The following is a 144,179-nucleotide window of genomic DNA, read 5'->3' as shown; positions in this document are numbered from 1 at the left end:
AATAGAAAATCTTTGGAGGAAGCTCAAACACTGCGTTTCTCAGTGACAGTCCAAAAACCTGATTGATCTAGAGAAGATATGTGTGGAACAGTGGTGCACAATCTCTGCTGCAGTCTGTGCAAACCTGGTGAAAAGTTGCAAGAAATGTTTGACCTCTGTCATTGTCATCAAAGGCTACTGTACCAAATACAAACAAGGATTTTCTCAGGTGTTCAAGTACTTATATGCAGCAGTAAAATACAAATCAATTGTTAAAAAAATCATACACTGTGATTTCTGGCTTTTTTTTTTTTTTAGATTGTCTCTCACAGTGGACAAGCACCTATCATGAAAATTTTAAACACGCCCATCATTTCTAAGTGGGAGAGCTTGCAAAATCGCTTGGTGGTCAAATACTTATTGTATTTTCCTCACTGTGGAAACATTGTTTTTGCATTCAAAGTACTAGCTGCAACATAGTGGGTAAGAGGTGCCCTTCCAACCCTCAGTAAAAAGCTTCATGGTGAGAATCTCATTTATTCTGCAGCAAAACAAATGGAATTGGCCTTTTTGGCTTCAATGATTTATTGAGGAGGAAGCCTGTGTACCAATATATCCATCCATCCTTCCCATTATCCTCACCTGCGGGTGTGCTGTAGCCTATCCCAGCTGACATTTTTTGTACTATCACACTTTCCGCCCAAAGTCAGCTGTACAAATAGTATAATCATATTTAAATATAAATAAGTGCTTAACACGTTTGCTTCACAGTTCTGAGTTACCTTAATTTTATAATACTTGTGTGAACGGAAGAAAAATTGCAATGTTGGCACAGAGCAAATGTGGAGTAGATACATTTTATTTGTCTGTGGGGGGGGGGGGTCACCTCCGTGAAGTTGGACCCCCATCAGACACAAATTTATGTATAAATTACATCATATGTTTGTGCTAGGTTTGTCCTCGTTTGAGCTGAATTTTTTTTGTTTGTGCTGCTATCGTTTTTTAGATATTAACAATTCTTTTATATATCATTCTTAGCTCAACCAGCCCACGATTTTGATTTAAAAAAAAAAAAAAAAATGTGCCAATTGTTTGTGCTACGTTTGTGCTCTAGAAATTTTTGTTTGTGCTGCTATTGTTTTTGAGGTATTAAGATATTAATTTCTAGTGATGACGTCACTCCATTTATTGCAAAATGTGCCATTCGTTTCCGCTACGTTTGTGCTGTAAATTTTCGTTTGTGCTGCTATAGTTTTATAGATATTGAGATATTGATTTTGAGTAATGACGTGACTCGCAGCCCCCCATTTACTACAAAATGGACCCGAAGGGGGGGGCCATACGTTTGTGCTGCGTTTGTGCTAGTTGTTGAGAGAGTCGGTACGCTTCGTCAGTCGATTGACATCATGACTCGAAATTTATATCTCAATATCGATAAAACGATAGCAGCACAAATGAAAATTTTTGCAGCACAAACGAGCTTGAACAAATGGCACCATTTTGGGTACTTTTTGCAATAAATGAGGGGCTGAGTGACTTCATCACTCGAAATTAATATCTCAATACCTCAAAAATGATAGCAGGACGAGCGAAATTTTTTAGAGCACAAACGTAGCACAAACGATTGACACAGTTTTTTACCATTTTTCATCAAACGAGGGGCTGGTTGACTTCAGATTGACTTATAAAAGAATTGTTAATACAGTGATCCCTCGCTACTTCGCGCTTCAATCTTCGCGCCCTCAGTCCATAGCGAAACTTTTTTTCAATAAAAAAAATAATTAATAGATACAGATTGAGCTGGCCCGAGCCAGTCACTTAGTCTCACTCCCTCCCTCCCTCCCCCTGCTCTTTGTTCCTTAGGCAGGCAGTGCATGTGCACTGGAGTTGCTAATAAAGTTAATGATGTTGACAGATGTTTGTGTTTGATCTTGCCAGAGTCACGGGCTTCAAAAGCGCCGCTTGCGTTAATCATTGTTTAACTTGTTAAACAGTTGCTTTGGCAACTCATTGTGTGTAAGAGAGGATTTGAGTACACGCTCTCAATGAAGTGCTGCCTTGGAACAGACAAACTGTGTAAATTCCACGGGCAGGGGAATAAGGAAGCGCGCGCTTGAATAAATGTGTGTGTGTGGCGACGTTCGAGGCAACCGGACGTGTTGTGTTCTCGGCAATAAACGCCACATGTTAAAAGTGATACTGAGCAGTTTGTAATTTCCACATGTCACTCCAAGAGTCACAGCCAAGGCAGGTAACAGAAGCATTTAATAAAGCCAAGCATTTTTCTACTACAGTCAAGGGTGTAGGTTTGAATAGGGACGGTAGGGAAATAACACTAGCAACTTTTCAGGATGCTCAAATTGTCCCAACCAACTTTTGAATAACCTTATTTGTATTATGAGTTCATTTATATAGGTAATTTAGATTGTCTAGTTTCCATATGTTGTAAGGATATAACTGACTCTACAATTATTAAGTGAATTACAGTACTTTAATTATGTTCTGACTTACGTTGACCCCTTTTCACTTGCTGAATGTGCCAGTCCATTTTTTTCCCTCAAACGCAAGTTTGATTGGCTGATGACTTGACCCCCACCCCCACACACACTCATCCACCGCCCCCTTCGAAGACGAGGGATATTAGAATTTTCTTCTGCCAGCAGCAGCCACTGAAAGTAATGTAAAGATGTCAAGGTTTTGGAGGTGGGGAACACACCACAAATTTTGCTACTGAAAGTTTGACCTGCATCAGAGTTAGCATAACATTAATCTGCGAATTTCTCGAAGTCAAGGAGGAAGCTGCTTTGAGAGAAATATCCTTCTGGGTGTAATTAAACTGTAAGAAATGTAGTGAACCAAGGTTTATCTCCATCGCCCCAGTTTTCATTTTTATTTTATTTATGTGGTCTTAAAGCAGACCGAAGGAGCTTTAATTTTTTTTATGTCGAGTTTGGCTGTGCTCATGGACAAAAACAGTAGTGTTTTACCTGAAGGAAGGCTCTATTTCTATTTATTTTTGTTATTCCCTGACCAAGAAGTTTTTTTGTCATATTTAATTTATTTCGACAGAGAATTTTAAGTGGTATTAAGACAAATGCTTATTTATTTTTATTTTTTGCATTCCTGGATAGTTGAGAAAATTATCAAGTTTTGTGTACGTAATTTGTGTTCAAATATTGCAATTTAAATTTGCTAATGAAATCCAGACATTTATTCTGGAAGTTTTCAAAATTAAGTTCATATTGGTGAGAAATGTAGCCCAGACCCCCGTTCACCCAATCTGTTTGGTTTTATTAATGTCCCGTCCCCAGCAAAAAGTTTACATGCAGGTTATATCGTCCCTACCAATATTGAGACCAAACCTACACCCCTGACTACAGTACTGTACTTTATTCTTGTTTAAAAGTAATTCGGTGTGACAGTAACATGTTTAAAACTTATCATAATTATTACATTATAAGTGCTTAAAAACCATGTATTAATATATATACTTTTTTTCCTAATTTTACTTTGGGGGGGAAAAGTGAAAAAACATGTCTCATTGTTATCTCTTTCCAATGCTAAATCTGAATACATTAACCACATACAAAACCAAAAAAAAAAAATTTAAAGAAAAGAAAAAACACTAATGACATAACTTTCTATAAATTTTCATCTGATAGGGGCCAAATTCAGAGGTCTGTGGGTCACAAGAAATATTGTGCTGGCCCATGGGCCTTAGGTTTGACACATTATTAAAGTGATCCTCTGATTTAAATACATGTAGGCTCTAATAAACCACAATTGTTCTCTTGTACTAAAATTTGTTAGAAACACATAAAATGTTAAATCAATGGCAATATTTTATAATATTTAGTCCATATTTTGACCGTTAGTTGGCGCCATGGTTTGCGGGCTCGCAGTGATGACGTAATTGGTATCTTTCCGAATGTGTAGCGTGTTCAACAATTGCTTATTGCTGCCTAAACTGGCGAAGTAAAATGCCACGGTGCTGCTTTTGGATGCAATTTCCAGTCAAATGGAAAAAAGGAGTGAAATGAGTGGTCAAGGTGGAATTATTATTTTTAGTGAATAAATGTGCATAAGTGGAAGCTTCTCCCCCTTTTTGGTCCCTGTATGCATGTATCCTACACACCACGCGTTACAACTGGCGCCTGAACATTTTTCCTAGATCCTCAGTAAAGTAAGGGTCCCATCGCGTCTGCAATAATGGTTTTGGATCTGTCCATTTATTTTTATTCGTTGGTCCCACAGCGGCTATTCGGATCAGTCTATTTTGTGGAATCGACGGCCTAATCGCGGCTGCGATATTGCCATGGGATCGGTCTAATTCCTGGATCTTCGAGTGAGTAAAAAACGCGGATTTGGATTAGTATTGCTATCTTTTTTGTTGACTATTCTTCTTGGGAGTTTTCCCCAAATCATACAAAATAATTAAAGCACTATGGCACGCTACAGTGACGACAGTGACTCTGACGTGGACCTTACAACAATGTTGGAGTTCGTCAGGGAATGTGTGTTTGCGTACTGCTGAGCTCCCGAGTGAAGAGTGGTCAAGGTGGAAATATTATTTTTTGTGAATAAATGTGCATAAGTGGAAGCTTCTCCCCATTCTGGTACTTTTATACACGTATCCTAGCTACCACGCGTTACAATATACAAGACCTGGATTACACAAGGCTCTTTGGCCTGTACTGTATGTAAAGCACACGACAGCTCTGGATGCTAACAATCTACATAATTATATTGGGAAAACGTTTGAAAATGCAATATGCTTACCTTGAATATCTGCTAATAAAACCGGAGTTCCCGAATCCCAACAGCATGCACTCTCACTCCCAACCGGAGTTCCCAACAGGACTCTCTCGCATCACCAGTTTTGCCCAACTTTTGTCTTATCAGGTATTTGCTGCACGCATTTTTCCCTTAAACTCGTCTTCTGAACGACCGACAGTGCTGTCCTGCTCTTCACTTTTCAGATCTGGTTCAAAAAGGAAGTGTAGAACTGACGACATGTTGGGAAAGCTAACGAGTGACAAGCTGGAATTTCGGTATTCGGGGCCAGTGACGTCACGCACTGCGACGCAACAAGAATGGCGACCTATCACTTAAAATAATTTTACAAACTTTATTAAAACAAAAATATTAAGAGGGGTTTTAATATCAAATTATTATAACTCATACTAACATTTATGTTATAAGAATTACTTGTCTTAAAAATGGAGGATCCCTTTAAAACACTTTGTAAAGAGCTACAGATTCATCTATTCATTGCTTTTTTTTTTTTTTTTTTTTTTTTTTTTTAAGATCAGGGTGTATATCAGGCATCTGATAGCTATTTCCCGAGATTCAGGGGATATATCTTCGTTAGATTCAAAATAAAGAAACGTCAAAAGTAGCCCCATTCACTCATATCATATGTAGTGAATGCTCACTGTTACAAAAATCCAGAGTGAAAGTTAACTTCTCCATTGCATCATTGATTTCTACATCTGTGGCCCTGTAGTCTGGCGTCAAAAACCCAGCTGTCAGCTGAACAACACCGCCAAGGGATCACACAGATGAGGCGGGATTGTCAGCATCTTGTTGACACACTCCCAAGCTAGAATCAGATCAACTGTCGTTACCATATACGATCAAGAGCTCGTCACCTCAGACTCCAAGTTACCGTGGTAACCCGGGTGCAGATAGCTGCAAGTGCAGGTGCTGAGCACGTGCTTCCAAGCCGTTCGAGGAAGTGTTGAGAAGCACTGACTCATGAACACGAGAGGGAACGCTGTGTGAACTTGTCAAAATGCTGCTGAGCTTTTCCGCATCATTTTTTATAAGGTTGTGCAGAGGTCGTTACCATCACTGTTATGGAGGTACGGTTGATGAGCTATTAATGTGAAAAAGAGCCACCTGTCCAAATGGGAACTATCGTGATAACTGCTTCTGGAGATAAGATTGTTGAAGGGGGAAAGGAAGATAACAAGTATTTGTTGGCCAGACCACGTGAAAACATGAGAAAGTGTGTAGGTGGTTTGGAGATCCGTGTGTTTCAACATTTGGGTGTGCGTGGGCTGATGAGATGACAGGAAGAAAGAGAGAAAGAGTGGTCGAGATAGCAGAAGCATGCATGAAAAGTGTATCGCAACTTACTTGTGTGTTTTCGCACAATGGGGATTTCTCTGAGCTGATCTCAGCGAATTCCACACCCGTCTCTTGCAGAGGTGGTGACATGAATATTCATGAGCTCCTCTTGTCGTTGGTAAAAGCCTCTTGTTGTTCCATGCTATAGTGGGGCAGTAGTAGGGGACCTTGTCCCCTGCTGAGGAAAATCAATGTTTCATTGCACCTTTCTTCATCACTGTCACCGCAACTAAGCTATTGTTGTTTACGTATCCAAATGTGTTGATGTGATTTATCTGGCATGCCCGCGTCATTATCTCTGCTTTACATTGAAAATGTGCTCGCACATGCAAAATAAGGCCTATGGCGCTCTGTTTATGAATAAGTTATTAGAATTTCCTGTCCAGCAGACGCGCCGTTTGCCTCAGCCCTGCCCCTCCACTTGGGGTTGTATTTTTTCCCCTTTCTCTCACGTGGTTCTCCATAACATAAAACACATATCTACATGTTTACACATACACACACCTATTACCCCTTTGGCTTAACAGGCCTGTTTCACCTCTGGCTTTTGCAGTGCCCTGTACGCCTGCATCTCCCACTCTTATGTAACTGTAAGAAGGAGGGCAAGCAGAGGAGCAGGCTGTCTTTATGTGCTGGCTTCATTGAGCCTCACTCATGCCCAGGGGTGCGTGTTAAACCCTGCAAACTGCGCAATGGAACATACATAAAGACAAGAGTGAACCCTCAGAGCAAAACCACAGCCGCCTCCAACAGTACCTGACCCATCCATCCACATGCATGTTTAAAGCGCAAATGAATAGGGTTGATGCGCCCGCACCTCTTTATCAGGCAACATTCTGTTCCCTTTATTTGTCAGTGAACTAATGCGGGGTGGCGGCGGAGGGGGGAGAGTAGCCGGAGCTGACGAAATGGGCTTTTATTGTGAAATGGATGTATCCTTTAATGGGTCAGAGTGAGAAAGCGAGGGAGGAAAACATGAATGTCTGCTGAGTGAGGAAAAGGTGGCACTAATGGAATGTAACATCATCCAATCATTTTCAAGTCCAAATAATTCCAAAAGGCTTTTTATGGCAACAAATTCACGGTCGTTGTGAGGCGATTACAAGTGTACACAGTCTGATGTAACTCTGCCTTGTTATGGCTTGATAATAATAGGAGTGCACACTTCCGTTAAAGGTTGAGTGCTAGATTTTCCGTCGGGGTTATTAAGAGTACATCAGCTCTCATTAATGTTTCATAGATAAGTGCCACTAGAACATTGTAGCTGGTAAATACCTGCAATCAGCACAGGCTTGGCTCACTTCATGGCTCACTGGGACCATTACTCCAGCTTGCTTGCATAGAATTTGCATGTTTCCTTTAGGTGTCGGGTTTCTTTGCACAGCAAACACATGAGCAAATTCACCGAATCAGACGTTGATGGGTGTGAGTGTGAATGCGCAGTGAGGTGACAGCCCCAGATTATTATAATCTGCACAAAGTGATGGGATGACAGAATATAGGATTGGGCCCAGGCTTGTAGAGGGGACAAGAGGTACTTTGTTTTAATGGCCACATTTCTTGATAGATCCATTACTTTGACAGGATGTTGAGATACCAGTTGGTGCTAAAAATTACAATTTTCAGTTAGCCCCCTTTCAAATATCCAGGAATTGATTCATCACCGCCTTGAGTGAATACAGTGTTACCTTGAGATAAGAGGTACAGTATATTTGTTCTGTGACCAACTTATAAACACTGTCATAGTGAAAATTCAAAGTTTTATGTATAATGTTGTAATTCAATTCTTTCTTCTACTTGTAGTTTGCACGCCTAGGCCACTGGGAGGCAGAGTTATACAGTCTTGCAAGAATAGTATTTCTACTACTGCAGTGACAGAGTAGGCTTTTCAAATATTAGTCTTTTTGCAGAGGATAAAGAATATATGCCTACATTTATTCTCATATTAACTGTTTACATGTACTGAACCACTGTGTGTGCTCAAATACAGTGGGGAGAACAAGTATTTGATACACTGTCAATGGGTTTTCCCCACTGTATAAGTAAAGTATATGAGAAAGGTTGGAAGAACACCACAAGCAATCCTGACTATTAGCAGGTCAATAGTTTTTCATTATACAGTAAGGAGCAGAAGTATTTGCACCCCTTGTGATTTTGTAAATTCACCCACTTAGAAAATACGTAGAGGTCTGAAATTTCAATCATAGATGCATTTCCAGTCATAGAGACACAATCTAAAAAAAAAAAAAATCCAGAAATATTGGATATTGTATGATTTTTTTTTTTTTTTTTTTTTTGTAATTTACTGGGGGTTCATAAGTATTTGTACCCCTGAGAAAATCAGTGCTAATATATAGTGCAGACGCATTTGTTGAGGTCAGATGCTTTCTCTAGTTCTTCACCAGGTTTTCACATACAGTGCCTTGCAAAAGTATTCGGCCCCCTTGAACCTTGCAACCTTTCGCCACATTTCAGGCTTCAAACATAAAGATATAAAATTTTAATTTTTTTTGTCAAGAATCAACAACAAGTGGGACACAATCGTGAAGTGGAACAAAATTTATTGGATAATTTAAACTTTTTTAACAAATAAAAAACTGAAAAGTGGGGCGTGCAATATTATTCGGCCCCCTTGCGTTAATACTTTGTAGCGCCACTTTTTGCTCCAATTACAGCTGCAAGTCGCTTGGGGTATGTTTCTATCAGTTTTGCACATCGAGAGACTGACATTCTTGCCCATTCTTCCTTGCAAAACAGCTCGAGCTCAGTGAGGTTGGATGGAGAGTGTTTGTGAACAGCAGTCTTCAGCTCTTTCCACAGATTCTCGATTGGATTCAGGTCTGGACTTTGACTTGGCCATTTTAACACCTGGATATGTTTATTTTTTAACCATTCCATTGTAGATTTGGCTTTATGTTTTGGATCATTGTCCTGTTGGAAGATAAATCTCCGTCCCAGTCTCAGGTCTTGTGCAGATACCAACAGGTTTTCTTCCAGAATGTTCCTGTATTTGGCTGCATCCATCTTCCCGTCAATTTTAACCATCTTCCCTGTCCCTGCTGAAGAAAAGCAGGCCCAAACCATGATGCTGCCGCCACCATGTTTGACAGTGGGGATGGTGTGTTGGGTGGTGATGAGCTGTTGCTTTTACGCCAAACATATCGTTTTGCATTGTGGCCAAAAAGTTCAATTTTGGTTTCATCTGACCAGAGCACCTTCTTCCACATGTTTGGTGTGTCTCCCAGGTGGCTTGTGGCAAACTATCTTTGAGAAATGGCTTTCTTCTTGCCACTCTTCCATAAAGGCCAGATTTGTGCAGTGTACGACTGATTGTTGTCCTATGGGCAGACTCTCCCACCTCAGCTGTAGATCTCTGCAGTTCATCCAGAGTGATCATGGGCCTCTTGGCTGCATCACTGATCAGTTTTCTCCTTGTTTGAGAAGAAAGTTTGGAAGGACGGCCGGGTCTTGGTAGATTTGCAGTGGTCTGATGCTCCTTCCATTTCAATATGATGGCTTGCACAGTGCTCCTTGAGATGTTTAAAGCTTGGGAAATCTTTTTGTATCCAAATCCGGCTTTAAACTTCTCCACAACAGTATCTCGGACCTGCCTGGTGTGTTCCTTGGTTTTCATAATGCTCTCTGCACTTTAAACAGAACCCTGAGACTATCACAGAGCAGGTGCATTTATACGGAGACTTGATTAGACACAGGTGGATTCTATTTATCATCATCGGTCATTTAGGACAACATTGGATCATTCAGAGATCCTCACTGAACTTCTGAAGTGAGTTTGCTGCACTGAAAGTAAAGGGGCCGAATAATATTGCACGCCCCACTTTTCAGTTTTTTATTTGTTAAAAAAATGTTTAAATTATCCAATAAATGTTGTTCCACTTCACGATTGTGTCCCACTTGTTGTTGATTCTTGACAAAAAAATTAAATTTCATATCTTTATGATGGGAAACAAAAAAACGCTCATTGTCAACTTATTATTTTAAATATTCTTGTGAATTAATTTTATTGCTGACACTGAGTTTTGGGGTCATCAACATGTTGTGCCCCCTCCTGCCCCAAAAGTCAAACTCTGCCTATGGTCATCACTCTGAGCATCCATTGCGCGCTTAAAACATGGCGCTTTCCGTAGGTCAAAATATATAATAAATATTATAGATTTAAAATCAATGGCAATATTTTTTGTGTTTCTAATAACATATTTGAGTAAAAGAGAACAATTGTGGCTTATTAAAGCCTGCAAGTCTTTAAGTCTGCAGTTCCTTTTAAAGACAAATTTCTTCAATTCTAAATTCATGTTTGTTCTGAGTGATGTGATTTTCACTGTCGATAAACTATCTGTGATGTACGGTATACAGAATACATAAAAGAGAAAATTCTCCAGTAGGTCAACACTTAACCCAACGTTTCTTGAACAAAATCGACCACCATAAGCCACTTTCAGACATGCCCTGAAGTCTCATAATGTGATTCACCTTTATGTGTGAACAGAATCTTTTTTTCTGTCCTTACTCCAACATTACACAATAATTTACTGCCTAGCGACCTAGTCACAATTACGGATCATTTGTGATGATGAATAAGTTGCAGGCCCAGTTAAACTTTGCAAAAAAAAAAAGATATATAGTCCGTTAAATACTGTAAATTTGATTTCATGTTTTCAATCAATTTATATTAACTCGTCGCCTGCAATTGACAACAATACACATTGAAACTGGGACGACTGGCTGTGAATGCTTATGTTTCAGTGCCATTGATGGTGTCAGATGTCTTATCCGGTTTGACTGCGAGGTCTGGCAGAGATCATTCATACAGTTAACTAAACTTCTTTTTGAAATTAGTAGAATAGTTTCCATTTTCTTAATTCCTTGTTAAGAAAAAAATAGTTTGTCAGCATCCTGAAATTAAATGTTCCACTGTACTGACTATAAATTTGACTTTCTTTCAAACATGGTTTGTTGTGAAACCATTTCTAACTACGTGTAACTTAATTATTCGGACCAGGCTGATCAAACATTTAGCGAGTTAATTCAACATGGCAGCGTTCCTTGGCCAATAAACCTGATGGCCTTTGTTTGCCTCTCACCTGTTGCCCCTCTCAAGGCTTACTGTTAGCCTCTAAATGTCAGTGCTAGCCGCCCCAAGCTGAGCCCTAGCCTCCAACCTCACCCGGCTACAGCCTGTCTATTATTCATCAGCCATCTCAGGTGACCTCTCATAAACATCATGTTATCATTTAGGATCCAGTGTCTCATTAGCATCCCATTCAGCATCCTCAAATATTGCTTTTGTGGCTTGAGCGGGTCGCCACCTGCTGCTGTCCTGCGGTCAATTGATCATTTGCTGGCTGTCAATCATCAGCCACAATTGTGATTGTACTTTTTTCTAAGTTCAGGTGTATCGGTGGAAACTGAAGCTGGCCCAGCGGTGGCGAGTTTCAGCGGGCCTATTGCGTCATCTTGGGTTTTTATCTTAATAGTTGCCCTGTAGGTTGCCCTGGCAACCATGGAGGAAGTGCATGTGCAAATGCAAAACAAACACAATGTGAGGTGCTCAGCTAGGGGGCATTAAGCGAATACACTTGCTGTGCATTGAGGGATCAGGTTAGAGAGACATGTACACTGTGTACTTACAGTTTAACTCCCCATAACAGAGAGGAATCTAGCATAAAAGGTTATTTTTAGATGAACAAACTCTTGCCCCCATGTGTGCGCGCTTGTCCTCCGACCCGCTATTAAGACTGGACTAGTGTAACTGTATATGCAGCAGCTCCATTACTATCCAGTTTGCCTTAAGCACTCCAGTATGTTTGGAGGCCTTTGTCCGTTGCTTTTTGTGTGTGCGAGTGTACGTGTGTTCGCCAAGTAGTACTGCATTCTGTCAAATCCAGATTCATGTACTGTAGCTGGCATTAGCAAAGAAAAAGTAATCTGTTCAGTTTTCATCTTTGTGGTGGGAGCGTGAATTTGGGCTACACGATTTTGACAAAAAAAGAAAAAAAAAAGTGATTTTCTGGTATATATTGCGAGTGGATTTGTGATTTTTACATTTCATACTATTAAATGCATAAAAATGAAATTTTGAATGAATGAAGTCACTTTTACAACAGTATTGCGTAAACATTTTTAGGCAATGGACCCCCGCCATCCCCCGATCTCTTTTGCAGCAAACTGTTCTGTCAAACCGAACAGCATGAAACCATGAACAATTCTGTCAATAACGGAGTTTACCCAAACACAACACACATGTCCACTACATAGCTGCTAGGTGGTAACACAAGCTTTTGCAGCAAGCTATTTTGTCGAGCCAAACAGCATGAAATAACGAACAAATCCCTCATTCACAGAGTGCTCATGATCACAATACATGCGGCCACAAGCTACTAGCTGCTAACACAATTTTTTGAGGACACCCCACGCTAATCACACAGATAACTAAATGTAAAATAATGCTAAAATACCGCATTGGCGAATATAAGACAGTTTTTTTGGATTGAAATAAGACTGAAAAAGAGGGGGTAGTCTTATATTCGTGGTCTCGACATTATACCCATTCACGAAGCTAGATGGCGCCAGATATCATTGAAGCGATGTTCTGTCATGACAGATCTCAGCTGCTCTCCCCATCCATGACACTAGATGGCGCCAGATATCATTGAAGCGATGTTCTGTCATGACAGATCTCAGTGGCTCTCAAGTTTAACCAGTTTGCATTATTTTATTGCAATGTTTTTCCTTATTCAGATTTGTTTCAAGACTACAGTTAGACTTTGATGGTTAATGCAGTTATTGCAATTTTATTGTTTTATGACAATAGATTGGTTTATTTTAGATTTCAAAAACCAGAAGCCATTCATTTACGAATGTGATTGCACTTTAGTTTACATATTTAAATGTTCAGATATTGAGATTTGAATGAAGCAAAATAACATGCTTTTTCTGTCAAATACTGTATATTGTTATAATAATTTGTTTCGGATATTCTGTAATTCTGTATAAAAATTAACTTGGTGTTGAAAAAGTCTTTTTTTCAAACTTGTCTTGAAAAAGAGGGGGTCGTCTTATATTTGGGGCCAGTACGGTAATTCTGAAATGCACAATACTGACAGTGAGATGATCTACAAACATAAAGCACGCAGAATCGCCGGCCCCTAATAAGTGGCAAGTTGTGAGCATTTAATTTTCGGTTAATACTGATTTTGTACAGTCATGTGAAAACCTTAGGACACCCCATTAAATATTCAGCTCTTTATTAAGAAATGTTCAAATATCAATGTCTGATCTTGTTTTTCTTTATCTCTGGAAATGAAAGTGATTTAACTGCATGTAAACAACAAAAATAACATTGTTTTACTTATTAAACCAAATATATCAACAAAAATGCATATTCTAACTGAGGAAAAGGTCAGGACACCCTAACACCTAATAGTTAGTGTTATCCCCTTTGGCTGAAATAACTTCAGTGAGATGCTTTTTGTTTTTCTTTGACATCGGTCTGAAGAATGTTTGCACCACTCCTCAATGCAGAATACTTTCAGTTATGATATGTTTGAGGGGTTTCTTGTATGTATAGCACGTTTGTAGTCACCCCGCAGCATCTCAATGGGATTAAGATCTGGGCTTTGACTCTGCCATTCCTGGACTCTCCATTTGTTCCTTTTCAGCCAGTCCTTGGTGGATTTATTGAAATGTTTTGGGTCATTGTCATGTTGAAGGGTCAAGTTTCGCTTCAGCTTTAATTTTTTCACAGATGATCTCATATGTTCCTCAAGCACCCTCTGATGCATGATAGAGTTCTTGGTGGATTATATGATAGTGAGGTGGCCAGGTCCTGCTGTAGCAAAGCATCCCCAAACCATGAAAGTTTCACTTCCATGCTTCACAGTTGGTATGAGGTTCTTTTCCTGGAATGCTGTATTGGGTTCACGCCAAACATGTCCTCTGTTCTGGTGTCCAATTAATTCAATTTTAGATTCATCTCCCCAAAGAACATTATTCCAGAAGTCCTTGTATTGTCTCCATTCACTCTGTCCAACTTCAGTCTGGCCTTCATGTTCTTCATGGAGAGCAAAGGTTTCCTCCTTACACACCTCCCATGAAGGTTAAACTTGTGAAGTCTCTTTCTGATTGTAGAGGCATGCACATCAACAGCAGCAAGAGTCTGCTGTAGGTCCCTTGATGACATATTAGGGTTTTTGGAGACTTCTTTTAGCATCTTGCGGTCTGCTCTCAGGGTGAACTTGCTTGGATGGCCAGATCTGGGCATGTTGGCTGTTGTTTTGAAGGTCCTCTACTTGTAGACTATTTTCTGGACCTTGGAATGGCTCATTTTATATTATTTCAGATCTTTTGAAATCCCATACCAGACCCATAAGCATCTACAATCTTCTTTCTGAAGCCCTTAGACAGCTCCTTTAACCTCACCATTGTGTTTTCTCTCACTTCAACAGTCAGGGGCCCACCAAACTAAATGTGTGGTTTAAATAAAGCAAGCCTCCTTCAAAACATTGGTTAATGATGTTCTAATCATATGCACCTGATGTGATACCCCTGTGTTTGATTTTAACCATTTTAAGTGGGATTTAATGTGGGGTTGTCCTAATTTATTCCTTACCAGAAATTGCCTTTATTTAAAATTACATTTCATAGAAAGTTATAAAAAAAAAAATTAAAAAAAAAAACTGTTTTAATTGTTTAGTTCTATTATTTAAATCTCTCAAGATCATTAAAATTGATATTAAATATACATATGACCAAATATGTTAGAAAACACAAATGCCTACTTAGGGTGTCTTCATTTTTTCACATGAATGTATCATTTTTTCACCGACCACTCTGTGATACAAGAGGTACAGTTGCACTATGTGCTGTATTAGCAGCTAGTACAGTGCAGACAAACTGGTTTCCCCATTTCCATTTCTGATGAGCCAACAAACCCATGAATGCTGTCAGGGAAGCTCAAATTTCAACTCCAAAACAAGTGTTACTTCGATAGCTCGATTAGAGAAATGAATACGACCCCAACCATGGACTGCTTTTCTTCGAAGGCTTTATGAACAAGAGCTCTCGGGTACAAACTGATGTGATTCAGCCAGGAGCTGTGATCTCCCAGAAAGTACGAAGAAGTACAATAGAGGCTGGACATTTATACTGTTGAAAGGGCGATGCCGAAGCCCACCGTGAAACGAAACTTACTAAGAAACGAAACTCATCATCTCACAAACCTGGGTATTTTTCCATACAAAAACATATTTGAGCTGAGACCTTGAGCACTGGCTTGGGCTAGAACGAAGTCTGATAAGCCACAGTTGCCACATTGTATTCATTCAGGGCATATTGGAAAACAGGGACATAAGAGTCCATATTTGGGCATATTGTGATACAGTCTACAATCGTTAAGGCCATGGGAAGGCACACTCAAACAGATCAACAATGACACTCTATGCTACAATGTTCTCATGCAAGCATAACAAAATATGATGTATAATGGTTGTGTTTTAAGCATGACTACAATTCTCTCACAAATGCAAGACTTAACGCTAATTCGCAAATAGGTTTGTCACTCAAATGCGAGAAAGGTATAATTAAATATTAAATAGCAATTATTCAATAAAAAAAAAAAAAAAAACGGCTTCATGGGGTTAGAATATCACAGCAATAAAAACTTCAATGTTGATGCGATGTAGATTACTTGTTCAGCTCTAGTGAATGGTTGTTTGGTTATGTATCCTATGATTTACTGTGATCGACCAGTTAGAGGTGTAGTACACCACGCTGCGCTCTGGAATGAGCGCTTTTTAAAAATGGCTGGCTGGATTAATTCTGTTTACAGAAAGTCACAGGAACACCCGAAATACATGGTAATGCTCCTCCGGTATGCCCGGTAATCTTTACTGTATTTGTATATAGCCTTCATTAGAGGCAGTATGTGGCTGACTGAAAAATGCCGCTGTCTCCTAATCGGACCACAAAGCTTTATTACCTTTAATGAACATCTCCTCACGACATTTTCTGGGTGGTAATTAGAGAGAAAGTGTCTGGAGTGTGCGTGAAAATAAGATGAAGGTGACTTTGCGCAAAAAAAGGACTGTCACGAAGGGTTTAATGACCTTGTCTGGAATTAAAAATGACATTTTCAAATAATTTAAGACTGCTTTTTTCCTGTTAAATAGCTTATTGTTCCTTCACAACATTCATGTTTGTATCTCGGGCTCCAGCTCACCACCAACTGTTTGACGATTATTAAAGAATGAATTAAAATATACGAAACAGATATAAAGATATTAAAAATAGATCAAAAGACCTGATATCATTGTTTTATTCAGCACCAGTTCATACTTCCTTAATGTTATTTTGTCAAGAATAGTAAAAGCTGTTCAACCTTTAATGTGTTGATTTCCTCCAACCCCCATTACCACAAAACCTGTTAAGATGGACACCATGTCACACTGTAGTAGTAAATCACTTGCGACAGAAAGTCAAAGCTTTCTAATTAAAGTGCCTGCACCACACAGACGGACTTGCCTGCAAACACTCTGCATTGTGGCCTGCACTTTAGTTGTTGGTAGTGCGCATTAAAAGTTGTTTTGCAAACGACACACATTTTTGCAAAGGAGTTCCAATTCTATCAGTTTTGGTATTAGCACATCCAAATGCTTATTATCTGCAACGCGCTCTCTCCACTGGACACCTCGCTCTATTTTTCACCTTTTGCTGGGCAATACAAATTGGTATCATCATCACATGAAGTCTGATTTTGAGTCAATTGGCTGTTGAGTCCAATGGCGGAAACTTGTCTTTCAATGAGGGGAAGCAATGATTTCAGTTACATAGGTAGTTTAGATTGTCTTCCCATATGTTGTAAGGTTAGAATTCACCCTACCATTATTAACCCTTAAATACCTGCAACATGAAGCAATTATCAGAGAATCCCAACATTTGAAAAATGAGGTCCCAATGAAACCTTTTTTTTCAAATTTGTAAAAAGAAAAGTCAAAATGAATATGTGTAATAAGCGCTCTGATATCTATAACCCTTGCTCAATCCTGTTTGTTTTTCTCATGGAACCTGCAGATGCATGTGTTGACTTGCATCCATCATTTTTTTTTTCCCCAAAAAGAATTGTCAACATTCTGAATTAGTTTCAAAATCATGTAATTTTAGGTGTATCAAGTGTGATACGTTTGGCAATAAAGGGTTAAGTGAATTGAAGTACTTTAATGTTCAGACTTACATGGACCCCTTTTCACTTGCTGAATGTGCCAGTCCATTTTTTCCCCTCAAACGCACGTTTGATTGGCTGATGACTTGACCCCCTCAACAACAGAATTTTTTTTCCCGCCAGCAGCAGCCACTGCAATAATTTAGAAACGTAAATGTTGGTTAGAAGGGAACACACAAGTTATTTTGCTACTGAAAGTCCGACCTTATTCAGAGTTGGCATAACATTAATCTATGTGAATTTCTCTGTGTGAAATATCCTCCTAGATCAGTGGTCTCCAAACTATTCCACGTAGGGCCGCCGTGGGTGCAGGATTTCATTCCAACAAAACAAGACCACACCTTTTCACCAATCTGGTGTTTTATAAGTGTAATCAGTTGATTGCAGTCAGGTGCTGCTTGTTTTAGAAGAAACCACATTGGTTAAAAGTAGGGCTGTCAAAATTATCACGTTAACGGGCGGTAATTAATTTTTTTAATTAATCACGTTAAAATATTTGACACAATTACCGCACATGCCCTGCTCAAACAGATTAAAATGACAGCAAAGGGTCATATGCACTTGTTACTTGTGTTTTTAGGAGTTTTGTCCTGCTGGTGCTTGGGTGCTGATTTTATGGGTTCAGCACCATGAGAATTGTGTAATTATTGACATCAACAATGGCGAGCTACTAGTTTATTTTTTGATTGAAAATTTTAAACATTTTATTAAAACGAAAACATTAAGAGGGGTTTTAATATAAAATTTCTATAACTTGTTCTAACATTTATCTTTTAAGAACTACAAGTCATTCTATCCATGGATCGCTTTAACAGAGTGTTAATGTTAATGCCATCTTGTTGATTCATTGTTATAATAAACACATACAGTACTTATGTACAGTATGTTGAATGTATATATCCGTTTTGTCTTATCTTTCCATTCCAACAATAATTTACAGAAAATGGCATAGTTTATAAATGGTTTGAATTGCGATTAATTACGATTAATTAATTTTTAAGCTGTGATTAACTCGATTAAAAAATTTTAATCGTTTGACAGCCCTAGTTAAAAGGTCTGTGCTTGATCGGTATGAACAAAAACCAGGACCCACAGCGGCCCTCGAGAACCAGTTTGGAGACCCCTGTCCTAGATGTTTTCTACTGTTAACATTAAATAACTAAGAAATGTAGTGAACCAAAGTTTACCTCCTTCTTCAAAGTTTTCATTTTTATTTTATTTCTGTGGTCTTAAAGCAGCCCAAAGGAGCTTTCATTTTTTGTTGAGCCTGGCAGTGCTTGTGGACAAAAGCAATAGTGTTTTACCTGAAGGAAGGCTCCATTTTAATTTATTTTTGTTATTCCCTGACTAAGAAGTTTTTTATATTTCATTTATTTAGACAGACACTTTTAAGGGGTATTAAGACAAATGTTTTTTGATTTTTTTGATTTTTATTCCTGGATACTTAAGAGATGATTAACAAGTTTGTATTTCTTGCGTATGTTTATATAATTTGTGTTCAAATAATGCAATTTAAATTTGCTAATAAAATCCAGACATTTATTCTGGAAGTTTTCAAAATGTTTCCATCGTAGGTTTTGAAAACAGATTTGAATCGAACGGTATATCACCTGAACCATTACAAATGCACTACAAAAACCTACCTCCTTAAAACTGGGGGGAGAGACTTGAATTCCCTTGTTTTCAGTACAAATTTAGTAGAAATAAGTGAAATTATCTGCCAGTGCTTCAAGTAAAGTTGACTCAGATTTCTTGAAATAAGAAAATCGCTTGCTGAAAATAATCTTAAAACTTATTTTAACCAAAATGTTTGTAGAGTTAACCCCCCCAAAAAGTCAGAAATGTTCTTAATTCAAGCGTAAATAGTTCAAAACATTATTTTTACGCATTTTTTCTTGATTTCGTTAAAAAAATGACCGACTTTTAGATGTATGGACTTAATAAGAACAAATAGTAATACAGTATATACTAAAAGTAAGTGGAATAATCTGACGCATTAATCTGTTAACTAGCCTTACTGTATTATGGAATTTTTACCCCAAAAGATATTAACCGGAAACACATTATTTGACAGCAGCATCATAAGACTGTCATAAGACCAAATAACCCACCATGAAGCTTTGAACCAATTGTCTGCTTCATTTGGCCATCACTGCTCCCTTGGGGGAGACAGTTACTGTAACCTCTTCTGCCACCTGCTGTCAACGCTGTTGTTGTCCAACATGCCTCCTAGCTCGCATTGCAGAGCTAGAGATGTAAACAATCAAAATTCATATGATGTACTAATTATTTCTTCAGTTACTGTTCCATTTGTTTCATTAATTGTTAGTTATGATATTTGGTAACACTTCATTTGACAGTGGCCCGATGACGTGACACCGTCATGAGCATTAATGAATGCTTATAACATATGTCTTTTAGTGTTATCTGGAAAATTATTTCACTTTTGAATGGATGCAAAAGATCTGAGCTGGACATAAAGGGAGTTAGAACATAATTTGCAGGATTACACTAAATGACATCTGTCATAAGCATTCGGTAATGCCCATGATAGTGTTAGAATTATGACGGTCTTATGACAGTATTATGACGTCGCTGTCAAATAAAGTGTTAACTATTAACCCAAGTAATTCAACAAACAAGTTGCACTGGACTATAAACCGCAAGATTCAAAATGAGGGGGAATAGCATAGGCGGAGTTAGACTTTTGGGGCTGGGGGGTCAAAATATGTTGATGACCCCAAAAGGCAGTGTCAGCAATAAAATTAACTTACAAGAATATTTCAAATAATAAGTTGATAATGAGCGATTTTTGTTTCCCATCATCCTTGAGGGGAATTGTAAATCAGGCTGCTTAGGCAATACTTTTCGCCAAGATCGTCATCCTTTGAATTTGGTAGCCCGCAAGTGTCGTGCCAATGTAGTTACCCGAATAGAAAATTGTATCCCCTGGGCGGAGCCATATGGAGGTAGAAAAAATAGTTGCTTCAATAAAAAATGTGTTTGAATGCAAAAATAAATTTGAAACTCAAAAAACTCGGAAAAAAAAAAAAAAAATGCACGTGAAATCTATTTTTCTTTGATTAATTTTTATTTTTATTGATTTTTTTGATTGAAGTAATGTTGATTTGTTGGGCCACATTTTGGCTAGGACATTTTTCTCTTTATTATTCAATCAAAAAATAAGTTGCTTCAAAAAAATATCGACTTTCAATAAGAATCACTTCAATCAAAAGAGGAATTTGAATATTAGAAAAAGTTTTTTGAATGCGAAAAAATATTTGAGATTGACAAATTTGCATTTGAACACTTAATTTTTCATTGAAAAAGTTTTCTTTGATTGAAGCAATCCTTTTTGTGTTTGGGCCATATTATGATAAGGACATTTGTGTCTAAATCATTCAATCCCCCAAAAAGTTGCTTCAATCAAAAAAAAATCATCTTTAGAAATATGTTTCCTCTAATATATATAAATATTAGGGGTGTCAAACGATTAAAATTTTTAATCAAGTTAATTATAGCTTAAAAATTAATTAATCGTAATTAATCGCAATTAATCGCAATTCAAACCATCTATAAAATATGCCATATTTTTTCTGTAAATTATTGTTGGAATGGAAAGATGAGACACAAGATGGATATATACATTCAACATACGGTACATAAGTACTGTATTGCTTTTTTATAACAATAAATCAACAAGATGGCATTACCATTATTAACATTGTGTTAAAGCGATCCATGGATAGAAAGACTTGTAGTTCTTAAAAGATAAATGTTAGTACAAGTTATAGAAATTTTATATTAAAACCCCTCTTCATGTTTTCGTTTTAATAAAATTTGTAAAAATTTCAATCAAAAAATAAACTAGTAGCCCGCCATTGTTGATGTCAATAATTACTTACACAATGCTCATGGGTGCTGAAGCCTATAAAATCAGTCGCACCCAAGCGCCAGCAGAGGGCGGCAAAACTCTGAAAAACACAAGTACACCTTTCTCTGTGCTGTCATTTTAATCTGTTTGAGTGGGGCATTTGTGGGTTAATTGCGTCAAATATTTTAACGTGATTAATTAAAAAAATTAATTACCGCCCGTTAACGGGATAATTTTGACAGCCCTAATATATATATATATATATATAATATTCAATTATATGCAAAGCAAATGACTGTCTAAGGTGCTCGAAAAATAATTTCGACTAATAAAAATGTTTGTGTTTTTTTTATTATTAACTTGAATTATTTATATATATATATAATATAGGAAAGTCATTTACATGCAATGACATATTTCTGGCCCCTACCTTAGAATTCGCTTATGGGGAAAAGTAGCGGCTTATGGTCCGAAAATTACGGTAAAAGAAACAAAAAACTTCTCATTCCAATCAAGTTTAGAATTTGACATTAAATGTTTATAAAAACTTGTGTCTGGTGAAGCTAGGTCTTTTCTTTTGAATGTGACTGTTGTGTAACCATATACAAAAGCGGCCTTTGTTTTACAATAGCTTTTTTTTTTTTTTTTTTAGGAAACATCCGGTGAATCAGTTGCTCTCCAGCCATTTAACTACAATACAAACACTGGATTGTGTGTTTGTTTTGACCCCACTGACTTCATATGATTATAATTCTATATGTTTTGTGATTTTGAATGATGTAAGCGTGGTCTGAGGTCAGACAAAGTCTCTTAAAAAGCTCACCTGGCCCTTTGAGACTTCAGCAAAGTTTGGTTGCTATTTATATTCGAGTGATTCTCTGGTGTGATTCAGCCTCAGCTCAGAACGGAAGCAAGGCTTGGTTTGAGGGCAGATGATGAAAAGATGGAAGTCATCATGCTCTTTTGATTGGGAAAAGCACATCCTCTTGCCGTTTCCAGTAGACAGGCGGTCTCAACTGACCAATGAGTGCCTGCTGCCAGCCGCCCACCTGGTGACTCGGTCTATGTGTGGGCGCATACGACGGAGAGGCTGGTTTCCAGTCTTGTCTTATGATCATGTATACCTGTTAAAATGACAATAAAGACACTTTTGTTCTTATTTTTATAATACACAGAGCACATCTCATTGAATTTGGACATTTTGCTGCCCTTCTTCCAGGCAAGGTCAGCAAATCCCTCGTGTATTATGTTAATTTTAACATGTTTTGAAAAATGCCTTTGTTGGCTTGGAGAAATCACAAGTAGTAGTTGTTATTGTTCTTATTTGGAGTTTGTCTAAATATAGTTTCTTGGCTTGTGCAGGGCTACAAAACAAAAACTGAGATTTCACACACATAATATCACAGCAGGGCACAATTGTTCAGACTATTCTTTGTGAATATTCTTTTTTTTTTATTATTATTTCTTTTGATCATTCCTGTGATGTGTGTATTATTTGATTGAAGTCCACTTGTATTCAGTTAACTGGACATGATTTGGAGAGGCACATATCTGTCTAAATAAGGCTTTCCATCCATTTCATTTTCTCTCTCACAGTAAAAAAAAAAGAACAACAGCAAGCTATGAGGTCAATTCACTGTGGCAAGGGACAGATGAGGACAAGGCTACAAAAAATTCCTCCCATGAGCATAGTGACCTCTATAATTCTTCAATGACACAAGTTTAGGACAACAGTCTCTCTCTGTCTTTGTCTCTCCCTGTTTTGCTCTCAGAGTTGGTGACCTTGAGCAGATTAAATATTCGACCTGCAGACCAGAGCTTGAATTTTGATGTGTCTGGATGAGTCAAGCAACATCAGTTGATTCATGTTCTCGCTCAGGACATAATTAACATTTAGTTTAGCAACAGATCAGGAGCAATAATGTAGGGTGATTAAACGACCGCGTTTGCCCGGACATGTCCACTTTTTACATCCTGTCCGGGATGTCCAGCGGAGTCTTATAAAATTATTGAAAATGTCTGGTTTTCATTATTTTCCACGGGACCAATTAGCGTGTGTTGAAATTGACTGACGCTTTGCACAGAATACTACGGTACTGTGCTGCCTGTGGTACGTGTTCTCAGAGAGCCTGCTCAGTGGTTGGTTCTGCGATGCTGAATAACAGAGAAAACAGACGTAGGAGCAGTGGTCCATCGTCTCCTCTTAAAAAAAGACTAAAGTGACTTTTTTTTGCTAAATTAGTATTGTTGTGAGTAGAGATGTCCTGATCGATCGGGACGCCGATCGATCGGCGTCCCGATCACGTCATTTTCAAAGTATCGGAATCAACAAAAGAATATCGGCCATGCCTTTTTTTAATATATATTTTTTATTTAAATCGTTTTCTAATTGTATTTAACGTTACAGACATAATATGTTACACTCATCCAGAGTCTTTAGTTTAGGCTTAAGGTAGTGTTATCAAATTTATCCCGATAATGGCGGTAATTAAGTTTTTTAAAAAATGCATCACGTTAAAATATTTAACGCAATTAATGCATTTGTTGCACGACCTACTCACGCATTGTCGCGCTCAATCTGTAATGGCGCCAATTTACCTATATAGAGAGATAAAAGGCAGCGTAAAATGAGTAGAGTGAATTTTGGCAGCCTTTGGAGCTTTTTTTTAATTGGGTAAAGCCTTACAATCCCTCTCCCTACGATTAGAATTATCATGGGAAGCAATGTGGGGAAGCAAGGTAGCAATTGATCTTTTCATTAACACCTTATGTTATTTCCCAACGCAGAGAAGATATATCAATTGGTAGCACTACGCACAGTCACTGTTCCACTTCCCATCATGCATTTGGGCATGGCTACAATATCATTTACTGAAAGCTTAACAAATACACTAGATGGCAATATTTAGTCACAATATACAAAGTCACAAGTCTTTCTATCGGTGGATCCCTCTCACAGAAAGAACGTTAATAATGTAAATGCCATCTTGAGGATTTATTGTCAAAATAAACAATATATATATATGTATATATTCATCTGAGTTTTATTCATTTTTTTCTTAACGCATTGCCAAAATGTATATGATCGTCGAAAATTATCGGGAATGATTGGAATTGAATCGGGAGCAAAAAAAGCAATCGGATCGGGAAATATCAGGATCGGCAGATGCTCAAATTAAAACGATCGGGATCGGATCGGGAGCAAAAAAACATGATCGGAACAACCCTAGTTGTGAGACTATGGTTTGATTTAAATTATTTCACTTGAAAGAGAATAGAGCTTTTCGTAAAAACTGGATTTTCTACATATGAAGTACTATTCAGAACATTATTTCAGATTACAGGTAGTCCCCGGGTTACGAACGAGTTATGTTCCTATGCTGTGTACATAACCCGAATTCCGAGTAAATCGGAATGAACCCTTTAATTACCTCTAAATACCCTCTAAATCTCAAATTAACTATCCAAAAACATTTATTATACATCATTGCACTGTCCTTGCCAAGACAACGATGTAGTAAGATGTAATAATTTCTCTCTCTCTCAAATGCGCTTTTCCTCGTGTGCGCACGTGCACTCTTCTTTGTGTGCGCAAATACGTTCTTCATGTGTACAGTACATGCGCTCTTACTCGCATGTGCAAGTACTATCTGCTGTACGCTTGCTGCGCCAAAATAAAAGGGTGCATCACCGAACAAAAATCAACATTATAATCAAATACACATTTCGCCAAAAGGCAGAACAGTCAAGTTAATAAAATAGACAATAAGATACTGTGAGGTACAATAAGGTATCGTTTACACGACTTCAAGCAACACGAGGTAACTTTTCAACCTTTATAATATACTTTCATAACATTTGTGATATGTCACACAGTTGCTAACAGTCATATGCTATTGTTTAGCCACAACTTGATTCATTACCTTATTACTACCGTATTGGCCCGAATATAAGACGGCCCTGATTATTAGATGACCCCCTTTTTTTCAAGACTCAAGTTTGAAAAAATACTTTTTGAACAGCAAATTAAGTTTTATACAGAAAATAATTACATCTGAAACTAATGATTATAACAATATATTTCAGAGAAAAAGCATGTTATTTCGCCTCATTCAAATGTTAATATCTGAACATTTAAATATGTAAACTAAAGTGCAATCACATTCGTAAATGAATGGCTTCTGGTTTTTGACATTTTAATCAACCAATCTATTGTGATAAAAAAACAAAATTGCAATAACTGCATTAACCATTAGGGGTTTGCTTTGGCCTTGGGGAGTCAAGTTCATATATATAACGGTAAGTATTATTTTGTTATAAAACTCATTTTCCATCCAGACGGAGGAGGTACACTTTAAATATATTCAAGTAATTAGGGATGTTTGAGTTAACTTCAACTAAAATTTAGGTATCTTGAGGCCGGGCCGAGTGTCCTCTTTTTCGGAAATCAAAATATGGTCACCCTAAATAATGGTCTGACTATCTATCAACTTTATTATAATTTGATACCACCTCTATAATATCATGCATTCAATTATTTTTTACAGTGCTGTGTACTCGAGATGATCTAACACAGAATATCACATACATTACAATATCTCCTCATTGCATGGTTTTACAGGGAATCCAATGCAGGAGAAAGTGTAGCAGTCAGAGAAGAAATACTCTGAAACATAAACATGTCTGTGGCCATGATCTGTATTTAGAAGAATTTTCCCAGTGTTGCACTGTAAATACTCTTACAAGGTCAGCCTGCATAAAGTCTCCTTTCCACCCTCAGATAGTCACCTGCAGCACGTTCTCTGTAGAGATGCCTTGTGCAGCGTGAAAATGCCAAACTCTTTTATGTTAAAAAAAGGGGGGGGGAAAAATGTTTTTCCCACTCCTGCTGACAGTTGGGCCTCTTGTCAGTCACCACAGCTGTGGATTAGCTGGCGCTGACGCTTGGCCCTTCCTGGGAACAAATGTCCTGTCCTTCCTGTCAGTACCTTTCACGTTGAATATTATATAATTTCATAGCCTCGACTGTCACTCCTCTCCGACCCTTATTGTCTCTTCCAACCGCCCCTTGACAGCATTTTTTTACCCCCTCTAGCACAAATTGTGGCTTGCCACAGCAGGACACAAAAAGTCTGAGTCGACTCGTTGTAACCATCTTTTCTTGACATTCAAATACAGTGTGAATGCAGGAACAGTGACAAGGGAAGGAAAAAGCTGATACAGTCCAAATATGGAAAAACAAGAACACATAACCCATTTAACAGCTAAATCTACAGCTAAATACGAGAGAGTTTGGGATTAATATACAGTGTATGTTATAAGGTACGTTGTCCGCAATCTCTGTGTAGTTCAGCTACTTTTGTCACTATGACGCCATTTCCTGGTTATTTGTGGTTGTACAGGTGAGCGGGAATATGCAGAGATGGAGAAGTCTGAATTTTATAAAAAATTGAGGCAGTGTTGTTTTTGACAGCCCTTTAATTAATGTCTTAGTCTTTTGAACAAAAATACTTGTTACACTAAATTAGGGCTGCAACTGAGGATTATTTTCATAAACGATTAATCGGATAAGTATCACTTCTTTCAATTACCTTCACAATTTACCTTGATTTTTTTTTTTTTTTTTTTTGGCATGTTGTAAGTAGCAATGAAGACTAGAGCTGTCAAATTTATTGCGTTAACGGGCTGTAATTAATTTTTTAAACTACCGTAATTTCCCGAATATAACGCGCACTTTTTTCCCCCAAAATCAACTTGTAAACTCATGGTGCGCATTATACACGGGTACATGGATGGAGACAGAAATATATATGTATTACATATATATATAAACCGATTTTTTTTCATTGACACGGCCACGTTGTGTTGAAGAAACGTATGCGGCGACCCGTTGCCGACCATTACGGTACGTGACGTCACCATTTTGTTTCGGTAATACTTCACACTAATCGGCCGAATGATTTCGTCTGTGTTAAATTCTGCTTTTTTCACTCTTCATAAAGCACAGAATTTAGTTTCTTGAACTCATTTGAGTCGACGTTTATTGCAGCTCCACAATTCGGAGCATAACAAATGTAAGGACACACACTTCCTGTGTCCGTCAACTATATCGGTCCCTCGGGAAACTCAAACCCAAATAACAATAGTTCAGTAGTTTTACCGTATCAATCCATGGAAGAAACATTTATTCATCATGAGGAAACGAGCAAGTTATACAGCAGCCTTTAAAAGAAAAGTCGCATCCGTTGTGTTTTCTCCTAGATTCTGGTAAGTTGTAGAAGTTGTCAAATCATATTATTACCGTAAATATTGTCAGTTTACGGTAATGTTTTGAACTACCAATGTGCTATGCTTGTGCTGTGTTTCACCAGTCAGTAAAATGACATCTCTGTATCTGTACACGAGCTCTGTTTTCTTGTATTCTTCTATTTATTGGTGCTAAAATTAGGGTGCGCGTTATAAACGGGTACAATAATTTTCCCCAAATTTTACAAGTAAATTTGGGGTGCGCATTATACACGGGTGCGCCTTATATTCGGGAAATTACGGTAATCACGTTGAAATATTTGACGCAATTAACACATGCACGGAATGACCCGTTCATGCGTTGCCTCAAACAGTTTACAATGACGCCGTCTTAGCACATTGAGAGCGTAAAGGCAGAGAAAATGCCAGTGGACACAGGTGTTCATTGGACCGCGCCTTTCATTGGCTTAAGCTTTGGCAACAAATATAAGTATTATGGCGTACGACTTGGGGGAAAAATGACAGGAGATGATCTTTTTCTTAACACGCTTAATTGAACACAAAGCAGATAACACTGTATACCATTTGCAGCCACCACTGACAGTTATGGTTGCCCAACTTCCCATCATGCATTTGGGCAGAACAGTTAAGTCGCTACAGTATCATTTAGTGAAAGCACAAGAAAAATAATAATCCTATTTCTCAAAAAAAAAAAATGTTCACAAAAAGAAAAGCACTCAATGCAAAGAGAACTGGCATTCCCAATCAAAATAGCGATGCAAAATAAACATAAAACTTACTCAGACTTTACCTTGGCTAATCTCTAATTAAATCAAAACTCGCCATTGACACCTTGTGGTGTATTTCAATCACTACCTTCTGTAGTTGAAGACACTGTGCAGCCCATGCGACGTCCCGCTCGGCAACGTCAACAATGAGGAGCTATTAGTTTATATTTTTGATTGAAAATTTTACAAATTTTATTCAAACGAAAACATTAAGAGGGGTTTTAATATAAAATTACTATAACTTGTACTCAAATTTATCTTTTAAGAACTACAAGTCTTTTTATCCGTGGATCCCTTTAACAGAAAGAATGTTAATAATAATGCCATCTTGTGGATTTATTATGATAAACAAATACAGTACTTATGTACAGTATGTTGAATGTTTATGTCCGTCTTGTGTCTTATCTTTCCATTCCAACAATAATTTACAGAAAAATATGGCATATTTTATACATGGTTTGAAGCGCGGTTAATTACGATTAATTTTTAAGCTGGGATTAACTCGATTAAAAATTTTAATCGTTTAACAGCCCTACAAGACAAAATGGATGACTATTTCCTTTAACTGTATCAATTATAAAATTCACAACTAATTCATTAATCGATTCGTTGTTCCAGCCTTAATAAGAAGCTAGTTTAGACAGTAAAATGTCCGAAAATTGGCAAAAATGTGAATTGTTATTTTCCAATGTAAAAGCAGATTTTTTGTTCATGTCCTACTTTAACATAACCAAATTATAATGAAGAAATCTGATATTTCCAACTGAGTAGTTATATACAGTTTTGTTAATACGTGTTAGAGTATAACGCAATATTAACGGCATTATTTTTGTCATTGGTGAGTAATATAATTAATGATTATTTTCCATCTTTGCAATGCCGTTACTGTTAATAAGGATGGAAATGCGTGCATTACTACAATTTGGTTGAATGACGAGAGATGTCTGAGACACATGGAGAGAGCAGAGCGGGAGAGGGGAGAAGGGGAAGAGGGTTGTGACGCCGTTGCAAACACGATGCTAGGTGGCTCGGAGCGTTAGCATAGCATTCGCGTTCTCGCTAACATTAGCATTTAGCGTGGCAAGTGTCATGTTAAACGCTTGCATACAGTTCGTGGCGTTCAGGTGGGTAAAATTAATTGAAAATAATTGCCTGTTTTTTTGTTCAGTATGCATTATCATCACCAAGTGGGCATTGTCCTTGCAGATGCTACAATATAATAATAATTTGTTTTTGTTTTTTTATTACCAAAAATAGTCACTTGGCCTAAACTTTTCTTGAATGACATATCCATAAACCATGTGTGATTTTTTTTTTTTTTTTTTAAACAATTAAAGCAAAGCTAGAAGAGGGAAGAGATTCAAATCTTGACTGCATATTGAAAAATATATATATACAGTGTATCACAAAAGTGACTACACCCCTCGCATTTCTGCAGATATTTAAGTATATCTTTTCATGGGGCAACACTGACAAAATGACACTTTGACACAATGAAAAGTAGTCTGTGTGTAGCTTATATAGTAGCCTAATAGAGTTAATTTTTTCCCCCTCAAAATAAATCAAAATATACCCATTAATATCTAAACTCCTGGCAACAAAAGTGAGTACACTCCTTCGAAACTATGTACATCCCTAAATGTTCAAATTGAGTAGTGCTTGTCATTTTCCCTCCTCCCTGTGAGAGGGATCCACGGATAGAAAAGACTTGCGACTGTATATTGTGACTAAATATTGCCATCTAGTGTATTTGTTGAGCTTTCAGTAAATGATACAGTGGCCATGCCCCAATGCATGATGGGAAGTGGAACCATGATGGGAAGTAAAACCATGACTGTGCGTCGTGCTACCAATGGATATATCTTCTCTGCTTTGGGAAATAACTTAAGGTTGTAAGACAAAGATCAATTTCCCCACATTGCTTCCCATGAAATTTCTAATCATAGGGAGAGGGAATGCAAGGTTTAAACCAATTGAAGAACTGCTCCAAAGGCCGCCAAAGTTCACTCTACTCATTTTGCACTGCCTTTTCTCTCTCTATATAGGTAAAATGGCGTTATGACAAATTGAGCGCGTCAATGAGTGAGAGGGTTGTGCAGCGCATATATTAATAGTGTTAAATATTTAAACGTGACACATTTATTAATAATATAATTGCCGCCATTATCGGGATATTTTTGATAACCCTACCCTAAGCCTAAATTAAAGACTCTGGATGAGTGTAACATATTATGTCTGTAACGTTAAATACAATTAGAAAACGATTTAATTAAAATATATATATTAAAAAAAGGCATGGCCGATATTTTTTTGCCGATTCCGATACTTTGAAAATGACGTGATCGGACCCGATCGATCGGACCCGATCATCTCTAATTCTAATATAAAAATGACAGACATTTTGATTAATAAATATAATGAATTACCTTCGTTTTATGGCTGAGTTGAAACAAAAGCGGTTGCGCGACGTCTGTAAACGGGGTTTCCAGGGTAAAAGGGACAAATTAAAAATAGTTTGGGGGCTTAATGCGCCATGAATCTGCTATGGCAGCATATAGACATATTGTTCTATCAAACACAACAGTTCTTTTGGCTTAAAATACAGCAGTTTATTTTAAAGAGTGCAAGAGCAGAAACTGCTTTTTTAGTCTTGTCTGTTTTTTCCGCCATATGTAAACGCAAATAGAATGTCATTCTTTTTTATTGCAGATATTGATCGCAATAAAACTTTTGACCAGCATGATTCCATTTTCTGTTTTATTTAAAACGATTGGTGCATGTACAAAACAGGTCAATAAAGTTCTAAAATTATTACAAAAATATTAACAAAGCTCAAGCAAAAATCAAGCCTTCCATCGTCAAAGTAAATGCACATTGTCTCGATATACAGTGCTTTGCAAAAGTATTCGGCCCCCTTGAATCTTGCAACCTTTCGCCACATTTCAGGCTTCAAACATAAAGATATGAAATGTAATTTTTTTGTCAAGAATCAACAACAAGTGGGACACAATCGTGAAGTGGAACAACATTTATTGGATAATTTAAACTTTTTTAACAAATAAAAAACTGAAAAGTGGGGCGTGCAATATTATTCGGCCCCTTTACTTTCAGTGCAGCAAACTCACTCCAGAAGTTCAGTGAGGATCTCTGAATGATCCAATGTTGTCCTAAATGACCAATGATGATAAATAGAATCCACCTGTGTGTAATCAAGTCTCCGTATAAATGCACCTGCTCTGTGATAGTCTCAGGGTTCTGTTTAAAGTGCAGAGAGCATTATGAAAACCAAGGAACACACCAGGCAGGTCCGAGATACTGTTGTGGAGAAGTTTAAAGCCGGATTTGGATACAAAAAGATTTCCCAAGCTTTAAACATCTCAAGGAGCACTGTGCAAGCCATCATATTGAAATGGAAGGAGCATCAGACCACTGCAAATCTACCAAGACCCGGCCGTCCTTCCAAACTTTCTTCTCAAACAAGGAGAAAACTGATCAGAGATGCAGCCAAGAGGCCCATGATCACTCTGGATGAACTGCAGAGATCTACAGCTGAGGTGGGAGAGTCTGTCCATAGGACAACAATCAGTCGTACACTGCACAAATCTGGCCTTTATGGAAGAGTGGCAAGAAGAAAGCCATATCACAAAGATATCCATAAAAAGTCTCGTTTAAAGTTTGCCAAGCCACCTGGGAGACACACCAAACATGTGGAAGAAGGTGCTCTGGTCAGACGAAACCAAAATTGAACTTTTTGGCCACAATGCAAAACGATATGTTTGGCGTAAAAGCAACACAGCTCATCACCCTGAACACACCATCCCCACTGTCAAACATGGTGGTGGCAGCATCATGGTTTGGGCCTGCTTTTCTTCAGCAGGGACAGGGAAGATGGTTAAAATTGACGGGAAGATGGATGCAGCCAAATACAGGAACATTCTGGAAGATAACCTGTTGGTACCTGCACAAGACCTGAGACTGGGACGGGGATTTATCTTCCAACAGGACAATGATCCAAAACATAAAGCCAAATCTACAATGGAATGGTTCAAAAATAAACATATCCAGGTGTTAGAATGGCCAAGTCAAAGTCCAGACCTGAATCCAATCGAGAATCTGTGGAAAGAGCTGAAGACTGCTGTTCACAAACACTCTCCATCCAACCTCACTGAGCTCGAGCTGTTTTGCAAGGAAGAATGGGCAAGAATGTCAGTCTCTCGATGTGCAAAACTGATAGAAACATACCCCAAGCGACTTGCAGCTGTAATTGGAGCAAAAGGTGGCGCTACAAAGTATTAACGCAAGGGGGCCGAATAATATTCCACGCCCCACTTTTCAGTTTTTTTATTTGTTAAAAAAGTTTAAATTATCCAATAAATTTTGTTCCACTTCCGATTGTGTCCCACTTGTTGTTGATTCTTGACAAAAAAATTAAAATTTTATATCTTTATGTTTGAAGCCTGAAATGTGGCGAAGGGTTCCAAGGTTCAAGGGGGCTGAATACTTTTGCAAGGCACTGTATGTCGATCAACAACTGTTGTTGTGAGGCACATCAAGTTGTCTTCCCTTGCCTAACAGCGTTTTCCACCTGTGAACAAACGAATAAACACTTGTAACACTTGCATTTATGCATTTAGTGTTTGTTTTCCATTTCTTTTTCGTAGTACAGTGGTACCTCGACATATGATCTTTTCGACACACGATGTTTGGGACATCCGACGTAAAATTTGACTCGCCATTTGTTTCGATATCCGACGACATGCTCGAAATGCGACGAAATGACAGTACTGCAGACGAATGCACGGCGGATTTTCTTGTGAGAGAAAACAACACAGGTTTAAAAAGGTTGGTACAAGCGGTGAAACATGGAAAAAGGTGACGCTTACCATTGAAATGATGATGCAAATAATAGAAAAATATGAGAGTGGGGTGCGCATCCGTGAACTGGCTCAACAACACATCTCCACCGTCCTCCGACGACCACCGTTCGCCAGTCATTGTGGTAACATCGCCAGCTTCGTCAGGTTTTTATCATTTATTTCAGAACTTATCCAACACAAAAGTTGACGAGTTGTTCTCAAGAAAACATTGAAAGTGAAACTCAATCTCCACCGCTGCCTCTCTCTGTCATGTCAGCTGCGCGGTGCGTTCAGGTACTGCAAAAAACATCCACCACATTAGAACCTGATTGGTTACATGATTACAGGAATTATTATTATTCCAATTTTTATTTATAATTTGTTTTGCTATGTGTAATAGTACCAGCAGTATTTATTAAGGATTATTATAGGTTTTTGGGCTGTGTAACGAATTAATGGAATTATGATGTATTCTTATGGGAACATCCTGCTCGACATACGACCATTTCGACTTACAAACAAGGTCATGGAACGTACTTGACTTAACTTCGTATGTAGAGGTACCACTGTATAACTAGATTTAGCAAAGCAAATGATGTCTCAGCTCCGACGCAAAACACAGAATTGTAGTCAAATTGAACATAATTGTGCAGTCCTACACTTACTGATTAGCAACAGGCTAGCAGCAAATAGCATGTGTTGGAGCCACAGCAGTTCAGTAGTTGTAATAAGATTAAACATCATGATTACAATCATTATCGTAATAACAATATCAAAGACAACAAGTCGTTTCATGGGCAAGATCTTAAGTATTTTTGGAGCACTGGGCACATAAAAATGCAGGGACAGTAAGAACATACCTTCCACAACACAGCTGCAACATGACTACATAAACACCCGGTCTTTGTGGTGGCACGGGCTCGGTTCCACATCTGCCTTCATGAACATGTTGTCCTCCCATGTCGTGATGATGGCAGATAGATGCGGTATTTCCACATTGTCTTTTCTGAGGAATTTTGATGAGTTATATCAGCTCCATTGTTGTTTTGGTAAGAGAACATGGAAAATGGAGCAGAAATGCGGAGGTAAAGTGGAAGTACCTCGGAAACTAGTCTATACCCACCTGGACGCCATGTATGGTACTGTATGTACAAAAAAAAAAAAAGTTGTCCGATACTTTCAGAGGACGCTCGCCATTAGCATTAGCGTAATGTGAATGCTATGCTAATGCTACGAGTTACATTTAGTGTGTAATGATCACTCAACACAGGCCTTTAAAGGGTAAAGCAACATTGCATATTCTCTTTAGCCAAGAAAACAAATCTTAACGTGTGTGCAAGACTTGAGATTGGAGAGAGAACTGCACTGGTGGGGGGGCGGGCAGCACGTCACATGAGTGTCACAACCAGACACTGCTAGATGCAGTCTAACTACACATAAAGTCACACATTGTGGTGGGGGGGCAGCACGTCACATGAGTGTCACAACCAGACACTGCTAGATGCAGTCTAACTACACATAAAGTCACACATTGTGAACATGTGACAGAAACGATTGCGCATTTTCGTCTCGACAGACGAAAACTGGCATTAGGCTCGTCATGTTTTAGTCTCCCAAAACACATTTTTAGCTCATTATCGTTATGAAAAAAAAATTCGTTGACAAAATATTTTCGTTATAGTCGTCGCTGACAAAAACAACACTGCTATGTTATGTTATGCTATGTGTCATTTCCATGTTGGCATGGGTCGATATAAGTTTCTCACAGTATGATAACTTTTAGCTAAATATTGCGATACCACTGTATCAAACTGACAACTTCATTTCAGCTGTTGAAAAAAATATGGACACAGTGGATCCCCTCCTCTACCCCGGTCCATGAGAAAATTGCGAAGTGTTGACAGTTGGTGATAAAAAGTTGAAGGACCACTATTGTTTTTAATGCATCACACGCCAAGGTTGTGGGATGGTTGGGACCTGTTGGGGCGGGGTGGGGTATGCCTCATGGTTACCTCCTCACGGGAGGCCCCGCCATCCCTGCGCCTTTTTTAACGCACCACACACATCATACTCCTGGAGTTGGTGGTCCACCCCCTCTTGCCATCCCTGAAAGCCTGCTGATGGGTGCGCAGGTGGCCCAGGGGACCACCCTAGATCCCTGGGGGGGGGCGATGGCTCCTTTGCCGGGCTGCGGGAGGAGGGATGGGCTGCGCTGAACGCCCGCCGGCCCTCCCTCCCCGGACTGGCTGGGTGGGGGCCGTGGCCCTGGGTTGGCGCCCGCATGGCGTCTCCGCTCGTCTGTGTAGCTGTCCCGCGCATGGTGGGGCTCGTGTGCCCCTGGATGTGATAAGGCGCGCTCGGGTGGGGGGTCCCGGTGCCAGGATTGGCGATGGGGTGGTGTAGGGTCGGTCACCAACGAGCTTACACCCACAAGGGATTCACACGATTACTGGGTTCTAGATCACAGAGCTGATTTGTGTACACTCTACCCCTTTCAATCACTTGGCTTAGACTCCCTCACCCCGTCCCCCTCTTTCCCTGGTCAACAGGCCCCCCCACATGGTGTCAACCGGAAATACATCTAGCTGACGATACCACCAACATAGTAGTAGTTAGTGTAGACGTTCAATGTATTCCTTGTCGTTGTTTGTGTTTCTTTCTTCTCTTGTTTCTTTTCGTCTGTACCCCCATAACTCCTTCTTGGTCGCTGCTTTGTCATAATAAACCAGGCATGTTGAATGATAACAATGGGAGTATGTCATACTTTCAATGTGAAACATTAAAACTGTTCAGACCAACCGGGCACTTAGACTTCAATTCTCTGTGTCAAACAGCTGAACATGACAGGTTTACAAAAAAAAAAAAAAAAAAACTTTAGGGACCACTCCTTTAGAGTACTAAGACTACTTTTAAATTCTACTTTTTTAATTATTAACTCTGGAATAGGGGGGTCATTTACATTAAAGGAGCAAAGGTCGACAACTATGTTTACTTGAAACAAGGCACAAATCCAAGTCTGTGTGGTCTTTGGGACATATGAGCCCTGTATACTTTGCTCTGCTCTCTTCTGTGTTATAGATTTTGATAGATGTGTTAGGACAGGGACAATTTGATTTAAACCAATTTGTTGTCTTGACGATCTACGGCCTTCCCGCCCTTCCATTTACAGCCCTTATTGCTTCATGTTACAATCACATGACACATCATCTGGTTGATGTGTACCGGTAATTCATAGTTTACAGTATGTCCATCAAGGTCAGTGGTGCATTGCAAACCTCATCACTCATGCTCACGGAGGGGGTCTCACAGAAGCAGCCTACACCGCTTTTGCCTTGTCACATCTGCAATGCCTCAGTCTGCTACCACTGCATTATGTTGCATTTGCATCTGCAAGGCTAACTCCCCCAACCCCACCCCTACACCTACCTTTCCTCTCATATATTTGCTTTTTTACAATAGTCATCTCCCTCATATGTCAACTTCGTGGCCACTTTGCAGGTGGACATTTTGAGTCCAATGTATGGATGTGTAATTATTGCCAGTGAATATGCATGAACACCAGCCAAAAATGGTGTGGAAAAATTGCAAGGAAAACACATTGGAGAGAGGAAATTCCTTGCAGGAGGATCCCAGCTTTTCCCACTCATCATCTCCTCCCCTCCCTTCTCCACCTGTTTTGCCCACGCTAGCTCTTTCCTGTCGCTTTGCATCACCCCCTCTACATTGATCCCCCTGCGTTTTTTTTCCCCCCTTGCTCGGAGGGTTGGGGGGGGTTACCCCGTTAGAGGAGATGCTGATGCTGACGCAAGCCATTGGCACCAGGTCAACCCTCACATTCACTCCCCTTGGCCCTGTCCCTGCAAGTCTGTGTGCGCGTGATCCCAATTGTACAATGCAGTAGTGTAGCTTACGTGCATACTCTCTAGTATCTTTAGTCAGTTATTTGGTCAGAAGGTGGAAATAATATTTGTACAGGGTATCCGATGGGTCTTAAAAAGTCTAATCCATTAATTTGATTTTAAGGCAAGGCAAGGCAAATTTATTTATATAGCACAATTCAACACAAGGCAATTCAAAGTGCTTTACATCACATGAAGACCATAAAAATCACATTTAAATCAACACAACGTAAAAACCAAGACAAAAGATCGCATTTAATCACAGAATAAAAATAAATAAATAAAAATAAAACAAAAATAAAAATAAAGCAAAAACTACTACTACTAATAATCATTGAAATCAGCAATGGAGATAAGCACAAGAGGAATAGAAGGCAGGTAGATTGAAATATATAGAAAGTTATGGATAGGCAGTGCTAAACAAAAGCGTTTTTAGCCCTGATTTAAAGGAGCTAACAGTTTGAGCATACTTCAGACGTTCGGGTAACTTGTTCCAGAGGTGAGGAGCATAATAACTAAATGCTGCCTCACCCTGCTTGGTTCTTGTTCTTGGAACATGCAGAAGACCCGTTCCAGACGACCTTAGGGGTCTAGATGTCTCATAGGAATCTAACAAGTCAAGCATGTATTTTGGTCCAAGGCCATTAAGTGTTTTGTAGACGAGCAGTAGTATTTTATAGTCTATCCTTTGACTCACTGGAAGCCAGTGTAGCGATTTTCAAAACTGGTGTAATGTGGTCCAGCTTCCTTGTATTTGTGAGGACTCTGGCTGCAGCATTCTGTACTAGCTGCAGCTTCCTGACTGATTTTTTTATCAAGACCTGTAAATATACCGTTGCAGTAGTCCAATCTGCTGAAAATGAATGCATGCATAAGTTTTTCCATGTCTTGTTGAGTCAGAAGCGCCTTAATTCTGGTTATATTTTTTAGGTGGTAATAAGCGGATTTAGTGACGGACTGTAGATGGCTATCAAATTTTAGGTCTGAGTCAATAATTACGCCAAGGTTTCTGACTTGATTTGTAGCTGTAAGTGACATTGTGCTAAGTTGGCTGCTTATCTTTGACCTTTCCTTTTTTGGCCCAAAAATGATCACCTCTGCCTTCTCCACATTTAACTGGAAAAAAATTCTGGCACATCCATTCATTGATTTGATGAATGCATTTACTCAGGGAGACTAAGGGACTATAATCATGTGGGGACACAGAAATGTACAGTTGTGTGTCATCTGCATAGGCGTGATAGGAGATGTCATACTGTTCCATTATCTGAGCTAACGGAAGCATATAGATGTTAAATAAGAGTGGTCCAAGAATTGACCCTTGAGGGACTCCACACGTGAATTTGGTTCGTTCTGACTGATAGTTTCCAATTGACACAAAGAAATCCCTATCATGTAAATAGGATGTGAACCACTGAAGAATAGTGTCAGTAAGCCCTACCCACTGTTCCAATCTGCTGAGTAGTATGTTGTGATCAACCGTGTCAAATGCGGCGCTGAGATCCAATAGTAGCAGAACAGATTATTTGCCTGCATCGGTATTCCGACGAATATCATTTAGGACTTTGATAAGCACGGTCTCGGTGCTGTGTTGTGGACGAAATCCAGACTGAAATGAGTTAAAAAGATTGTTTTGCATCATAAAAGTCTGGATCTGTTCAAACACAACCCTTTCGATAATTTTCCCCAGGAATGTCAGATTTGATATTGGCCTGTAATCACTAATGGTTGAGGCATCCAGATAAGGTTTTTTTAGGAGAGGTTTTATTACTGCTGTTTTTAAAGTCTGAGGAAACTCTCCTGTTTGGAGGGAAGTATTTATAATCTGAAGTATGTCTGGGGCTATGCAATGAAAAACAGTTTTGAAAAGGTTTGAAGGAAGGATGTCAAGGCAGCATGTTGTGGACTTTAATTTCGACACAATTTCTGTTAAAGTGGCATAGTCCAAGGGGCTAAACTGTCTAAGATTGACGTGGGAGACATTTTGGGAGGCATTTAGTGTAACATTTGTTAATCCGGAGTTGCACACAGTCTGTCTAATCTTTAGTACTTTGTGTGTAAAGAATGCTGCGAAATTATTACAGGACACCTCAGATGCCAATTCCTGAGGTATTGATGCTTGTGGGTTTGTCAGTTTGTCAACAACAGAAAATAGTGTGTGAGTATTGTTGGTGTTTCTACTAATGATCTCTGAAAAATATGATTGTCTAGCATTTTTCAGTTCTTGGTTGTATTTGCGAAGACTCTCTTTGTAGATATCATAAAAAACTAGGAGTTTGTTTTTTCGCCATCTGCGTTCTGCTCGTCTACAAACTTGCTTTTGTTTTATAGCTAGTATGGCATTTCTCCAGGGTGACCTCTTCTTTCTTGACAAAGTTTTTGTCTTAATCGGGGCAATAGTGTCCATTACAGTCATCACACTGGAACTGAAACTATTTGCAAGTTCTTCCACTGGAGCTATTGTAGGGGTTAACGATGAGGCATAGGCCTGTGTGAATAACGCACATGTGTTATCACTTATGTAACGCTTCCTAATCACCTCTGTTTCCCTTTTCAGAGGATGGACAGGGGTGGTCATTTTAAACATAATGCAGTAGTGATCAGAGGCCTTAAAATGTCATTTTCTAAAATGTCTAAAATTCTCCTAAAATCTCGTAAAAGGTCCTAAATACAATTTTTGGAAGGTTCTTAAAAATCTATTGTTTGATTTTTGAGGACGCTGTAACACAGTGCGTCTGTTATTTTCTGTTTTCTGTCCACCCCACCCAGGAAGGAGTAAATCTTTGGCGCCCCCCAACTCTCTGCCACCACTGTAAATTGTATCATTTGTAGGAGTGTGACAAAATATCGAAATGGTGATATATCATGACGCATTGTATCCCAAAAGGCAGGGGTGCTCAAGTCCAGTTATCGAGAGACCCTATCCAGCTTGTTTTCCATTTGTCCCTCCTCCAACACACCTGACTCAAATAATCAGGATCATTATCAGGCTCCTGCAGAGCTTGCTGATGAGCTGATCATTTGATTCAGGTGTGTTCAGGTGTGGATAACAAGCTGGATAGGGGCTCTCGAGGACCGGACTTGGGCACCCCTGCCAAAAGGTTATCGATATGCTCCTGCCAAGAATCGAGATATCGTTTTGAAAAAGGTGTCAATGTCCAAAAAAAATAAAAATGAACCAACAAGTTGCTACTAAAATTTTCCACCATAAAAGTGTCTCAGTTAACTCTAAGGCTGCATTGACGGTGCTCGACGCCCAATCCATTTAGACTGAGAACTAGAGCAGGGCGGTAAACCAAAAATTTAACGACACCGAAATTCTTCACGATGACCGACGTAATTTTGACCATGACCATGACGGTATATTCGGTAATTTAATAAAACAAGAAAATATAGTCTTTTCATCCCGCTTTGACGCTGTGTTGTTCGGCAATGTTCATTCCCCTTTAAGAAAGCAGAAAGTGTGCTTACGTGTGTCACATGGTTATCAGGAAGCCAAACAAACAAGAGCCCTGTGGCTAACGCTAGCGGCTAACGCTACAAGCAAACGTGATGGAGTGTGGCTTAAGGGAGGTTCGCCAAACTTTCACCCGACATTAAATAGACTCTTGGCGGCATCCAGACAGGCTTTCACCCGCCGTCCTCCCTTGTTCTCACGATTTCTAAAGAGGATGCTTTCAATGCTTTCTACTAGTAGCCAAGCCACAGGCTAACGCTAGTGGCTAACGCTAGCGGCTAACGCTACAAATAAACGTGATGGAGTCAGATAGCGGCTCTAACCTTGGCGAAACAGCTGAACTTAATGAGTGGATTGGGCACGGACAGTATCTAGCAATTAGTATGTCACGTTATTGTGTATCTCTGTCTATGTGTGATTTCTGATGGCTGTTGTGATAGTAAGGCATTCAGCATAAAGTACAATCCAACAGTGACAATTTTAATATGACTGTTTAATGGCCCCAGCTATTTTTCTGTATGTGCTTAATTCTGTGTCATTAGCTCAATGCAGCTTTAATGTGTGTGTGTCTGTGTGGGGGTTCATGTGTGCTTGCATGTATTAAAAAATGCACTGGGAAAAAAAAAACTGAAACCTTGAAGTTAACACTTGTGTTCAGTAAATATGTCACAGAAGCCATTAACAATAAGTTGTCTTTTTGAAGTGTACTGTTCAAGCTGTAAGTCGTTTTTATTACAATGACATGTTTGAACAGGCATATTGATTTTGACAATGTGCATTGTTCAAGCCATACAAGCTGTTATAAATGTTCATACTTGAATTCTTATTGTGTACAATACATTTTTGTATACTTAATGTTTAGACTGCATGTACGATTGTTAAACATATTAAATTGAAAGCTGGTAAATCAACAAGAAACGGTTAATCTGTATTTCATGCATTGATTCAGATTTTCAAATTATATAACAGTCCACTTGGGCGAATTTATCGTCATCGAGGTAAATCTGCTCAATTTACCGCGATACGTGCTTAAGGCCATATCGCGCAGCCCTACCGAGAACGTTCGTTCATTCGAAACCAGACCATTCACAGTCATTCTTTCCGATTTTTAGGGCATTTACAGGTCATTTTCTGTTGAGTTTGAGTCACTGCCTATTCATTTGGGTGATTCCCAAGTCATTTTCTGTTCTGTAACTCAAACAGGAAGAGACCCATAAAATACCTCAAAATTAATAGGAAGTAACTGAAAATGAACAGGTAAATGACCTTAAATTCCCAAAATTACCTCATTGCCTGGCATTGGCTGCCACTACCGGCCAATTCTCAATAGCTTGAGGAAACACAGGTATTCTGTATTCGCATTTAATGCTCTTTTTAAAGTGCAATCTTAGCAAGCCAAAATAAATATTATTGCAAGCATAAACATGTGCTTCTTCATTTTACATATCCTTAAATTTGTCCTGCATTTTTATTTTTGAACATTGACACCTTTTCAAAACAATACCTTGATTCTTGGCATGAGCCATAGACTTCACAATAATATTGACGAGACACCTTCTCCAGACACTGCGCCACGCATTTAAGTAGGGGGCTGTTCCACACTCCGCTTCAGTTGGATGCAGTTATTCTCAAACACATGCAGCGATCCAATGCCGGATTTAGGTTGAAAACGTACGAAAGCTATACCGCATACAAACGGGAAGGATTGTCTCAGGAGTGATTTGTTCGAGGATCCAAGGTAATTATTTTATTTTTCGTACCATGCATGCATTTTGAAGCGTTGTGAATAAAATCAATGGAAGACATTACCGCAATACGGCAATGGATGTATAATTCGCAATATTTACGTAAAATGAATGCGGTGATAAGGCAGCGCCACAGTGTCTCAAAGACTAGCAGTACATTCGACATATTTACTGTATGTAAAATAAATGCTAACTGCTCGGGTTCTTCGCTCTTTTAACAAAGAATCGAGACTGTTTAACGTCCATATCTACAATGAATTCAGGGATTTACACATTCATTCACAAGAATTTTTAACGTAAAAAGGTCTTTGTGGCAATAAGGTGGTGCCATGGTGGCTTAAAGTGCATGTGACACGAAAAAGCATGTTTATTTCATAATACACGCGGTATTTTATGCTCCTGAATGATATGGACTGCTTGGATGTGTGTGGAAGCGATTGCTATATTTAGTTTTTTGAATCCCGCGCCATGAAAATGAGTGACTTCCGGCTTCGGTCTTGCATTGAGGAGGAGGGCGCTGTGACGTGTACAGGAGAAGGCGTCCTCTTCACTACACAGCGTACTGTTGTGTATGAAGACGAAGAATTCAGCTGATTTTGCGGATTTATACGTTTATTTTTCGCATCACGCCAGCCAAACGGCTGCAGAAAAATCATTCTGTATGAGGGAGAGGCGTATGCACCTTTTACGGAGTTTCAAAAGGTTCCCATTCACCGTGGATATTGGCCAAAACAAGCCCGACTACTGTGGGACCATTGGACTTAGGAGGAAGTGAGTAAACATCTTGTTTTGTATTATGTCAAATATTAATACAGCTATTACAAAGTAAACACTACAAACTTTCTTTAAATAAAGGACTACTTACCTTTGATCATTGATAGGCATGTAAAAAGCTCTCCTTATGCACATTAGCAGCACGTTATCTGCACAACAACTGCAGCCGCCCTCCTCCGGGAACGAACTGTAAATTGCTCTCCGCCGGGCGGTTTGCCGATCCGCGAAGACAATCGACAACCCAGTCATCATGTCAAAAAATCCAGGCTAGTTATGTGTGATTTTCCGCTTCGAAGACTTTGAAACATCACTCGGTTGGGCTTAGCATGTCGGATAGCTGTCACACCTCTTGGTTTGTTTACATTCTCCGAAGCCGGGGAAGGGAAATGGCATATGTCCGATTTAGGTGTCATAAAATATCGTTCGGGAGGTGCGACAGTAAAGGTAAAGTCGACAGTTTTGACCATAATGGAGTAGTTTTGCCATGTCGTCCTGAATAAGTGCATTTTTATTATTTCATATTCCATTTAGCACAAGACTGTTAGTTGTCATGACCATGCCATTTATTTAGCAATGGGGGAAATTACTTGGATAAAAAGAATATCCTGTAAAAATATTGAAGTAAAGAGACAGAAACAATGACATTTTGCAGCTCTCTTCGTCGCGTTTTCCTCGTTGTAAATAGTTTCCCCTCAACGGGCTGACTGGTCCTTCTCAAGTCATTTATATAGCTATTGGGGAAAAATACTAGGATAAAAAGAATATCCTGTAAAAATATTGGAGTAGAGAGACTGAAACAATTACATTTTGCGTCTCTCTTCGTCGCGTTTTCCTCGTTCTGAATAATTCCCCCTCAACGGGCTGAATAGTAAAACCGATGAGCTCTACCGCTGACGTCATCCACCTATTGGGGACTCTAAAGCCCTATAATGGTAGGCGTGGCTAACCGGCAGATTAAAAGACTAATTTCTAGTCATCTGCGCTTTGCTAAATTGTTGTATATATTCGAATCATCTCAAAATATGATTCTAATTCACATAATAATGCCATTTAAGACTTGTCGTATGCGCTTTAAAGACTAGCAGCACATTCGACATATTTACGTAAAAAAATGCTAACTGCCCGTTTTTTTGCTTTTAACCAAGAATCGAGACTGTTTTATGTCCATTTCTATAAAGAATTCAGGGATTTAAGCATTTGTTCACAATAATTTTCAACGTAAAAAGCTCATGGTGATAAGGCGGTGCCACGGTGGCTTAAAGATTAGCAGCACATTCGACATATTTACGTTAAATAAACGCTAACTGCAGGTTTTTTTTTTGGTTTTTAACCAAGAATTGAGACTGTTGTACGTCCATTTCTATAAAGAATTCAGGGGTTTAAGCATTTTTTGTGTTTCCACTTGGTCAGCTTTGACGAAGATAGGACCCCTTATTTATCTGCCCCGTGTCCTGTAAATATCTTATGAAGTGTATGCATGAGCGTATCTATAGACCCCAATCACCAACGTCACACAATCACGTGATCGCTGTGTTGTGCCGCCATATTGTCCGTCATTGTGTGTCCGTATTCTCAATGGTCTCAATTTATCGTGCAATTTATAGTGCAATTCATGGAAGCCCCGGTGCTTTCAGACGCTGTAAACTCATTGGATGTGTTGCATAAAAGGCGTTATGTGGAAAAGCGTCGGTCGATCCCTTCGCCAGATCCATATTTGATGCCTAAATCGATATTTTTCGACCTGCTGTCTTCGCCGTCTCTGCCTGACATCTGCTACCCTGATATCTACAACTATCTTGTCCACAGAAACTCAGCCTATTCTCACGAAACTTTGAAAAACTTTAAGAGCAGCACTCTAAGCAACATTACCCCGTGTGACCCTTTACTTCCAATTCTCTAAAATGGCGACAATCAATAAAAAAAAAGTTGACTGCGTTGGCCGACGCTTCAAGGATAGGTGGATATTGGACTATTTCTTCAATAAAATACGCAACAACTGTGTCTGCCTCATTTGCAAAGAGACAGTCGCTGTTTTCAAAGAGTTCGATGTGACGCGATATTACCAGACAAGACACGCTGACATGTACGACAACATTACAGGGAAGATACGCAGCGAGAAATTATAGCACCTTGAAGCTAGTTTAATTTCATAGCATCAGTATTTCGCAAGAGCCCGAGTGTCGAAAGAGAACACCAACAAGGCGAGATTGTTGAAGTTATGAATTAAAAAATAATAATAATAAAGCAAATGCGACACACAGAAGGGCTTGCTAAAATTTGTTTAAATATATTGTTCTACGTAAATCAGCCAAGGTATCCCCCCGCATTTTTACCACACCAAATCTGGCCCCCTTTGCAAAAAGTTTGGACACCCCTGTTTAACTGATGATCCGTAGACGAGGCCAGCTTCTTTCACTTGGTACCAGCTAAATATTATTCAAAAAATAATGATGGTGGAAGAAATAAACATCTGGAATTTGAAACTGTATGTTGTCGGCGATTAGCCTCGCAGTGATCTTAATTGTGGTTGTCAGCCCAAAACCCTCTAAATATATATTAAATGCATCTTACCAGGTATAAAATGACTACTACATAGTCTGTGGTGATCGTTTGGTGCCCAGTTTTCTCGTCAAATTGCAGCAGTCCATCTCGCTCTCCTCTTCAGGTCTCTCGGAATACGGTAGAACTTCAAGTCCAACCGCCACACACGCCTTCACCATTATGATTATTAATGTTAACGAGCAGAAAAACACGCCGCAATAGGAGGCATGTACGTAGCGGTAATGTGTAAAGACGACGAGCTGACGGACAATATGGCGGCTCCAGTCAGGGGGGCTGTGACGTCATGTGATTGGGGTCTATAACCTTCTCTGATGCAAAGTAGCGCGATATATCAACATGTCAATATTTTGTCACACTCCTACTTGTTGTTTATGTGTTTGTTGTGTGTGTTGTTTTGGTCTTAATTTATATTTTCAAGGTCTTAAATAAAATGCCTTCAAAAGCATTAAATTTAACTTTTAAAATGGTGCAAAAACTCTGTCTGGGATAAGATGGTCTTGATAGCAGTACTGCACGAGTACTTAATGAAGTGAGTGTGACTGCTGCCCGCAGTGGCTTATACACAGATAACTCCAAGGGTGCAGTGTTGTGCATGCTCTGAGTGTGGCCTCTAGTTACCGCCAGCTGACTGCGCTTTTGATGCTGAACAGGGCACAAGCTGTTCTTCAAGATCTGTTTGTGTAGCATGCTGTTTTTTTTTTTTTTTTCATTAGCAGTAATCTTAGATCATCACCTCTGAATATTGCATGAGGTTTGGGGAGGCTCAGTTGTCGTGACACCTTTGTAATATTTTACAATCTAAGATGGACGAGTCTCTTCTTTTTAAAAAGGAGGCTTGACATAAATGCTTAGAAACGGTTACAAAGATGGAAAGTAAAGAATGGGGAAAAAACAAAAGAGCAATTGGATTTCATTATTATGGAAAATGCATTTGATACCAGAGGAGCCTGGAGAAATGAATGCAAAATAAAAGACTGAAGCAGCCACAAAGTCAAAAGGATTGAAGTGAAAAGGCACCCAGGCTGATTTAGAGCTTCACTAGTTTTGTTTGGATGGCGGTGGGTGCTGTTCGCATTGTGATTGAGGGCGTTGCATTAACACAACACAGTGAAAACGACCCCCCAAGGCCCATAATAGGCAGTGAGGCTGCAAGAACATGATGTCTGATAGCATGCAGCCTAATTGCGATAGGTGTCTCTGCAGTGGGAATACAGTAGGAAATGGCAACTGTTAAAGGGAAAACTACTACTATACTAGTAGTGTAACTACAAAGGAAAATTATTTAAATGGATATGTGTGAATGCTGAACAATTCTGTCACATAGCCTAAATGTCAAATAAATAAACAGACTTCAAGAAGCTCAAGAAAATTAGTATGAAGAGTGAAAGAAAAGTGTTCACACTTTAGTTACAGTGGTATGCAAAAGTTTGGGCGCCCCTGATAATTTTTTAGATTTTCTTTTGTAAGTCACTGATTGTATGTAACAAACATTTCAGTCAAATATATCATATAGCAGATGAACAAATTAATATTTGAGAAGTGAAATGAAGTATATAGGATAAACAGAAAGTACGCAATAATTATTAAAAAAAAAAAAAAAGATAGGGTGGTGCATAAATTTGAATATGTATATATACAGTATATACGGTGCTGGCCAAAAGTATTAGCACCCCTGCAATTCTGTCAGATAATGCTCAGTTTCTCCCAGATAATGATTGCAATTACAAATGCGTTGATAGTAATATCTTCATTTATTTTGCTTGCAATGAAAAAAAACAAACAAAAGAGAATGGGAAAAAAAATTATCATCTTACTAGGGGTGTAACGGTACACAAAAATCTCTGTTTGGCACGTACCTCGGTTTTGAGGTCACCGTTCGGTTCATTTTCGGAACAGTAAAAAAACCAAAATGCAAAATATAAATGTGCTAGTTGTTTATTACACACTTTTGTGCTTTCAACAATAGGAAGATTAGCCTATACAAAGCTAGAATTCTGCTCAAAAAGTAGCGGGTATTTAAAGATAATCCAATAACAATTTGCCTTTCAGACCCCGCGTATTGGTCAGCTTTCTTTCTGAAAGAAAGAAGAAAAAGAAGTCATGTGCTAAAGAGAAAAGGAATCCCAACTACAAAGATTTTAACATGTATTTTACAAATGAAATGGCTCAATGAAACATTTTTTTTTCTTATGAACGGTTTTCAAAAGCTTTATCGGTGGATTTTCTCAAGTTAAAGCGCCACACAGAAATTCATAAATTGTGTAAGCAGGATGTGTGTATTATTCATATTATTTAATTACAGGTGTTTTAGCTCATTTCAATTTATTTTCTTTAAATGGGCTAGTATTTATTTTATTATGTGTTTATATTTTACAAATGTGATGTAGTATTCATTTATATCGTATGTTTTATGTTGTATAACTTCAGCTCCTATGTGAATATTAGTTCCTACTTGTTTTGTTGTGGTAGGAGCAGGGGTCGCGTTAACCAAATATTTTCCGTCGTTGACCGGTTTTTTAAAATGGTGAAGGAAAAAACTGAAGTCCATCCATCATTTTGACAGGTTGCAATTCACACCCCAGACCACAGGGTGGCGAGTGAGCATATTAATTAGCTATTGTCTCTCTTGATGCATGACGTCGTTGGCCTTACTCAGAAAAATGTCAAGGCAACTGAGTGTTTGCCTGGCACGGCCAGACTGTTCTCAATTCAGTTTTAAATGAGCTAAAACACATCGACACGAGACATTGACAACAGTCTGTCTCGCGCTAGCCATGTTGAATAAACTCCACTCTCCTCGTATGTTTACTTACGCGCGCAAGTCCCTCGTCCTGCCCTCGTTGTTTTACTAACGTCACGTCTGCCCGTTGCTGATTGGTGCACTCCGCTGTCTGTTTGCCTCTTGTTAAGCTTGTTCGGACAGAATATTAATTAAAAATGAATGAAAACTAAATACTATTGAATACAGTATGTCATTATTATCATTTTAAAAATGTAAGTGACGGGTAAAAATAGATTATGACCGGATTTTTATGACACTGTCAGTCAAAATGACAGACAACGAAAAAGTCTAGCGCAACCTCTGGGTAGGAGTGATTTGTATTGAACACAGGGCCGTGTTGGTTATTATTATAGCAGAGAAGACAGCAGTAAATCAACAAAGACAAGTCAACTGTGCCCCGATCTACCACTCAGGAGATCTGATGGACTCAAAAACTAGGTTACGATTGCATATTAGTTTGAAAATCGACCGGATCCACCGTATTATTACACGAGTGACTTCCGGCCCGATCCGGTGGGCCGCGTCTCGCGCCAAATAATCAACTCTGCCATTCTTTTCGCATGCGTCGCGTTAAGCCGCTTCTGGGATGCATCTAACACGCGGCCGCACTGGGACTGGTGTGCATTGGCTGATTGACTCTAACGCCCGCGTTTCACTGCGTTCTCGCGGCTGCCACGTTGTTGCGCCGTTGACGTTTCTGGACTGTCCTACCGTGTTGGTGCTCATTATAGTCGAGAAGATGGAGTAAATATAATCTACACAAAGAAACTGTAACCCAATCGACTCACAGCCTCGAAAAGTAAGGGTTATATTACGTCAGAAACTCGTTCGGTACGCATCCGTTCCGAACCGACAACCACGTACCAAAACGGTTCAATACTATTACATGTACCGTTACACCCTAACATCTTACACAAAACTCCAAAAATGGGCCAGACAAAAGTATTGGCACCCTTTGAAAAATCATGTGATGCTTCGCTAAATTGTGTAATTAACCACACCTGTTACTTAGCTGTAGCACATAACAGGTGGTGGCAATAACTAAATCACACTTGCAGCCAGTTAAAATGGATTAAAGTTGGACTCATTGCCAGCAATGAGTCCAACCTGTGTGCTTGTGTATACCACACTGAGTATGGAGAAAAGAAAAAGGCCAAAGAACTGTCTGAGGGCTTGGGAGGCAAAATTGTGAGGAAGCATGGGCAATCGCAAGGCTACAAGTCCACCTCCAAAGATCTGAATGTTCCTGTGTCTACCGTGCACAGTGTCATCAATAAGTGTAAAGCCCGTAGCACTGTTGCTATGCTCCCTAGATGTGGACGGAAAAGGAAAATTGACTAGATTTCAATGAAAGACTGTGCGAATGGTGGATAAAGAACCTCAACTAACATCCAAACAAGTTCAAGCTGTCCTGCAGTCCGAGGGTACAACAGTGTCAACCCTTACTATCTGTCAGCGTCTGAATGAAGAGAGACTCTACGGTAGGATACCCAGGAAGACCCCCTTTCTGACCCAGAGACATTAAAAAGCCAGGGTGGAGTTTGCCAAAACTTACCTGAGAAAGCCAAAAACGTTTTGGAAGAATGTTCTCTGGTCAGATGAGACAGTAGAGTAGAGCTTTTTGGAAAAAGGCATCAACATAGAGTTTACAGGAAAAAAAAAACGAGGCCTCAAAAGAAAAGATCACTGTCCCCATAGTCAAAAATGGCGGAGGTTCCCTGATGTTTTGAGGTTGCTTTGCTACCTCTGGCACTGGACTGCTTGACCGTTTGCATGGCATTATGAAGTCTGACGACTACCAACAAATTTGCAGCATTATGTAGGGCCCAGTGTGAGAAAGCAAGGTCTCCTTCTGAGGTCATGGGTCTTCCAGCAGGACAAAGGCTCAAAAAGCACTTCAAGAAGCACTAGAAAATGGTTTGAAAGCGAGCAATGAGTCCAGATCTGAATCCTTTGAACACCTGTGGAGAGATCTGAAAATGGCAGTTTGGAGAAGGCACCCTTCAAATCTCAGAGACGTGGAGCAGTCGACCAAAGAAGAATGGTAAAAAATTCCAGCAGAGCATTGCGGTTGTTCGCAGTTATTTTGTCTAAAGGTTGTGTTCCCAAGTATTAGGATGAGGGTGCCAATACTTTTGTCCGGCCCATTTTGGAGTTTTGTGTAAAATGAGAATGAATTAATTTTTTCCATTCTCTTTTACTACCAAAGCATTTGTAATTGCAATCAATTTCTGGGAGAAATTGAGCATTATCTGACAGAATGCCAGGGGTGCCAAAACTTTTGGCCAACAGTGTATTATGTTGCATAAATACATCACCTGTGTGTTTTTATTGATTAGAAAATCTTCAGTACTAATTTTTGGAACTCAAAATTTTTTTGATTAGCTGACTGACGTTGACCTGCATTCACAGGCAAAGCCTATCATGAGAAAGAGTATTTAAGGTGGCAAATTGTTTTCCTCTTTGCATCATCTCTGGAGAATGGAAACATGGGAGCCTCAAAACAACTGTCAAATGATCTGAAAGAAAGATTATTCAACATTATAGTTCAGCGGAGGGATACAAAAAGCTGTCGCAGAAATTTCAGCTGTCGGTTTCCACTGTTAGGAACATCGTAAGGTAATGGAAGACCACAGGCATAGTTCAAGTTAAGGTCTGGAGTGGCAGGCCGAGAAAAATCTCGAATAAGCAGAGGCGACGGATGGTGAGAAGAGTCAAATTGAACCCACAGACCAGCTTCAAAGACCTAAACCATGATTATGCTGCAGATTATGTCACTATGCATCGGTTAACTATTCAGCATTATTTGCACAAGGAGACACTGTATGGGAGAGTAATGCGGAAGAAGCCTTTTCTGTGTACATGCCACAAACAGTCGCTTGAAGTATGCCAAAGTACATTTTGGAATAAGGTTCTGTGGACTGATAAAACAAAAATGGAGTTATTTGGGCATAACAAGGGACAGTATGCCTAGGCATATGAAGAGCACAGCGTTCCAAGGCAATCACTTTCTACCTAGAGTATAATTTGGTGGTAGTTCCATCATGTTATGAGGCTGTGTGTCCAGCGCTGGCAATCTTGTTTAAGTTAAAGGTTGCATGGATTCCAGTCAATGCCGACAGATTCTTGCAAAAATTGCTCCACAGTCAGTGTCAAAGTGTAAGTTGCGCAGGGGCTGGATATTTCAACAAGACAATGACCCTAAACACCGCTGCAAATCTACTAAAGCATTCATGCAGAGGAACAAGTGCAACATTCTAGTGTGGCCATCTCAGTCCCCGGACCTGAATATTATTGAAACGACACTTTCTGTTTTTTAGGTACTTCGGGGTCATTTCCTGTTCAATTGGTGTCATTTCCTGTTGATATGAGGCCATTTTGGGGTCACCTCCTGTTGATATGGGGTCACGTTCTTCATTTTTTAGGCATTTCGGGGTAATTTGCTGTTGATTATCAGGTCACTTTTGATTTTGAGGCATTTTGGCGGTCACTTCCTCTTGAAATTACGTCACTTCCTGTTGATATCGTGTCAATTTCTGTTTTTGTGGTACTTCGGTTGCCTGGTACACCAGACTCACCGCTGTTCCAGCTATTGAGTCTGGCCACCATTCAGCGGATACTATTTCCAGGGCGGAGCAAGCCACAGCAAACAGACAGCGGAGTGGACCAATCAGCGACGGGCAGACGTGACGTTAGTAAAACAACGAGGGCAGGACGAGGGACTTGCGCGCGGAAGTAAACATACGAGGAGAGCGGAGTTTATTCAACATGGCTAGCGCGAGACAGACTGTTGTCAATGACTCGTGTCGATGTGTTTTTGGTCATTTAAAACTGATTTTACCGTGGATTGGAACATATTCTCGGCTCTCCTGTTCACCATCTGTGTTGTTGTGAAGACGACTTTCGACGCGCAAGAGTGACGTTGCTCGTCAAGAACACGTCACGCAAATAAACGAATCTGATTTGTCGATTGATTTTGTACCTGCTCGAGAGGCCGTTAATGGGTTGGGTCCCAGACTTTTCTCTCAGTGTTTGAAAAATACAGGGAGAACAGTCTGGCCGTGCCAGGCAAGTAGTTCGAGGTCATTTCCAGTTGATTTCCTGACTGAGCTCGAGATGTTTTGTAAATACGAGTGGTAGAAAATAACTTTAACTCGAATCCAGACCCTTATTGGAAGCTATTTAGGAAGCGTTTAGAGGCTGTTATTTCTGCAAAAGGAAGCTGTACTTAATACAGTGAGGAGCAGAGGTATTTGCATCCCGTGTGATTTTGCAAGTTCACCCACTTAGAAAATAGATAGAGGTCTGAAATTTCAGTCATAGATGCATTTCCAGTCAGAGACATAATCTAAAAAAAAATCCAGAAATCACATTGTACGATTTTTTAAAAATAATTTATTTGTGATTTACTGGGGTTCATAAGTATTTGTACCCCTGAGGATCAGCAATAATTAAGACACTCAGAATTGTCAATCTACTCTTAAAAAAAATAAATAAAAAAAAGTCCACCTTTATACCATGAGTAACAACCCACCGACTACCCGTTTGAGCTCATAATTGTCACCTGTGCACCCCACAGTCAGTCATATTCCAACTGCTACCACGGGCAAGACCAGAGAGCTTTTGACAGACACCAGAAAAAAACATTGTTGAGCTCCAAAAAGTTGGAAAAAGCTATGGGACAATTGCAGAAATTGTTAGAAAATGGAAAAGGCTAAACATGACTGATAATCTACCTTGGACTGGAGCTCCATGTAAAATCTCTCCTTGTGGGGCGTCACTCATGATGAGAAAAGTGAGGGTTCAGCCAAGAACTACACTGCAGGAGCTGGTCAATGACCTGAAGAGTTCTTGATGCACAGTTCAAAGGCTCCTGTCAGTTGAACACTATGGTGCAATGGTTTAAAATCATGCATTGCTCAGAAGGTTCCCCTGTTGAAGCCAGTACATGTGAAGGCCCGTCTGAAGTTTGCCAGGGACCATCTAAATGATGCAGCGGGGTCATGTGGGTCAGGTGGTCAAATGCAACCAAAGTAGAACATTTTGGTGCAAACTTTACTTGTCTTGTGTAGAGGAAAAAGACGGATGAGTACAATCCCAAGAACACCATCCCCACTGTGAAGTATTGGGATGGAAACTTCATTCTTTGGGGCTGCTTTTCAGCAAAGGGGACAGAACGACTGTACTGTATAAAGCAGAGGGTGAATGGTGAAATGTATTGTCAGATTTTGAGCCACAACCTCCTTCACTCAGTCAGAGACTTGAGGATGAGTCGTGGCTGGATCTTCCAACATGTCAATGATCCGAAGCACACAGCCAAGATGACCAAGGAGTGGCTGCGTTAAAAGCATATCGAGGTTCTGGAGTGGCCTAGCCAGTCTCCAGACCTCAATCCAATAGAAAATCTTTGGATGGAGCTGAAACTTAGTGTTTCTCAACGACAGCTCTGAAACCTGACAGCTCTAGCGAAGATTTGTGTGGAAGAATGGGCCAAAATCCCTGTTTCCATATGTGAAAACCTGGTGAAGAACTCCAGAAAGCGTCTCACCTTTGTAATTTCAAACGAAGGCTTCTGCACTAAATATTAGCACTGATTTTCTCAGGGTTACAAATACTTATGAACCCCAGTAAATTACAAATAAATTGTTGAAAAATCATACAATGTTAGTTCAGGATTTTTTGGGGGGGATGGGGAGTGGATTATGTCTCAATAAGTGGAAATGCATCTATTATTGAAATTTCAGACCTCTGCCTATTTTCTAAGTGGGTGAAGTTGCAAAATCATTAGGGGTGCAAATACTTCTTTCTGCTCCTCACTGTATTAATGTTTTTCTGTAGGGGTGCCTAAATTTATGCACCGTCCTATTTTTAAATAATTATTACGTTATCCTATCCTGTAAACTTCATTTCACTTCTCAAATTTTACTGTGTTTATCTGCTATATGATATATTTAACTTAAATGTTTGTTACAAAACAATCAGTAATTTCCAAAGGAAAATCTTAAAAATTATCAGAGGCGCCCTAACTTTTGCATATCACAGTATACTGCTTCAAAGAATAGATCTCGTTTTTTAAATGAGATTTATCTTCCTGAATGAGTTATGCGAGTGCTGGAGATAATCTTTTACACTTAAGTTTGGATTAAAAAAAAAATGCAAATACTTTTTCACCTAGTGGCGAACAGCAATGTAATAATGCATTCACACAATTTTGATGTGACTCTCAGTTTACAAATAAGTGGCGAACAGCAATGTAATAATGCATTCACACAATTTAGATGTGACTCTCAGTTTACAAATAAGATGCTATGAATCTCAATGAACAATAGCAACAGCTCACCATTCAACACTTTTTTTTTTCTGCAGAATAGGAATACAGTGGTATAAATCTCAACATTTCACAGGGCCTTGCCAAACTTTCCGTATGTTCCCCTTGATCGCATTACAACAAAAACTTACAGTAAACATTTTTTGGGGATGCGCCAAAAAAGTGGCCTTCATGGGACATCAAAGCCTTCAAAGGAGTTAAAGGATTTAAATACTACTTATTCTCATAGGACAGGACACCGTGAAATTGTTTTCCTATTTAGGAGGTAGTCTTGACATTTTTTTTTTTCGTCTTAACATTTTGGTCTCAGGACAGGAAAGTCTTCTCATATAAACTGTGCGCTTTCCTATATTACACGTGGATTTTACATTTTTATGAATGGAACCTCCTGTTCGAGACTCGAGAATGAGCCAAATAAACATTTTCTGTGGACTAAGCATTTTAATCAATGATAGCTCTTGGAATGGATTTTTTTTACTCATACATACATAGATGTAAATGGAACTTGTATTTTGGTTTTGGAATAATACTTACATTGCAACAACACACCTCCTTAAAACTAGTTAAATTCCCTTGTTTTCAATGTTTATACTAGAAATACAGTGGTGCCTCTACTTAAGAACATCTCTGGATACAGAATTTTCATGTTAAGACACAAATATTAACTCGTTAAGAAAGAAATTTCAGGATACAAAAGGCAAAAATACAGTATGGCTGGTACTTGCAGCTCCCAGAGTTTACCGAACGTAACACTTATAGCTGCTCTGCCATTGGCTATTGCCTAGCATTGCTGGTATCCAATTGGCCAGCAGTGTATGTGTGTATAGTATATATATATATGTACATTTTCCTCATTTTATAAACTTAGTTTGACCTGAAACACGAAGAATGACATTTAACATAAATATTTTCTGCATAACTAGGATGTAAAATCGGAAATTTTGAATTATATATATAATATTCCGGCATTCCGTGGCTGAACTTCACCGTGTACAGATGCACTCTCTGAGCTCCTGAAGCACTCTCTTATCTTAACCGATAAGCGCTCAGGGCCAGCAAGCTCAACTCCCACTATGGCTCCAAAGAATTTGAAACCTGGAGACTTGGATGAAATAAAATCCTCCACACAGAAGTTGGAGGTCTCCTTGACTGGTTTGATTCAAAACCAGAATCAAGAAATCGTCAGAGAGCTCCAGTTATTTCGCGCTGAAAACTCAAGCAGGCGGTCGAGGAGAGAGATGTTCGCATCAAGAGGCTGGAAATTTTGGCTGACGATCTCGACCAGTGCCGACGTGCAAATGAGCTCATCATTTCTGGATTACAACTGACGCCTAGCCCAGGTGACACAGTGGCGCAACTGGCAATTGCTAAGCTGAAAGAGTATGGAATAAACATGGAACCGCTGGACATCCGTCGCTGCTTTCTGCTCCCATCTGGGGGGAGAGGACCGGCGACGGTGCTCATGAAGCTGGCAAACCACAAGACCAAGATTGCCCTGCTTAACCAGCGCCGCCACCCGAAAGGGTCGAAGATTTTTTTGAATGACAACTTGACTCGCCGAAATTCCAAGAAAAGCACGTCAACTCAAGAAAGCTGGGAAAATAGCCAACACCTGGCTCTCGGATTGCAGGATCCTTGTCAAGATGCAAGATATGAAGATTAAAGCTATTACGAGTCTTGACCAGCTGACAATAATTAATGATGACATCTGAAACCACACTTCTGGACCACAACTTCTACAATAGCTGGATAACTGTAAATACTACACAGCGGACCAGTATAACAACTCGTGAAGGTGGACGGTAAACTGAAACTTATCAACGGCAGGAGTCTCTACAAGAATCTTGAACACATTAGGATTATCTACTAAAGATAACAAAGGCTCTGACTTTAATTTGCACGGATATAACCTAACACGTAAAAACATAATTATCTGCTGTGTCTACCGAGCTCCTGATTCAAATGTCTAGTTTACTGAGTATATGGAAAAGATACTGTATAAAACGAATAATAAGCTTGCTGTGGAGACGTCATGTCTGATGAAATTGTTACAGTGATCTGTGTGTGCGCCAATTGTTGCCACCATGTACACCTTAGCGATGTATCCTTTTAGGAGACTTACAAGAAAAGCATTTTGACTCGCTACTCACACCAGCTGTGATAACACATAATCACTTTTGCCACACACATAGCCACAACAAAATGTTCCCACAGCAAACATGCAAAAATGTCAGGGACATGACAAAGCCATAACCTTGTACGCCCTGAAATTAATCGAGCTGCTTGACTGGACGCTGAGTTACTAAACCCAGATTGTTTATTGTACAGTTTTGTGGCCATCTGATGTATGTACCATGTCTGAATGTGCATCTTTAGTTGTATGGGGGTCGGGAAACTGATAAGCATATGCTTCTTCCCGTCCGCCTTTGTCTTCGTCTTCGGTTCCTTCGGGCAAATCATATCACATTTTGTAATTGTCAATGATTGTCAATGATACCGATGATGACGACGACGACAATAAAATTATTCAAAAAAAAAAAAAAATAATAATAACATTGGTGTGACAAAATCTTGAAATGGTGATATATCGTTATACTTTGCATCCCAAAAGGTTATCGATATGCTCACGCCAAGAATCGAGATATCATGTTAAATAGGTGTCAATGTTTCAAAAAAAAAAAAATTAACAACAACAACAATTTGCTACCAAAATCCTCTATGGCTGCCATTGACGGCGCTTGTCACCCAATCCATTAAGACTGGGAAGGGCGAATGAACGTTCATTCAGTCACTCTTTCCGGTTTTCGTGGCATTTACAAGTCACTTTTTGTTCATTTTGCGGCATTTACAGCTTACTTCCATTTGAGTCACTGCCTATTCATTTGGGAGATTCCTGGAAGTGACCTATAAAATGCCCCAAAATCTACGGGTATTGACCTGAAATGGCCCAAACTTACCTCGTTGCCTGGCATTGGCTTCCACTAAAGGCCATAGAAGTGGGAGGGGCCCATTTAAAGTGGGAGGGGTTCACTCACTGCCACCCTCCCAGTTCAAATGGATTGGACATCTACGACTGATAAATTCACAGCAGAAAGACAAAGATAGCTTGTTTTTCTATTTATTGTTTTCTACAATACAGTGGGGCAAATAAGTATTTAGTCAACCACTAATTGTGCAACTTCTCCCACTTGAAAAGATTAGAGAGGCCTGTAATGGCGTACCGCACGCAGGCTATTTTTAGACCGTGACGTCGCATCGTAAAGCGGAAGTAAGGCCGAAGTGGGACATTATAGACCCGCCCTCGCATAGACCCAACGTAATTAGTGCTACTTTTCTCCGGTAATCTTTCAAAAACGAACATGCCGATCACGCATTGCTTTTTTGGAACTTGTAGAAACGACTCTAGACATTTCGACACATGAAGGATGTTTTCTTCATACGTTTCCGGAAACCAAAAACTCGGGAGGAAAAAATGTGAAGACCGAATCAACTTGCGCAGACTTTAACACCAGCTCGGTGAATCCATTCACGTTTCATATGCAGTTAACATTATGTTGGGTTGGCATGGTCTTTCAGAGGACAAAGAGCTAAGCCATTTTTATATTTTTAACTTTTTTTTTTTTTTTTGCGTAAAGTTGTGCCGTACTGCCTCTGTCTGACAATGAATGACCTGAAAAGAATTACAATGGTATCTGACTGCCACCGTTACCGTTTGTTTTATATATATATATATATATATATATATAAAACAACTTTAGTAAGGGGGAAGTGTAAATAAATTATAGGATTAAGATGTGTTATCAATGAAAAAATTAAGTGTTCATTGGCTGTCACTGAGAAGCATTTGCGATTGCTACACAAAACCAACTAAATTACCCCCAAGAACGGTAAGAGACGTAGGACAACCAGAGGATATATAAGAAAGACAGGGCTGATGGTAAAGGATAGCTTGTTGAAACAGGAGAATGTCATCTTCAGTTGCGTCGATAAAAAAACTAAAGCTATGCTTAGGTCGGCTCGTTTTTTTCGTCTTTTTCTGCCTTCGACACTAAAGCCATCTCTTTAACTGAACATTTTTATCTTCTTCCACATCTTTGCCAGTCAATTTGGCACCAGGCACATCATTTTCGGAGAGAATTGGTAGGTTTAGCTCTGTAAACATCTCCTTCGTACACGATTTCCATTCATTTCCTATTAGGGACAAACGGGGGCTTGTCCCTACTTGGCAACAGTAGCTAATGTCATGAATATTAATGAGCGGAAGTGACGTGTTGCTTGCGGTACGCCATTTTCAACATGGGTAAACCTCAACCACGAGAGACAGAATGTGAAAAAAAAAAAACAGAAAATCACATTGTAGCGATTGATTTAAAAATCTATAATACTACATATTTTGACCTACGGAAAGTGCCATGTTTTAGGCGTGCAATGGATGCTTGAGGTGATGGCGTAGATTGTCACTGTCACTCTAAGAATACTACAAGGTTACTGCAATCCCTTCTACATGGCGAGACTTCCAACACATGCGCTCATCAGTTAAAATTGGCGAGTACTTACTATTTGTGTTTTTATTGAGTCTTTTATTACCTATTCATTGCCTAAACTTTTTGCATGTGTTCCCCTCTCATACTTTTAAGCATTGTGTTTTCTTGTGTTAGCTTTAAAGCTGATTGTTGATCTGTTGACCACATTAGTCACGTAGCGTATTTAAACCACCCTTATTATATATTACTACGTTTAATTATTTTCTTAAGGCAGCTTTAGTATGATCTGCCTGCATGCATCTAAACAAAAAAAGCTGAAAGTGCACGGTAGTACTTTGGGTGTCAAATTTACCTCTTGTAGGATGTTTCGCCAGTGTACATTTTGGCAGAACACCATATTTTTTTTTCCCTACTCTCGTCTCATCCTGTCTTTCCTGTTTATTTTCTTTTGCGGCTCGTTTTGTGAAATGTCGACAGTGCTGTCATGCTCATTAATGTTCCTCTCGGGTTCAAATTGAAAGGGTTGAATAGATGGCATGTTTATGTCGCTAGTCATACTCTGGAAGCCCGGCAGCGTAACCGTGTGACGTCACCGCCCTGCGATATCAACAACAATGGCGACCTACTACTTAAACCAATTTTATAAATTGTATAAAACATAAAAATATATAAACAAGGAAAACATAAAGAGGGGTTTCAATATCAAATTCTTTTAACTCATAATAACATTCATCTTTTAAGAACTACAAGTCTTTCTATCCGTGGATCCCTTTAAGAGGTTTTGTTGAAAATGTTATCACTAAAGGTGTGTCTAATCTTGTAATCTGAATTTCAACATAATCATTATCGCTGCATTCATGTTTTAGTCAAGTGCAAGGAAGGCCAAAGGTCAACTGAAACACGACTACAAGTGAATCTACATGGTCACGCAGGAGGAAGTGGGATAACCAATCACAATTCAGGGGCGTGGCTTGAAGCACGGAGGAGAGGAAGAGACACCTGAGTACCCTGGGGGTTAAATTAAGAACATAAATATTTCAAGTGTAAATGAAGCAGCGCATTGCGGAGGCCGTAACGTGAGAAGAATTGGCCGGGTCTAGATATCATGTGTCACGCCCAACCACACCCACCTTGGAAAGAACCAACACACTGACAAGACGTATCACAAAAAAAAAAAAAAAAAAAAAAAAAGGATTATGCTGAGGATATTTTTAAAGTTCATTTCTCAGTATGGTTGTAAATAGTAATATGTTTGACATGGCAGGTAAATAGCCTACAACGGCTAGTACTAGAAAGAACTTCATTCATTGCAGCAATCTTTACACTTTGACCGTCATAATCTGCCAGCACATGCACGCAAATACGCACACGCCCTTCTCTGTGTTACAAGGGTAGGCTAAATTCAATCCATGGACGACAATGGTCACCAAATTTCTGGACCTGAAAGCTACTTCTTGAGTTGTGTTAGATTACACCAGAGGTGTCCAAACGTTTTGCAAAGGGGGCCAGATTCGCTGTGGTAAAAATGTGGGGGGCCGACCTTGGGTGACTTCCTTTACGTAGAACAATATATTTAAGCAAATTTGAGCAAGCCACTCTGTGTGTCACATTTGCTTAATTATTTTTAATTAATTTCAACAATCTTGCAATTAGCCTTTATGGCGTTTTCTTTCGACTCTCGGGCTCTTGGGAAATACTGCTGCTGTAAAATTAAACTCCCTTCAAGTTGCTTCAATTTGTCATTACGTATCTTCCCTGTAATCTTGTCGTACATGTCAGCGTGTCTTGTTTGGTCATATCGCCTCACATTGAACTCTTTAAAAACAGCGACGGTCTCTTTGCAAATGAGGCACAGTTGTTGCGTACTTTAGTGAAGAAATAGTCCAATTTCCACCTATCCTTGAAGCGTCGGCCGTTGCAGTCAACTTTATTTTTTTTGTTGATTGTCGCCATTTTAGAAAATTGGGAGGGTAGGGTCACACGGGGTATGTTGAAGTTGCTTAGAGTGCTGCTGCCTTTTAGTGGGTAAATGAGGAGCAGCATTTAGTGTGTAAACTACTTCATATGCTGGTAGCAGTACTGCTGACCAATGTATTAAGTCTGTGTGCGGGCCAGATGTTATTGATTTTATGACAGAGGCTGGGGGCCGGATGAAATTTGACCACGGGCCGCATTTGGCCCCCAGGCCGGACTAAGCATGGCTCAAACTGACCCCTTATGATGAGAAAAAGAAATGAACTCCAGTTTCCCTTGCCCGGACGCGGGTTACCGGGGCCCCCCTCTGGAGCCAGGCCTGGAGGTGGGGCTCGAAGGCAAGCGTCTGGTGGCCGGGCCTGTCCCCATGGGGCCCGGCCGGGCACAGCCCGAAAAGGCAACATGGGTTCCCCTTCCCATGGGCTCACCACCTGTGGGAGGGGCCAAAGGGGTCGGGTGCGTAGAGAGTTGGGCGGCAGCCAAAGGCGGGGGCCTTGGCGGTCCAACCCCCAGCTGCAGAAGCTAACTCTTGGGACATGGAATGTCACCTCTCTGGCAGGGAAGGAGCCTGAGCTGGTGGGTGAGGCAGAGAAGTTCCGACTAGATATAGTCAGATTCTCCTCCACACACAGCTTGGGTTCTGGTACCAATCCTCTCGAGAGGGGTTGGACTCTCTTCCATTCTGGAGTTGCCCACGGTGAGAGGCGCCGAGCAGGTGTGAGCATACTTATTGCCCCCCGGCTTGGTGCCTGTACGTTGGGGTTTACCCCCGTGGACGAGAGGGTAGCCTCCCTCCGCCTTCGGGTGGGGGGACGGGTTCTGACTGTTGTTTGCGCTTATGCACCGAACAGCAGCTCAGAATACCCACCCTTTTTGGAGTCCTTGGAGGGTGTGCTGGAGAGCGCCCCCTCTGGGGACTCCCTCGTTCTACTGGGGGACTTCAACGCTCACGTGGGCAATGACAGTGAGACCTGGAGGGGCGTGATTGGGAGGAACGGCCCCCCCGATCAGAACCCGAGTGGTGTTCTGTTATTGGACTTCTTTGCTCGTCACGGTTTGTCCATAACGAACACCATGTTCAAACATAGGGGTGTCCACATGTGCACTTGGCACCAGGACACCCTAGGCCGCAGTTCAATGATCGACTTTGTAATCGTGTCATCGGACTTGCGGCCACATGTTTTGGACACTCGGGTGAAGAGAGGGGCGGAGCTGTCAACTGATCACCACCTGGTGGTGTGTTGGCTCCGATGGTGGGGGAAGTTGCTGGCCAGACCTGGCAGGCCCAAACGTATTGTGAGGGTCTGCTGGGAACGTCTGGCAGAATCCCCTGTCAGAAAGAGTTTCAACACCCACCTCCGGCAGAACTTCTCCCTTGTCCCGGGGGAGGTGAGGGACATTGAGTTCGAGTGGGCCATGTTCCGCACCTCCATTGTTGAGGCGGCCGATCGGAGCTGTGGCCGTAAGGTGGTTGGTGCCTGTCGTGGCGGCAATCCCCGAACCCGCTGGTGGACACCAGCGGTAAGGGATGCTGTCAAGCTGAAGAAGGAGGCCTATCAGGCCTTTTTGGCCTGTGGGACTCCGGAGGCAGCTGACAGGTACCGGCTGGCCAAGCGGACTGCGGCTTCGGCGGTCGCCGAGGCAAAAACTCGGACATGGGAGGAGTTCGGCGAGGCCATGGAAAACGACTTCCGGACAGCTTCGAGGAAATTGTGGTCCACCATCCGGCGTCTGAGGAGAGGAAAGCAGTGCACCATTAACACTGTGTATAGTGAAGATGGTGTACTGCTGACCTCGACTCGGGACGTCGTGAGTAGGTGGAAGAATACTTCGAAGCCCTCCTCAATTCCACCGACACGCCTTCCTTTGAGGGAGCAGAGTCTGGGGACTCTGAGGTGGGCTCTTCGATCTCTGGGGTTGAAGTCACTGAGGCGGTTGGTAAGCTCCTCGGTGGCAAGGCCCCAGGGGTAGATGAGATCCGCCCGGAGTTCCTAAAGGCTCTGGATGTTGTGGGGCTGTCATGGCTGACACGCCTCTACAACATTGCGTGGACATCGGGGACAGTGCCTCTGGATTGGCAGACCGGGGTGGTGGTCCCCCTTTTTAAAAAGGGGGACCGGAGGATGTGTGTTCCAATTATAGAGGGATCACACTCCTCAGCCTCCCCGGTAAAGTCTATTCAGGGGTGCTGGAGAGGAGGGTCCGTCGGGAAGTCGAATCTCGAATTCAGGAAGAGCAGTGTGGTTTTCGTCCCGGCCGTGGAACAGTGGACCAGCTCTACACCCTCGGCAGGGTCCTCGAGGGTGCATGGGAGTTCGCCCAACCAGTCCACATGTGTTTTGTGGATTTGGAGAAGGCGTTCGACCGTGTGCCTAGGGGAGTCCTGTGGAGGGTGCTCCGGGAGTACGGGGTACCGAGCCCCCTGGTAAGGGCTGTTCGGTCCCTGTACGACCGGTGTCAGAGTCTGGTCCGCATTGCCGGCAGTAAGTCGAATTCGTTCCCAGTGAGGATTGGACTCCGCCAAGGCTGCCCTTTGTCACCGATTCTGTTCATAATTTTTATGGACAGAATTTCTAGGCGCAGCCGAAGCGTTGAGGGTGTCCGGTTTGGTGGCCTCAGCATTGCATCTCTGCTTTTTGCAGATGATGTGGTGCTGTTGGCTTCATCAAGCCGTGACCTCCAACTCTCACTGGGGCGGTTCGGGGCCGAGTGTGAAGCGGTTGGGATGAAGATCAGCACCTCCAAATCCGAGACCATGGTCCTCAGCCGGAAAAGGGTGGAGTGCCCTCTCCGGGTCGGGGATGAGATCCTGCCCCAAGTGGAGGAGTTCAAGTATCTTGGGGTCTTGTTCACGAGTGAGGGTAGGAGGGAGCGGGAGATTGACAGGCGGATCGGTGCAGCGTCTGCAGTGATGCGGACTCTGCACCGGTCCGTTGTGGTGAAGAAGGAGCTGAGCCAAAAGGCGAAGCTCTCGATTTACCGGTCGATCTACGTTCCTACCCTCACCTATGGTCACGAGCTGTGGGTCGTGACCGGAAGAACAAGATCCCGGATACAAGCGGCCGAAATGAGTTTCCTCCGCAGGGTGTCCGGGCTCTCTCTTAGAGATAGGGTGAGAAGCTCGGTCATCCGGGAGGGGCTTGGTGTCGAGCCGCTACTCCTCCGCGTTGAGAGGAGCCAGTTGAGGTGGCTCGGGCATTTGGTTCGGATGCCTCCTGGACGCCTCCCTGGAGAGATGTTCCGGGCATGTCCCACCGGTAGGAGGCCCCGGGGTAGACCCAGGACACGCTGGAGAGACTATGTCGCTCGGCTGGCCTGGGAACGCCTTGGAATCCCGCCGGAGGAGCTGGCTGAAGTGGCTGGGGAGAGGGAAGTCTGGGCTTCCCTGCTAAAGCTGCTGCCCCCGCGACCCGACCCCGGACTTAGCGGAAGATAATGGATGGATGGATGTATATTTTATGTGTTTCTAATCAGTGTAGTTTTTGGCAGCCATTTTAATTTTCGTCTTCGTCTTTTGGACAAAAATACTTATTCGTCTGATTTAGGTCATTGTAAAATGTGTTTAGTGTCTAGTTTTAGTCAACAATTCTCAAAATGTTTTTGTATATAAAATTAGTTTTAGTCCATGAATAAAGGTTTCCAACAATTTCGAATGAACATAAAAGACTAACACATTAATGTAGTCTACGAGGACATCACCATTTTAATGATGACTGATAATACACACTCAGCAGGAAAACAGCACATTATTTGCAATTAATTAAACTCACCTGGACGCCACGAATTGTATGTAAAATGTTTTCCAAGAGTTTAAGGAGACACTGAGTCACCAAGCTAATTGCTAATGCTAACGGTAAAAGTAAGTTTAATGTGATGATCATCACTCAGCACAGACCTTTAAAGGCTAAAGAAACATGGCATATCTAGCCAAGATAAAAAAGCAAAACTTAGCAACCAAGCAGCATCTGACACATTTCACAAAAAGAGCATGGAGTGGACACACTCACTGGCCGGTGAGTAAGCGTGTGTGTGGGGGAGAGGGCGGCGCAACACGTCACTTGAGTGACACGACCAAACACTGCTAAATGCGTGCTAACTACACATACAATCAGTGCTTAATTTGTAATCATAAAGTGTTGGAACCCCAAGTACATATGACAGCGCAGGGATGACGAGACGGGCACTGGTCCCATAACATACGCAGAAAATGGTGCTGAAAACAGCACACAAATGCCCACTTGCCACATGGTGTGGGACTTACAAGCCCCAATTTAAGATAATATCCATGGTATAAATGTTATGACTACAATTTATTTACAGTTATTTAGCCTATACACTGCACAGCATGGGCAATTGCCCACATAACCACAGGTGTGAATTACAGTACACAGTCAGCAATTAATTTCTCAATAGGTGTAATTTGTAAAACATAAAAAAATCTGAGATTACAATAAATAACACAAACCCATTCTTTTGCAACTTTCATCCCCTCCGTCTTCTCTGGCCCCAAAGTTCCCACCGCCTTACAAATTGTGCAGCCTAAACCCGAATTTCGCATAAGGGTACTGGCCTGTTGCACCGGCTCTTGGTGGTCCACCTGGCTGACCGCGCTGTAGCTGGCCCCCACTCCTGGTGGCGCTGAACCTGACCAGCTGCTGGCACGGTAGCAGCCTCCTGCCCCGGCTTGGCTGGCTGTCCGTGAACCTGCTGTGGCGCTAGCCTCCTGCTACACCCGTTCCTGACAGTTAGCATGATTGCTGCAGCTGCCCTCATTGCCAGTTGTTGCTTTTCTGACTCGTTTTGAACCATCTTCCTTCTTTTTGAAAAAAGACAGTAAATGCAACTGTCTTAGCATGTGGAAGTACCCTTTGAGCCAGGCTGCTTGCTCCCCAGATGCCACAAATTTCCAACATTTTTCTTTTTTTGGTCAGGGGCGTGATTTTTTGGTCTTCCTAATGATGTTAAATTTTTATAGATAACGTGCAATTCTTGGGTTTTGCTCTGTAAATGTATTGATGCATATTATTATTTTATACATTTTTTAAAAACGTTTTTATAATATTATTATTTTATATACACGAGAGATGCCGGATCTGCCCAAATAAGTCCTGGAACACAAGGAGGCCAAAATCAAGACGTGCCGGATCTTGTCCCGGCAGGATCCGGCACAAATTAAGCCCTGCATACAGTAAGAAAATATCACACATTGTGAATTCATGATTGAAATTATGGCGAAATTTCATCTCGTTCTTGTGTCATCAAACGACAACATCCATCTCGTTGTTTGTCTCCCAAGACACATTTTCAGTACGTCATCGTGACATCGTCATAAAAATTGTTCGTTGACGAAAACAAGTTTCTAATAACATATTTTAGTGAAAGATAACAATTGTGTATTATTAGAGCCTACAAGGCTTTAAGTTCGAGGTTCTCTTTAAACACTCTCCATCCTTTAGCGTTTTAAGACCTCTGTCAGTTTTCTGCTCGTAGGCCCTTTAGAAAGTCTTCTCCAGCTCCTCACTATTTTTTACATTCACTTAATGGTCAGTTTTCATGGTATTCTGAATTAGGTTTGCAGCCACAGTTTAGGGTGAAGATGTAACTGTACATTAGCCAAGGTAGAAAGTAGTTCTATAAATAGTGGCTATGGTTATGAGACTACTAGTGTGGGAGGAGAGCAGCCTCTCAAACATGGTCAAGTGTAGTCCAAATATAGCAGAGGAGCAGTGAAATTCTTTGTTGACTTCTCAGATGTTGCAGCATGAAGGTGTAAGGGGGGGGGGGGGGGGGGGTAGAGATAAAACCCACCTGTCTTCCCTGCTTGCACATTATGGCTGTCTTACTAGGCCGAGCCAACATGGAGTCATTGTCGAAGGCTTTATTCCAACTCCCACCAGCCTTAAAAAAAGAAAAAAAAACTGACATCCCAGTTACAGCATGCTCCTGTTTCCTAGCAACCATCCAGTTCTCGCAGGAGTGGAGGCGTCATAGTTGTGTGCGTGTTTCCACTTAGTCGCAACTGTGTAATAAGAGTACAGCATGGCTCACAAATAGCCCCGCCCCAATAACAGTGCACGTGCAGATGCTTACAATCGTTTATTATTGACACATCAGTCTCATTAGTGGACAAAAATACAGATTACTTTGTCTATATTTGCAACCAAGCATAGAAATAAAAAAAAAAGAATGACAAAAGACATAATAAAGTTCATGGTTTTTATTTGAAAAAAAAAAAAACAAAACAAAAAAACTATAGCATGTACAACTTGGAATGAATGTAAACTGAACTCATGAAGAGCGGCGGTTTGCTCGTTCACAACCAGCGGCGTAAACGCAGCACACCGCTCGCTCGTCTGAGTCGAGAAACAGAAGAAAAAGAAAAAGTGAAGGCCAGTGATTCTCTCTTGCAAGAAAACAGGACAGACACTCCATCTCAGCGAAATAATGAAAACAAAATCTAAGAAAGAAAGCTCACCGTAAGACTCTTGAAGTCCCCCCTCCTCCTTTAAAAGGGCAGGACACACACAACTACTAAGATGGTCGTCCATATAACATAAAAAAATAAGAACATGCCAAAATGTTTTTGTTTTTTAAGTTTTTTTTTTTGTACATATTTTTGAACTTTAACTAGCATACGATTAAGTCCCGTTCCACTTTATGCTTTATGAGTCAGAACCTGGAATCTTCTCTCATCTTAACATTACAGGGTTCCTCTCCAAATACAAAAAAACTGTACCAAACCATCAAGAGGACAGCGTATAGTGGAATCAGCACGCTCTGGTAGCCCGGAGGAGGGTTGGTTGGGGGGCTAGGGAGGGACAGAGAGGGTCGGGGGTATTTGTATGTGCTCCGGTCTCAAGCTTGCATGCACGAAGAACAGAAAAAGAGATATAGAGGAGATGGCCAGCCCGCACATTTAGCACGAGCAAATGGAACTGGACACCAACTTCTTTGCTTTAGTCTGAAAGTAGTCGTTACAGGGTGGATGTTATTATTTGTTCAGTATTGATGCTAAATTGATTTCCAGAGGAAGGAGGGAAGGGAGGGGAAGGATCACTAACCATCTTTTTCATGCAGATATTTTTGTATATTTTCTTTAATATTTCCCTGTGTGGACAGAAGGATATTGTAATTCAACATTCAATTATTTTCTATACAGAAACAGTATGAATAAATGAACTTTTTTCCCCAAGAGGTAAGTAAAACATTAGATTTTTTTTTTCCCATTTTTTTTTCTTTTTTTTCTTCTAAGAAGGGACAGAATGGGGCGGGGAAACTTCACTTGGCGGTCATCATCTGTACAAATTCTGCAGAGAAAAAGACGAGAAGGCAAAATTACATCAGGTATCAAGAAAATGTGTTGAATTGTGAGCAACATACTAATGAATTTTCAGACAGCGCCCGTGTTCATCCAAATTAAATGCTAGCAGGGAAACACCAGAGGGAACTGCATGGATGAACGGCGCTTTGGAGCTTGCCGAAAAGTAGGGCAATTCACTTAATGGACATAATCAACAAAGATGAGTGCAGTGTCTCGTGAATGACAGCAGTGGGAGAGACAACTGTTAATTTATTTATTCATTTTTGCTATAACTATTGTACCTTCTTCCATCTAATATCCATGTCAAGTGTGCCACCATCCCACATGTAATAGGAACTACATGGAATGACTACAGAGAAAATTTAGTAGATTTTTACTGTTTTGCATTTGATTATGTTTATGGCATAGAAGAGATTTCCATACAAATACTAATATCCTTTTTAGTGACAATTTTTAGATGTAACCACAAATTTAACCCCTTCAGAGCCGCATTTTTTCTGCTGGGGGGAAAAAAAAAAAATCTGCGCAGATTTTTACTCAAACACCAGAACAAAGTGCAATTTTTTGGTCGGGGATATTTCATGCTTTTGTTATTTTTAATGTTAATGTGTTTTTGATGAGAAATTAGCACTTTACGTTATCCTTTTTAAAGTTGCTTTTGGTCAGCCATTTTCAAACCGCCAAAAATGGCAAAGAAGGCATGCTAAACCTTATTTGATTCCGATGGGTAAAGTTTCATTCAATTATCCCCCAGAAGTGGCAATAGCAACTAAATTCAGTGTATTTATTGGTTTAGAAACGCTAACTTCAGCAGCATGCTTAGGTCTGAAGGGATCATTTTTACAATACAATCCTTGTATTTTATTGTAAGAATTTTTCAATGAATAAAAATATATTAAAAATGTAATATTTGTAAAAAAAAAAAAAAAAAAATACAGGTAGTCCCCGAATTACGACATACCTGACTCAGGTGATTTTGACTTTACGACACGTGTCTCATCTGCTGTTTTTTTTTCTCCAGTCGTTTTTTTTAAAGTCACCTCAGTGTCTTGTCCGCCACCTCTCAGCATTGATGGTAAGTAAGTCCAGTTTATTATTTCTCATTTCATTTTGTGATTTATTAGGTCTAATTAATCAAAACGGTTGATCTTTACAGTAATTGCTATGCATATCTGGTATTTCATTATACTACATACATTTCAAGTCTATGAGCGGTCCACTTTCCTTTGTTGCACTTTGACTTCTTTGACGTCACAGCAGCGCTATTTTCTGTTAGTTTCGAGCTTACCCTAACCCAGTTGACATTTCAAGAAGGTAGAGAAACCCACCACTTGCTATTAGCCCGCTAGCTTATTGAACAGTGTTCCAGTTCCAGTAGGACCGGTGCCACTAATATCTGCCGTCTCCCTTGTTGAATTGCCCAACATTTGGACCTTATTTCCCTCGGTATTACTGTGCAGCCATTAAGGCATGGTTGTGTGAGCAATTATGTCACTATTGATTCACTGTAAAGCATTTTTGTACGCTCTTTGTCATTATTGAATTTTATTTTCTAATTGCGTGTTCATAGTTTGACGGTGACAAATTAATAAATGTCAGTTGTAAGAAGAAGTATGGTATGATCGGTGTTACCGGAGGGAAGTAATATCGACCTTATTTTTTACTTTATTTTATTAATATGCCGTATAATTAGTTTTTGGATTGTTATTTTGAGATATAAGTGCTATTTAGGGGTTTATTCAGATTTACGCGGAAATTCGAGTTCCATCGCCAGTGTAGGAACGGAACTGATTATGGCCGCTAAATAACACTCAAAAATTGATTTTAAGAAAAAAAAAAAGATTAAAAATTAATAGTATTTTAAAATGTGCCCGAAAAAGGGTTAACTGTAATCATGAAATAGCATTTACCTTCGTAGTTGACCTGCCCGTCTCCGTCAATGTCTGCTTCTCTGATCATCTCGTCCACCTCCTCGTCCGTTAGCTTCTCGCCCAAGTTCGTCATGACGTGACGAAGCTCTGCGGCGCTGATGTAGCCGTTTCCGTCCTGTGCAAAAGCATTACGGCAGCGCACATTTCAGTCGACATCTAAACAGCAGACAATTCAAGAAATGAAACCCTACAACAGTGTTGCTTTCGTCAACACTCTTTTTTTTCATGACGATGACAAGACGATAATGAGCTAAAAACATGTTTTAGAAGACTAAAACAACAAGACATGCTAGTTTTTCGTCTGACGAAAACGAGACGAAAATGCGCCATAGTTTCCGTCACATGTTCACAATGTGACACTGTGTAGTTAGCCTGCATTTAAGCAGTGTCTGGTTGTGTCACTCGTGGCGTGTTGTTGCACATCGACTCACAAGTGTCATCATCACTCAGTTGCACACACGGTAAGATTTGTTTTCTTATTTGGGCTAGAGATAATATACAATATAGCATTAGCGTAGCACTCGCGTTAGCATTAGGCTAATGCTAACTCTTGGACAATTTTTCTTACATACAGTTCGTGGTGTCCAGTGGGTATAATCAATTGAAAATAATGTACGGTTTTCCTGCTGAGTGTGCATTATCACAAAGTTGGCGTTGTCCTTGTAGACACTACAATATGTGCTCGTCTGTCAATGTTCATTTGAAATAGTTGGAAACCTTCATTTATTTTTGGAGTCTTTTATAATTTTACAGGTGAAAATATTTTGAGTAAACGTCAAATAAAACTAGATGAAATTAGTCTTGAGTTTTCGTCAACAAAAACGAGACCAAAAAAAAAAAAAAAAACACATTAAAAAAAACACATTCCGAGATGACTAAAATTATTATCATTCAAAAAACCAACACGAAAATTGAAACGCTGCCAAAAACAACGCTGCCTGAAAAAGTGTAAAACATTTTTTATCTAAATATTGTACATTTACCATACCTTGTCAAATACTCGGAAAGCCTCGCGGATCTCCTCCTCGCTGTCTGTGTCCTTCATTTTCCTTGCCATCATGGTCAAAAACTCAGGGAAGTCAATGGTTCCATTACCTGGAATGATCAACGATTCGCCGTTTAATCCAAATGGCAATTACATAAAAGCAAACTTAGCTAAGTAGATGACAGGGCCTGACATTTAGCTGATGAAAAGCACCAAAACGAAAGCATTAATTTCAGTGTTTTTGCCCCCTTTTTCCCATCTGACTTATGTGCAATATTTCCTGGAGGTGACATTTGAGGAAACCTGAAATTTTACTAGCAGGGCACATTTGTTGCATTGACGGCAGGTTGAAAGGTGTTGTTTGGTGGTGGAGTGTTGGCATGAGAGGGACTGTGTGTTCCTTTCTTAGGGAAGCCCTGCAAAGACGCTGCATATGTTACAAACACAGAGCGCAGCAGGATTCCAGGAACGGGGTGGGGGTTGGTTGGGGTAGACCCATAGCCACTCATCCATAATGTACACGGAGTGTGCGCAGCTGGAAGAGCTGTGTATATGAAGGCCTCCTATCTCTTGGTAGGAAAACCCAGCTGGAGACATGTGGGAGAAGAATGACAAAATGGAAGAAGTCCAAATGCCTTTAGTCAAGGGATTTCCAAATTACACCCCACTGATCTCTTGTCACTTTAGAAGTGGACTTAATTCTGTGATTGCATTTTTTTATATCAAATTTACATTTTGCATGAAAAAAAAAAGTGTTTATTTATGCAAAGTCTTTAGTTGGCATGACTAATGAGATGTTTTAAGTAGACGCAACTCAAATTATTCAGTTTACATTGTTGTTAACTGGATTAACTGAGGTGAATTAACTTGCATGATAACTAAGGGTGTAACGGTACATGTAATAGTATTGAACCGTTTCGGTACATGGTAGTCTGTTCGGAACGGATGCGTACCGAATGAGTTTCTGACTAGAGCTGAAACGAATACTCGAGCAACTCGAGTAACTCGAGTTTAAAAACTGATCCGAGTAGTTTTATTCACCTCGAGTAATCGTTTATTTTGACAGCTCTAAGCATCACGTTTTGCTCGGACTACTTTTAATGCGGGACAACGCGCTGATGTCACGTGCGTAGAGGAAGAGGCAAAAAAAAAAACTTACTGCAGCCGACAACCGCTACAAACGACGCCGACGTTGCTAAATACTAGCCCGCACATGCTACATTAGTTGCAGCTAGCGTCTGGTGAGTCTCATAGAGATCACATGTATGTTGAACTAGATGCGCAATGACAGACTAGGCCGCGTCTGGGCAGCGTTAGCAAACAGCCGCCATCTTAAAGCAGTAGAGCGCCAAGCGCTAATATATAAGATTAACGTTACTGTCACTACTAGCTCATCTTACGTTAGCCCTGCGGAGGGCTAGGTTTCAATCAATTAAAACCACTTTCGATGCGTGGCTAACGTGTCTTACATACAGGCTTTAACATAACATAGCGTTGTGGAGTGATAAGGGTGTCAAATAAAAACTCAATAATGCTAACTATCAATTTTAGCTCAGTAGTCATTGCTGGATAAAACACCAAGTAGCACTGGTCCCTAATGTGCTCCAATACAGCCTGTATCATACATTTATTTTGAACAGTGCAAAAACTCAAAATCCTATCAGGACCTTAACTAGAACTTAAAAATGGCTTGACACAAATAGAAATTCAATTGAAAAACGTGGGGGAAAATCCTAACTTTTAAGTGATGTGTGTTATCAAGCGTAAGGGCATTTTTAGGTGTGTGTATATATATATATATACATATATATATATTTTTTTAAAATAAGATCTAAAGGTTTTTTGAGTGAAAGCAGTGAATTAGTCTTTTTTTTAAATTCTAGTTACATCTGAGATGCAATTGTTCGCTGTTTTCAACAATATACATAAAAAATAAAGACATTGATTGACTGAAAATGATGAAATGTCTTGTTTTCTCATGTATATCTATAATTGCTCTTCACCTAAAAATATATTTGTTTTATCCGATTACTCGATTAATCGATAGAATTTTTAGTCGATTACTCGATTACTAAAATATTCGATAGCTGCAGCCCTAGACGTAATGTAACCCTTACTTTGAGGCTGTGAGTCGATCGGGTTACAGTTTCTTTGTGTAAATTATATTTACGCCGTCTTCTCTACTATAATGAGGACCAACACTGTAGGACAGTATAACCCATAAACGTCAACGGCGCGACAACGTGGCCGCCGCGACAACGCAGTGTAATGCGGGCGTTAACGTTGATCAGCCAATGCACACCAGTCGCAGTACGGCCGCCTGTTAGATGCGTCCCAGAAGCAACGCAACGCACGCGAAAAGAACGGCAGAGTTTATTATTTGACGCGAGACGCGGCCCTCCTGCGTCAATACTACTTGCTAGGATCGGGCCGGAAGTCACTTGTTTAATAATACGGTCGATTTTCAAACTAATACGCAATCGTAACCTACTTTTTGAGTCCATCAGATCTCTCGAGTGGTAGATCGGGGCACATTTGACTTGTCTTTGTTGATTTACTGCTGTCTTCTCTGCTATAATAATAACCAACACGGCCCCGTGTTCAATACAAAACCTTCCTACCACAACAAAACAAGTAGGAACTAATATTCACATAGGAACTAAAGTTATACAATATAAATGAATACTACATCATATTTGTAAAATATAAACACATAATAAAACAAATAATAGCCCATTTAAATAAAATAAATTGAAATGAGCTAAAACACCTGTAATTAAATAATAAGAATAATACACACATCCTGCTTACACAATTAAATTTATTAATTTCTGTGTGGCGCTTTAACTTGAGAAAATCCACCAATAAAGCTTTTGAAAACCGTTCATAAGAAAAAAAATGTTTCATTGAGGCATTTCATTTCTAAAATACATGTTCAAATCTTTGTCATTGGGATTGCTTTTGTCTTTAGCACAGGACTTCTGCTTTCTTTCAGAAAGAAAGCTAACCAATATGCGGGGTCTGAAAGGCAAATTGTTGTTGGATTATCTTTAAATACCCCGCTGCTTTTTGAGCAGAATTCTAGCTTTGTATAGGCTAATGTTCCTATTGTTGAAAGCACAAAAGTGTGTAATAAACAACTAGCACATTTATATTTTGCATTTTGTTTTCTTACTGTACCAAAAATGAACCGAACCGTGACCTCAAAACCGAGGTACGTACCGAACCGAGATTTTTGTGTACCGTTACACCCCTAATGATAAAGTATGTGGGCGACACATCTATGAGTAAACTAAACTTGAAATGTGCGAAATGTTTATGACCTCACTCCCAGTGCTTTTAAAAGAGGGTGCTGGCAACTGAGCTGTCAGCCCAGGTGCTCGGCTGCCACAGCGGCATGCATGTTTGATCCCAGGTCGGAGCAAAAATATTACATATTTACTTAAGACTTCGCTCCAATTACTTAAAATGTTGAGTTCCAACTTCTTAAACTGAAGTCCTATTTACTTAGAATGTTCAATTCAAAGTGGTGTTTTAATGACTTTTCTATTAGTTGACAACAGTTAAAGAAAAAAAAAAAGGGGGTTTTGACAGTGTACGAATAAAAGCCCAATTTTTTTTATAGTGCTACAGAATGTGTCCTATGATTGACTGGCAACTAGTGAAGTGTAGTGTGTGTTTTACACTAAATTACCCGGGACAGCCCCCAGGGCGTCCAACTTTGAATGTAAAATGTAGCAAATGAATGGATGAATTTTACAAGCTAAGAAAAGACAATCAAACACAAAGACACCCTCTTATGAAACATTACCTTGCATGTTCAGGGCTCCAGACTAATGTTTTTTACTCGGAGAACAGTGGCCCCCCAATTTAAAATTTTAGGGGCGTACACTGTAACAGGGTTCCTCCTGGATTTTTCCATTCAAGTTTAAAACTTTTTCAAGACCACATCCAATGACATTTATGATCAATCTTGCACCTATTCTGGCATACATTTAGTATTTATTTAATATTTTAGTAATCGAGTAATTGACTGAAAATTCTATCGATTAATCGAGTAATCTGATAAAACATTTTAAATTAACAAATTATAAATATACATGAGAAAAAAGACATTAAATCCAATATTGAACCATTTTCAGTCAATCAATGTCCTTATTTTCGATGTACATTGTTGAAAACAGGCAACAATTGCATCTCAGACGTGACTAGAAAAAAAAAATGCACTGCTTTCACTCAAAAAACTTTTAGATCTTATTAAAAAAAACATATTTCTTACCTAAAAATGTAATTACGCTTGATAACACACATCACTTGAAAGCTACGTGTTTTTCCCACGTGTTTCAATTGAATTTCCATTTGTGTCAAGCTATTTTTAAGTTCTAGTCAAGTTTTAAGTTAGTCTAAATAAATAAATAGGATTTTGAGTTTTTGCACTGTTCAAAATAAATGTATGATACCTGCTGTATTGGAGCACATTAGGGACCAGTGCTAGTTGGTGTTTTATTCAGCATTGACTACTGAGCTAAAACTGACAGTTAGCTTTATTATGTTTTAATTTTACACCCTCATCACTCTACAGCGCTGTTTTTACAGATTAAATAAAGCCTGTATGTAAGACACGTTAGCCACGCATCGACAGTGGTCATAATCAATAGAAACCTAGCCCTCAGAAGGGCTAATGTTACGTGAGCGAGTGACAGTAACGTTATATTGATTAGCGCCGAGAAGTCTACTGCTTAAAGATGGCGGCTGTTTAAATACGCTGCCCAGACGCGGCCGAGTCTGTCATTTCGCATCTAGTCCTAAATGTATGCAATATCTATGAGACGCATCGGACACAACCTGCTACCACACTAGTATCACGCGGACATAGTTTTTAGCAACGTCCGCGTAGTTTGTAGCGGCTGTCGGCTGCAGTAAGGTTTTTTTTCAAAAAAAAATTATCAGTTCTTCCTCTACGCACGTGACGTCAGCGCGTTGTCCCGCGTTAAAAGTAGTCCGGGCAAAACGTGATGCTTAGAGCTGGCAAAATAAAACGATTCCTCGAGGTGGATAAGATTACTCAGATCAGTTTTTAAACCCGAGCTACTCGAGTTCCTCGAGTATTCGTTTCAGCTCTAGAAGAAACGCTGAGGTATTTTATTTCATATTTCATTTAATGCGCTTTTGAGAGTGCAATCTTAGAAAACAAAAATAAATATTCTTATTTAGCTGTTTTTTGTAGGAATATGCGTTTGAACGATTTGTTAAGAGCATTGTAAAAAAACACATTTAGCATTTAAGCTAGCAAACTTTTGCTCTGCAAGTTAGCCAAATGTTCTGTTGTTGGACTAAGATCCTTATTTATTTGTTTCTATAGGGTTTGAGGCTAAACTCAGTCGCCGAGCTGCGATGGAAATAAATCTTGAGAACGACAAAGAAAGTCTCACATCGTTACTTGGGATGTTATAATCGTTGCGCAATTACCACTTGGAGTATAACACATAAAAACATGGTGTGTGGCCGCGTATATTTCCTGGAAGCGGAAACTACGCAGGAAGACCAGGGGGATGTGGCGACAATTTGGCGGTCCAAAAAGTCACGAAAGTGAAAGCGATATCGCATTTGAAACTTGGGGTACCACACGGTTCCCTTTCATCGTTTAATTTTCCCCTATGCATTTTTTATTACTCAAAAATAAATAAAAACGCTACTGATCGCGCATAGATGAAAAATATACTCGCAAAGCTCTAATTTTAGTTGTAAAATGTCATCATTTGGCCCCAGTCTCGACCCCTGATGTTTAGTCATTGTTCACTTTTGCAAATGAAAAGGCAAATTATTGAAAATTGATTAAACCACTTGTCAAACTGGACCAGATCCAGTTCAATTTTGTGTAGCGCACAATGTTGTGCATTGACGTGTTTCTTACTAAAATATAATAAATTATAACTTTTGAAAACATTGACAGGGTCCCCCCAGAATTGATAAATCTAAATTCAAGACTTTTAAGACCTTTTTTTAATGCCATTTCAACTGAAAATTAATACTTTTCTTGCACCCATTATTTAGATCATATTGCATCATATTAAATAAATAAAGTACTGAACATCAAATTTTACCTCAATTACTAAGTGTTTGACAAAAGAATGTACATATATTGAAGATACAATTAAAACACATTTAAAGTAACATTATAAAGTCAGAATTTTTTTAAACACACACACGCACACAATAATTATGGACAAAAAGAGGAGGAGGACAGAACTCAGATCAGCCATCTTCTGTAACAGGCTAGCCGCTAGTGCACCTGCCAAGACCCCAGTGAACATGGCTAACTCGAGTTAAAACGGCGAAATTCACATTCATTCGAAAGGCAAACTGAAATGTTTAAGCAGGTCCACTGACTTCGCATGACCCATAAACTGCAACCTAAAGTATCTGGATGTAACTTGAGCCCTTATCACATACTTCAAAACAATGGGAATATCGCAGGACTTAACCGTGCAGCAGTTGTGTGTGAAAACAATTTCCCGTGTCGACTGACATGGGAAGCAGTGTGCGTGAAAGCAGGCGTTAAATTCCCAGGTCACAGCAGATGGCTGATGACTTAAACATTATAGTGGCGGTCGATGTAACTTCCTCCCTCTTCGCAGTAGAGGAGGAAAAGCGGTAAACAAACATCGCAATTATAAACATAGCAAGCTGGAAACGGCTAAATTAAACTGAAAACATGACCAAAATTAAAATGTCAATGATTACGTCGGGCCGGGCCAGCGTTCTTTCTCGCTAACTTTTTGAAATAACTATATATTAACGATGTATGAATGATAAACTAAGGAATACTTGTTATAAAATAAATAAATTGGATAAAAAAAGAAGGCGCTGTATGGTCATTGCAGAGCCAGAGCGTGCCTATACGCCCTTTTTAATCTTCCCCTCTGCGAGTCTGCAAAACCGCATCTGTTTATTTATATTTAATAAACTTTTCCAGCGCTATTTCGTTGTGTAAATAAATTTATAATAATCATAAAAATATGTTGTCTATTTAAACATTAAGAAAATGTGCGGGGTTTTTTTTCTGCCAACTGAGAATTCGTTACAAAAGACAGGCTTTTATGCAGACATCGTCACAAATGTTATCACACAAAACGCGGGTTGGGCTTCAATACCTGCGGACCAGTTCGGGTCGGGCTGGATTTTTTAGGCCCGATTTTACCTCTATCTTAAAGTCTTGATGAGCTTAAATTGGCTGCAGTTACGAGTCGGGAATGCTCCCCCGGAAAAAAACACGATTTGACCAACATTGTTTAACAAACTTTTCCAGCGTTATTTCATTGTGTGAATGCATTTATAATGATCATAAAAATATGTAGACTATTTAAACATTAAGAAAATGCGTTTTTTTTTTCCTTCCAACTGAAAATTCGTTACAAAAGACAGTAACGACATCGGGAACGCTCCCTCTGGAACAAAACGCAATATGACCAACATTGTGACAGCCGATGCCGGCCAAAAATGACGTAATATCCGAAACAGATCACCAATGGACTCATTTGAAGTATATGAATGGTGGTCTGTTTTGGTGTTCAGAATCCACAATACTTCTGCCTGCAGGGTTTTCGTTCCACCGACAAACGGACGCATTCCTGATGCAGAGATGGGTGGATTCTCCGTTTTGCCGGTTGTGGTGGTTTGGCACGCACGAATTGTATTTTGATTTGTAGTGCAGTGCATCGTAAAAAATCTATGCGTCATCTTCGTTATGGATTCAAAACAAAATCAAAAAAACTGTCACGGATATAATTTAGGTTGCACTGAGATGTTCTTGAAAATTAAGACCACGGTGAAAAAATTCCAGACGTACAACAGCTAATTTAATACTTTTAATACCTTTAATCATTGAAAACTAAATTCAATGCTTTTTTAATACTTTTAGTAACCCGCAGGTACCATGATTGACCTATTGCAAGCATTTTTGTGTTCTAAATTCCCACTTTAAAAACAAATTGAAGCATTTTCCAAGTTTTTTTTACTAGCTTCTGATCTCAAAATTAGCTCTCAGTCAATTCATTGTGCATATAAAACAATATTAGGGGATCAAAATGGCCTTCTTTGGCAAACTAAAACTATGTTGTCCAAGACAAAATGAGCTTGACACACCTGCCTTGAAAAGAACACGTATTACGTAAACTTGGCTAGGAAAACGTGTTTGTATGTGCATTCAAAGTTGAACAAATAACTAACCGGTCTGTGTTGAAACAAGCACTAGTGTGCTGATGAAGGCTGTGACGAAGAATGCAATGCCCCCTACTGGCTAACTCCTAACCTACAAGCAAATATAAGCACGGAATAAATTAATCAGCCCTTATTAAAAATAAATAAATAAATAAATGAGGCTTTGAAGATTGATGCGTATATGTCCCTAGACCAGGGTTCACTAAATCCGGACCTCGGTGCCACTTTTCCTGTCGTGTTTTCCACGTCTCTCTCCCCTAACACACCTGAATCAAATGATTATGTCATCAGCAAACTCTCCAGAAGCCTGATAATGATCCTGATTATTTTGATTCAGGTGTGTTGGAAGAGGAAGACATGAAAAACACGACAGGAAAAGTGGCACCGAGGTCTGGATTTAGTGAACCCCGCCCTAGACTATACCTACCAAATTTCATTGTGAGCCATCTATGAATAACGTAGGATTAGATAAAAAATGATTGTGTACAACAACAACATGAGCGGCCACTTGACAGGTATTCAGCCTGTAAAATGTTGGGGAGCTCTGACACCTGCTATTGACTGACTGTTATGAATTCAATCTGCATTCCTCTTGCTAAAGATTCAATGTTCTATTTGCTTTTCATTATGGACGCTGTGCATGTGTGTGTGCACCGAAATCAATCAAGAAAGGAACTATGAAGGGGTCACATTCTGTTGAGAAGTTAATTTTACATGTTAAAACTAAATGCAGGGGTGTCGTAATGATTAAAAACTCAATTAAAAAAAAAAGGTCTGATGGAATTACAGCTGAAGGTCGGGAAGACTGAGGGCAAAGCACCCAGAGGGATTAGCCCTCGGGTGGGACAGACGGGCGAGGGGGATTGTACAGATTAGACAATGACCGAGAACGCCTTGAGATAAAGAGCGCAGCGAATGAAAATCTAGACGCGTGTGTGCGTGTGAATAGAGGAACAAAAAGGGATGCGGAAATGTGAGAGGGCAGATGGTGATCTCGTGGCCCAGGGTAACAATCCAAAGACCTGTTATCTAACACAGAAGAGACCCCGCAGCATTGAGAGATCTCGCTACGCTCCGAGGGGATGGGAACAGAAGAGGGAAGGGACGATGAATGGAGAATCGAGGCAACCCTGGAGCAATAGCTCCCCCAAAAGCACCACGGTCGCGAGATGGAGGGATGGACGCAAGGAGCTATGTGAAGACTGGGAGGAAGAGTCGACAGATTACGGTGGGAGGGAAGCAGAGGTAAAATGAGCGTTAAGGGAGAGGGGCGTGGGCGTTTGGAGATGGAGATGAGGGAGAAGCTAAGAGGAGAGGAGAGTGGAAGGAGTGAACCGAGTGGGAGATGGTGTGATTGCACATAAGAGGCGCGCTGACGCAAACTATAGAAGGCTGAGGCTTCTCTGTGTACTTGAATGTGTGCTCATTGTTTTTTCTCCAGCATACCAAGCCTTTAATGAGGTCCTTTTGAGGCAGCGTCATGACGAATCCTGGCTTTCATGTCACAATGTTCAAAGAACACCATTTTTCGAGTCAAGTTTGAAACACGATTGCCATCAAGGTTAAGAAAGTCAGGTGTGTGTGCGCACCATAAAATGTACTAGTTTTAAATGAAACACATGAATTACACCCAAAAAAATGCAGGATTGTTTCTGTTAAACAACCACTCCTGCCTTCTCCATTCAGTTCAAGGTTCCGCTAAAGCCCACTTGTTTGGTAAACAAAGGTGATTTTCAATGGCCAGCTTACGGCTCATGGCTGTTGATGCGGGTACTGCATGTGCAAAAGCAAAGAGAGCCCTTATGTAACCACCTTTATTTTCCATTACTAGCTTCATTGCTGTCTGACCTAGATTGCATCAGCCAAGGGAAGCAGAGGCAGAACGAGAGGATGTTGGTGATGTGTGGATGCGTGTGTGCATTAAATGCTTGCTTGCCGCTCTTGGGTGCAAGTGGAAGAGTGGAGGGTGGGCACCGAGGACGATGAGAGGACGCTCTGATAGCTGGGAGCCAACCTGTGGCGCAATTGATTTCCCCTCATTGATGCGGTCCCATTTATGAAATCCTATAAGCTGACATAGCGCAGCTAGGGTCAAAGTGTTCTCACGAGAATCTGACTGAAAATCGTGTGACAAACACAGCACTATTGTCACGTCAACTGCAGTGCAATCTAGCAACTTGAGATTGCTTATGTGAATTATAGGTCTTCTCCATTGTTTGTCTAATTGTGAAACAGTTCATTATTAGTTTGCAAAGTGAATTAAAATGACAAACATCTACAAATGAAACTTCTTTCCCCAAAATTTCATGTTATCCTCAAGTGCTGTCCATTGCTATATATCAAAGACGACTAACATCTTCAAGTGTATTGACCAAGGACAACTCTTTTCTCTTTCTGCCTTTTCAGTCTTCACAAAAGAAGACATAAAATCAGTGGTAGTTTACAGTGACCTTTACACCATTCCCTTGATGTCATTCTTTGTCAAGCTTCTTGCAGCATGCACTTTGATCTCTCTGATCTCTCTCTATATGTGTGTAATGCAGAGACTTGACTTGTCCTTCTTTGCTGCACCTTGATGACTTTAACAATTGTTGGCAATGGCAGGAGTTGAAGCACATTCTTAGCGGGCACAAATGATTCGTAAAAACAATTTTTAAGTACCGGTAATTGTGTAAGGGCGCCCACCTACCAAGTAATGCAAATACAAGGGATGTCCCAATCGCATATTTTTGTACGTGAGTCCGAGTGATTGAGAATCTACTGATATAGAGTCCCAATCCGATACTGAAAAGTTTTTTTTAACGTTTTTTTTTTCTTTCTATTTGAACAAAATTTCTAAACATGTTACTGTCCCACTGTGCCACCTTCATAATGTGAATTACTTTTAAACAAGAACACCTTTATTAAATGCTTCATTGAGTGAGTCCACTCAAATCCACTTTCGCTTTGACGCTTATAAATGAGTTGCCACAGCAGACAGACGACTGGGCTGCAAATGTAACGATGATTGGCACATTTGTGCCTTTTGATCGTAGAGCTACCAAGCTTCTCTGGCAAGATCAAAGCTACAAGTATGTCAATCATCGTTAATTTTAAGTACCAAACGCAAGCTGCACTGGACAGTAGGGCAGCACTGCTTAGCAGGAGGGACGGTGTGGCGCTGTACGAGCATGAAGCAGAAAAACAAAACTATTGTTTAAATTAAAACCCCGATCCTTTTCACCCGATTCTGATTATCTGAAAAATGGCACGATCGGCCCAATTTCCGATCGCGTGATCGGATCGCGACACCCCTAGCAAATACTGCAAAAAAGTAGCGTTTGAAAGACTGTTGCAAATGGTTGCAATTTTATAGTCAATGAATTCCATTCAACAAGAAACGCATTGTCATCTGGACTTATTTTCCTGTTCATGCCCTATATGGGCAAAAACACACATCTTCTCAAACTGTCCACTTGACCTCCCTGATTGACAGAGTGCCGAATTATATCTCAGATGATGCATTTTGATCAGCATTAAAACGCATGGACAGGTGATCACCTATCACACCAAAAATTGGCCTGTAATAATTGTGAATTCTTCTCCACTGACAGCTGATTGTCTGGTGTGCTGGACCTCACAGCATTTTACTTACCTCTTACTTGCCAACCAGATATTTTGTGCTAATTGTGTGAAACTTGACCCTCCACCTTGATGATGATTCTTTGTTCAAGTGGGTACTCATTACACACCCACCACTACATGGTGGCTTCTCTAAATGCTATCCCTTTAACAAAAAGTATTTTGGTCACCAAACTGTTTTGATGCTCTTTTACCATTATTTTGACTGTTCAACACCTTTAAGCCAATCAGTCAAAAAACGGATTTGAAAAGGGTGTACTGACCGTCAGCGTCCACCTCATTGATCATGTCTTGCAGCTCGGCCTCTGTGGGGTTCTGTCCCAGCGACCTCATAACAGTGCCGAGTTCTTTGGTGGTGATGGTGCCGTCGCCATCCTTGTCGAATAAGGAGAAGGCCTCCTTGAACTCTGTCGAGGGCAGAAGTATAATGTTAGACATATGTTAGGCTATAATGAGCATAATTATGGATTTTCTTTTGGTTAGTAAATATAAAACAGGGATATCTAAAAACATACTAGGGTAAAAGTAGGCTTCTTAAACTGATGGTGAGTGACTAAATATGTTTATTTATTGAGGCTTAATCTTGGGGCTTTTGGACCTTATGCAAAAAGACAATAATTAAGATGTCTAATTGTTCAGGCTTTGAACAGACTGGCTCCTCCCCCATTCCAGGATCTCAGTAAACACATGAGCACCGGCAAAAAGGGGACTTGAGGTAAAATGGCGTAGACTTAAATTCTGCCAAATGGTGGTGTCCATTAGAGGAATACATATCAGACCGTGTGACAAAGTCAACACCTTAAAAATGACAGTTAACCAGTGAAGAAAAAAAAGCTAAAAACAAACCGGACCTGCTCGCATTAATGATCTTAATCTATGTGTACATTGTGAACATGGTTTTACTTTCATTTTAACTTTTGTATGTATTCTGTGTTTGGGATGTATGGATATAATATCGGTATGTTAGGTCGTATTATTTATTTTATTGTTTTAGAATACCTGCCTAGTGCTGCAACAAAAGATTATTTTCATAGTCTATTAATCAGACGATTAATTAAACAATCAAATAAATGTCACTTTTTTTTTTTTATTACCTACACAATTAACCTGGAAGTTGTTTTAGGCATTATGTAAGTAACTGACAAAATAGATGACTATTTTCTTCAAAAAATTTTTTTTTTTTTACAGCTTTCTGACTTAACTGTAGTCTATAACTATATCGGTTATCAAATTCGTTGGCAACTAAATTTTTCGCTTTTAATCAATTTATTCGATGAGTCGTTGCAGCCTTATTGAGAAACTAGTTCAGACAGTAAGTTGTCTGAAAATTGGCAAAACTGAATTGTTGTTTTCCAAAGTAAAACCAGATTTTTGTTCATGTCCTACTTTAACTTAACAAAATATCATGAATAAATCTGATCATTACGACTGAGAAGTTATATGTATGTTATAATTTCAGGAATTGAGACAAGTTTAAGGTGAAGAAGGTCCTAAACGATTAATTGTCGATTAATCGATGAATTGCTGCACCTCTATCCCTGCCTTTGGACACTGAATGGAATTTACCAACTATGCTAGCGCCGGCACATTTAGATTGATATTTTTTTACTGATGTATTATTTACAGAGCATTGTGATCATCAAATAATGAAGTAAAATAATTAGCCAAATACTGTATGCATTTGATGGAGAAAAGAACAATGCCGTATTCAAAATCAGAGTTTAAGCCAACATGAACATGTCATTAAAGCAATTGTCTCAGTTCTAAAGTTGGGAGTTTGGATCCAGGCTCCGACCTGCCTGTGTCAAGTATGCATGGTTTTTACCCTGGTCCTTGCACAAATTTGCTGAATATGTTTATCTTTAAATTATTCATAGGCGGTAATGTGAATGGTGACTAGTTTTGAGTGCACCCTGCCATTGGCCCAAAGTCAGATAGGACAAACTCCGGTGGGGGTGCCAAAATCCAAGCGAGGATAAGCAGTATAAAACATTCATCGATGGATGTGGCTTTACTGGTATCACTCCTGTAAATACTTTTTCCATTAAATTCCGTTCTTTATGCAATTCTAATTTTCTTCCAAGGGAGAGAAAAGCCCTTCATTATGCATTTTTTATTGTATTATGTGATAAGAGCCAAATTATGCAAGCTTCATTGAATAAAATAAAATGTAGCCGTTCATACCTGCAATCTGCTCCTCTGTTAGTTGGTCAGCCTGTGGAAGGAGAAAAGGAAAGGGAGGGTGAGCGGGGGTTGCAAACAAACAAGTTACTCAGCACGCACATTTTCCAAACTCCCAGATGTACTGGTCATCACATTCCACATCATCCCTACCCACCCACTAACACGCGTTTCAACACTAGAGACTGTGTTCAGGGCTCTGTTGGCCCTGAGCTGGACCGAAAATAGAAAAGCACTCAGGGGGGATGCTATGATTTACCAATGACAATACTCTAAATTAACAAGCTCCCAGCTCTATGGATACATGCCAATCTATAATTTACCATAAGTTTGTATTTTTTTAAGATAGTCCAAATGACATTTTTCCCACCCTTATTCAGCGCGTGATCTGACCAGGCAAAATTGGATCTTTATCACACTTTAACGACATTACGAGTCCATCTCATTTCCTGGTCACAGTTTGATTGCTGTGAAAACAATCGCACACATTCTGCAGATGACACTACATAAGTGTGAATCTGTTAGACGTGTTCACAGTTTTGCACAGGCTGACTACAGCCACAAACTAGACGTCGTTCTCTGAAAATCAACATTTTAAGACGGTCTAAGAGGGTTAACATGGTCATGGTTAGCATGGTCATGGATTCTGATGTCCAACTAACAGTGGGGAACTGATGCTAGTTCAATAACGCAGTGCATAACAAATAATGATAATAAAAAAAAACATTGTTCGCCAGTGAAAATGGCACACCGACAATTAGAAAGTACAGCAGATGTGAGCGCACATAGACACATGCAGCTGTGAATGGCAATCTTCCTTGACACCAAAACTTTCCATTCCCATGGCTCAAGTGAATTAGTCACAGTTACCAGCTCTGCCTCCAAGCCAATTCCCATAGCAGTTTGGAGCACTTAAATGTGTGTACCTGCAAATTAGCTCCGGAAACCGATGCACATTGAGGTCATCGGTACATCCCAGAGAAGCGGAAAAACAATCTAAGTTTGTTTCTATTTTTCTAAGCCAGAAAATTGGCAAAATAGTGCTTGGTTTCAGTGTAATACTATGACAGACATGAACAAAATTGATGAATTTATTGCCGGTATAATTACGGGACAGCAATTATGGATGGGCATGAAAACGGCTTGATTAGTACTTGTATTGAACTGATAATTGATAAACTGCATCCCGAAGAGGATTAGGAAAAAATATGTTGCACTAGTTCACTGGACCCAGCAGAGGCACTGCTGTTTCAGTCCCAATTAGATTTCTGTCCATAGAGGAACAACATAATATCACCATGTTTTCCCAAAAGTCAAATAACACTCCAAAATAGTATTTCACATTTAATATGATCATCAATTCAATGACATAAAAGCGATATGATTAACGTCACGATTTTCAGTCAACAGCACGACATCACAGGGACATAAATTGTTTTCTGACCATGACGTCATCTCTGATGACTAACGAATTATTAAATACATCCCACAAAAATGAGTAACAAATTGTTTGAATCCAGAGTAATAGCAACACTGTTAAATATTAATACATTTGTGTCAGACTCAGCCTTTACACAATGCCCATTGTAGCAGGCCTGTTCCGAATAAACGTGAGACTTGACTGATGATTTGATGTCTTTTATTATCAAACCATGCCAAATGTTCACAAATAACCATTAAAAAAATAAAACCTTCACCACAATCACCGTAAGAGCTTTGCCTCTTCCAGAGGGGCTGCTAGAAATTATCAAAAGTTTTCACATTCAAATTAGCACCTCTCCTGAGCTGTAAAGTAGGACTACTCATTGGCGTTAAGCCTGAACGATATATCGTTTAAACATTGCCATCGCGATGTGCGTGTGCGCGATAGTCCCATCGCAAGCATGTGCGATAGTTTTTCTTTTTTTTGATCCACATACGCCTCACTTTCTGGTCTGCGCACAGCCTCCTACCCTCCCTCTCCCAGCCTTTTGATCCTCTCAGTCACTGCGGCACAACGATGACTTTGATCTGGCCAAGGAAGCAGACTTCACACGGGCATCTGTCAATCATCGTTTAACTTGTTAAACAGTTGAAAGGAAGCCGCGCTGGAATGAATGTGTGTACTGTGGGGACGTTGGAGACATTTAAATGCCAGAAATGATCATGAGGAGTTTGAAATTTCTACATGTCACTTCAACAGTCACAGCCAAAGTAGATTAACAGAAGCATTTAATAAAGCCAAGCATTTATCTGCTACAGTACTTTATTCTTGTTCAAAAATGATTTGGTTGGACAGTTATGTTTAAAACCTATCATAATTATGACATTTGAAGTGCTTAAAAACCATTCATTATATACATTTTTTAAATCACTTTGGGGGGAAAAGTGAGGAAAAAAAACATGTCTTATATGTATCTCTTTCCAATGCTAAATCTGAATAAATACATTGGGCACATAAAACACACAAAAAAAAAAAAAAAAAAAATGGGGGGTGCGCTACTTCGCGGTTTTTCACTTATTGCGGCGGGTTCTGGTCCCCATTAACCCCGAAAAACAAGGGATGACTGTACACTGTGGTGATGGTGAGTCATCTAAAGTCTTTACAAACAGCTATTTAAGTCATTTTGTGAAAAATTCTTGAAAAAAAATATATAATTTTTTTTTTTAATATTGCAATATAATATCGCAATATATCGCAAACCCCCCAAAAATCGCAGCAATAGTTTTTTCCAGTATCGTTCAGGCCTAATTGCCGTTAACTGTCCTACAACTGTAGCTCCAAGACAAGTTCTGTTTGCAGAAGGAAATAAACCATATGCAACCTGCACAAACCTAGTGTGGAGTGATGTTGGTGGCTCCACCTCATCATTCAATGTAATGGAGTAAAGTTTGTGCCACAGAGTTAGTGTAAGAGAATGGCCCCAAGTAACTCCCCTTGATGTTAATTATGTGCTAGGGACAGATTTTAGGGACAACTGACAAAAAGTCTGGCAAGAGAATCTGAGGTTCTTAGACAAGCTTAAAGAAGGAATAACGAAAAGGGAACAGGGACACTGTGAAATGCCTCTACCATTTAAACAACAGCCACACTTGCCAAACAACAGAAAAAGTGCTGAAATCAGACTTGAACATCCAAGGCGAAAACTCAATAAAGATGAAAAATATAAATGTGACTACTTGGCATTATTGAAAGGGCTTGATGTCGAAGAAGTAATTGATGATGTGTTTGATTGTTCTGCTAAACATATTGGTACAAGTTTGAATGATCATCTTCTTCATGGGCCAGATCTAATGAACAATCTAACAGGCCCTCTACTGCGATTCAGGCAACATCCTATTGCTCTAATGTAGGGCTGCAGCTATCGAATATTTTAGTAATCGAGTAATGGACTGAAAATTCTATCGATTAAATCGAGTAATCGGATAAAACATTTTTTAAGGTAAAGAGCAATTATAAATATACATGAGAAAAAAAGACATTTAATCCAATATTGAACCATTCAGCCAATCAATGTCTTTATTTTCGATGTACATTGTTGAAAACAGCCAACAATTGCATCTAAGATGTGACTAGAAAAAAAACATTTACTGCTTTCACTCAAAAAACTTCTAGACCTTATAAAAAAAACATTTTTTACCTAAAAATGTAATTACGCTTGATAACACACATCACTTGAAAGCTACGTGTTTTTCCCACGTGTTTCAATTGAATTTCCATTTGTGTCAAGCTATTTTTAAGTTCTAGTTAAGTTTTAAGTTAGTCTAAACTGTAAGTACTGATAGGATTTTGAGTTTGCAGTGTTCAAAATAAATGTATGATACCTGCTGTATTGGAGCACATTAGGGACCAGTGCTACTTGGTGTTTTATTCAGCAATGACTACTGAGCTAAAACTGACAGTTTATTATGTTTTAATTTTACACCCTCATCACTCTACAGCGCTGTGTTTTTACAGATTAAATAAAGCCTGTATGTAAGACACATTAGCCACGCATCGTCAGTGGTCATAATCAATAGAAACCTAGCCCTCCGAAGGGCTAATGATACGTGTGCGAGTGACAGTAACGTTATATTTATTAGCGCTCGGAAGTCTACTGCTTAAAGATGGCGGCTGTTTACTAACGCTGCCCAGACGCGGCCGAGTCTGTCATTTCGCATCTAGTTCTAAGTGCATGCGATATCTATGAGACGCATCGGACACTACCTGGTACCTGCTACCACACTACCATCATACGGGCCTAGTTTTTAGCAACGTCGGCGTAGTTTGTAGCGGCTGTCGGCTGCGGTAAGTTTTTTTTTTTTTTTTTTAAATAGCTTCTTCCTCTACGCACGTGACGTCAGCGCGTTGTCCCGCATTAAAAGTAGTCCGGGCAAAACGTGATGCTTAGAGCTGGCAAAATTAAACGATTCCTCGAGGTGAATAAAATTACTCGGATCAGTTTTTAAACTCGAGTTAGTCGAGTTGCTCGAGTATTCATTTCAGCTCTACTCTAATGTGCAATATAGAAAAGATGTTTCACAAGTTTCATGTCCAGGAGAGTGACCCGAGACTATCTGCGTGTCCTGTGGTGGACAAACTGAAGTATCGACACCCAACCACAGCAATATCGAATGAAGGTACCCCTTTTTGGTGTAGCATCGTCTCCTGGGTGTGCAAATTGCGGTCTAAAGTTTGGCCAAGCAACATCGTCACTCGCATCCCAACTTTTATGTGGATGATGGAGTCAAAAGCACAGAGACTGTAGAAAAGGCACTACACTGCTTGAAATATATAAGTGTAACACCATAACCATAACCATAACCATATGCGAGCAAGGAGGGCTTAGTCGACATAAATTCAGCTTGAATAGTCATGCTGTGCTTCAAAGTATCCCTCCTCTTGAATGGGCTGGGGATGCAAAAACAAAGGACCTGAAATTTAAAAACATGCCACAAGAAAGAGTCTTGGGCATTCAATGGAATATTGAAAAGGAGAATTTCAGATTTGACAACACTTTAAAGAATCAACCAGCAACATGGAGAGGCATCATGTCAACTGTCACATCCATCCACAACCCTCTTGGCGCCATATGTGCTCAACGGGAAAAGGATCTTGCCAGAAATGTGTCACCAAGGTATCTGTTGGGATGATAACCTGTAATAATCAAGACTACCAAGGTGAGAGAGCTGGCAACGTGTCTTAGATCAGGGGTTCCCAACCTATTCCACTAAGGCACACTGTGGGTGCAGGATTTCATTCTTACCAAACAAGATGACAACACTTTTTCCCCAATCTGGTGTTTTACAAGTGCAATCAGTTGATTGCAGTCAGGTGTGGCTTGTTTTAGCAGAAGCCTCATTGGTTCAACTGTCTCTGCTGGATCGGCTGGAACAAAAACCAGGACCCACAGTGTGCCTTGAGGACTGGGTTGAAAACCCCTGTCTTAGATAACCTAGGGCCACCACCCGGCTCTTTCCAAAACAACCACCTCTACAGAACAAAAAGATGCCGTCGCATGCAGTTTTTAGCTGAGCAATTCTGGAGCAGGTGGAGACGTGGGTATCTGCACAACATCCTTGCCACACACCAAAAAGGAACCTGGAAGTTGATGACATCATTTTGACACTGATGAACAGTTACCCAAAGGAAAATGGACACTAGCCAGTCTTAGAAACTTTCAACGGCAAGGACTCAAACGCAAAGTGAAAATATCCTTTGGTGATAAAAGACTGAATAACAAAGGGCAATGTGCTAGTAAGCCTTCTGTTCGCGAGCGTCCTGTCCAAAAGCTAATGGAGTTGTGGTTATTTCATTTTTTGAAAATTAAATCTTTGTTTGATGTTACTAGTATTATTAATTTTGGAGGGAGTATAAATAACCTAATCCTAATTTTCTGTCAACTGAGTGTAATTTAATTTGTAATTCACCATGACTTCTGGTTATGCTTTTATTTTGGTATATTTCCAGTTTCAAGAGTTTTGCAATGTTCGTAGCCTGGAGGTGGGCTGTTACTATTAACAACAGAGTGGACTCCTAATATGGTAGTTAGCTTTAACTTCACAATGAAAGAGTCTGCTTGTATACGTTTTGACTGAAAACATGCCGTCACGTCACTGTCACATGCTGTATGTCCAACATTGCTGCTATCTAAATGGATTTTGAATTGTAGACACCCATACTCGTACAATCATGGATGTGCTACTTGATTGATCCACCTTAGTTACATTGAGAGCAGCGACTGTTGTTTTTGCTAGGAGTGATGCTTACAGGGCTTGAAAACCTTTCATTTGCTTTGTGATCGGCGTTGTGCAAGCAAGTGGAATGTCTTTCTTTGCAGCTGTCACAAATGGGACGATGACAAAACCTTGGCGTTATGACCCACCTTTAAGCATCCATAGCACAGTTTGTTGTCTTTAACGTATGCTCGCTTCTCTTCAAGAGGTTTACTTGTGAAGTTTGGGCACTTTGACAAATAGTCTTTTCCATCTAAGCAAAACATGCAAGGTCCCCTTGTACAGCTTGTCTTGGCCTTGTCTTTGTGTACTATAGGCTGATTTGTGAAGGCTTGAGTGAATCCGTGTGGTCTTCTGTCCGTCGTTTTTCTCTTATTGTAGGATGAGCTGGATGTATGCCAAGCATATGAAGAAGTCACAGGATTCCATGCAATTTCAATTTCTACAGCGACAAATTGTGCTAAGTCCGTGAAAGAGGGAAAATCCTTGCCATCCATAGGTGTGACTGTGACCTGACGATTCCATCGAGCTGCCAACCACTCTGGAACTTTCTGCAGCAGCTTCATCACAATCAACTAGTATTTCAAGACCTTTGACATGTAGTGTGGCTTGAAGACATGCATTTTAAAAGTCTGAAAATGACCGCAACCCTTCTACATCCTTTGATCCCATCTTAGGCCATTTTGACAGTTTGTCTCTATAGGCTCTTTGAACAACAGAGGGCTGTCCATAGCATTGGTTTAGCCTTTAGTATGCATAATTGTAGGCCTCTTCATCACTGCTATAACACATGCCCTCTAGACATTTTTGTGCAGAGCCCGTGACATACGTTTTTAGCAAATGACATTTCACAGCAGCTGCCATTGGAGTCGACAAGTGCAGCAAATGTGGTCCTCCAACCAATGTAGGAAATTGGATCACCGTTGAAAACTGTGGGCATTGGCACTGGTATTCTGTTTAAGGCATTGCGGTCTTGGATGGCTCTGGCCAACTGGGGAATGTCTGTGGGAGGTGCTGGTGTGGCAACTTTGGGATCCGGATAAGACACATTTGGTTATGTTGGAACAAACACTTGGATTTGAGGATTAACGGGGCGCTCTAGGCAACTTGGAGGTGCTGCTGCTTCATGTCTTGATTGATTGTCAACAGAGAAATTATCATTGTCACGCAATTGCTGACGGTCCATAGCCATACCCATTTCTCTGCCGTAAATCTCACATTTAGCACGAGGAGCTTGCAGTTCCTTTTCTGCCTTTATACGCTCGAGTTCCGATTTTTGTACCTCCAACTCCTTTCTGTGTTGCTTCTCAACTTCTCTTATTTTCTACCTTTGCTTGATTTCCATTTGCAGGATTTTGTATTCCGCTTTCTTTGCTGCCAGCTCAGCGGCTACCTCGATTTGTTTAGCTTCAATGCTGGAGGTGTCTGATTGCGAAGCTGTACCATAGATGCAGTCGGCATACTCATCAGACAAAAGTTGATGAAGACGTTGCTTCTCTCTGTTGACATCAAAATCTTCAATTGCTACGATACACTCATTGATGATTTTCATGTCTTTTGTTATTGCATCACTAGCATCCATTTTGCTTCCTGCATCAGAAGATGATAGTGTATGCTCTTTAATATCACTATACACATCCATCATGTTTTGCATTCCTTTTTCGACGTCATCCGCCATTGAACCCAGCATATGTTCCAATAGATCGGACTTCAAGCTTTCTCTGGATGTCTTTAATATCCCTTTCCATTGTTCATATAGCCGAAAAAGTCTTTCCCTTTTTAATTAGCTCTTCCGTATATGTATGCTTTTTATCTTTTAGCACGCAAGGCCGCTCAGAACGCCTGGATAATGCTAACTCACTTATATCTTGGCCGTCTTTTAACTCACCAGAAGTTGCTGTATCCTTCTGTCATTGTTGCTACAGCTCGCTGCTTATGCCATTGTCCATCCTTTCATGAGCAGCTCACTGAAGCACGTTGAGTTATAAGCTCTTAGGCCAGTTCCGAATAAGGGTGAGACTCGGCTGGTGATTTGGTGTATTTTATTCTCAAACCATACAAAATGTTTACAAATAACCGTAAGAAAATAAAACGTTCACCTGGATCACTGTAAGAGCTTTGCCTCTTCCAGAGGGGCCACTAGAAATGATCAAAGCATACTCACATTCGCTGCCACTCCTTTCCACCCGCCTCCAAGCTACAAACATTGCAAAAGACTTGAAACAAGAAATATACTAAAATATAAACGTAACCAAAAGTCATGGCGAATTACAAATTAAAATATATTCAGTTGAGAGAAAATTAGGATTTGGTTATTTACACTCAGACTCTGTTAAATTCGGCGTTATCTGCATGCCATAACACATGTTGACCTTTTAATTCAGCTAGATGGAAAACAAAATGCCTTTCCTCATGACTCGAGTAGAAAACAGCGGCTGAATCGATGGAGCCAGTCAGGTATTGTGAATAACCTCAGAAGCACTCATAAGATTAGCAGACATGATTCAATAACCTTTCTCGCAAACACTGGTTCCTTTTCGACTTCCTTCCTGCCTCTATTCTGTGACAAAAAGGAAATGCCAAAGGGCAAACACATTGACTGATGTCACTTAGCTCAACTCGCATTCATTGTTTTGCATTTTCGCCACGGTGATAATTTTCTCACAGATTAACGCATAAAATAGTCCTCCTTCAAACAAAACAACCTTCGTGTCCCACAATACAGTTTGATATCCATTTTTTCCTGAACTGTCACATTAAACCAACTATAAAATCTAATCTTTTACAATTTTAAAATTATATCAAATTAACAAATGAGGGTGGGGGGGATTTGGTTATCATTTGATGGATGAGTAGCTAAGTAGTGAGGCTTTCCTAAGGCCCAAAGTGTCATAAATCATGCTTAATAACAATATTAACTCAAGCAAGCATCATACAACTAATTACATAGTTAACGTGACGTGTAAAATTGTATATGGTATGGTGACAAACGTACAAAGAATAGTCTTTTAGGAGAGTTTCGTCACAATAACAATAAATACAATTGACTCAAATTGTTCAGTCCATTTCAAAACTTATCGTTAGGCCTGTCGAGATGACACATATTAGTAGGCGATGAATTGTGTCATAGATTATTGCCGATATGCGATATTATTGTCAAAATCTTTTAACCAATTCAACCACTGATGGAGTGACAATCAGTGTTGTTAATAACGGCATTAGAATATAACGGCCTTACTAACGGCGTTTTTTTTTTTTTTCAGTAGTGAGTAATCTAATTCATTACTTTTCTCATCTTGGCAACGCCGTTACCGTTACTGAGGATGGAAAGGCATGCGTTACTATGTGTTGCTATATTGGTTGAATGACGCGATAAAAGTCTGAGGGAGACGAACTCACCGAGACGACAGAGCAGAGCAGGAGTGGGGAGGAGGCAAAAAAGTTGTGACGCCGAGCAAACGCGATACTAGGTGACTCCAATAATACCTGACTGTAGCCTACAAACTACGCCCACATGAAATGGTAGACATGGTAGATATCCCATATATATACAACTAGATACGAAATAACAGACATGGGGTCGTTAGCAACATGTACAGTATAGGAACTAGATGCGTTAGTAACCAGCCGCTATCTTATAGCAGTAGAGTTCCTAGGAAGGCTCTGTGGTAGAGAACCTTCCTAGCGAACCTAAGTAACTTTTTATGTAAAATACTCCTAAATCGGCACAATCTTGACTTGAATCTATCTTTAAATGATGAAACACTTTTAAAACTTCCATATGTCAAAAGTAGACAGAAGGGAAATAAAGCAATAATGGGAGCAATTTTAACAACTTTTAACAGTTGATTCAGGGTACAGGGCAAATTAGGGTAAAAAATTGGGCTAGGGCCAGTTGTCCCAAAAACCTTTTACACTTCCCAGTTTTTTTGTTTTGTTTTTTTTTAAGAGGGGAAAAAAACACAAACCAAAGAAAAACATGAAAATGATCACCAGTTACTTTGCCAGGTAACTAATTACTCTTACATTCAGGTAATTGAGTTATTAACACAATTACTTTTTGGGAGAAGTAATTTGTAACTATAATTAGCTTTTTAAAGTCAGATTAACAACACTGGTGACAATACAGCCTAATATATCACCCATTCAAATGCAATAAATTGTTATCCTTAAATAAAACACTAACTATATCAAAAATAATAAATAGTAAAAAAAATAAAAAATAAAAAAAAAAAACACACAATGTATAACAAGCCATTTGAAAGTGAAGTGCAAAATGTAAAAATGGTAAGAAAATCAATGCTATTTTTGTTCTCTGCCAATTGGAGTCCATCAAAAGTGTTATTTGATCTGAAAATGACTGATATCTTGTCCTCCAAAGTGCAAATGTTCGCAAATTTCAAGCCAAAGTACTCATTGCCAATCAGATTTTTCATAATGGGTGTCATTTTAAACCCATTCTCAGTGTAGAATCTATAGTATGTGAGATTTATATGTTGAACATGATATGCTTTTATTTTGAAATGTTCACCGGAAGTACATTAAGCCGCTAACCGTAACCTTTACACACCTTAAAAAAAAGTGCACTTAAGTTCTCTTTTCGTTATGCATGTGGTGTCAGTAATAGAGCTTTTTTTTCGTTTGCATATGCTGTTAACCAGCTATTTTTCATGTTGGAAGTGTCACCTTTTAACTGCAATTTTGCATTTTGGAGAAAACTGCCAATGTTTTAAAACGGGCTAAAGTGGTTAGTACATTGTTTTTTTTCTATTAGCCTCAATACAGCAATGCTAACGTTTTACAATGTTTAAAATTTATTTGTGTTTCCTTATTTTGTATGTATGAACTTTAATTCTACGGCGTGTTGATGACCAATAAACATTTGTGAACGGAACTGGAGTCTTATATGCCATATGCACGCACAAATGTATACACGCACACGGTGATAAATTGCAGCCTGTAAAATTACCCTCCTCATTTTTATTTACCGTGCGATAAATTGCCTTATTGCATGTGGCGACAGGCTTACTTATGGTACCTTCAACCATATTGCAATGAGAAGCTAGGATCATGTAATGTAGTGTAACACTTTCTGGTGTTCTAATACGTTGCTTGATGTCTGGTTGTGATGTCAAATACATGCTGTGTCATGAAAGTCAACCATATTTTTGAGCGGGATTCAAGGTATTTTCCAGTATGATTCCAATTGTGTGTCCTCCCACTGCTGTGGACCCTCTGATATTGCTGCAATTGCTCTCTGAGACTGAGTGTGAGTCACTGCTATGATCTCCTCCCTTGGATTCAGTCCAACCTGTCAGGTCTTCAAAAGTGCTGCAGCCACCAGGCCTATGACCAGCCCATCCCTTCCTTTTCTCATTTTTCCTCTGACTAGTCCTCAGCTTACAGAAAGACCTCCTCTTTTGGTTATTTCCGCTTCTTTTTCCTCTCCACTAACTGCTTGGAGGAAACTCCCTGTGATTCACAATCTGCCGACTGCAGTTTGTATGCTTGGTAACTGAAAGGGTGGGGGGATTGAGGCGGTGGGCTGGCATGAGTGGGTCAGCCACACCCACTGTTGCCCGAGCAGCCAGCCCCACAGCATTGCAGTCCAAAGAGGACTGCAGCAGGCTAGCGGTAGTTCACTGGGCCAGAGGAGCCACTCATGTTTCACACTTGCACTCTCATATGATCGCACAGGGTTCACATGGTTAGGTCAAACGGTATAAATGAATCTTTTAACAACGCTAACGTGTCCCTGATGTCAAGTCATTATTCACCAAGTGAAAGGTGCCAAACTAGCTGTCACTCTGGCAGATGGGTGTGACACACATACACACACTCCATTCATTCTGACACCAGCTCCAACACTGTCAGCGTGACCCACACACATGCTCTTTGTAAGGAAGCAACGGGCTCAACAAAAGACAGTGAGGCCTTCTGGGCTGAATCTCGAGGAGAGGAGGAGGAGGAGGAAGAGAGAGGACGGGTGTAAACAACACCAGCTTCCCTACACCCTGCGGACAAGGCTGGTCCACCATATGGCCACGAAGGCCGCCGGTGGCCGGGTACTCCTCCGCACCACTCACGCCAAGTAACTGGCAACGAACACGGGACATGGCAAGGTGTTGGCCGCTAAGCGTGTAAATTATTCATCATGGTGGATCAGATGTCCTTCAAGTTACAAAACATGCATCGGGAAACAAGAGCGGAGCAGAAATGAGATCAGGCCTCAGTGTGGTCAATACTTGCACCGCAGTGGGGGGCTGTTTACACTCCAGTGGGCGTACTGATGCAGACAAGGGGCTTAAACTTTTCAAGGGAGGCAGGCGATAACAATCCGCACGTCAGTTTACTGTGCTGCATTGCAACATGAAGCTGCATCGCAGCCAATAACAGAAATTAACAGGACTTATAACTACAGAAGAGGAGCATCTTGAACTAGGATGGCTGTCCTTTAATAATCATATTTCACTGCCACTGACGGTGATAGACGTCCAAACGGTTTGGACTGGGACGATTTCTGCCAGTCCCTCCCAGTCCAAATGGATTGATTGGACGTATACCAACGTCAATGGTCGCCAATGAGTTTATGAAAAACAGCAAAGCCATTAAAACAGTCGGAAGGTTCTTCATCTGTTCCCTTTGTTTCGGTGTTTAAGTGGTAATTTGACATTTACTGTGTGGTCATCGTTAAAGCAGCTAGTTTTTAAACCAACTATATGTCATCGGCCCGGCTCAACAGCAGACAATGAGTTAATGAACTATTAATCCTGATCAACAGGAAACTATAATGCGTCATTGCAATACTTTTCCAAAATATACTTTGGGAAACTCCTTAAGGACCTACCATTCATAACTACACTTTAAGATTTATTTGTTGATTTTCTGTATAATATCCCGATTCGAATCGCAGTGTCTGTTTGATTTATGTTCAAATCACCAAACATGTCTTACAGTATTAAGCAACACATCTATGTAAGGGCGACAAATCCATTTGCTGTTTGAAAACTTTTGCTTGTGACTTTGTCATCTTTAAAAAATGTGGTGCTTTTGAATGCCAGCAACTCATACTATGTACGCCACAGATACCTACAATATCCACAGCTAGAATTGATGTTTCAAGCAAAAGTGGCATTAAATAGCATATTTGAAAAACGCACTTTGTAACCAATATCATATATAATGCAAAATATTGTTCCATTGAGATCCCAACAGGTTCCAATGCAGTTACGCCATGCACGCATATTATTTCATCCATTAATTACACCAGTGCCATCTCCCCATCATGGCCTGGTATGGCATGGCACAGCTAGGTCCCAAGGAGAAAAAATAGAACCCGGAGAAAAAGACTCTTTGGGCAAAGTTCCACGGAATAAAAAAGAAGGCCATCTCCAACACTTCCTGTATGTCCTAAAAGAGAAGAATGTCAGCGTGTGCCCCGAATAGCGGCAAGGTAGGCGTCCCTCCACGCCTGCGCTTCTCAGGCGGATTGGAGTATGGGACTCATGTGCCTATGGCTGCAGAATTAAACCGTAATAACTCAGTCTAGGCTTCGATTTATTATGGTCGGCCAAACCTAAAGTGCACAATGCGCAAGGGAGGAAAAAAGCTTCTCCCTATTACTGATATGGCTCGTTAAAATTGCGCAGTTAAGAGGAAATGCGGTTCGAATTTCGTAAGTTAGATAGATTCACAAAAATCAATGAACCAGATAATTATTGAAAACATCCATAAATATAATCATGTGATCAACTGGGCGTACACAACAGCGTTTTAGCGGGCGTTTTCCGCTTCTCCGCATACATCAGCTCACGAGTAAACCATAAGGCGCAAATGAATGGACTCGGTTTTTTAGTTGTATTTAGCTTAATCTAACCATCAGATCCCATTAAATGCAGTTTGCTAATTGAAAGAAAAGAATGAATGAGAATACATACCATGTCGGATGGATTGTGTGCTTGTCGGTGTGTGGAGGCAGACCAGGAATGTGCTCGTCCCTTAGATGGAGCTCCACTAACGGGTGAACGCGTGTATATTGCAGCGGCTAGAGAGGGGGGGAATTGCTTTGTGTATCCCTCCGCCAACACGCGCACTGATCACTCACTTCCTGCTTTCACATCTATGCTGTTTGCGACTCGTTACATGCAAATCTAATTCAATGTGATGCTCAGTGTATTATCCAATGCAAATTATCTTTTTTGACCAACTAATAATGTATATGTGTTGGATATATAATGGTAGGTATATGTTATGATGGTAAAGCAATCGAACTGAAATGACTTAATCAGGAATTGCTTACTGTTGTCTTAGTTTAACTAACTTTATTTTGACCAAAATGTAAGAATGGATATAAATTTGTGAATAAGTACTGAACATATTCCTACTCTTGTTGAAAGTCAGAAAACTCAGGTATTATAACTAAACTGATTTCCGATCACAAACTACACGAAATTTAGAGATGCAAAACTTTTAATATCTTGTATTGTGATGGGACTCCAAAATTCCAGGAAAATTACCATTATTGTTGTTAAAAGGTCACAGCAAGCCAATCGAAAATGTATTGCCATTTATTCTTTCTCTATAACAGGAACAATGTTATCTACAAAACAAAACTCCTATAATGAAGTTCTTTTACATCATTCTTGAAAATTTCACGAATTTACAATTCGATATTAGAAAATAATCTTACAATTTTAAAAGAAAAGCAATATCTAATCTGAAGTTAATCTGACTTTATTTATTGAAACTCTAGTACCCCAGCAAAAGCACTAGTTTGCTTCCGCGCAAGGATCTCGCTGGTGTAAGAAGTGCTATGGATGGAGCTGGAGAATTTGCGGTACCCGGCATTGTGAAGTCGCTTCTGATTGGCTACTTCAGACCCGCAATATTATACTCTATGTGTCGACTCTTCTGATTGGCCACACGGGACCTGCATTGCACCAGGCAAAGGCGCTTGATGGGAATATAATAAACATAAATTTAGAAAAGTTGAAAAGTAATGTACCGTTAAGCACCGGTCTGCAAACGCTTTATTTTCTAATCCCCTGACATTATGACGACGGATATAAAAACGTAATTATTTTTCATTGGTGCGCAGAAAATGATATGGCAAAGTGCAGATTTACTATTGGCTGCCACAAGTGTGTCAAGCCCGAGCGAAATCTACTACTCTTTTGGCGCTGCAGGTCATTTTTTACGTTGGTATGTATGTTGTGTGTATGTGAGTACAAACAACTTTAACTCTCACTTCCTGTGGTGCAGTAGAGTTGTAAGACATTGTTGACATATGGTTCCTAAAGTCCCAATAGGCCTGCACTTGAAGTTATGGCTGTCACGGAGTTAGGATTGACTCTAAAGCGTCACGTAGTGGTCAAAGAGGAGAATTATCACACGTCTCAATCATAGACCTAGCTACTGTAAATTGTTTTATTTTCAATTAAAAACAATGTTTCAAAGGGAATAATTATTTTAAGATGATTATTGTGATTCAAGTTTTCACTTTTGTACAGCTGCATCATACTGAGGTTTTTCAAAATTTTTGTCGACTCTGCAATGTCACACCTCACACTATAATTTCCAAGATTTTTTTTGTCCAATTTTAGATGGAGAATATTGACTTGCATAACTAGTTTATTATGTTTAAGCGGTTGATCAATATATGCTCTCGAGACAAGTAAATTTGCACATATACAGTGCAGTTGTTGTTTTTTGTAAGTGTGTACTTTATTTTGCATGTGTATTATTTAAAATTTTGACAGGATATCAAATGTCCTGCAGCTTGCGTAAAACGGGTAACCACACTTTCTAATGCTATATTATAACTGTAGAGAATTAAATCATCATCATTGATTAAATCATCGTCATTGACCAAGCTTGTTAAAACACAAAAGAAATTTTTCCCAGGTTGTTGGAGCTGCTCTACTACAGCTGATAAGCCACTACGTCTGCTGATTGTTTGTTTAATAAATATTTTCATCTTGTTCTGTCAAACCGGTTTCCTTTCATGACCAGGACAACCTTGTAAAACAGATTTTTCATCTCAGTCAGTTTTTGGCTCTAGCCAAATAAAGATGATATAGAATGAAAAAAGCCAATGTGCCCTCTTTTGCACTATATGTATTTTTTCCTCAATAGGCAATAATTTTCAATCATCGTCAATAAGGACATTTTCATCCGCTCCTACAAGGCGTGTGCCGAATGTGCCTGTCGTATGAAAGGTTTCAAAACAACAAAAAATTCCCGTCATACCGTCCCTAAGGTATTAGCTATTTTATATGTACCATAAATGCAGGGAGAAATCTCTCGCTTGCAACTGAAAGGCGCAACCCTCCTCCACTGGTTGTTGCTCAGTGTCAGTGAGTCAGCTGTGCTACACGATGGCTGGAGCAGGTGAATCTCCTGAACCCCCCCCCCCAATCGAAGAAAATAAAATCGCTGGTATGGAAATACTTCGGCTACAAAAAAGTTACAGACCGCCGCGGCTTAGAGGAGGAGGGCCAACCGACATGTAAAACATGTTTACGGAGGGTGGCTGCTGAGGAGGCACATTTATACAAAATTAAAGGTTAGTAAACACTATCATGAACGTTTCCCACCAGCTACGAGTTAACTCGAGCGTGTTTACTGTGTCTAGTGGTGGTAAAACAAGTGGGGTTTTTTTTCTCCTTGGCAACTGTCTGTGTTGAGAAAGAGCGTGTGTCATGTAAACATGATACGAGTCATACTTTTGCTTTTTATGGAAAATAATTCAATTATGTTTGTTCTGATGTTAGTAATGTTAAAACATTATACTTATGTTCCAATTTGCTAATATGTTTTGAAAAATCCTGAATTGAAAAAAGTTTTCTTTAACCCAGATATCTCAAAGTAACACATTTTAGAGCTGTAATTGCAATACCGTGAAACGGTCAGTTTTGCTTAAGGTTATCATACAGTCAGAATCTTGTGCCAGCAAATGCCTAGCTCCTACTGGTCTTATGGTCTGATGTTAGAAAATTATCTAGAGGCAATTTTTACATTGTTAAACTTATATTGCTTATAGCCTAATGTCTGAAAACTGTAATCACTGGTCAAATCTATGTTTACATGATACATCTTTACTTACACCCACTTGAATCTCTGAAAATATCTCAAGTGTAACCCACTCCATGCAACCACTGCAAGAGACTGAACAAATGAGAAAGTAAGCAGCTATCCAATCAGGAGGATAACATACTCTAGTGGCAGTACTTGGCATAAAGTACAAGCTCAAATGTTTTGAGAGATTGAAGTAGTAAGGGACAGAGATGTGTAGATGAATTTTAGTTATAATTAGACATGATTTAAACCTCCTTCCTGTTTGCAATGGTGAGCTGATTGATTGGCTGACAGATGACGTTAGATCGGAATCCCCATGGACCATGATGTTTGGAGTTGACATTGTTATCTACAGTGAAAGCAGGGACCATTTGGAGTAACATTTAGAAAGGTGGCGACAAGTGTTAGGAATGAGAGGAATAGAGATTAGCCGAAGTCGATAAATAAGAGTTGTGGAGAAGGACGAATAGAGAAGTTGGATGACTTTAAATACTTAGGGTCAACAGTCTAGACAAACTGTGATAAAGAGGAGAAGAAAAGGATTTCAAGCAGGCTGGAACAGGTGGAGGATGGTGTCAGGTGTTTTTCTTTGTGACACGAGAGTGTCTGCTAGAATGAAGGGCAAAGTTGATAAAATGGCACTGAGGCCAGCCATGATGTAGCGATTAGAGACAGCGCCTCTGAAAAGAAAACAGGAAGCAGAGAAGGAGATGATTTCATCAGAGAAACAGCCAAGGTGAGATGTTTTGGAGAGAAAGTTAGAGACAGTGGACTTCACTGGTTTGGGCACATCTTGATGAGAGATTGTGAATAAATTGGGTGTTGAGGATGGAGTCAGCAGGCAAGACAGGAACACAAATAGAAGGTGGATGGAAGTGTTGATGGAAGACATGCAGTCAATGTTAGAGAATTGGCTGTAGAAGATGGCCTCATTTTTTCCATAATAGCCTATTTCCAAATGGAGGAGTTTAAGTATCTTGGGTTCTTGTTTGTGAGTGAGGGCAAAATGGAGGGGGTATCGACAGGCAGATCAGTGCGGCGTCTGCAGTGATGCAAACTCTGTTTTGGTCCATTGTGGTTGAGAAGCTCGGTCATCCGGGAGGGGCTAGGAGGAGAGCCGTTGCTCCTCCACATCGAGAGGAGCCAGATGAGGTGGTGTGGGCATCTGATTAGGATTTTCCCTGAAAGCCTCCCTGGTGACTGTTCCGAGCACATCCCACTGGGAGGAGACCCAGGACACGCTGGGGAGACTGTCTCACAGCTGGCCTGGGAATACCTCGGGATCCTCCTGGAGGAACTGGATGAAATTGCTGAAGAGTTTCCCTTCTGAAGCTGAATGACCTCAGACAAAGTGGAAGTAGATGGATGGATGAGTAAGAATGACACATTGATGACCCCTAACGAACAAGCCGTCAGAAAAAGATGAAAATTTATAATACTGTGCTTCGCATTGTTTTTTAATTTATTTAAAGTTAGCAGTCTTGTGACTTTTAGCTGTTGTTCCTTATTGTTTGTTTAAGATCTCCGAGTTGAACGGGTCTTGAAACTTTTTTGCCTCTACACTATCTTTTCATCTGGGCCAACTTCATTTTATTTTTCCCTTGGGGTTTCCATTTCAAGGCTTATACTTTGCCTGTTGTTTGTGGCAAGTTTTCAAAGTTTGACCAGTCCCAACTTCCCATTCTCTATGGGAGCCAGACTTTTTTTCCACAGGTTTACATTGCTCACTTACTTTGTACCACCAGATAGGCACGCTTAGCACTAGCCTATAGTATTCTGAAACTGGTGTTTTTAGCCTTGTGGTGTGTGAGTGTGTGCTTGGTTGTTCTCCTTGTTTGGTAATCACATCCACACAGCATCGTGTTTTATGTTGGCGATAAAGATATGAATCTTATGACAGGTGACCGTGGAAATTTTTTAATTACACTTTTTTTGTGCACTCATAAAACACCATGACTGCCTTGAAATTTCTGCTGATGTAGTCATCCATTCCAGCAGTTGTGTCCCAAACACACGCATCAAGCAGTGGTTAAATGTACTGGTACCGTACTTATGTACATTTTTGTGTGTCGGTACTTTACATGAGTACAAATATGAAGAGGTACTTTTTACTTTTACATCACTACATTTTACAGCATGTATCTGTACTTTTTAATCCACTACTTTTTAAATTGTCGCCTGCGTTACACATTACTTGTGTTTTCTTTTTTTTTTTGTGAATTGATAGTTTGGTATTCATGCCAGTTATTGACCAATAAAAAACAACAGTGAGACAGTGTTATTTTTGGCAGCCCTTTTAATTTTCGATTTAGTCTTTTGGATGATAACTTATTAGTTTTAGTCAAATTTTAGTCATCTCAAAATGTGGTTGTCTTCGTCTAGTGTTTGTTGATGAAAACTCAAGACGAGTATAGTTTTAGTCGACGTTTACAAAAAAATGTTTTCGTCTGTAAAATGAAAACATTTTACTCCAAAAATAAATTAAGGTTTATCTATTTCTATTATTCTATTCTTCTACTATTTCGAATGAATATCGACAGACGAGCTCATATTGTAGCATCTACAAGGACAACACCAACTTAGTGATGGTACACACTCAGCAGGAAAACTACATTATTTTAAACAAAGTATACCCACCTGAACGCAACGAACTGTATGTAGAAAAAGTTGTTCGAGAGTTTAAGATGACACTTGCCGTTAACCTTATAACGCTAACGCAAACGCTATGGTAACATTAATAGTTACATATACTGTGTGATGATCACTCAGCACAGACCTTTAAAGGCTAAAGCAACATTGCATATTCTCTCTGGCCAAGATAAGAAAACAAATCGTACCGTGTGTGCAAGCTTGGAAACTGGAGAGGACACACTGGTGAGTCGGGGTGGTGGGTGCAGCTCGTCACGAGTGACATAACCAGACATTCCTACGATGCTGGCTAACTACACATAAAATGTCACACAATGTGAACATGTGACGGAAACTATGGCGCATTTTCGTCTCGTTCTCGTCTTGTCAGACGAAAACTGACATTTGTCTCGTTGCATTTTAGTCAACCAAGACATGTTTTTAGCTCAACATCGTCTCGTTATTGTCATGAAAAAATTGTTCGTCGACAAAATATTTCCGTTTTAGTCATCGGTGACAAAAACAACACTACAGTGAGAGCAGCGCGCCTTCAGATGGGTGCTGCTCATTCTTGTACACTGGGTGCCGGTATGCACCTAACAGTCGCTTGCAATCTGCCATTAAGCTAAATTTTGGAGATTTGAGTTTGTTAAGCTTCTCTTTACAGTGCAGTCAATTTTATTGCTTGTTTTTTTCCATTCTGCACTCTTAAATAAAACTGAGCATTCAATGTAATTACTGGTTCTTTCTTTGAATATTGACTCAGATCTCTGTATGTATGTATATTAAATACGTATATTACATTTTTGCATTAGAAAATACTTTGACTCTGTATTTGTAAATTTTAAAGCAAGTACTTTGGTACTTTTGAGTAAATTTTTCTTAGATACTTGTACTTTTCGTATTTTTCGCACATGTATCTGTACTTTTACTTAAAAAAGTAATTCATCAAACACTACCAACTCTTGTGTTGTCTGTGAAAATGAGGTTAGATATTGGTTTTAATAATCTATGTGTTAAAATGGTTTTCCCCACTTAACACACTACTGGAGTCATTGTATCGCTTTGTTTTGAAATTATACATACGAGTGGTGGTGTTCATTAGCAAGATTGTAGCTCTTGAAGGGATTTTCAGAAGATGGTGAGGGCCTGTGAGTGTAAAATTCCTTTTTGTTGTCCTTAAAATAAGGGGTAGCACCATCTGTGTATATCATGAGCGAACAGTGATGTGGATGTGACTGACTTACAAATCATGTTTGGATTTTAACCGTTTCCTCAAGCTGATAGGTAACTGCTTTATAAGAACATCCATCCGAGCTATGTTCAATGTGATCTTTACTCTTCCATTTGCTAAATGAGGCTGCAACGTGTGAGCTGCAGTTGAAATGCTGGATTGATTTAATAGTGTTTTGAAGGAGGGTGGTGCTTTTTGGACATTCACTGCATGGGACGACTTTCTGCTGAGCACAGAAATACATGGAGCTCCACATCAAGAGGAATTAAGTCAGTTGCTGCTCTATTGCGTTTTGTGTCAGATGCCAGCTTAGCTGGATTTACTTATCCGTCCTGTAATCATTTAACTGCTGATTAAAATGCGACAGCAGATTCAATTCAGACTGTAGTCGTACTGGATATTTGCAAAGAGCGCCATCAAAATCCCCACTCCCCCTCTTTTTACGCAGCACTCTCTGGACAAGACTTACTGCTTCCACAACACATTCAAAGAACTAAGTGGTTATATCCCAGTCCTGCACAGTGAGTAGAAGGTAAAGCTGGGAATCTTTGGGCACCTAACGATTCGATTCTAAAACGATTATTGATGCATCCCCCTCCTTTTTTTTAATTTTTTTTTTTTTAAATGTTTTGTTCATTAGTTCCAAAATTGTTCAAAAATACTCTCAGGCTAAACCAAACAATTTCAGTATCAAGTTAACATATAGCAGCAAACAAATATACAAAAATAACAGTAAATAAAAAAATTCCAGTCCCCATTCTGTATCAGCAGCTTTAAACTACATTAAATTAATTTAATGTTGTGAATCAACCGTTAAAGTTGTTAAAATTGCTCCCGTTATTCCATAATTTCCCTTTTGTCTACTTTCGACATGTGAAAGTTTTAAAGATAGATTCAAGTCAATATTTTACCGATTTAGGAGTATTTTAGAGAAAAAGTTAATTAGGTTTGCTTGGAAGGTTCGCTACAACAGCCTTGCAGGGAAGTCTACTGCTTTAAGATGGCGGCCGTTTACTAACACCAGCATCTAGCTTTTTGTAGATGTGCTGCTAACGCTACCGTATCTATATTGCATCTAGTCCTATATAAATGATATCTACCGTAACATTATGTGGATGTACTTTGTAGCAGCTTTTCGGCAGCAGTCAGGTATGTTGTTGTGTTTTTTTTTTAATCTCGTGGCATGAGTTGAGCTAGAGCCGTGAGTTGAGCATTGGCATTACCCGAGGGGCCGGGTAATGAGAAGCATGTTGTTTAGCTACTCTCGCTCCATTGCGTCCCGAAGACTGCGCAGCGCGCTGAGTGTGTTGTACTTCTGCTTTACTTGGCATATTTCAATAATCTGACTTTGGATGTTTGTGAATCGTTCTCGAATCTTCCACGGCCGAATCGCGAATAATCTAAGAATCGGAAATTTTGCACACCTCTAGTAGAAGGTACTCGGTATTTTGAATTGTACTTATAATAACTTCAAACTAGTTTAGAGATATTCTTTTTTTTTATTCATATCTGAAACAAAGAACCTAAATAGAGGGAGACAATGCAGACAGAACATGCACAAAATATAACAAAATTCTCTTCGGGGAGACAGCTGATGCCTCCTCTCTTTCACACGGTGATGTATAAAGGAGGGATGGGGATAAACTGAAAAGTTAGGAGATTAGAGGTAGAGCCCCTCTGGTGTGCCTTCCTGCTTCTTGTACAATACGTTTTCCTTGGACTTCTTGAAGTCCTCATTGGTGACTTTCATGCGACGTTCTCGCAGTGCCATGAGGCCTGCCTCTGTGCAGATGGCCTGTAAAGGAAGAAGAAAGCAAAACCATGCTTATTTTCATTTTGATGAGTAGTGGACACGAAATATTCACGTGTAATATCGTAACATGGCACGTGAGAGCAGCTGACAAAATTCTTTTGAGCATGCATTCTACGTTGATCTAACCTTTATGTCTGCTCCCGAAAGATCGTCCTTTGCCAGAATGAGGTCATCTAGGGTAACATCGTCAGCTACTGTCATGCGGCTCGTGTGAATCTGGAAAATCCTTCTTTTGGTCTTCTCGTCAGGCAGGGGGAACTCAATCTTTCGGTCAATTCTCCCTGAGAAGGGCATACACAATAAGACCAGAGGCATTGATAAATAAGCCAATTGTTATTAAAAAAAAATGTATTTACGGTATACAAACTCATACTTACCAGGTCTGATGAGGGCTGGATCCAAAGTTTCTATCCGATTGGTGGCCATTATAACTTTGACGTCACCCCTTGAGTCGAAGCCGTCCAACTGGTTGAGTAGCTCTAGCATGGTCCTTTGGATCTCCCTTTCACCACCAGAATTGGAGTCATACCTGCACGACACAAATGCATGTCAGATAACTGCCATTCTGTCCTGACTGGGGGTTGCAAAAGAAACATCTTTGCACCTCTTTGTCCCGATGGCATCGATTTCATCGATGAAGACGATGGAGGGCGCGTGTTCCTCTGCCACCCTGAAGAGCTCTCGTACTAGCTTGGGCCCGTCTCCCAGGTACTTCTGGATAAGCTCAGAGCCCACCACACGCAGGAACGTGGCAGATGTTTGATTGGCTACAGCCTTGGCTAGCAGTGTTTTACCTGTTGAGCATAGATTACATATTAGAAATATGACTATGAAATATTAGAATATTATTCTATGAGTATATTCCTATGCAAAATTGCAATGTAATTAAAGTGTTTTATATGTTTGTAGTGTATTTAGGGGAATTGAACTTAAAATAGACAATTCTAATTAGTGGGGATTCTTTTAATTTTTTAAACATTCTTTAATATTTACGGGAGTTCCTTTTCCCCATTCAAAAAGCACTGTTCAAATGTAAAATACGGTCCTTGCTGAATTCAACAGGTTGGGTAACAAGTAGTGAGACTGTTAAAATCAAGTTTCAACAAAGCCTTTGGGGAATAAATTAGATGTATTAAAAGTGTAACCTGTTAAGCAACTAAAGATTGCAAAGCACACTGGCATATTAACATGCAATTTATTAGGGTTGAGTATTTAACTGTTTCTATGTAAATAGCTTAACCCTTAAATATGCTCCACACTAACTTCATATAATTGAATATTCATCTTGCAAAATTACCTTTTGAAATAGAAGGTTTGCAGATTATTTTATTGTAAAATGTACGTCTTCACATGTTCATGCTTTGAAGAGGACTACAAGGCTGAACGGGCTCACTGGCATGAAAAGACTCTCAGTCAAGCTAGTTCCTTAGCAGTTAAAAGCCACAAGATGGCATTAAAACCCTGCAAAAATTGATTTCTTTTCAATGAGCTGGGCTTTGGCACCATCTTGTGGCCTCTTAAAGTGTTAAAGAAATGGCCAAAAAAACAGCAAACGTCACGTTTTTCAGTGATAAATGTTGCTTGCTGCGTTTTTTTTTTTTTTGGTTTAAGTTTTTGAAATATATCTTGTGGTATACCCAACAACAAAGACAAAAAAACAGTAATGTATACCGGTGTTTCCCAAGCCTTATTTAGCTATGGCACTCATTTTAACTACAAAAATCTTACGAGACACCACCAATGTTACAAAAATTACCAATACTAAAAGTGAAAATAATGTCTCAATATACTTCCTGATTTCAAAATCAGGACTTTTTTCTACTGACCACTAATCATATACGACTCACAGGAAACAATTACTTTTCTGTATGAATAGGAACAGCCAGGTACCACCTACCATCTAATGGAAGACAACTTAATTGTTCTTCCACTAACTAACGTTTCTTGCAAAGCAAATTGCTGACAATGACAAAGTTCTATTCTAAATTGAGCAAAGATGTATGTAATGAATTAGTGCCGCAACGATTAATCGAATAACTCGAGTATTCGATCAGAAAAAAAGATTCGAATTAAATTTTGCTGCTTCGAGTATTCGTTTAATTAAAGTGGCGTTCTAATGGTTTATTTAGTTTTGATTTGTGTGGATACACTGCCTTCTAGTCTGCTTTGTATCACATGGCTGAATCCAGGTGCTTCCTGTTAAGAAAAACAAGCTAAGTTTATGGTTGAGCTAATGTTTTTTTTTTTTCATGCATTCGTAATTTAGTTTCTATATTTAGCCTATTTTTGTGGGAATATATGTCTACCATTTGTTAAGAGCATAGAAAAAAATATATTTTATAGCATTTAAACTATTTATTTTTTATACCGTTTGAGGCTCAGCTCATGTTCCTTATCCGATTACTCGATTAATCGACTATTAAAATAATCGATAGCTGCAGCCCTATAATGAATACATAATATTAAAGGATAATTTCGCTGTCATTTCTAAAAGCACACGTACCATGGCACCCTGATTATGAATTACTGTACTATGTACTCACCTGTGCCAGGTGGTCCATAGAGGATTACACCTTTGGGGGGCTTTATGCCCATTTCCTCATAATACTCTGGATGTGTAAGAGGCAGCTCCACTGACTCCTGCAAGACCATGACATAACCAACATGATTAGTCACAATAGTACAGTCTTTCAATATACAAACTAAAGCTTAGTTCTTCCTATTTAACTGCTTTGACTTGCTACCTTTATCTCCTGGATCTGATTGTCCAGTCCCCCGATGTCCGCATAGGTTTCTTGAGGGGCCTTCTCCACTTTCATCACAGTCACCAAGGGATCAGTGTCATCCATTAGCACCCCAATCACAGCATGAACCTGAAGGATAGATGACAATTACAGAATGTACGAGGATAATAAATGCTGGAAAATCACTTAACAATACCTTATGGTTGAGCAGGACTGAGCAGCCTGGCTCCAGCAGATCTTTATCCACAAAGGACAAGATGCTAACATAATGTTCTGATCCAACTGAGGTGGATACAATAGCATGGTTGTCGTCTATGATCTCTTCCAGAGTGCCCACGGACATGGGTGTCCCTCGCAGGTCATCCACTTTGGACCTTTCCTCCTGTTTTACAAAGACAACTATTTAATTCTACAAACTACAGTTTGGATGCGTTGTGCTGTACTTCTAATACAATTAGCCTATTCAATTAGAAAGACTGACCTCCTGTTTTTCTTCCAGAGGTTTCATTTGTTCCTGGTTTCTGATGAACTCTTCCTCCATTAGAAGGTAGTCCTTAATCCGTTCCTGTTTCAATAGCTTCAGGCGGCACTGAGTGTGAGGGGTAACTAAAAGAAAAACAAAACATGCCTAACCCTTAATACGAAGGTGGTTTGCATTTTGTGGCTCATTGTCTACGAGACTGCCATTTGGCCGACGACCAGCGGCTTGTTTGCACACACCCCTCTATAATCGGCTTATTGCCCTTTTCGCGCGCCCGGTGTTCTGTCAAATTTTCAACGCCATCAGAAATTGCAACTTTGTGTTAAAAATGGCTGCGAATACAGCGATTACAAAGTAAACACTACAAACTTTCTTTAAATAAAGGACTATTTACTTACGTTTGATCATGGACAGACATTTAGAAAAGTTCTCCTTAGACACATCCTGCCACGTTAGCAGCACAACAACTAAACGCCGCTCTCATTGTTTACATCTTCACCGTGTCGTAAAGCATTATTTTACGCCATATTCCTGTTGACCATGTGGCAGCTACGCGCTCCTCCGTCGTCGGCCGGTTTGTCCGGCGGTACTCTCCGGCTGCTTCCCTGGCGAGCTCTCCTGTCCGCAGCAGGGGAACGAGCTGTAACTTGCTTGCCGCTGGGAGGGTTGCCGATCGGCGAGGACAATCGACAACCCTGCCGCCGTGTGACATGATCCGGGCTAGTAATGTGTGATTTTTTGCTCCGAAAAGCGAAAATAAGACTTTTAGACGTCACTCGGTTCGTGTTAGCAAGTCTCTTGGTTTGTTTACATTCTCCAAAGCCGGGGCAGGGAAATGACAAAAGCCAGACTAACTAAGGTGGCATAAAATATCGTTAGGTAGGTGGGACAGTAAAATTGAAGTCAACAGTTTTGACTATTGTGGAGTAATTTTGCGATGTCGTACTGAATAAATGCATTTTTATTATTTCATATTCCATTTAGCACATAAGTTATTTGTCATGATCATACCATTTATTTAGCAATTTGGGAAAAATACTTTGATAAAAAGAATATCCTGTAAAAATATTGGAGTAGAGAGACTGAAACAATGACATTTTGCGGCTCTCTTCGTCGCATTTTCCTCGTTCTGAGTAATTTCCCCTCCATGGGCTGGATTCTAAATCAGATGAAACCATGACCCTGCCAGCGTCATCCTCCTGTTGGGGACGCTAGAGCTCTATAATGGTAGGCATGTCAAAACGGCAGATAAAAAGACTAATTTCTCGTCATCTGCGCTTTGACAAATTGTTTTATATAGTTGAATCGTCTCAAAATATGACTGATCCACATAATAATACTATTTAAGACTTTTTTTTTAATCCTGTCAGATTCAGCACTAATCTGATCTGATCAGAAATACTCCACGATTCCAGTGTTATTTACTTACCCAGGGGTAGTTTACTGGCAGCATCTGGTCCTTTTGTCTTCTTCTTTTTCTTTCCAACTCTGGTGGGAATTGGGGGCTCATATTTCTTTTTCTTATCCTGAAAAAGGTGATTGCAACTTCTTATCAATACTTATGAAAATATTATATTGATAAAACTGGCAAAGTCATGTGTTTAGAGCTAAATGTGATTTAATATTCACATTAGCCCCCTGATAGGTAGCTACTATGTGATGGATCACATGAAAATTATTAAATCAACTATACTGTCTGGCTGGAAGATCATGCAATGTAATAAACAAGTTAGCATTAGCAAAATCGCGCTATGGAATCTTACCTTGTCATCCTTTTTGCCTCCTCCTGGACCGTGACCGCCACTCTGGCTTTGACCCTTGAATATTCAGACATTTATTAGTAAAGTGGCAACCATGTAGATACTTTACATGTGCACGTCCATAATTAATTTGATTGGGCGACACTAGACTCAAGCTCGCATGGCCCGCATAGCAGCTCCGTTATTCAAAATAGATGTGCGTGCAACTTAGAAGAAAACATCGCTAAAAGAAACGCCACTCGCAAAGATAATCAATTATTTTGAATGGCGTATTATTTATATTAAGCGATGCGGCATCACTGTCGAGAGGTGACAGCAAAGCAAAAGCTAACGCTATTAGCAATTGGCTAAAGGCTGAACTAGTCATTCAATGTGGGGGCTTTTGAGAAGATTACAAATAATATGAGTAATAAGTCAATGGGTGGAAACAGTACGTTAAATACAAGAGTGTGAACTGCTGCGTTTACAAGACATAATGTTATAAACGTTACAGTATAATTACGAGACGTAAAGAAAATTGCTTGCTCACTTACCATTGTTTCTTGTCGCTTTGTGGTGACGTCACCGAATAACGCCTGCCGCTGACTTCATCTGGAATTGAATCGCCCTTCATATCACACAACGGCGCACTACCGCCCCTTGTGTTGAGACTGGTCATATAAAATGCGCTGTACTGCGTAGATACACTGTAGTGTGATAGTCAAGTTCTAAATATTCTTTTTTTTTTTTGTTTTTTTTTTTGAGTGTTTTAAATACATCTTGCGTTTATAAGACGGAACATTGTGTAATTTTATAGTACAGCACACTTGGGTATCTGCATATACATAAATGTTTCTACATGATATCTCATGACACACTACTGAGTCGTGGTAAATTGAATGGGAATCATTGTTCTATTGCAGGGGTCATGAATTAAAAATCTTCTGGGTCCGAAATTAATAAATTACAACAATCTCGGGTCCAGAAATATTTTTAATGCTTCTTTTTTTTCCAAAAAATATAAACGTATCTTTACGTGGCCATGCTGATAATTACAACATTCAAAAATGTAAATAATATATAAAAGGTGCATAAAACTAAAAAAGTGCTTTAATTGAATCATCAAATAGCAACATAAGAGCATTTTCAAGACTTTAAAAAAAAACATTTTCAATTGTGGATGCTGACAGGGGGACTTGCTTTATTTTTTGACGGACCTCTTCTTTTTGCTTTCCATTAAGCAAAGTTTCAGCAACTGCACTCTTTGACAATCGGTGCGTCACTGAAAGACTTTTTGCTTTAACCCAATATCAACGCTATTCTGAGGGAGCATTCATTTGCGCGTTGCTGTGCAGTGAATGAATGAATCATGAGCCTTGAGATGCAATCATACTGAGCCCTTAATCCCGCTATTTTTTGAGAACGGATGGCAGAGTTCATAGGGAAACTTTGCGAAAAAGCTGCGTGCTTCGTCTCATAGTGCCTTTTCAAATTGCTGCTCTTTACAAGCGCTACCGTCTCTGAACAGATGAGCCATAGCGGTCTTGTGCTGCCGCCAGGTAAAATGAACAAAACGTGTTGGTCCACTCCTCCTTAAACACTCTGTTTTCTCCATCAATCTTGTGTAGTTTTGAGCACGCCATTTGCCGTACCTTTTTCGCCTCTTCCTTCAACTTCATTCGGCTCAGTATTTGGCTGTCACTCCACAGAGTCTGGAAAGCGAGTGTGAGACATGCTGTTCTAAAAATAACTTTCAAATGCTTCACTCCCATTGGCTGACTCACGCGCGTCACCACTAAGGTTTTTGTTTGTTGCCCACCTCCGCTCTGCATGCCCGCAGACAAAAATGATTTTTGTTGTTGCAACGTGTATTAGTCACGACAGCTTAAGATCCGGTCCAGACGGCTTCGGAGTTCGGAACCGGACTGAGGTCCGCGGTTCCGTGACCTCTGTTCTATAGTATCTGTACTGTAATCCAAAATTTGGGGTCTTGTATTTTATGCCTTGAACAGTAAGCATTACTTTAGTGTATTTACATATTCTTATTCATATTTGTAACCAGATCCTTTCTCACGACTTAGGTTGATGCTGGCAAGTTCTGAATGTATCCTGTGTTATTGCTATCATTTATAATGCTTAATGACTATTGCTGCTCCCATTAACTGCATGTGAGAATGTGTTTTGTTTTCACATTATTTGCTAGTATTAAAGTAGCCTAATGTTGTCTTACTACAGTATTTCCTGCTTTCCCCCAGCCTCTCCTTCATCTCTTTAACTCAAGGTAATTTAAGTATGCACTCAACACTGACAGTCCACCTCTGTCAGCTTAATTATTTCGTTACTGTGATTAGTTAAATATGCATGCGTAGTTTGGACTGTTTGTTCGGCTAAACACACGTCTGCACAATAAGGAAAGGATCTTTAGCCACTGACCTACAGTATTGCTGACTATTGATGACTATTTTCGAAGTCAGGAGAGTTATTTTTATTATTTTACCTAAAAGGGCCCTATGTTTGCAGATGGTGGATCTGCTGCGGGATGAAGATGCTGCTGTATCCTGGTTTTCAAGGAAATCCAAGGTTTGTTGCAAGTATTTACCTATTTAGAAGATGAGTCTACATTAAGAAGTGATCATGTGACTGGGCTGCTACATCACATCCCATGGCGTATAAATTTCCATTGCACTCTTACAATCTATGTTAATATCGAAACACAGGAAAAACCTTAAGAAAGCGTAACAACTTTTTTGCGGTATTTGAGGAGTGTTTCTATAAATATTTCTAGGGGTGGCCAGATGGAGCCACTTAAGAAGATATAATTTCAGGTTTTTATTATCGTTTTTGAGTAAACGGGCCATTAGAAAACTATCAGAAAGATTTAAGGACACGCCTACTGATATACTTTGGTTTGTTTGATTATATTGTGTGTTGCTAATGATTTATTGTGCATTGTAATGCACAAAAATGCATAAGTGATTTTACAACAATCTAAAGTTATATTGGCCAGAGTCCTGGTCAACAAATTTATACGATGGGGCGTGGCCACCCTTGGCGGCGCCATTAAATGCAGTTATTGGCAACCTCTATATGCCAATAGTGATATGTATATACTTTTTGGGAGTAGCCTACTTTTATATTGATTAATTTAAAACTCCATTCCTTAGAACCATCGTGATCTAAAGCACCGTATTTTTCGGATTGTAAATCACATCAGGGTATAGATCGCACCAGCCAAAAAATGCACAATGAAGAGGTAAAAACAGGTATAAGTCGCACTGGAGTTTGGCGCATTGTTTAGATAAAATCCAACACAAAGAACAGATGTCATCTTGAAAGGCAATTTAAAATGAAAATGGAAAAGAGAACAACAGGCTGAATAAATGCTAACGTTATATGACGCATAAACAATGAACTGAGAACGTGCCCGCTATGCTCACTTAACATAGCTATTAAGAGTTATTCAGATTTCATTTCACTTGCAGCTTGAAATTTGCAGAAGGATTTTCCTTTCCGTGCCATTTTGTTCAGCCCTTCTCAGTTGTTTTTATAAGTTGCTGTGGGATGTTGAAACACAGGCCTTGAGCGCCCTCTTGCTATTTAGTTAAAAAAAACGTGAAATGATAATTTCTCCATTATTTCACACGGCTCCCTAGAGTACAAGTTGGACCGCGGTCAAACTATGACAAAAACTGCGATTTATAATCCGATAAATACAGTACTTTAGTTTTTGCTCCTCCATGTGCATGGGTGGAGCAAGCAATATTGATTGGGTCAATTCTGATCTTTTTTGGTGCAGTTGTTGATTCTAGATTTCAATATGTATTTTATCTTTTCCCCCACTTTCAATCCACAAAGCAACAAATGATAAAGACACACACACACTCACGTTAAGATAGTGCTTTGACTCATGATGCAATTTTAGCTCAAGTAACCGTGAGAAAAAGTGCTTGTGCTTGCGAGCTATATGTCACACTAGATATTTTAGTACTGGGTACATGATGTTCTCTAGTTCACAATGATGCATGAGGCATTATTGATATATTCGGTAACTTGTGTGTTCCATTCTGCATGACACCCTTTGTTTTGATAATAAAAGACTGAACCCAGCAAAAGAACTTTATTGGAGCCATTTTCCTCCCATCATTTTGATTTTGTGCAATGAATATGAAATACTGTACGTGAGTGTAAAGTACTGTGAAGTTCTAAAGCACAATAAAAGTCAGCTGTGCAGTCATATACTGTATGGCAATAAGCCTCTGAAGCTGAGATACAGGAGAACAAAGCAGGCTTCTCTATCACCATGGAAACTGAATTCCTCCTGAGAGGAACATCCCAGCAAACTGAACCTGACCCACATATGAAATTGCAACAAACTATCATGCATCATTCATTTTGACAGTCAGTCTACACGTGGCGATTGGAAATACACGGTATTTGACACCCAAAGGAAGCAAAGGTCTTTGTTGGCTTTAGTATCCATTAGATCTATTTAATATCCCCCTATCTGTCAACGCTCGTCTCTGCCAGCCGGTTGTTCATGATGCCGAGGGCCCCGACTCCCCCGGAGAAACCGTTCTGATGTGAAGTGGAGCCGGGCTGGCGCTGATGTCCATTCGCCATTTCGGAAAGCTGCTTCTGCATGATAGCCAAGTTGACCTGCAGCAGACATTAAAAGAATTCAGATGAGGGAGCCACTAATTACATTTGTGGATTACATTACAGCAGTTATTCCTCTGTATGTACTCTTGCTCCATACAGGTGTTTATTGAAGTGAATAAAGATAACAACAAAGTGACAGGTATTAAAGCAACATTCCCACTCACATTCACCAAATCTTTTCTTCTTTTTTGACATCACAGGACTACATGTAGAACATAGCGAATCCTATTGGCACATAGTTTTGAGTCCAATGGCACTGGCAGCTTCCACATCCTTAGATGACTAATTGGGCCATATTGTTGCTAGGTTACAAAAATCACTTTTCTGTGAATCAAATCTTGGTAGGTTACTTTGTCAATTCATACTGTGCTTCCCATGTCAGCTGTTTAATGATCAATATTGTCACTGCTGACTTAAGATTGTATTAATATGGTTCATTCCAGAATTGGAGGGGATTTTTGCTTCACAAATCTTGAAAATAAGCCTTCATTCTTAGGTTTTGTGCTACAGTTTCATCAATAAATAATACGTAATAAACTAGCAATGGCTTGATTCCACCCTCCTCCCTCATCCACTGTTTAGAAGACGTTAACTCTTGGTTCTCCTCCAACTTCCTCCTCCTCAATAGCTCAAAATCAGAAGTCCTCATTGTAGGCAACAACACCACACTCTCTAATGACAATTAGCATCGACAATGTAAACTCCCTCCACTTAGGTTAAGAGTCTGTGTGTCATCCTCGACAGCACGCTCTCCTTCCGCCCCAATATCAACAATATCACCAGATGAGCCTACTTCCACCTTCGCAATATTTCTCGCCTCCTCCCTTCTCTCACCCAACATACCGCTTCCACTCTTTTCTGTAGTCTAGTCACTTCCCGGCTCGATTACTGTAACTCACTGCTCTTCGGTCTCCCAAATAAGTTACTCCAGAAACTGCAGCTCCTCCAAAACTCAGCAGCACGCCTCATCACTCGGTCCCCGACCACACACCACATCACCCCCATCTTCCGTCAACTTCACTGGCTCCCAGTAAAACTAAGACTCAATTACAAGATCCTTGGAATTATCTTTAAATCACTCTATAGCCTGGCCCCTCCAGACCTATGCAATCGGCTCTGTACTAACAGTCCCACCCATTCACTTCGCTTCTCCTCTATCCTCCACCTTTCGGTCCCCCGTGCCCATCTCGCCACCTTCGTTTCCAGCCCTTTTAGTCACTGTGACCCCCAGCTCTGGAACTCCCTACCCCTCGATCTTCGCAATATATCTACCCTCTCACTTTTAAAATCCATACTCAAAACACCCTATTTACACTTTCATTCCCACCATTATTCCTTATTTTGGTTTTATCCTGACCTCTTAAAGTTTTAATTGACTCTTATCCTGCTTTTATTTTAATTTTATGATAGATGGGAACACAATAGCTCTAAACTATCTCATAAAGTGTCTTTGCGTGTCTTGAAAAGCGTTCTAGAAATAAAATGTATTATTATTATTAGTTCATGTTACAGATAAAAAAATGTATTACATGATTTTTTGGGGTTAATTAAAAACTTTGCATAATCACAGTAACAGGGTTACAAATCCGGGAGTTTAAGATAGCTGTTTATCTAGCTGTTACTACTGATCAAGAGGACAAATTATTTAATGGTAAAAAGATTGAGCAATAAAAATTATTATTCTTTTTAATAATTTTTTTTTTAATCATATACCAGTACATAACAGTGTTGCATGGAGCAGAGTTAGACATTTAATCGAGGCTACTATTTGATAAAAATATGAAAAATAGAAGAGGGAACAAACATTTCCTCTACCCATTCTTTAGAAAAACTGTCTGCTGATGTCAAATCCAGCGTATCATGTGATACATTGCTCTCTCCTTCTACCATGCTAAGAGGGTTATGATAACGAGGTGCATGCATAATGTGGGAAGCTTTTTTTGAAAGCTGCTCTTCTGTTGCCTCACTATCGTCTCGTGCATTTACATGCGGCACCACCTGACTAAAAAAATCAATGTGCAACAGATCATAGTGTGTGGAACATACAAATTAACGTTTGTACATTTACATGTTCGGAACAGTTTGTGTTAATTAGGTGACTGGAAAACCAAATTATTTATACAGTATTTACAATTACATTTGCCTTATGATATAGTAACATGGATTAAATTGGAAGCAAGTAATTATTTTCTTGCCCTGCTCATTAACTTCCCGGGCGTATTTACCACTTAAAACACCGTGTGAAATTGAAGGTATATTGACCGAGTACTGTAAATTATCTTATACGTACTGTTATATTACCACTACATCACCATTTGCAGCTAGTCACTAATTTAATTTACTTTAGTCCTAATCTGTTTACACTGTAACCTATACTGGTATTAGCATTATTGTATTTTTTTTTTTTTTTATAAGGTGCACGTAAAGTCATCAGCCAATCAAACGTGCGTTTAACGAAAAAGAAAAACATGGACTGGCTCATTCAGCAAGTGAAAAAAGGGTAAATGTAAGTCCAAAAATAATGAAAATAATTTACTTAATAATGGTGGGTCACGACCAGTGTTGGGTACGTTACTTTAAAAAAGTAATTAGTTACATTACTCACTACTTCTTCCAAAAAGTAGCTGAGTTAGTAACTGAATTACTCTATAGTAAAAGTAACTAGTTACCAGGGAAAGTAACTATTTCCGTTACTTTAAAAAGAACTTGTTTCATGTCAAATAATTTGAAATTTTCTGAGCAGTATTCGAGTCAGTGGAATAAAGAAAAACAGACAGGTAGTTAACTTGTTAGGTGCTTCAGCAGATTTGAATTGCTTACCACAGATGTCGACAAAAGCTTTGCCCCGGGACATAAATTACACATTACATGCAGGTTCTTTCCTTTAATTTCGACAAACTTGAAAGAGTGTCTACATCTCCACCTCTTAAAGGAAAATTTTTCTTCTGAATGCTCTGCCATCCCGACCCTGTGTATCTGTTTAGCGTATGTGTGTTTGCCGCACGCGCTGTTCCGGTTTGCTTGTGAAATCACCGGCTCTGATTGGCTTACCACGACACATGACTCTAACCCTCAGCCAATCACAATCACTTCCATCGCATCTCTTGAGGGGCTGCATTAAGTTAGGCTCGTTTCCCGACAATTCACGTCACCTTCAAAGCGCCTGCCGTCCTCAAGATGGAAGCAGAATGGCGTACCGCAAGCAACACGTCACTTCCGCTCATTAATATTCATGACATTAGCTACTGTTGCTAAGTAAGGACAAGCCACCGTTTGTCCCTAATAGGAAATGAATGGAAATCGTGTACGAAGGAGATGTTTACAGAGTTAAACCTACCAATTTGCTCTGAAAATGATGTGCCTGGTGCCAAATTCACTGGCAAAGATGTGGAAGAACATAAAAATGTTCAGTTAAAGAGATGGCTTTAGTGTCGAAGGCTGAAAAAGACGAAAAAAACGAGCCGACCTAAGCATAGCTTTAGCTTTTTTATCGGCACGACTGACAATGACATTCTCCTGTTTCAACAAGCTATCTTTTACCATCAGCCCTGTCCTTCTTATATATCCTCTGGTTGTCCTACGTCTCTTACCGTTCTTGGGGGTAATTTAGTTAGCTTTGTGTAGTGATCGCAAATGCTACTCAGTGACAGCCAACGAACACTTTTAATTTTTTTCATTGATAAGACATCTTAATCCTATGATTTATTTACACTTCCCCCTTACTAAAGTTGTTTTGTTTATATATATAACAGAAACGGTAACAGTGGAAGTCAGATACCATTGTAATTCTTTTCAGGTCATTCATTGTCAGACAGAAGCAGTACAGCACAACGTTACGCTAAAAAAATAAGTTAAAAATATAAAAATGGCTTACCGCTTTGTCCTCTGAAAGACCATGCCAACCCAACATAATGTTTACTGCATATGAAACGTGAATGGATTCACCGAGCTGGTGTTAAAGTCCACGCGAGTTGATTCGGTCTTCACATTTTTTCCTCTCGAGTTTTTGATTTCCGGAAACGTATGAAGAAAACATCCTTCATGTGTCGTAATGTCTAGAGTCGTTTCTACAAGTTCCAAAAAAGCAATGCGTGATCGGCATGTTCGTTTTTGAAAGATTACCGGAGAAAAGTAGCACTTTTTACGTTGGGTCTATGCGAGGGCGGGTCTATAATGTCCCACTTCAGCTTTACTTCCGCTTTACGATGCGACGTCACGGTCTAAAAATAGCCTGCGTGCGGTACGCCATTATTGCTGGCTAACAGTGGGAGATGGGAACGAGGCTAGCATCAGGTGTAGCAAACAGAGAAACACTACCAAACTTTGGAAAGCATTGTCTAATTGAATGAGCAGGGACAAACAGCTTGGAGTCAGAAGTACGTGCGCTATTCTCGAACCTGAACGCACCCCAAGTCTTGGATGACAAATCAACAGAGCAGAAAGGCGACAGGGCTGGTAGTTTCTTCAATTTATTCAGCGTAAGTAACGTACCGTCAGTAACGGTAACGGCGGAAAAAGTAATTAGTTAGATTACCCCGTTACTGAAAAAAATAACGCCGTTACGTAACGACGTTATTTATAACGGTGTTACTCTCAACACTGGTCACGACATATGGGAATACAATGTAAATGACCTTTGCTGTATCACTGAACACATTATATAATGCAAATAAGGTTGCTTAAAAGTTGGTCGGGACAATTTGAGCATCCTGAAAAGTTGGTAGTGTTTTGTCCCTACCGTCCCTATGCATACAGTGGGACAAATAAGTATTTAGTCAACCACTAATTGTGCAAGTTTACCTACTTGAAAATATTAGAAAGGCCTGTAATTGTCAACACGGGTAAACCTCAGCCATGAGAGACAGAATGTGGAAAAAAACTCCAGAAAATCACATTGTATGATTTTTAAAGAATTGATTTGCAAATCATGGTGGAAAATAAGTATTTAGTCAATACCAAAAGTTGATCTCAATACTTTATGTACCCTTTGTTGGCAATAATGGAGGCCAAACATTTTCTGTAACTCTTCACAAGCTTTTCACACACTGCTGCTGGTATTTTGGCCCATTCCTCCATGCAGATCTCCTCTAGAGCAGTGATGCTTTGGGGCTATTGTTGGGTAACACGGACTTTCAACTCCCTTCTCACCCCGTGGCATCAAAATGATAACAAGAACGGTGAGCAAAAATCCCAGAACCACACGGGGGGACCTAGTGAATGACCTACAGAGAGCTGGGACCACAGTAAGAAAGGCTACTATCAGTAACACAATGCGCTGCCAGGGACTCAAATCCTGCACTGCCAGACGTGTCCCCCTGCTGAAGAAAGTACACGTCCAGGCCCGTCTGCGGTTCGCTAGAGAGCATTTGGATGATCCAGAAGAGGACTGGGAGAATGTGTTATGGTCAGATGAAACCAAAATAGAACTATTTGATAGAAACACAGGTTCTCGTGTTTGGAGGAAAAAGGAATACTGAATTGCTTCATACCAACTGTGAAGCATGGGGGTGGAAACATCATGCATTGGGGCTGTTTTTCTGGAAAGGGACCAGGACGACTGATCTGTGTAAAGGAAAGAATGAATGGGGCCATGTATCGAGAAATTTTGAGTGAAAATCTCCTTCCATCAGCAAGGACATTGAAGATGAGACATGGCTGGGTCTTTCAGCATGACAATGATCCCAAACACACAGCCAGGGCAACAAAGGAGTGGCTTCGTAAGAAGCATTTCAAGGTCCTGGAGTGGCCTAGCCAGTCTCCAGATCTCAACACCATAGAAAATCTGTGGAGGGAGTTGAAAGTCCGTGTTGTCCAACGACAGCCCCAAAACATCACTGCTCTAGAGGAGATCTGCATGGAGGAATGGGCCAAAATACCAGTAACAGTGTGTGAAAAGCTTGTGAAGAGTTACAGAAAACGTTTGGCCTCCGTTATTGCCAACAAAGGGTACATAACAAAGTATTGAGATGAAGTTTTGGTATTGACCAAACACTTATTTTCCACTATGATTTAAAAATAAATTCTTTAAAAATCAAACAATCTGATTTTCTGTTTTTTTTTTTCCACATTCTGTCTCTCATGGTTGAAGTTTACCCATGTTGACAGGCCTCTCTAATATTTTCAAGTGGGAGAACTTGCACAATTAGTTGTTGACGAAATACTTATTTGCCCCACTGTATATAGGCAGCATCGCATTATTAGGCGCAGTGGTAGTAGTAGTGGTTGGGATTGCATTTTGCATCCACTAGATGGGGCTGCGCTAAAGGGACTGTCATGCCTTGATTAACCAATATATAAGGGGCTTTGGGATTATAAAGCGCACTATTGGTTTTTGAGAAAATTGAAGGCTTTTAGGAGCGTTTTATAGTGCAGATAATACAGTACTTTTGCTTAATCCCATATTCTTAACGCATGAAATTTTTCCTCACAGTATTTTTTATTGATTTTCAAACTAATAATTCACACCATCAAAACAATACCATAAAAAGACCACACCAGAAACACACAAAAACCCAACAAAAAACAATTGTTCCTCCGCCATTATTGAGCTCCAGCTTTCACCCCCACCTTTTTTCCTCTTTCCTCCTCTTTCTTCCCCCTTTATCCTCCATAACACAGAATCACAGTCCACAGTTTGATCCAGTAAACCTCATGTTAGTTTCATTTTCTTGACATAACTCATAAAAGGTGTCCACAAGTCCACAAAATTCTGTTGTTTAAAATGTATGGCATGCATTCTAGAGGCATTACTGACAAAATCCTATTCATCCACTGTTTGGTATGCGCAAGGGCGTAGGCTTGGTCTCAATATTAGTAGGGATGATATTACAGCACACCCTGCATGTACACTTTTAGCTGGGGATGAAACATTCATAAGACCAAACAGACTGGGCTACATTTCTCACCAATAAGATTTATTTCTAGTAGATTGACACTGAAAAGAAGGGAATTTAAGTGTCTTTTTTTCAGTTTTAGGCATATTTATTTTTGCAGTGCATATGTATAGGTTCAGGTGATACGCCGTTTGACTCAAACCTTTGTTTTCAAAAACTACTAAAGCAACATTTTGAAAACTTCCAGAATAAATGTCTGAATTTTATTCGCAAACTTAAATTGCAATATTTAAACACAAATTTGTGTATTAACATACAAAGAAATACAAAATTGTTAATCATCTCTTAACAATCCAGGAATGCAAAAAAATAAACATTTGTCTTAATACTACTCAAAATTTTCTCTCAAAATAAATTAAATATAGCAAAAAAATTCTTAGTCAGGAAATAACAAAAATAAATAAAAATTGAGCCTTCCTTCAGGAAAAACACTTCTGCTTTTGTCCACAAACACAGCCAAACTCAACAAAAAATGAAAGCTCCTTTGGGCTGCTTTAAGACCAAATAATCAAAATAAAAATGAAAACTGGGAAGAAGGGGGTGAACCTAGGTTTACTACATTTCTTACAGCTGAGCAGAGTTCACTATATTTCTCAGTTTAATTAACATTAACATAGTAGATTAAACATACAGGAGGACATTTCTACTGAAACAGCTTCCTAATCAGGTTAGCAAGTTCACACACTTTAATGTAATGATAATGCTAAACTCTGATGCAGGTCAGACTTTCAGTAGCAAAATTTGAGGTGCGTTTCCAACCTTCACAACAAATACTTACAGCGGCTGCTGGCCGAAAGAAAAAAAAAAACTTCTAATATCCCTCCTCTTTGAAGCTGGCGGAGGAGGAGGCATGTCGACATGTAATGTAATTCTGAACTGTGAGGGGGTGGTGGGGGGTGAAGTCATCAGCCAACCAAAAATGCGTTTGACGAAAAAAACATGGACTGACTCATTCAGCAAGTGAAAAGGGGGTAAATGTAAGTCTGAAAATAATGAAAATAATTCACTTAATAATGGTAGGGTCACGACATATGGGAATACAATGTATATGACCTTTACTGTATCTCTGAACACATTATATATTGCATATAAGGTTGCTTAAAAGTTGGTGGGGACCATTTGAGCATCCTGAAAAGTTGGTAGTGTCTTGTCCCTACCGTACCTATGCAAACGTACGCCCTTAGGTAGAAGGTCCATGGTTCGAATTCCATACTAATGCAATGTATTTCTTTGCCATTGTTTAACCAAGATTCATAAGTGTCTGTTTATGTTTGTTAAAATTATGTTCTTCTGGAAACAATCCCAACAAAAAAAACTTTGGTCCAAATGGAATGTCTTTTTAAATCAATCCTTCTAACATCTCTTTTACCTCATCTCAAATTTTCTGAACTTCTCCATATTGCCATACACAGTGAAACATTTGCTTGTATGTTGAAAACAGGTCTCAGGAATATTTTTATTAAATCTGTTTAGTTCTACTTAACACATGAAATTCAAGTTTGTTTTAGACTCTAAATTGTCAATCAATGGGGGTATAAAAGGTTGTCACCCACAAACCTAATAATAAGGTTAGTTGACAATAAAAAGAAAACCTTTAAACACCTACATTTCAAACATTAGCTTAGTTTATGCTATTTTGTTACTCTAGTCGCTACAGTATACATTTTTCCAAGTTCTCACACTTCGACTCATTATTTAAATGATTCAGATTCATCTGAATCAGATGAAAATGAATCCATAGTTTCTCTTTCTTCGTAAGATATAATCAGAAGACTGATTAGACAGCCAGCTGCGCGCACTGTGTGTTCCACTTGTCTTGGAAGCAGTGTCACTTATGTAAATTTAAAGACAAATGATACCACCGAGTGTCTGAAAGAGATGCTGAAGAGGGCATCATAATGGGTAGAGACTAATTTTATTCAGAGAAAAATCACACTAATGTCCAAGTTGCACAGTTCGGGTTGTGCGGAGTTCTTGTACTCACTTTTCTGAACCCAAACAGAATGTTAAGAATTTGTCTGGAATTCTCGCAGAACTCTGCATATTGCACAAGTGGTCTTAGCTTAAAAAAAAAAAACATCACTCATTCTTTGACAAAGACAATAAAGTTATTCTGTGAAATGGTTCATTTAAATTATTTCATGACAAAAAAATTGTGACTTAGATGCCTGAACTTTTTGACCAACAGTTTTTGGTTAGATGAGGTGGCCGCCATTTTTATGCCTTATTCAGTCAAACAATAACAGTAATGTCACACACGCTATAAATATCTTTTGAGGACATTATCCTGCTTCACCAAATTTTCGTTCCAGCTTAAATCCGCACTCGAACATGCATACCCACTGTTTTAAAGGGCACCCTTATATAAAATAAACATTTTCCTAATTGCTTTATAATAGGTTTGTCTTCTATACGCTTTGTCAAATGTTTGTAAACACCACTGAAAACCAAATGTCGCCGCAAACGAGTAGATTTGAGATCAACTATGATGTGATGTTGAAACCCTAAATTACTTAAAGTGATCCACGGATAGAAAGACTTGTAGTTCTTCAAAGATAAACGTTAATACGAGTTAAAATAATTTGTTATGAAAACCCCTCTTTGTGTTTTTGTTTTTATACAATTTGTCAAATTAGTTTAACTAGTAGGTCGCCATTGTTGTTGATGTCGCAGGGCGGTGACGTCACATCGTTACACTGCCGGGCTTCCAGAGTATGAGTCTAGCGACATAAACATGTCAACTGTTCAACCAGGTTCAACCCTTTCAATTCGAACCCGAGAGAAACATTAATAATCATGACAGCACTGTCGATATTTCACAAAACGAGCAGCAAAAGCAAAATGAACAGGAAAGACTGGCTGAAACCAGATGAGAGTATGACAAAATCGGTGTTCGGCCAAAATGTGCTACACCGGCGAAACTTCCTACAAGAGGCAAATTTGACACTCAAAGTACTACCGCGCGTGTGTTTAGATGTATAAAGACAGAACATACTAAAGATGCCTTAAGAAAATACTTAATCGTAGTAATATCAAATAAGGGTGGTTTACATATGTTATGTGACTAATGTGGTAAAGAGATCTACAATCTGCTTTAAAACTACAAAAAGAAAACACAATGCTTAAAGGTATGAGAGGGAAACACATGCAAAAACTATTTTGATTCAATGAAAAGGTAATAAAAGACTCAATAAAAACACAAATAGTAAGTACTCGCCGCTTTTAAACGATGTGCGCATGTGTTGGACGTAGAATGGTAGTGTTCGTCTAGTGAGTGACAAACTACATTATCACCCCGAGTGCCCATTGCACGCATAAAAAATGGGGCCCTCTGTAGATTTAAAAAAAAAAGTAATAATTATTATATATTTTTAAATCAATGGCAATATTTTATGTGTTTCAAATAACATTTTAATAAAAGAGAACAATTGTGGCGTATTAGAGCCTACACCTCTGTAAGTCCGAGGTTCCCTTTAAATACGTGCTCACTTTGTGCTTATAACACACTATTCATCTCAAGAGAGCTGAGTGATAACGCATTTGCTTTTATGTGCAAAGCTTTGCATTACCTGAGATGGGTTAAAGAATAAATGGCTTAATTTATAACAGGAGAAATTCCTAAGCATTTTGGAATCAAAACTGTGCTGAATTCAGGCTAATTTTGTGAAGGGTGACTTTGAAACACATATTTTGACACGGCGAGAAGTGTATTCCCGCACTTGGAGCCAGACAGCCACCACAATGTTGCATTTATGTTATCAGTGGCACGGGAAGCTGCAGCACCCTCTGGTGTTAGGGAGAAAAAAAGTGTTTTGGTAGATTTGGTAGATTTTCTTCTGCGCTAAAAATAAATAACTAAAAAAATGAAACAATAGAGTATATACCTTTGGGGATTAAAAAAAAAAAAAAAAAAAAAAAAAAAAATATATATATATATATATATATATATATATATATATATACACATATATATGTTGTATTGTAAAAGTTTTTTGTTAATAACATAGTCACTACCTGACACCTTGCTTGCTAGCTGGTCACGTTGAATAAGGCGCTATTGGAATAGTTTACTGTTGAAATTGGCGTTAACATGGCGCAAAAAGAAATTAATGATTTTTTTCTATACAAAAACAGTGACATTTTCTAAAATTCAATTCAAGGTCAAAAATGAAGATGATAATGATGAAAATTCTAGCTGCCTTTGTTGACTTGAAATACTGTGGGTAAGACATGCTTGCATTGTAGCCATTTTATTATTTGTTGTTGCTGCTGAGCTGCCGGCGTGCAGAGCGCTGTCGGATATTTGCATGCAATTTATTTTAGTGTTGTGAAAGTGATTTACGTTATAATACAACGGCACTTTTATTTCCAATACAAAAACTCCAACGCACACTGTACTGTATGTGAAATAGAACGCTGTCTTTGTAGTAGCCTAGGTTACGTACAACGTAAACTATCCAGCATGGGTACGTACTGCTATTGTGCACACCTTTTACACTGCAAATTTATACCGTCTCATAAGATTATTTTTCTTCAATCTAGTCAAAGCTTTTTTCCATCTTGTTTTGAGTGTTAAAAAAATAGTTAACCAATTAATGCATCAGATTATTTCACTTTCTTTAATTATTGACAGTTCATCTCAAACTTCCAAACACAATTGTTTTTTTTAGGTTAAAATAAGTAACAAATAACTTTTAATTTTAGAAAACAAACAAAAAGAAAACAAACGTTTTAAGTTTCTTTTATAATTTAACTCAGTTGTTTTGTTGCTTAGATGATGAGTAACTTAAGCTTTTTTTAAGGTTTAATTTTATTGTTTTTTTTTGCTTGGAATTTTTTTTTGCTTGTTCTGAGCAAAATGTTGCTTATGAGTGAGTGTTTAATGCTTTTTTCTTTTAAAGACTGAATATACTTGATTTGTTTCTTTTAAAGCTTTTTAAAGATTAAATATACTAATTTATTGCTTAAAATTGGAATTTATGGTCTCCAGTCGTCGCTTTGCTGAATTTCACACAACAAGGAAGTGACGAGTGCGTGAGAGTAAGTGAGAGTAAAATAAGCTTATTTTCAGCTTCATGAGAGCCTAGCTACTTGTCTTATTTCCAGAAATCTGAGTAAAATTTACTTGAAGTACTCGCAGATAATTTCACTAATTTCTTGTATATTTACACTGGAAAAAAGGGACTTTAACTAGTTTTAAGGAGGTGTGTTTTTGCACTGTACGGAGACAACGCGCCAGCATGACAAATCTGGACCGAGACGGCTGTTTTTGAGCGGGAAACACACAAAAAAAGATCTTAAGCACCTCGTGCTGTGAGTGACTTCCAGCGCTCCTGCATGATCTGTAAATACTGGAATAAAAATGTATACATTTGCTGTGGTTTACGACAATATCTAACTGCATTCATACTGTGTAATGTAACAGTGGACGCATCACCAGGGTATTGATGAATGCCGCAAGATTTTAAAGTGATTCAATGGGAGGTTGAAAAATATCTTTATTTCACTCACATCACCTCTGAAGCACAGCACACAAGCTTCACCTTGCTTTGAAGAATTCGTCTTAGCATGAAAATAACATTCCACGCCAAGATACTGCCATATTCTTTTTTTTTTTTAATTAAGCAGACAAACAATCAATCGGGGAAAACTATTTCAGCAGGGCCAGGAACAAAAAGTGGTATTTGGTATGTGGCAAAACTGATTTTGCCATTTGGCATTTTTTTGCCATGTGGCAAAATGTATTTTGGCATGTGGCATTTTTTGCCACGTAGCATTTTTTTGGTATGTGGCAAAATTGATTTTGGCATGTGACATTTTTTTTTTTTTTTTGGTATATTGCATTTTTGCAGGCCATGCACATCCATGCCATTGACATTTTTTTTTTTTTTTGGTATATTGCATTTTTGAAGGCCATGCACATCCATGCCATTGATGGCTATGCACGTCCAAATTTTCCATTCATTTTAAATGGCAGAAAAATGTGTGTGTGACACTTTACATTTAAATCAATTTTGCCATATAATGAAAATAAAAATCCACATGGCAAAAAAAAATGCCACATGCCAACATCAATTTAGCCACTTACAAAAAAATACCACATTGCTAAAAAAAAAAAAAAAAAAAAAAAGCCAAATGCCAAAATACATTTTGTCACATACCAAATACCACTTTTCCTTCACGCCGTCTCTCAACTATTTTGCATGTCACATATTTATGTGAAATATACGTGTCAACTAGTTAGCTGATTTATTAAATTTTTTTTTAATGGCATTTTACATATTTTCTCCTAAAAACAAAAAAAAGAATATTGGCTAGTGCCATTTAAAAGCTTTTTTGTTGGAAAATTGATTGTATTTGAACGGATTATCTCACCTTATTTGCTGCGAGAAAGTCTCTCATTGAGATCATCTCCCCAGACATCCTGCGCCCAGCCTCAGTCTCGCTCTCATTGACGGCATCTGTCTCTATAGAAGGTTCCCTTTGGGTTCCCAAGTGGCCTGGGGCCACCACGTTCCGACGAAAGTGTCTGTGAGGGTGTTGACCCCTCCTGGAGTAACAACATCGACAGGGGGCTTCGAGTCTCCTCAGCAGCCAGTTGAGGACCTGCTTAATGACGATGGAGATGACGTTGAAGAGGGAGTAGATGCAGCAGACGCCTGTCAGGATGAACAAGAAGTTTCCCAGCTGGTATGCTGCAGTGGCATTGCCCTCGTAGACGAGCCGCTGGCTGCTCACCATATCTCCAAAGCCGATGGTGCTGAAGGCCACGAAGCAGAAGTAAAGTGAGTCCAGGTAGCCCCAGCCCTCGGCAGCAGAGTACATGAGCGAGGCACAACAAGACACCATAATGGCCGCTGCTCCGAGGATGATCATAACACAGTAGACTGAAGGCTTCCAGCCAGCGAGATTCTCCTCTTTTCTGCTTGACCTTGCACGGACCCCTTGACCATTTTGAGGGAGTTGAGCCTTGTTATGGCGGTGCTCATGGCAAGACTTAAGGACGACAGCAATAACAGTAATGACCCGCTCCAGGAAAAGATTGAAAAACAGGATGGTGGCTGCACATCCGAGAAGCCCGTAGAACATTAGAAAGATTTTGCCTCCAATTGTAGCTGGCGTGGTCATCCCAAAACCTTGGACACACAAAAACAAGTTTTAAAAATCTCAACATAAAAATGGACTAACTAACTAACTAACTAACTAACTAACTAACTAACTAACTAACTAACTAACTAACTAACTAACTAACTAACTAACTAACTAACTAACTAACTAACTAACTAACTAACTAACTAACTACAATTTTTACTTATGTTTAAGTGCTTCTCCTTGTTTTTAAAAAATACAGTCGATTTTTCTATCATTCACTTGATTACTGTTGTAGTATTCCCTCAATGTTACACGTTTTTAAAAAATGTTGTGTTCAAAAACCAGTGGTGCAATGTAACGAGAGTAAAAGTAAAAATATGAAGCGGTACTTTTTACTTGACTGTATTTTACAGCACGTATCTGTACCTTTTACTCCACTACCTTTCAAATTGTTGTGTGCCTTACATGTTCCTTTTTTTTTTTTTTGTCTCATTGTGAATTCATATTTTCATTTTCATGCCTCAAGTGCAATCGATAAGCCCCATACAACTTTACCTTAATTGAGCACTTGTGGCAGCAACACGATTACAAGCAAGATTAGGCAGGATAAACTAAAACTAATTAAAAAAATAAATACATACTAGGCCTGCAAGCAGGACTGAACGGGCCCTCGCAATCTAGCGCAACTCGGACGTCACGCAACTCGGACTGTGTGCAGGTCAGGGTGGTGGCAGATCCTCCTCTCTAATCATCTCATTAGAACCTAACATGCTCGAAAGTCGCCTATTTACATTCCCACACCCAAGAGATAAAAACCCCTATTGGAGAGAGTACTACAAAAAAGGAGCCACTACTGAGCTGTGCAGCCAAGCCCTTATTCAAAACCAAAATTAATCTTCTAACTGGGCCAATTCGACCAAGTGTGCCAACTATTGTGGCTCTATAAGCTCCCTGAGTCTCTGAAAAAAAATATTTCCTTTAAATGGCGAACAAAGGGTCGTCACGGCAACAGACAGAGACACGTGGACATGGGCCGTAAAAAAGTATTTTAATAGGTCTTGAAACTACAATGACCAACATGAAAAGAACTGGACATGTTTTGGAAAAACGAGTGACTTTCTATCGCCACTAGTTGGCGCTGTAGGGTTGATGCAAATGACCCCTACAAGGCCCTTCAGGGTATGACTCTCAACAAGCACGGGAAGTTTGGCGCAGATATCTTGTATATCTGCCGAGTTATGACTGTTCAAAGTTTTTGGAGAGAAAAATTGTTGACAGTCATTTTCACTTTACTGTTTGGACCCCTCCGCTTCAACAAAACTTCAATTTTTGTCATCAGGCACCTGAAGACAGGTCTTAAGGTTTCCCTTATGCAGGTTTGAGGTAGATTGATTTTTTCCCTTTAGAGGAGGAGTGTGTCCCGTAAAAAAGGGCATTTCCTGTTCCCACTAGGAGGCGCCAGGCACAAATGGTAAATTTTCTATCCAGTCCTGCTCAGGCTGGTATACCTCACACACATGGCAGATTTAAAATAGATTGAACATTGTATGAGGGAGTTATCAGTCATTTTCCGAATTCGGTGTTTTGGCGAAAAAATGGAAGAATTTGGCGCCCCGCCCAGGTCAGGCCCGTGAATGAAAACACACCATTTTTATAACTTAAGATTTCATATGCCTCATGAACAGTCTCACCAATTTTGAGAATGATCAAACTAATTCCCTAGGTGCCAAGGTGTAAAATGTGCACACTGTAAATCGATAAAAAGTTCACATTCAATCCAAAATACCCGATTTCCTGTAGGATTTGGAATGTGTGTGCAAGAGACTTTTTGGAGCAGTTTTGCACAAAGTTTTGACTCTCCAAATTTCATCACTCTATGTTAGAAAAACCTAAATGGAGAGGCCTTTTTGAAAATTTCAAGGGGGCGCCACTGAGCCATTTTGTTAAATTGTTTCGTAACGTTGCAAGATTATCGAACGTTATCCAAAGCCGCATGTATGTGCAAATTTTGGTGAGTTTTTATGCATATTCAAGCCTCCAAATGTAAACTCTTACTGTGAACCCATGAAAATTTCACATTCGATCCAAAATACCCAATTTCCTGTTGGATTTGGAATATGGGTGCAAGAGACTTTTTGGAGCAGTTTTGCATAAGGTATCTACTCCCCAAATTTCCTTGCTCTATGTTGAAAAAACCCAATAGGAAAGGCCTTTTTTAAAACTTCTTTCTGTCGCCACTAGTTGGCACTGTAGAGTTGATGCAAATGACCCCTACAAGAACCTTCAGGGTATGACTCTCAACAAACACGGAAAGTTTGGCGCAGATATGTTGCATATCTGCCGAGTTATGACTGTTCAAAATTTTTGGCGAGACAAATTGTTGACGGTCATTTTCACTTCCAGTTTGGACCTCTCCGCTTCAACGAAACCTCAATATTTTTCATCAGGGACCTGAACACATGTCTTGAGGCTCCCCTGAAACAGGTTTGAGGTCAATAGATTTTTTTCCCTTGGAGAAGCAGCCTGTCTCGTAAAGAAGGCCATTTCCTGTTCCCACTAGGGGGCGCCAGGCCTAATGGGTAATATTTCAATGCAGTCGTGTTCAGGCTGGGATATCTCATATACATGCTAGAAATGAAAAAGATTGAACGTTGTATCACGGAGTTTTTAATCATTTTCTGAATTTGGTATTTTGCCCAAAAATGGCCGACTTTGGGACCACGCCCAGGTCAGACCCTTGAGTGAAAACTCACCATTTTGAAAACTTAAGATCTCATATGTCTCCTGAATAGTCTGACCAATTTTGAAGACGATCCAACTATTTTCTTCAGCGACAAGGTCTCAAATGTAAATCGATAAAATTTCACATTTGATCCAAAATTTCCGGCTTCCTGTTGGGTTTGGAATATGGGTGCAAGAGACTTTTTGGAGCAGTTTTGCACAATGTGTCGACTCGCCAAATTTCATCGTTCTACGTTGAAAAAACCAAATAGGAAAGGCCTTTTTGAAAATTTCAAGGGGGCGCCACTGAGCCATTTTGTTAAATTTTTTGTAGATTATCAAAATTTACGCAAAGTTGCATGTATGTGCAAATTTTGGTGAGTTTTCGTACATGTTCAGGCCTCCAAATGTAAACTCCAACTGTGAACCGATAAAAATTTCACATTTGATCCAAAATATCCGATTTCCTGTTGGATTTGGAATATGGGTGCAAGAGGCTTTTTTGAACAGTTAGGCATAAGGTATCTACTCCCCAAATTTCATTGCTCTACGTTGAAAACCTGAGAGGAGAGGCCTTTTTGAAAATTTTAAGGGTCAAGGGGGCGCCACTGAGCCATTTTTTGACATTTTTTCAAAACGACACAAGATTATCGAAATTTACGCAAAGCCGCACGTATGTGCAAATTTTGGTGACTTTTCGTGCATGTTCAGGCCTCCAAATTGGCCATTTTCATTTGCCCTGAAAAAAGAATAATAATAATAATAATAACTAGGCCTGCAAGCAGGACTGAACGGGCCCTCGCAATCTAGCGCAACTCGGACGTCACGCAACTCGGACTGTGTGCAGGTCAGGGTGGTGGCAGATCCTCCTCTCTAATCATCTCATTAGAACCTAACATGCACGAAAGTCGCCTATTTACATTACCACACCCAAGAGATAAAAAACCCTATTGGAGAGAGTACTACAAAAAAGGAGCAACTACTGAGCTGTGCAGCCAAGCCCTTATTCAAAACCAAATTAATCTTCTAACTGGGCCAATTCGACCAAGTGTGCCAAATATTGTGGCTCTATAAGCTGCCTGAGTCTCTGAAAAAAAATATTTCCTTTAAATGGCGAACAAAGGGTCGTCACGGCAACAGATAGAGACACGTGGACATGTGCCGTAAATAAGTATTTTAATAGGTCTTGAAACTACAATGACCAACCTGAAAAGAACTGGACATGTATTGGAAAAACGAGTGACTTTCTATTGCCACTAGATGGCGCTGTAGCGTTGATGCAAATGACCCCTACAAGGCCCTTCAGGGTATGACTCTCAACAAGCACGGGAAGTTTGGCGCAGATATGTTGTATATCTGCCGAGTTATGACTGTTCAAAGTTTTTGGAGAGAAAAATTGATGACAGTCATTTTCACTTTGCTGTTTGGACCCCTCCGCTTCAACGAAACTTCAATATTCTTCATCAGGCACCTGAAGACAGGTCTTAAGGCTTCCCTTATGCAGGTTTGAGGTAGATTGATTTTTTCCCTTTAGAGGAGGAGTGTGTCCAGTAAAAAAGGGCATTTCCTGTTCCCACTAGGAGGCGCCAGGCACAAACGGTAAATTTTCAATCCAGTCCTGCTCAGGCTGGTATACCTCACACACATGCCAGATTTAAAATAGATTGAAGGTTGTATGAGGGAGTTATCAGTCATTTTCCGAATTCGGTGTTTTGGCGAAAAAATGGCCGACTTTGGCACCCCGCCCATGTCAGGCCCGTGAATGAAAACACACCATTTTGATAACTTAAGATTTCATGTGCCTCATGAACAGTCTCGCCAATTTTGAGAATGATCAAACTAATTCCCTAGGTGCCAAGGTGTAAAATGTGCACACTGTAAATCGATACAAATTTCATATTCAATCCAAAATACCTGATTTCCTGTTGGGTTTGGAATACGCATGCAAGAGACTTTTTGGAGCAGTTTTGTACAAGGTATCGACTCTCCGAATTTCATCCTTCTACGTTGAAAAAACCTAAATAGAGAGGCCTTTTTGAAAATTTCAAGGGGGCGCCACTGAGCCATTTTGTTACATGTTTTCGTAACGTTGCAAGATTATTGAACTTTATGCAAAGCCGCATGTATGTCCAAATTTTTGTGAGTTTTCGTGCATGTTCAAGCCTCCAAATGTAAACTCCTACTGTGAACCGATAAAAATTTCACATTCCATCTAAAATACCCGATTTCCTGTTGGATTTGGAATACGGGTGCAAGAGACTTTTTGGAGCAATTTTGCACAAGGTATCGACTCCCCAAATTTCATCACTCTATGTTAAAAAAACCTAATAGGAAACGCCTTTTTGAAAAATTCAAGGGGGCGCCACTGAGGCATTTTGTTACATTTTTTCGTAACATTGCAAGATTATCGAACGTTATCCAAAGCTGCATGTATGTGCAAATTTTTACGAGTTTTTGTGCATATTCAAGCCTCCAAATGTAAACTCCTACTGTGAACCCATGAAAATTTCACATTCGATCCAAAATACCCGATTTCCTGTTGGATTTGGAATACGGGTGCAAGAGACTTTTTGGAGCAGTTTTGCAGAAGGTATCTACTCCCCAAATTTCCTTGCTCTATGTTGAAAAAACCCAATAGGAAAGGCCTTTTTTAAAACTTCTTTCTGTCGCCACTAGTTGGCACTGTAGAGTTGATGCAAATGACCCCTACAAGAACCTTCAGGGTATGACTCTCAACAAACACGGGAAGTTTGGCGCAGATATGTTGTATATCTGCCGAGTTATGACTGTTCAAAGTTTTTTGCGTGACAAATTGTTGACGTTCATTTTCACTTTCCTGTTTGGACCCCTCCGCCTCAACGAAACATCAATATTTTTCATCAGGCACCTGAACACAGGTCTTAAGGCTCCCCTGATGCAGGTTTGAGGTCAACAGATTTTTTTCCCTTGGAGGAGGAACCTGTCTCGTAAAAAAAGGCATTTCCTGTTCTCACTAGGGGGCGCTAGACCTAATGGGTAATATTTCAATGCACTCGTGTTAAGGGTGGGATACCACACATACATGCCAAATATGAAAAAGATTGAACGTTGTGTCAAGGAACTATTAGTCATTTACTGAATTTGTCATTTTGCCGAAAAAATGGTCGACTTTGGCACCACGCCCAGGTCAGACCCGTGAATGAAAACGCACCATTTTCAAAACTTAAGATTTCATATGTCTCCTGAACAGTCTCACCAATTTTGAAGATGATCCAACTAACTCCCTCGGCGAAAAGGTCTCAAATGTGCACCCTGTGAATCGATAAAAATTTCATATTTGATCCAAAATAACCGATTTCCTGTTGGGTTTGGAATATGCGTGTAAATGCTTTTTTGGAGCGGTTTTGGACAAGGTATAGACCCCCCAAATTTCATTGCTCTACGCTGACATACCCTAATGTTATAGGCCAATTTTAAAATTTCAAGGGGGCGCCACTGAGCCATTTTGTTATATTTTTTTGCAACGTTGCAAAATTATCAAAATTTACAATTTTCCGGACGTATGTGCAAATTTTGGTGACTTTTCGTGCATGTTCAGGCCTCCAAATTGGCCGTTTTCATTTGCCCTGAAAAAAAAAAAAATAAATAATAAAAAAAAAAATAATCCTTTGCAAAACAATAGGGCCTTCGCACGTCTAGTGCTCGGGCCCTAACTAGGCCTGCAAGCAGGACTGAACGGGCCCTCGCAATCTAGCGCAACTCGGACTATGTGCAGGTCAGGGTGGTGGCAGATCCTCCTCTCTAATCATCTCATTAGAACCTAACAAGCTCGAAAGTCGCCTCTTTACATTCACACACCTAACAGATTAAAAAAAAACCTAGTGGAGAGAGTACTACAAAAAAGGAGGTACTACTGAGCTGTGCAGCCAAGCCCTTATTCAAAACCAAAATTAATATTCTAACTGGGCCAATTCGACCAAGTGTGCCAAATATTGTGGCTCTATAAGCTGCCTGAGTCTCTGAAAAAAAGTATTTCCTTTAAATGGCGAATAAAGGGTCGTCACGGCAACAGACAGAGACACGTGGACATGGGCCGTAAATAAGTATTTTAATAGGTCTTGAAACTACAATGACCAACCTGAAAAGAACTGGACATCTATTGGAAAAACGAGTGACTTTCTATTGCCACTAGTTGGCGCTGTAGGGTTGATGCAAATGACCCCTACAAGGCCCTTCAGGGTATGACTCTCAACAAGCACGGGAAGTTTGGCGCAGATATGTTGTATATCTGCCGAGTCATGACTGTTCAAAGTTTTTGGAGAGAAAAATTGTTGACAGTCATTTTCACTTTCCTGTTTGGACCCCTCCGCTTCAACGAAACTTCAATATTTTTTATCAGGCACCTGAAGACAGGTCTTAAGGCTTCCCTTATGCAGCTTTGAGGTAGATTGATTTTTTCCCTTTAGAGGAGGAGTGTGTCCCGTAAAAAAAGGGCATTTCCTGTTCCCACTAGGAGGCGCCAAGCACAAATGGTAAATTTTCAATCCAGTCCTGCTCAGGCTGGTATACCTCACACACATGCCAGATTTAAAATAGATTGAACGTTGTATGAGGGAGTTATCAGTCATTTTCCGAATTCGGTGTTTTGGCGAAAAAATGGCCGACTTTGGCACCCCGCCCAGGTCAGGCCCGTGAATGAAAACACACCATTTTGATAACTTAAGATTTCATATGCCTCATGAACAGTCTCGCCAATTTTGAGAATGATCAAACTAATTCCCTAGGTGCCAAGGTGTAAAATGTGCACACTGTAAATCGATAAAAATTTCACATTCAATCCAAAATACCCGATTTCCTGTTGGGTTTGGAATACGCATGCAAGAGACTTTTTGGAGCAGTTTTGTACAAGGTATCGACTCTCCGAATTTCATACCTCTACGTTGAAAAAACCTAAATGGAGAGGCCTTTTTGAAAATTTCAAGGGGGCGCCACTGAGCCATTTTGTTACATGTTTTTGTAACGTTGCAAGATTATTGAACATTATCCAAAGCCACATGTATGTCCAAATTTTTGTGAGTTTTCGTGCATGTTCAAGCCTCCAAATGTAAACTCCTACTGTGAACCGATAAAAATTTCACATTCGATCCAAAATACCCGATTTCCTGTTGGATTTGGAATACGGGTGTAAGAGACTTTTTGGAGCAGTTTTGCACAAGGTATCGACTCCCCAAATTTCATCACTCTATGTTAAAAAAACCTAATAGGAAACACCTTTTTGAAAAATTCAAGGGGGCGCCACTGAGGCATTTTGTTACATTTTTTCGTAACATTGCAAGATTATCGAACGTTATCCAAGGCCGTATGTATGTGCAAATTTTTACGAGTTTTTGTGCATATTCAAGCCTCCAAATGTAAACTCCTACTGTGAACCCATGAAAATTTCACATTCGATCCAAAATACCCGATTTCCTGTTGGATTTGGAATATGGGTGCAAGAGACTTTTTGGAGCAGTTTTGCATAAGGTATCTACTCCCCAAATTTCCTTGCTCTATGTTGAAAAAACCCAATAGGAAAGGCCTTTTTTAAAACTTCTTTCTGTCGCCACTAGTTGGCACTGTAGAGTTGATGCAAATGACCCCTACAAGAACCTTCAGGGTATGACTCTCAACAAACACGGGAAGTTTGGCGCAGATATGTTGTATATCTGCCGAGTTATGACTGTTCAAAGTTTTTTGCGTGACAAATTGTTGACGTTCATTTTCACTTTCCTGTTTGGACCCCTCCGCCTCAACGAAACCTCAATATTTTTCATCAGGCACCTGAACACAGGTCTTAAGGCTCCCCTGATGCAGGTTTGAGGTCAACAGATTTTTTTCCCTTGGAGGAGGAACCTGTCTCGTAAAAAAAGGCATTTCCTGTTCTCACTAGGGGGCGCTAGACCTAATGGGTAATATTTCAATGCACTCGTGTTAAGGGTGGGATACCACACATACATGCCAAATATGAAAAAGATTGAACGTTGTGTCAAGGAACTATAAGTCATTTACTGAATTTGTCATTTTGCCGAAAAAATGGTCGACTTTGGCACCACGCCCAGGTCAGACCCGTGAATGAAAACGCACCATTTTCAAAACTTAAGATTTCATATGTCTCCTGAACAGTCTCACCAATTTTGAAGATGATCCAACTAACTCCCTCGGCGAAAAGGTCTCAAATGTGCACCCTGTAAATCGATAAAAATTTCATATTTGATCCAAAATAACCGATTTCCTGTTGGGTTTGGAATATGCGTGTAAATGCTTTTTTGGAGCGGTTTTGGACAAGGTATAGACCCCCCAAATTTCATTGCTCTACGCTGACAGACCCTAATGTTATAGGCCAATTTTAAAATTTCAAGGGGGCGCCACTGAGCCATTTTGTTATATTTTTTTGCAACGTTGCAAAATTATCGAAATTTACAATTTTCCGGACGTATGTGCAAATTTTGGTGACTTTTCGTGCATGTTCAGGCCTCCAAATTGGCCGTTTTCATTTGCCCTGAAAAAAAAAAGAAAAAAAAAAAAAAAAAATAATCCTTTGCAAAACAATAGGGCCTTCGCACGCTTAGTGCTCGGGCCCTAATAATAACTAGGCCTGCAAGCAGGACTGAACGGGCCCTCGCAATCTAGCGCAACTCGGACGTCACGCAACTTGGACTGTGTGCAGTTCAGGGTGGTGGCAGATCCTCCTCTCTAATCATCTCATTAGAATCTAACATGCTCGAAAGTCGCCTATTTACATTCCCACACCAAAGAGATAAAAACCCCTATTGGAGAGAGTACTACAAAAAAGGAGCCACTACTGAGCTGTGCAGTCAAGCCCTTATTCAAAACCAAAATTAATCTTCTAACTGGGCCAATTCGACCAAGTGTGCCAAATATTGTGGCTCTATAAACTGCCTGAGTCTCTGAAAAAAAATATTTCCTTTAAATGGCGAACAAAGGGTCGTCACGGCAACAGACAGAGACACGTGGACATGGGCCGTAAATAAGTATTTTAATAGGTCTTGAAACTACAATGATCAAACTGAAAAGAACTGGACATGTATTGGAAAAACGAGTGACTTTCTATTGCCGCTAGTTGGCGCTGTAGGGTTGATGCAAATGACCCCTACAAGGCCCTTCAGGGTATGACTCTCAACAAGCACGGGAAGTTTGGCGCAGATATGTTGTATATCTGCCGTGTTATGACTGTTCAAAGTTTTTGGAGAGAAAAATTGTTGACAGTCATTTTCACTTTCCTGTTTGGACCCCTCCGCTTCAACGAAACTTCAATATTTTTCATCAGGCACCTGAAGACAGGTCTTAAGGCTTCCCTTATGCAGGTTTGAGGTTGATTGATTTTTTTTTTTCCCTTAGAGGAGGAGTGTGTCCCGTAAAAAAGGGCATTTCCTGTTCCCACTAGGAGGCGCCAGGCACAAATGGTAAATTTTCAATCCAGTCGTGCTCAGGCTGGTATACCTCACACACATGGCAGATTTAAAATAGATTGAACGTTGTATGAGGGAGTTATCAGTCATTTTCCGAATTCGATGTTTTGGCGAAAAAATGGCCGACTTTGGCACCCCGCCCAGGTCAGGCCCGTGAATGAAAACACACCATTTTGATAACTTAAGATTTCATATGCCTCATGAACAGTCTCGCCAATTTTGAGAATGATCAAACTAATTCCCTAGGTGCCAAGGTGTAAAATGTGCACACTGTAAATCGATAAAAAATTCACATTCAATCCAAAATACCCGATTTCCTGTTGGGTTTGGAATACGCATGCAAGAGACTTTTTGGAGCAGTTTTGTACAAGGTATTGACTCTCCGAATTTCATCCCTCTACGTTGAAAAAACCTAAATGGAGAGGCCTTTTTGAAAATTTCAAGGGGGCGCCAGTGAGCCATTTTGTTACATGTTTTCGTAACGTTGCAAGATTATTGAACGTTATGCAAAGCCGCATGTATGTCGAAATTTTTGTGAGTTTTCGTTTATGTTCAAGCCTCCAAATGTAAACTACTGTGAACCGATAAAAATTTCACTTTCGATCCAAAATACCCGATTTCCTGTTGGATTTGGAATACGGGTGCAAGAGACTTTTTGGAGCAGTTTTGCACAAGGTATCGACTCCCCAAATTTCATCACTCTCTGTTAAAAAAACCTAATAGGAAACGCCTTTTTGAAAAATTCAAGGGGGCGCCACTGAGGCATTTTGCTACATTTTTTCGTAACATTGCAAGATTATCGAACGTTATCTAAAGCCGCATGTATGTGCAAATTTTTACGAGTTTTTGTGCATATTCAAGCCTCCAAATGTAAACTCCTACTGTGAACCCATGAAAATTTCACATTCGATCCAAAATACCCGATTTCCTGTTGGATTTGGAATATGGGTGCAAGAGACTTTTTGGAGCAGTTTTGCATAAGGTATCTACACCCCAAATTTCCTTGCTCTATGTTGAAAAAACCCAATAGGAAAGGCCTTTTTTAAAACTTCTTTCTGTCGCCACTAGTTGGCACTGTAGAGTTGATGCAAATGACCCCTACAAGAACCTTCAGGGTATGACTCTCAACAAACACGGGAAGTTTGGCGCAGATATGTTGTATATCTGCCGAGTTATGACTGTTCAAAGTTTTTTGCATGACAAATTGTTGACGTTCATTTTCACTTTCCTGTTTGGACCCCTCCGCCTCAACGAAACCTCAATATTTTTCATCAGGCACCTGAACACAGGTCTTAAGGCTCCCCTGATACAGATTTGAGGTCAACAGATTTTTTTCCCTTGGAGGAGGAACCTGTCTCGTAAAAAAAGGCATTTCCTGTTCTCACTAGGGGGCGCTAGACCTAATGGGTAATATTTCAATGCACTCGTATTAAGGGTGGGATACCACACATACATGCCAAATATGAAAAAGATTGAACGTTGTGTCAAGGAACTATAAGTCATTTACTGAATTTGTCATTTTGCCGAAAAAATGGTCGACTTTGGCACCACGCCCAGGTCAGACCCGTGAATGAAAACGCACCATTTTCAAAACTTAAGATTTCATATGTCTCCTGAACAGTCTCACCAATTTTGAAGATGATCCAACTAACTCCCTCAGCGAAAAGGTCTCAAATGTGCACCCTGTAAATCGATAAAAATTTCATATTTGATCCAAAATAACCGATTTCCTGTTGGGTTTGGAATATGCGTGTAAATGCTCTTTTGGAGCGGTTTTGGACAAGGTATAGACCCCCCAAATTTCATTGCTCTACGCTGACAGACCCTAATGTTATAGGCCAATTTTAAAATTTCAAGGGGGCGCCACTGAGCCATTTTGTTATATTTTTTTGCAACGTTGCAAAATTATCAAAATTTACAATTTTCCGGACGTATGTGCAAATTTTGGTGACTTTTCGTGCATGTTCAGGCCTCCAAATTGGCCGTTTTCATTTGCCCTGAAAAAAAAAAAAAATAATAATAAAAAACTAGGCCTGCAAGCAGGACTGAACGGGCCCTCGCAATCTAGCGCAACTCGGACT

The 144,179-nt window shown here is 39.7% G+C and overlaps 3 protein-coding genes across 3 annotated transcripts; all 3 read right to left on the bottom strand.

The window, feature by feature from the left end:
• Positions 1-67,318: 67,318 nt before the first annotated feature.
• calm1b (calmodulin 1b) lies at positions 67,319-99,664 on the bottom strand. Its single transcript, XM_057823695.1, has 6 exons — positions 99,508-99,664; positions 85,379-85,409; positions 83,458-83,601; positions 71,357-71,463; positions 70,348-70,483; positions 67,319-68,423 (listed from the first exon to the last, which is right to left on the bottom strand). Exons 1-6 carry the CDS (start codon positions 99,508-99,510, stop codon positions 68,395-68,397), a joined length of 450 nt encoding a protein of 149 aa, XP_057679678.1. The 5' UTR covers positions 99,511-99,664; the 3' UTR covers positions 67,319-68,394.
• An 8,347-nt stretch (positions 99,665-108,011) lies between these two features.
• Positions 108,012-113,914, bottom strand: psmc1b (proteasome 26S subunit, ATPase 1b). The gene is made up of 11 exons (XM_057823694.1): positions 113,840-113,914; positions 113,310-113,363; positions 112,976-113,072; positions 111,547-111,671; positions 111,262-111,447; positions 111,066-111,194; positions 110,865-110,961; positions 108,926-109,115; positions 108,699-108,850; positions 108,448-108,602; positions 108,012-108,303 (listed from the first exon to the last, which is right to left on the bottom strand). Exons 1-11 carry the CDS (start codon positions 113,840-113,842, stop codon positions 108,169-108,171), a joined length of 1,323 nt encoding a protein of 440 aa, XP_057679677.1. The 5' UTR covers positions 113,843-113,914; the 3' UTR covers positions 108,012-108,168.
• A 3,511-nt stretch (positions 113,915-117,425) lies between these two features.
• kcnk13b (potassium channel, subfamily K, member 13b) lies at positions 117,426-132,204 on the bottom strand. Its single transcript, XM_057823593.1, has 3 exons — positions 132,150-132,204; positions 131,213-131,973; positions 117,426-117,941 (listed from the first exon to the last, which is right to left on the bottom strand). The coding sequence occupies exons 1-3, from the start codon at positions 132,202-132,204 to the stop codon at positions 117,786-117,788; spliced, it is 972 nt and encodes a 323-aa protein (XP_057679576.1). The 3' UTR covers positions 117,426-117,785.
• Between the last annotated feature and the right edge of the window lie 11,975 nt (positions 132,205-144,179).

The sequence above is a fragment of the Corythoichthys intestinalis genome, chromosome 19 (genome assembly GCF_030265065.1).
Source record: "Corythoichthys intestinalis isolate RoL2023-P3 chromosome 19, ASM3026506v1, whole genome shotgun sequence".
In the NCBI taxonomy this organism is placed as follows: Eukaryota; Metazoa; Chordata; class Actinopteri; order Syngnathiformes; family Syngnathidae; genus Corythoichthys; species Corythoichthys intestinalis.
This window is presented reverse-complemented; position numbering and strand designations above follow the sequence as displayed.

Coding starts and splice junctions, on each gene's coding strand:
- psmc1b (XM_057823694.1), bottom strand. Junction 111,195..111,261: donor CAGTCCTGCTCAACCATAAG/GTATTGTTAAGT, acceptor TCTATCCTTCAG/GTTCATGCTGTGATTGGGGT. Junction 108,603..108,698: donor TCCAGCCCTCATCAGACCTG/GTAAGTATGAGT, acceptor TGCCCTTCTCAG/GGAGAATTGACCGAAAGATT.
- calm1b (XM_057823695.1), bottom strand. Junction 70,484..71,356: donor CTTTCCGAGTATTTGACAAG/GTATGGTAAATG, acceptor GCTTTTGCACAG/GACGGAAACGGCTACATCAG. Junction 68,424..70,347: donor CGGGCAGGTCAACTACGAAG/GTAAATGCTATT, acceptor TTTTCTCTGCAG/AATTTGTACAGATGATGACC.
- kcnk13b (XM_057823593.1), bottom strand. CDS start 132,204: ATGATAGAAAAATCGACTGTATTTTTTAAAAACAAGGAGAAGCACTTA. Junction 131,974..132,149: donor GGAGAAGCACTTAAACATAA/GTAAAAATTGTA, acceptor TGTGTGTCCAAG/GTTTTGGGATGACCACGCCA. Junction 117,942..131,212: donor ACTTTCTCGCAGCAAATAAG/GTGAGATAATCC, acceptor TGTCTGCTGCAG/GTCAACTTGGCTATCATGCA.